This window comes from Xyrauchen texanus, chromosome 24 (assembly GCF_025860055.1).
Source record: "Xyrauchen texanus isolate HMW12.3.18 chromosome 24, RBS_HiC_50CHRs, whole genome shotgun sequence".
In the NCBI taxonomy this organism is placed as follows: domain Eukaryota; kingdom Metazoa; phylum Chordata; class Actinopteri; order Cypriniformes; family Catostomidae; genus Xyrauchen; species Xyrauchen texanus.
Window position 1 is genome coordinate 42,253,814 of NC_068299.1, and position 133,070 is coordinate 42,386,883.

The following is a 133,070-nucleotide window of genomic DNA, read 5'->3' on the forward strand; positions in this document are numbered from 1 at the left end:
ACATTTACATAAACACGCCCCTTTCAGCCATTTTGTATCGTATTCATTTTTCCTAAGTAGCGTTTTCAAGGATGTCCATTCTACACATGTGTACCAAATTTCAAGTCAATTGGAGCTACGGTTCAGGAGAAGAAGAGTTTTGTAGGTTTTACAAAATTTTCAGCGTCCGGGAAAATCCATCATGGCGGAAGTTATGGGTTCTTGAGGCTTTTTGTTCCCCATGAGGAATGAGGCATGTACACCAAGTTTCAGAAGATTTGGACAAATGGCGTGGAAATTGTATCACTTTGAATTTTTGTTTTTTGAGCGTGGCCTGTAGCGCCACCTATGGGCGAATGTTGGCCATTCTTGGTTTGGGGGTACCCGTTGGCATGGAGTATCAATGTGCCAATTTAGAAAATTTTGACCAGTGACTTTTTGAGCTATTGGGGCTCAAGGAGAAGAATAATAATAATAATAATAATAAATATAGCTGCAAGCAGCAATCGCGGATTCCTCCTCAAAATGGCAAATCATTTAAAATTGATCAGTAGATGGTTGGGGATAAACCCTCCCAATTAAGGAATTCAAAAAACATGTCTTTGTCTGAATCCTAAGCGAAACATTTTCAATGTACAGGAAAATCCATACCGGACCTTATGGATCCTTGAGGCTTTTTGTTCCCAATGAGAAATGAGGCATGTACACCAAGTTTCAGAAGAATTGGACAAATGGCGTGGAAATGGTATCACTTTGAAAATATTTTTTTGGGACGTGGCCTGTAGCACCACCTATGGTCGAATGTGGGCCATTCTTGGTTTGTGGGTTCCTGTTGGCCTGTAGTATCAATGTACAAAATTAGAAAATATTTGACCAGAAAATGGGAATTTTGGAGTGGCCTGTAAGCGCCCCTAGAGGCGAATGTGGGCCATTCTTGGTTTGTGGGTTCCTTTTGGCCTGTAGAATCAATGTACCAAATTAGAAAATGTTTGACCAGAAAATGGGACTTTTGGGAATTACCTGTAAGCCCCCTAATGGCGAATGTTGGCCATTCTTGGTTTGTGGGTTCCTGTTGGCCTGTAGTACCATTGTACCAAATTAGAACATTTTAGACCAGAAAATGGGAATTTCGGCATGGCCTGTAAGCCCCCTAGGGGTGAATGTTGGCCATTCTTGGTTTGTGGGTTCCTGTTGGCCTGTAGTATCAATGTACCAAATTAGAACATTTTTGACCAGAAAGCGGGAATTTTAGGCGTGGCCTTTAAGCCCCCTAGTGGCGAATGTCGGCCATTCTTGGTTTGTGGGTTCCTGTTGGCCTGTAGTACCATTGTACCAAATTAGAACATTTTAGACCAGAAAATGGGAATTTCGGCATGGCCTGTAAGCCCCCTAGAGGCGAATGTTAGCCATTCTTTGCGCAGTACTTCAGAGTGATGTCATCTTGAAGCATGTTAGGTTTGAAAAACCATCAGTCAAAATTACATTTGATTTATTGACGCGTATATATTGTTAAAATTTGGACATTTACATAAACACGCCCCTTTCAGCCATTTTGTATCGTATTCATTTTTCCTAAGTAGCGTTTTCAAAGACTTCAATTCTACACATGTGTACCAAATTTCAAGTCAATTGGAGCTACGGTTCAGGAGAAGAAGAGTTTTGTAGGTTTTAGCAAATTTTCAGCGTCACGGAAAAATCCATCATGGCGGAAGTTATGGGTTCTTGAGGCTTTTTGTTCCCCATGAGAAATGAGGCATGTACACCAAGTTTCAGAAGATTTGGACAAATGGCGTGGAAATGGTATCACTTTGAATATTTGTTTTTTGGGCGTGGCCTGTAACGCCACCTATGGGCGAATGTTGGCCATTCTTGGTTTGGGGGTACCCGTTGGCATGGACTATCAATGTGCCAATTTAGAAAACTTTTGACCAGTGACTTTTTGAGCTATTGGGGCTCAAGGAGAATAATAATAATAATAATAATAATAAATATAGCTGCAAGCAGCAATGCGGATTCCTCCTCAAAATGGCAAATCATTTAAAATTGATCAGTAGATGGTTGGGGATAAACCCTCCCAATTAAGGAATTCAAAAAAACATGTCTTTGTCTGAATCCTAAGCGAAACATTTTCAATGTACAGGAAAATCCATACCGGACCTTATGGATCCTTGAGGCTTTTTGTTCCCAATGAGAAATGAGGCATGTACACCAAGTTTCAGAAGAATTGGACAAATGGCGTGGAAATGGTATCACTTTGAAAATATTTTTTTGAGGCGTGGCCTGTAGCACCACCTATGGTCGAATGTGGGCCATTCTTGGTTTGTGGGTTCCTGTTGGCCTGTAGTATCAATGTACAAAATTAGAAAATATTTGACCAGAAAATGGGAATTTTGGAGTGGCCTGTAAGCGCCCCTAGAGGCTGAATGTGAGCCATTCTTGGTTTAGTGGGTTCCTTTTGGCCTGTAGAATCAATGTACCAAATTAGAAAATGTTTGACCAGAAAATGGGACTTTTGGGAATTACCTGTAAGCGCCCCTAATGGCGAATGTTGGCCATTCTTGGTTTGTGGGTTCCTGTTGGCCTGTAGTACCATTGTACCAAATTAGAACATTTTAGACCAGAAAATGGGAATTTCGGCATGGCCTGTAAGCCCCCTAGGGGTGAATGTTGGCCATTCTTGGTTTGTGGGTTCCTGTTGGCCTGTAGTATCAATGTACCAAATTAGAACATTTTTGACCAGAAAGCGGGAATTTTAGGCGTGGCCTTTAAGCCCCCTAGTGGCGAATGTCGGCCATTCTTGGTTTGTGGGTTCCTGTTGGCCTGTAGTACCATTGTACCAAATTAGAACATTTTAGACCAGAAAATGGGAATTTCGGCATGGCCTGTAAGCCCCCTAGGGGCGAATGTTAGCCATTCTTTGCGCAGTACTTCAGAGTGATGTCATCTTGAAGCATGTTAGGTTTGAAAAACCATCAGTCAAAATTACATTTGATTTATTGACACGTATATATTGTTAAAATTTGGACATTTACATAAACACGCCCCTTTCAGCCATTTTGTATCGTATTCATTTTTTCCTAAGTAGCGTTTTCAAAGACTTCAATTCTACACATGTGTACCAAATTTCAAGTCAATTGGAGCTACGGTTCAGGAGAAGAAAGAGTTTTGTAGGTTTTAGCAAATTTTCAGCGTCTGGAAAAATCCATCATGGCGGAAGTTATGGGTTCTTGAGGCTTTTTGTTCCCCATGAGAAATGAGGCATGTACACCAAGTTTCAGAAGATTTGGACAAATGGCGTGGAAATGGTATCACTTTGAATTTTGTTTTTTTGGGCGTGGCCTGTAAGCGCCACCTATGGGCGAATGTTGACCATTCTTGGTTTGGGGGTACCCGTTGGCATGGACTATCAATGTGCCAATTTAGAAAACTTTTGACCAGTGACTTTTTGAGCTATTGGGGCTCAAGGAAGAATAATAATAATAATAATAATAAATATAGCTGCAAGCAGCAATCGCGATTCCTCCTCAAAATGGCAAATCATTTAAAATTGATCAGTAGATGGTTGGGGATAAACCCTCCCAATTAAGGAATTCAAAAAAACATGTCTTAGTCTGATTCCTAAACAAAACATTTTCAATGTACAGGAAAATCCATACCGGACCTTATGGATCCTTGAGGCTTTTTGTTCCCAATGAGAAATGCGGCATGTACACCAAGTTTCAGAAGAATTGGACAAATGGGGTGGATATTATATCATTTTGAAAAAAAAAATTTGGAAGCGTGGCCTGTAAGCGCCACCTATGGGCAAATGTTGGTCATTCTTGGTTTGTGGGTTCCTGTTGGCCTGTAGTATAAATGTACAAAATTAGAAAATATTTGACCAGAAAATGGGAATTTTGGAGTGGCCTGTAAGCGCCCCTAGAGGCGAATGTGGGCCTTTCTTGGTTTGTGGGTTCCTATAGGCCTGTAGAATCAATACACCAAATTAGAAAATGTTTGACCAGAAAATGGGATTTTTGGAATTACCTGTAGCGCCCCTAATGGCGAATGTTGGCCATTAAGTGGTTTGTGGGTTCCTGTTGGCATGTAGTATCAGTGTACCAAATTAGAACATTTTTGACCAGAAAATGGGAATTTTGGCATGGCCTGTAAGCCCCCTAGGGGTGAATGTTGTCCATTCTTGGTTTGTGGGTTCCTGTCTGCCTGTAGTATCAATGTACCAAATTAAAAAAAATTTGACCAGAAAGCGGGAATTTTAGGCGTGGCCTTTAAGCCCCCTAGTGGCGAATGTCGGCCATTCTTGGTTTGTGGGTTCCTGTTGGCCTGTAGTACCATTGTACCAAATTAGAACATTTTAGACCAGAAAATGGGAATTTCGACATGGCCTGTAAGCCCCCTAGAGGCGAATGTCAACCATTCTTTCGCTAGTACTTCAGAGTGATGTCATCTTGAAGCATGTTAGGTTTGAAAAACCATCAGTCAAAATTACATTTGATTTATTGACAGGTATATATTGTTAAAATTTGGACATTTACATAAACACGCCCCTTTCAGACATTTTGTATCACATTCATTTTTCCTAAGTAATGTTTTCAAGGATGTCCATTCTACAAATGTGTACCAAATTTCAAGTCAATTGGAGCTACGGTTCAGGAGAAGAAAGAGTATTTTTAGGTTTTATGCAAATTTTCAGCGTCACGGGAAAATCCATCATGGTGAAAGTTATGGGTCCTTAAGGCTTTTTGTTCCCCATGAGGAATGAGGCATGTACACCAAGTTTCAGAAGATTTAGACAAATGGCGTGGAAATTGTATCACTTTGAATGAAAAATCACTTTGAAAATCTCTACTTTCACTTTCACTTCTCTCTTAAGATTTTTTTCTGTTTTTTTGTGTGATTTACATAAGCATATCACAAGCAATTTTATTTGAAAGACTATCTAGGCACATAATAACACTGTATAGCTGTGACTGTTTATAACTATTTCAAAATGTAGCCTACAAGCTCACACTTTAAATGGTCAGTGCTTTGATTTTTAAATCATTAAAATAACAACAGATCCAGTGAAAAAATGGAGTGATTGTGTTTACATGCCATTCAAAAACGTGGCATTTTACAAGGTAAGAGAGAAATAAAAAAACTTAAAATAATACCATTTGTACTTCTCAATTACTTGGGAATGTCTATGTTCAGGGCGAAGGCTAAATTGTTACTGTCTCTTTAAGAGGCTTTTATCGCATGATACGATACTTAAGGCACAGTTCAGTTTAATCTTTTGAGAACTGAGAAGTATCATTATTTTCGTTTTGTGCCATGCTTGTTGCATTTGTATTCATTGTGAGATGATAAAATACAGACTACAGTGAATGGTTGATTTTGTTCACTTGAATTTTGTGGCGTGTTTCAGAAAAATAATCGCGAAGACAGAGACTGAGCACCCTGTTTATTTATTTTACAAAAGCACAAGGTTTTGTTGTTATTTTAAGTGTACACAAATAAAAGTACGACTTTCATAGTTTGTGATGATGTATTAAATGTATCAGTATGGGCAAAAATGGCGCAGTATTTTGTTTAAGTTGTTTCCGCTGTTTGAGAGAAAAATATAGCAGGGCGTCATCTGGAATAATGCCAGAATAAAATATAATTATTCAGATTTCTTTCTCAACTGTTTGTTCACTTGAGACATAACAGACTCCTCAATATATCATGTATTTTGACACTCTGTTGTATGAAATTGTCCGTTCAGGCGCTAAGCAGCAGCGAAAGACATCGAGTCGCGTGAGTTAGAGCGGCAGCGGCTCGCTGTGTCACACAAACAGCTTCGCAAACATGTATTTGAGTTGTTTTGACATTTGTTGAGTTGAATAGTGTAAAATCGGCTTGAATGTTCAAACAGGCAAACATTGTATACAACCGACAAACCTTCATGATGATCGCGAGCAAAAATGATCTCGCCTCAGCGGTTTAGCGTGTTGTCAGAGACAATTAAACAACATCATTCTCGGAAGTTTTGATACGTTAGGATTGATCAGCCCATCCCTACTTTCTTTAGACATATGTTTCATGTTTGTGTAAGTTTTTGTGGCGTGTTTCAGAAAGATATTAAGCTTAGACAAAGAGCACCACGGTTTATTTTCTTTATTTTACAACAAATAAAAGTACAACTTTCATAGTTTGTGACGATGTATTAAATGTATCTGTATGTGCAAAAATAACGCAGTATTTTGTTTAAGCTGTTAGCGCTGTTTCGAGAGAAAAATCTTAACAGGACACCACAGCGGCATCCGTGTTGTTCACAATAATTCATAATTAAATATATTGATACCCAATTTCTTTATCAACTGTTTGTTCACTTGATACATAACAGACACCCCAATATATCATGTATTTTGGTGTATGAAATTGTCCGTTCAAACGCATGAAGCTGTGAGCGAACTCTCATCGGCGTCGCGGCGTTAGTCGCGACGCGGCTCGCTTCGCTGTGTCACACAAACTGCTTTCGAAAACATTTATTTGAGTTGTTTTGCCTTTGTTGAGTTGAATAGTGTAAAATCGGCTTGAATGTTCAAGCAGGCAACCATTGTACACAACCAACAAACCTTCGTGAAGATCGCGAGCAAAAATGATCTGCGCCTCGAGGATTGCGTGTTGTCAGAGACAATTAAACAACATCATACTCGGAAGTTTTGATACGTTAGCGCTGTCTCGATAGAGAAAAATCTAACAGGACATCACAGCGGCATCACTAGACCCCTTCAATAATTCATAATTCAATATATTGATACCCGATTTCTTTATCAACTGTTTGTTCACTTGAGATATAGCAGACACCCCAATATATCATGTATTTTGGTTTATGAAATTGTCCGTTGAAAGCATAAGAAGGAAGCGAACTCTCATCGGTCGCGAGCGTTAGGCCGCGACGGCTCGCTTCGCTGTGTCACACAAACTGCTTTCGAAAACATTTATTTGAGTTGTTTTGCCTTTGTTGAGTTGAATAGTGTAAAATCGGCTTGAATGTTCAAACTGGAAAGCATTAAGACACACAATTGATTTGACATACCTCCATGCAGGCGCAAAATGTCTTCTGTAGTCTAAGTCTGGAGCTCCACCCACTAGGAGACCGAAATGCTTCATTAGAGATTGCTACAGAAGAGCTGCATGTGGTAGACAGAGTTACTCCAGTAGAGGGAGCCTCTTTGCTCAGCCAATGTAAGTGAATGGGATTTTACATGTGGACCATATTTGTCCAGTAGAGGGAGCACTTTTGCTCAGCCATTGTAAATCAATGGGATTTTAAAAATTTTTGATCATCTTTTGTGTGTACATTTACATAAACACGTCCATTTCAGCCATTTTGTATTGTATTCATTTTTTGCTAAGTAACGTTTGGAAAGACATACATACTACACACGTGTGCCAAATTCCAAGTCAATTGGAGCTGAGGTTCAGGAGAAGAAGAGTTTTGTAGGTTTTCCAAAATTTTCACTGTACAGGAAAATCCATAATGGCAGAAGTATGGGTCCTTGAGGCTTTTTGTTCCCCATGAGAAAAGAGGCATGTTTACAAAGTTTCAGAAGATTTGGACAAATGGGGTGGAAATTATATCACTTTGAATTTTTTGTTTTTGGGCGTGGCCTGTAGCGCCACCTATGGGCGAATGTTGACCATTCTTGGTTTGGGGGTACCCGTTGGCATGGAGTATCAATGTGCCAATTTAGAAAATTTTTGACCAGTGACTTTTTGAGCTATTGGGGCTCAAGGAGAAGAAGAATAATAATAATAATAATAATAATAATAATAATAATAATAATAATAATAATAATAAAACCGACAAATACAATAGATTCCCTCCTTACGGAGGAATCTAATAATAATAATAATAATAATAATAATAATAATAATAATAATAATAATAAAACCATCAATTACAATAGATTCCCTCCTACGGAGGAATCTAATAATAAAACCATCAATTACAATAGATTCCCTCCTACGGAGGAATCTAATAATAAAACCGACAAATACAATAGATTCCCTCCTTACGGAGGAATCTAATAATAATAATAATAATAATAATAATAAAACCGACAAATACAATAGATTCCCTCCTTACGGAGGAATCTAATAAAGCAATATGAACAGCCAACAGTAGGGACATTAATACGATCACTTATATGCAACGTGTAAAAAAAAAAAACTGAGGAAGAAGAGTCGGCCTACTAGCCAGTTTGTGATTCGTCCCCGGCCGCAGTCAGATTTGTAATGGAAGCAGGTCAGTTTAGAAAAATGTACAGTTTTGTACATGAGCTGCAGCCAGGACGAAATTAACCCTTTCGCACGTACGATCTCACACACACACACACACACACACACACACACACACACACACACACACACACACACACACACAAGTGTGATTAGAACGGTCAGTGCACAGTGATTAGCTGCTAATATTAAATGTGCTTTCGCGCGTTGGTTGGCGCTGAGCCAGAGACGGACGCGCTCAGCGCTGTCATATCACAACTTAGTTTTCAGTGTTTTCAACCACATAATGTTTCTTTTAAGTTTTAGGTTTCAGACATATAATTTCATTTCACATACGTAGGTACTAAACAAACAATACAATACATTTAGAGAGACATAGAGTTTGTAAAATACACACTGATGTCTATGGAAACGGCAATAATATTCCTTTCCATAATAATTAGACACGTTTTATTCATATCAATCAGATACACATTGTGAAAGTAACTTTAAAGTTTACTCTATTCTTCTCCCAGTTCACCGGTCACTTACTTTCATGTATTTTGGGAGAAGTGGATGAATTAACGTGTTGTAGCCTAAATCCAACAGATCCGATTCTCTGAACTGTGGCACTATGACGGCGCCCATCGCTCACAGCTCAACTAACGCGATCGTTATAAAGGTGTTTAGACAACAAAACTCACCCACTTGCATTTATTTGACAATCTGAATACCAGATATTTCATGCTAACATGCTAACAAATGTGTGAATATTTTTAATAAAAAAGGAAAAACGGCATAAAGCATATCATCATTCATTTAGTACTGTTGTGGCTGCGGTGTGTCACGTGACAAGCAATGACGCGTCACCATGGAAACCATAAAGTAAATAACGCAGTTAGACACCCCTTATGGCCCTGATGGGTGCATCTGAACAGGGAGCTGTGGATTTCTGCAAATCACACTAGGCTGCAGGTAGTACCAGAGGAGACAGATTTTTTTTAATTACGTGCTTCATGTAGTTCTACTTGAACACAGGGTCAGTTTCAGCAAATATGACAGAAAGTTAGTTTTATAAGGCCTACTACACTTTTAAATTTGCTTACATTATATTTGAATAGTTATAAGTTATAGTATATAGTAACTATATGTTTTATAATTACAAGTTTGTGTAATTTGAGGTTTCTGTAGCCAGTGACATTTAATTACTTGTATTTTATTTTCAATGCAGATGTGATGGTATTGTACATTTTTTGTTTTTATTTGAAGGCTGAGGCTTCATTAATAAACAACCCCAATTATTATCATCATTGGTTTTGAGATGTTACTTGCTGTGAATACCTTGTCTGATACAGTATTGTGGCATATTATCAGGACATCCTGGCTAGTGTCTGTTGCGCTGCTAGTGGCGTAATGGCCGGATGATGGGCCTATTTGGGAGAAAGTCCAGGGCTGTTTTTAGCCCCAGTCCGTCCCTGTATATATATATATATATATATATATATATATATATATATATATATATATATATATATATATATATATATATATATATATTCAGATAATTAAAATGCATTACATTCCTGTAGCAGAAGAGTTCATCATTGATAAAACAATATAAAAGTGGCTTTAGAATACAATGTATTGTTTACTACCCTGTTATTGATCAGTAGTATGTATTATGTACGTTGTGACAAAAAATGATTTATGGCCCTGATTTATGGTTTAATTGCTGTACATTTGACCTTTCCCTCCGCCCCCCCTCCCCTCCCTCCGGCAGTTGTAGGCTACATGCTGTGATATGGCGTGTCTGTTCTGATACCCCCATCGGTGTATTTAAAAGAGTAGAAAGATTACTAATCTTTAATGGAAAACTGAGATGACAAAAAAAGTAGTATTACGTTTAAAATGTGTTTAAATGATGTCTTTATTGGGGTTTAATGCTTGGTGAAAAACTGTTTTGTTTTTTTAAACTTTTGACAAAGAGAAGAAAATGTGTTTTTAAACATTACGTTGTCTAAAACATCTCTAGCAATGTCACTTTAAAGATGCTGAACAAAAACATAAAATGTATTTAAAAATTGTATTTCAACAAAGAGCATTTTAAATAGCATAAATTGTAAAATGCAGCACAACATCTACCGTTTAAAATCCTTTCATGAACTCATTCAGCGATAAGTGATGTAAGTAAGACGATGTTTAACATTAACCTAGCAAACAGGATACATTTTCTAAAAACATAATATATAATTTTAACTATATAAGACAGAAATCTTACACGACTCCGTTAAAAGTCCTTTCACGATCTCGTCCAAAATGACAATGGCGTAAGATCAGTTGACAAGCCCCTCCGCGGGGGTGGGGCTTAACTCCTCCTAATCTTAGGAAGTGTTTTAAAGTATTATTTAAAGGTTTAAATGGATTTAACGAAAACTTTGACATTTTGTTTTAAAACAAAAACGTATCAAGTTGGCAAATACAACAAAGGCACTCTAAAATTATAAAAACTTCAACAACATTCACTAGAAAATACAGTATTTTGGTAAACAGGTTTATTTTATATAGAATTCTGACGAAATATCTTTAATACAAAAGTTTGTTACATTTTTTTTTTTTAACCATGAGATTCTAAAACAGTGGATATTGAATGATATTAGTTTATTTTTCTCAAACAGACGATACTGGCAGAGCAAACTCATTTAGACGGACACTTTATTAACAAGGGTTAGGCTATTTATTTTTACCAGAGACTAAAACGTATTTTAAACCAAATGTTCAGATTGGCAAACACAATATTGCCGTTGAAATAGTATGCATTATAAATTGTAGCTTTAACACGTGTTGTATTGCATTTTTCCAATCAAAATTATTTCAGGAGTGCATCCAAATTGATAACGCGTTTTTGATCCAGCCTTTAAGGCGCTGAGCAGCGGGGTCTCGCTTTCATGCGGCGGGTAATTCATTTTATGATTCAGACATAAAGGCGACGATCGACAGATGTTTTGTGGCGGGCATGTGTAGTGATAATACACGCCAAGATTTCGAAGTGTCAATTTAAAGCTTTGATCTCTTAATATTTCACAACTGGGGTTTTGGTATAGTCTATCCACAGTCCTTTTAAATGATTCAGGCACAGATTAAACTATCAAACGTCCCAATGTTGCATTATTCAGTTCTAAAAGAGATTTTAACTAAACATATTAATATTGTAAATTAATGGGTCCTTTCTTCACGCGCAACCGCCTACTAAAAACAAGCTAATAGGCCTACATTCAATAATATTATAATAAAAACAGCCGCTGAGTTAAATCACTAGACAGAAAGATGTGCGGTCGTTTAAATGTATGGAAAACAAAATGAGATCAATTGTTGTCTAAGGAAAGTGTATTTTTCTGTTGAGAATTATATAAAAGAGACATGAATAAAATGTGTTTTAAATTTTTTACGTCATTTTGAGTTTGTCGCGATGCTTCATGAACCCAGATTTAAACAGAAGATGGTGCCAGATAGCTGTGGTGTGATTGTGAACCTTGTGACAAAAAAATTATTTATTGCCTTTGCTTTATGACTTAATTGGTGTGCATTTGAACTTTTAATTCCTGCCCCCCCTTACCCTCAACACAAGAAATCGTTAACTCAGTGTTTTGTTCAGCATATCGGGGTAATAAACATCCGTTCGTCTACTAAAATAAATAAAAATAATCAATAATAGTCTAATTAAAAACAACTAGTGAGTTAAATCCAAGCCAGAAAGCCTTGCATTCGTTATATGGAAAGCAAAATGAGATCAATTGTTGTCTAGTCTAAGGGATGTGTATTTTTCTGTTGAGAATTATATAAAAGAGACATGAATAAAATGTGTTTTAAACTTTTATACGTCATTTTGAGTTTGTCATGGAGCATCATGAACCCAGATTTAAAGAGAAGATGGCGTCAGATAGCTGTGGTGTGATTGTGAACTCATGACACGACATGTAATTTGATGGTCAGGGTGAGTGAGGGGATCCCAGCGTGGGAGATGTGTGAGGAAACTGAGTTAGGGTCGCCGTTATTTTAGCGTCACCGAATCTCCGAAAAGAACACATCACGACTAATGTTATAATGATACCTGCTGTAATAGGGCTATTGTGCATGACAGTGCACTTTATTGGTATCAGAATCCGCCATAGGACATGGACTGATTATTATCCTGGTGTGACTTTGCGGCGCTGGAATCACCGGCGCCTGCACTTCATACATAGGGAGGGGTCTTGCCGACCCAGGACAAGGGAAGTGTTTTAAATTATTATATGTAACATTGTATGGATGTATTGTCTGTCTCTGTCCCCAGTGCGGGAACTGTATTGGGAAAGGGATCAGAGGAGGGGGAGGGTCAAGTCAAGTCAAGTCAAGTGGTTTTTATTATCGTTTCAACCATATACAGTTAGTACAGTACACAGCAAAACGCGACAACGTTCCTCCAGGACCATGGTGCTACATAAAAACAACAAAGGACCAACACAGGACCACATGAGATTACACAACAAAATAAAATACCTATATAAACTACCTATGTATACCTATATAAAGTGCACGTGCAAACATGTGCAAAAAGTACAGGACAGTACAACAAATTTCTGACAATGAACAGGACAATAGACAGTGCAGCGCTGACCAGTACACAGTAGTGCAAAAAGATGACAGTTTCTAAAAACGTAAACATAACATACTATGAGATAGTGTTCTATGCACACAGCAGTTATTGAGCTAGCAGACAGTTATAAAGTGACAGTAATTAAAGTGCAACTCAGGACACGTGTGTGTGTGTGTGTCAAACCAGTCTCTGAGTATTGAGGAGTCTGATGGCTTGGGGGAAGAAGCTGTTACACAGTCTGGCCGTGAGGGCCCGAATGCTTCGGTACCTCTCGCCAGACGGGAGGAGGGTAAAGAGTTTGTGTGAGGGGTGTGTGGGGTCCTCCACAATGCTGGTTGCTTTGCGGATACAGTGTTTTTTGTAAATGTCTTTGATGGAGGGAAGAGAGACCCCGATGATCTTCTCAGCTGTCCTCACTATCCTCTGCAGGGCTTTGCGGTCCGAAACGGTGCAAGTCCCAAACCAGGCAGTGATGCAGCTGCTCGGGATGCTCTCAATAGTCCCTCTATAGAATGTAGTGAGGATGGGGGTTGGGAGATGTGCTTTCCTCAGCCTTCGAAGAAAGTAGAGACGCTGCTGGGCTTTCTTGGTGATAGAGCTGGTGTTGAGGGACCAGGTGAGGTTCTCCGCCAAGTGAACACCAAGGAATTTGGTGCTTTTGACGATCTCCACAGAGGAGCCATCGATGTTCAGCGGAGTGTGTTCACCTTGTGCTCTCCTAAAGTCAACAACCATCTCTTTTGTTTTGTCGACATTCAGGGACAGGTTGTTGGCTCTACACCAGTTCGTCAGCCGCTGCACCTCCTCTCTGTATGCTGACTCATCGTTCTTGCTGATGAGACCCACCACGGTCGTGTCATCGGCGAACTTGATGATGTGATTCGAGCTGTGCATTGCTGCACCAGTCGTGAGTCAGCAGAGTGAACAGCAGTGGACTGAGCACACAGCCCTGGGGGCCCCAGTGCTCAGTGTGGTGGTGGTGGAGATGCTGTTCCCGATCCGGACTGACTGAGGTCTCCCAGTCAGGAAGTCCAGGATCCAGTTGCAGAGGGAGGTGTCCAGGCCCAGCAGGTTCAGCTTTCCAATCAGGTGCTGGGGAATGATTGTGTTGAATGCTGAGCTGAAATCTATGAACAGCATTCGAACGTATGAGTCCTTATTGTCTAGGTGGGTGAGGGCCAGATGGAGGGTTGTGGTGATGGCATCGTCCGCTGAACGGTTTGAACGATACGCAAACTGCAGTGGGTCTAGTGAGGGGGCAGCTGGGTCTTAATCCGCCTCATGACGAGCCTCTCGAAGCACTTCATGATAATGCGTGTAAGTGCGACGGGATGGTAGTCGTTGAGGCAGGACACTGAAGACTTCTTTGGCATGGGGATGATGGTGGTGGCCTTGAAGCACGTTGGAACAACGGCGCTGCTCAGAGAGATGTTGAAGATGTCGGTAAGAACATCTGCTAGCTGGTCTGCACATCCTCTGAGCACTCTGCCAGGAATGTTGTCTGGTCCAGCAGCCTTCCGTGGGTTGACTCTACGTAGAGTTTTCCTCACATCTGCCGTGGTAAGACAGAGCACCTGGTCGCTGGGAGGAGGGGTGGACTTCCTCGCCATCACGCCGTTCTGCACTTCAAACCGAGCGTAGAAGTCGCTCAGCACATCTGGAAGAGAGGCATCTTTGTCACAGGCAACTGATGTTGTCCTGTAGTTGGTGATGGCCTGGATGCCCTGCCACATGCGCCGCGTGTCACCGCTGTCCTGGAAGTGACTGTGGATTCGCTGGGCGTAGCGCGCTTTGCCTCTCTGATTGCCCGTGACAGTTTGGCCCTAGCTGTTCTTAGGGCTGCCTTATCGCCTGCTCTGAAGGCGGAGTCTCGGACCTCAGCAGCGTGCGCACCTCCGCAGTCATCCACGGCTTCTGGTTGGAGCGTGTGGTGATGGTCTTGAGAAAGTGACATCATCAATGCACTTGCTGATGTAGCTGGTCACTGATGCTGTGTATTCCTCCAAGTTGGTAGAATCGCCATATGTTGCAGCGTCCCTGAACATGTGCCAGTCAGTACACTCAAAACAGTCCTGAAGAGCAGAGACGGCTCCTGCTGGCCAGGTTTTCACCTGCTTCTGAAGCGGTTTTGTGCGCCTGATGAGCGGTTTGTATGCTGGAATTAACATAACAGAGATGTGGTCTGAGTAGCCAAGGTGGGGCGGGGCTCTACCGTGCACGCCTGGGATGTTTGTGTAAACAAGATCAAGCGCGTCGCCTCTCGCTGCAAAGTCCACATACTGATGGAATTTAGGAGCACTGTCTTGAGATTTGCATGGTTGAAATCTCCGGCGACAATAAACAGTCCGTCCGGGTGAGCGTTCTGCAGTTCGCTCATAGCCCCATACAGTTCACAGAGCGCTTCCTTAGCGTTAGCGCTGAGGGGAATGTAAACTCTGGTTATGCAAACAGTGGTGAATTCCCGTGGTAGATAAAAAGGTCTGCATCTAACAGTCACAAGCTCCAACAGCGATGAACAGTAACAAGAGACTAGCATAGAGTTCTTGCACCATTCCGTGTTGATGTAAACACACAAGCCACCACCGCGAGTCTTACCGCAGAGAGCTGTATTCCTGTCGGCACGTAAACGAGGCGAGCCCGCCTAGCTGAATGGCGGCATCCGAACTCTGTCGCTGAGCCACGCCTCGCGGAAAACAAAGACGCAGCAGTCTCTAAACTCACGCCGCGTAGCCTGCTGGAGTCGGATATAGTCCAGTTTATTGTCCAGGGAGCAAACATTTGAGAGCAGGATAGACGGGAGAGCCGACCGGCTAGGGTTTGTTTTTAGCCTAGCATGGACCCCGCCCTCATTTCAAGGCTTCGCTCGCGACACCGCTACGACGCCCTCTCCCCGCCACCGGCATCAGGCGACGCCGAGGGCTGGAGGCCTGGTCTCCGCAGCAAGCCGAAGTGCGCGTAGCGCCTCCTGCAGGTCATCATGCAGCTTGGTTTTTGCATGAGTCTTATATTTCAGTAGTGTCTGGCGATGGTAGACACGTAACACCGGTTGCTCCGATGTCCATGTGTTGCAAAAGTCGGGCTTTTTAACAAAAATAGCACCATTGTGGATCCGGAGTGGCCGCTGCGTGCATATCACGCTGCCATCTTGGATCTGGAGATCCAAGGTGTTAAGCGCCCTATGGGGGTGCGGTGAATTGGGGTAAAACTGTGAATGAATTGAGTGGATCTTGAGTTGGCTGTTGTGTTTTTATAACGTGTGCTGCATCGCAGTATTTGTATTGCAGCCTGGACTTATTAATCTGATGTTTAATAAAGTAAACTGTCTTTGTGAAATAGTCTGAGTGGTTGTGTGATTTATCTTCTGGCACTGACAAGTAGGCCTAATGAAATAACATAACTGTTACACTTGCAAAAGATTTGACAAATGCAATGTACGTTTAACAACACGTCTTAAACATGAGAGACAAAAGCGGGTTATAAAAGCAATGGAGACATGACACCATTGAATTGAATCTGAAGCGTTATAGAGAGAGAATGCCAAACGATGTGCAAGTTCTCGATATGTGACTGAAAATGATAGAATTAAACTTAAAAAAAGTACAATGCTCAGAACTATGAAACCAACAAGCAACATCGTTGCCAATATCAAACAGCTACAAAGGATATAACTATTTCTTCTTTTCGTTGTAAAAAGCAGGCTGAATGGTGTGTTGTTTACACTTTCAAACCATATGTTTGTTTACTTCTGTAAGGGGTTAAACCGTTTCATTAGGTAATACGAGGTTTATACACGTGTAAAATGTAAAAATATTTTATTTTAAGCCATAGTAAAAAACTCATTACATTACATGTGGTCTTCAGATTTGAAAACACAACCCATTTAAAACAGAACGAGGTATTTTGTGTGCAAATGTCACAGATGAGACACGTTTGTGTGCTGAGACGGCAGCGTGGTGTTTAACAAGTGCATTACTCTTTTAAAATGATATTTTTCCAAGCTGAATGTTTGGCATTAGTTTAGCAAACACTTTTATTTCACTAAAACACAATAATATATATTTTTTAGCTATAGCTCTAACAACAAATATCTTTCCAAATCAGTGGATATTGGTTGTGAAGCAAACTCATTCAGATTTTCACTTTTAAAGATAAGGAATAAATGGTGTTACTGAAAGATTACGTTTAACATTAGTTTAACAAACACGGCTATGTTACTAAAATGCAGTAACACATTTAAATGCTAATTTAGATGCATCTTTAGCACAAAGATTCTTACATTTATTAAAGACATGAAAAGTATCTTTCTAAAACGATGTGTAAAGGGCGTGCTGCAAATTAAATCCACATTCACTAGGCAATACAGTATTTTAGCAAACAGGTTTATTTGACTAAAACGCAATAATGTTTTTAAAGAATTCTGATGATATCTTTAATACAAAGGTTTGTTACATTTTTCATTTAAACATGAGATTCTAAAACAAAGACTACGGTTATGCAGCAAAACACACATTCAGTTTAAATATGAACAAATATTTTAACAAAAATAAAGTTTTATGCTTTTGATTTATATTACTAAAACACGATAAGCATTTCACGTAATTCTTCATGTTGTCTTGCATTTTTACTTTTTGACAAAGAGAAATGTTTTTAAACATTAGGTGGTCTAACACATCTCTAGCAATGACGCTTTAAAGATGCTGAACAAAAACTTTACCATAAAATGTATTTAACATCTTTATTTCAACAATGATCATTTTAAATGAAATACCATACATTTTTCCACTCAAAGTCTTTCAATCGATACTGAGCTCTTACAGGAAGTCAGAGGTCTGGGGTGGGAGGTTTTTCAGAATACGCACACACCCCCTGATCAGGCCTGATGGGGTCTTGTGTGATTCTGTTCAGCAAAACAATATGGTGCCATGAGTTTCCTGGTGTTTTATGGCTTGCTTTCATTGAAAAGCATGGTGACAACCAAACGTGTGAAAGAAGGGAGATAAAAGGGTTTATTTTGTTATAAAAGTTTTTCTTTTACCCATCAAGTGCTCCATGTAACGTTGTGAAACATGGTAGAGATGTGGTTAAAGAAGTATTGCTCTTTGTAATACAGGCAGCAATTCAATATAATTACTTAAAAGAATAGTAAGTTTTTAGAAATCATTTGCTAAATCAATAGTTCAAATTCAGAGGTTTTTATAGTATGCTGTACACAGTTATCATAAAACCCATGTCAATTCAAGTGTGAACATTTCAAAGAAATGGGGTGATGGCATACTGGACAACAAATGACTTGTGATATACACACACAAGATATTTTAACACTAATTCACACCCTGAAACTACATTCATGGTACTGTTACGTCAGTGGGGTGTCAAACACAAATGCAAAGGCTGAGTTTACTTTGACACTCATATTTTTGGTATTAATTTACTCATTCCTGGATCAAACCCCACACTCAGAAACGTGTACATGAACAAAAATGTGTACTGTTGTGATGCCAACTGATCATCGCTTTACTGACTTTTATTTCAAGAAAACCACAAAGTCTACCAATAACTGATGAAGTAACGTGTTTACAGGACTGCATTTACTCACAAAAGTTCCTCTATTGCCACAATTGGATTTTTGTTTGTTGTAGAGTTATCCTCATTTGTAAATAGTTGTTTGTTTAAATGTTGCGATATTTTCTAGTTTACAAAGATGTCAGTTTTAACACACACACACACACACACACACACACACAGGTAAGTATCATTATAATATCAAATTCACAACGATCAGTCCTTCTATACATTACACTAATGTAAGTACATTAACTTTGTCATACGTTGACTGAACCACAATAAATGTTTCTCCAAACCTGGAATAAAATAATTTGTCAGAGTGACGTTTAAACATCTCATGTTTGACGTAATCAACTAAAGTTGTTTTCCCTGAAGACCCGTAAGAAGAGTTGTTTTTACAGGCTATTTGTTAAAAGAGTCCTGTTGTGTGTAATGGTTGTGTCAGATTATCACACCATACAAACACTTACTAACTACACACATGCACAAACACTGTACTCTGTACACAGATTTGAAACTTTTAGCAAAGATTTTAGCAAATAGATTAAAGAACATTTTTACCTAATATTATTGAAACAAATCAGGCATATGTGATTGAAGGAAGAGATATAACAGACAGTTTGTAGCATAAGGGACGTGGTGAGCTACATGATGGCTGAGGGTAAAAGGGATTAGTCTGGATCTAGAAAAAGCCTTTGACAGAGTGGAGCATGAGTTTTTATTTCAGATTTTAGGAAAATTTGGGTTTGGGAAGAATTTTATAAAGTGGATACAAATTTGATATAAAGGGGCTAAAAGTCAAGTAAAGTGCAAGGGGGTTTTAACAGGGGTTTTAATAACTCCAGATCAATTAGACAAGGATGTCCGTTATCGGCACAGTTATACAGTTTAGTGGCAGAGTCTTTGGGGTTGGCAATAAGGGCTGAAAAGGAGGACAAAGGGATTGTTTTAGGAGAGAATGAAGAGATACAAAAAATGTATCAATACTCAGATGATACAACTTTAATAGTGAACGATGTTAAAAGTGTTAGAAAAGCTATGGAATTATTACAAAGATACTGTAAAGGATCCGGGTGAGAATAAATATACAGAAAATGGTGTACATGAAAATAGGGGAAGGTGAGAATATTGAAAAATTGTTTCCTTTTAAAGAAGAAGAGGGCTTAAAGATTTTGGGTGTAAGAATTGGGAAAAATGAAAGAATGATGAGGGATCTAATGTGGGAAGAAGTGGTTGGGAACATAGAAAGAGTTTTAAGAGTTAACCCTAAAGGGAAAGGTCTCGGTCTTGAATGCTGTTATGATAGCGAAGGTGTGGTATGTGCTGGGAGTCACACCGATGTCAGTATGGGTGGGGAAAAGAATAAAAACTGTAATTTTAAACTTTCTCTGGGATTCAAAACCATCCAAAATAGCATACTGAAACGATAATAGGGGCGGTGGAAGAGGGAGGGCTAAGGTTACAGGACCCAGAATTAAAGAAAAAAAAGTTTTAGGGTTAAGACAGTGAGAAAGTTTTTAGATGATGAAAATCAGGCAGAATGGAAGAAGATGATGAAGGTGTTTTTAAATAAATGTGGAAATATGGGAATGGGGTATGATATTTTATGTATGAAACTGAAACGACACATGATTACTGAAATACCAGAATTGTATGCAGAAGTACTGGAATCATGGGGTGAATTTAAAAAACATGTATGCATAAAGCCGAAAGGGAGGGTGCAGATTTTAAATCAACCATTGTTCTTAAATGAGAATATTTGATATAAGGAGATAGTATTGTATTTTAAACAGTGGATTAACGCAGGTTTTAAAAGAATAAAAGATGTTTTATATGAAGTAAAAGATGGATTCTTACCTTTTTATGCAATTTTAGATGAGGTGAAGGGGTTGAAGAGGTAGTTAACGTGAAGGTATTAGAAAAACAATACGAACAAATAAAGGAGACAATGTTTTGAGAAAGGAAAGGAGGGGGATGAAGAAAAGCATGAAAGTGTTTTTAAGGGAAGAAGGAGAAGATGGTCTTTTTAATCGTTGATCTTTTAAGGATTTTTATGTGTATTTTAGGAAAGATGCTTTTAAAGAGCCAGTAGCCAAACAATTTTGGGAAAAAGTATTGAATGATTTTGATAAAAGGATGTTATGGGAAAATGTAAGAAAATGGTTCATGGATGCTAGAATGGAAAACTTAGACTTTAGTATAAGACATAATATTATATTCTCTTAACTGAAACTGCACAAGATTGGGATGGCTGAAAATTCACTGTGTAAGGTCTGTTTGGCAAAAGATGAGGGATTTTACACATATTTATTCTCACCCCGGATCCTTTACAGTATCTTTGTAATAATTCCATAGCTTTTCTAACACTTTTAACATCGTTCACTATTAAAGTTGTATCATCTGAGTATTGATACATTTTTTGTATCTCTTCATTCTCTCCTAAAACAATCCCTTTGTCCTCCTTTTCAGCCCTTATTGCCAACCCCAAAGACTCTGCCACTAAACTGTATAACTGTGCCGATAACGGACATCCTTGTCTAATTGATCTGGAGTTATTAAAACCCCTGTTAAAACCCCCTTGCACTTTACTTGACTTTTAGCCCCTTTATATCAAATTTGTATCCACTTTATAAAATTCTTCCCAAACCCAAATTTTCCTAAAATCTGAAATAAAAACTCATGCTCCACTCTGTCAAAGGCTTTTTCTAGATCCAGACTAATCCCCTTTTACCCTCAGCCATCATGTAGCTCACCACGTCCCTTATGCTACAAACTGTCTGTTATATCTCTTCCTTCAATCACATATGCCTGATTTGTTTCAATAATATTAGGTAAAAATGTTCTTTAATCTATTTGCTAAAATCTTTGCTAAAAGTTTCAAATCTGTGTACAGAGTACAGTGTTTGTGCATGTGTGTAGTTAGTAAGTGTTTGTATGGTGTGATAATCTGACACAACCATTACACACAACAGGACTCTTTTAACAAATAGCCTGTAAAAACAACTCTTCTTACGGGTCTTCAGGGAAAACAACTTTAGTTGATTACGTCAAACATGAGATGTTTAAACGTCACTCTGACAAATTATTTTATTCCAGGTTTGGAGAAACATTTATTGTGGTTCAGTCAACGTATGACAAAGTTAATGTACTTACATTAGTGTAATGTATAGAAGGACTGATCGTTGTGAATTTGATATTATAATGATACTTACCTGTGTGTGTGTGTGTGTGTGTGTGTGTGTGTGTGTGTGTGTGTGTGTGTGTGTGTAAAACTGACATCTTTGTAAACTAGAAAATATCGCAACATTTAAACAAACAACTATTTACAAATGAGGATAACTCTACAACAAACAAAAATCCAATTGTGGCAATAGAGGAACTTTTGTGAGTAAATGCAGTCCTGTAAACACGTTACTTCATCAGTTATTGGTAGACTTTGTGGTTTTCTTGAAATAAAAGTCAGTAAAGCGATGATCAGTTGGCATCACAACAGTACACATTTTTGTTCATGTACACGTTTCTGAGTGTGGGGTTTGATCCAGGAATGAGTAAATTAATACCAAAAATATGAGTGTCAAAGTAAACTCAGCCTTTGCATTTGTGTTTGACACCCCACTGACGTAACAGTACCATGAATGTAGTTTCAGGGTGTGAATTAGTGTTAAAATATCTTGTGTGTGTATATCACAAGTCATTTGTTGTCCAGTATGCCATCACCCCATTTCTTTGAAATGTTCACACTTGAATTGACATGGGTTTTATGATAACTGTGTACAGCATACTATAAAAACCTCTGAATTTGAACTATTGATTTAGCAAATGATTTCTAAAAACTTACTATTCTTTTAAGTAATTATATTGAATTGCTGCCTGTATTACAAAGAGCAATACTTCTTTAACCACATCTCTACCATGTTTCACAACGTTACATGGAGCACTTGATGGGTAAAAGAAAAACTTTTATAACAAAATAAACCCTTTTATCTCCCTTCTTTCACACGTTTGGTTGTCACCATGCTTTTCAATGAAAGCAAGCCATAAAACACCAGGAAACTCATGGCACCATATTGTTTTGCTGAACAGAATCACACAAGACCCCATCAGGCCTGATCAGGGGGTGTGTGCGTATTCTGAAAAACCTCCCACCCCAGACCTCTGACTTCCTGTAAGAGCTCAGTATCGATTGAAAGACTTTGAGTGGAAAAATGTATGGTATTTCATTTAAAATGATCATTGTTGAAATAAAGATGTTAAATACATTTTATGGTAAAGTTTTTGTTCAGCATCTTTAAAGCGTCATTGCTAGAGATGTGTTAGACCACCTAATGTTTAAAAACATTTCTCTTTGTCAAAAAGTAAAAATGCAAGACAACATGAAGAATTACGTGAAATGCTTATCGTGTTTTAGTAATATAAATCAAAACGCAAAACTTTATTTTTGTTAAAATATTTGTTCATATTTAAACTGAATGTGTGTTTTGCTGCATAACCGTAGTCTTTGTTTTAGAATCTCATGTTTAAATGAAAAATGTAACAAACCTTTGTATTAAAGATATCATCAGAATTCTTTAAAAACATTATTGCGTTTTAGTCAAATAAACCTGTTTGCTAAAATACTGTATTGCCTAGTGAATGTGGATTTAATTTGCAGCACGCCCTTTACACATCGTTTTAGAAAGATACTTTTCATGTCTTTAATAAATGTAAGAATCTTTGTGCTAAAGATGCATCTAAATTAGCATTTAAATGTGTTACTGCATTTTAGTAACATAGCCGTGTTTGTTAAACTAATGTTAAACGTAATCTTTCAGTAACACCATTTATTCCTTATCTTTAAAAGTGAAAATCTGAATGAGTTTGCTTCACAACCAATATCCACTGATTTGGAAAGATATTTGTTGTTAGAGCTATAGCTAAAAAAATATATATTATTGTGTTTTAGTGAAATAAAAGTGTTTGCTAAACTAATGCCAAACATTCAGCTTGGAAAAATATCATTTTAAAAGAGTAATGCACTTGTTAAACACCCGCTGCCGTCTCAGCACACAAACGTGTCTCATCTGTGACATTTGCACACAAAATACCTCGTTCTGTTTTAAATGGGTTGTGTTTTCAAATCTGAAGACCACATGTAATGTAATGAGTTTTTTACTATGGCTTAAAATAAAATATTTTTACATTTTACACGTGTATAAACCTCGTATTACCTAATGAAACGGTTTAACCCCTTACAGAAGTAAACAAACATATGGTTTGAAAGTGTAAACAACACACCATTCAGCCTGCTTTTTACAACGAAAAGAAGAAATAGTTATATCCTTTGTAGCTGTTTGATATTGGCAACGATGTTGCTTGTTGGTTTCATAGTTCTGAGCATTGTACTTTTTTTAAGTTTAATTCTATCATTTTTAGTGACATATCGAGAACTTGCACATCGTTTGGCATTCTCTCTCTATAACGCTTCAGATTCAATTCAATGGTGTCATGTATCCATTGCTTTTATAACCCGCTTTTGTCTCTCATGTTTAAGACGTGTTGTTAAACGTACATTGCATTTGTCAAATCTTTTGCAAGTGTAACAGTTATGTTATTTCATTAGGCCTACTTGTCAGTGCCAGAAGATAAATCACACAACCACTCAGACTATTTCACAAAGACAGTTTACTTTATTAAACATCAGATTAATAAGTCCAGGCTGCAATACAAATACTGCGATGCAGCACACGTTATAAAAACACAACAGCCAACTCAAGATCCACTCAATTCATTCACAGTTTTACCCCAATTCACCGCACCCCCATAGGACGCAACACCTTGGATCTCCAGATCCAAGATGGCGGCGCGGTAGCACGCAGCGGCCACTCCGGATCCACAATGGTGCTATTTTTGTTAAAAAAGCCCGACTTTTGCAACACATGGACATCGGAGCAACCGGTGTTCGTGTCTACCATCGCCAGACACTACTGAAATATAAGACTCATGCAAAAACCAAGCTGCATGATGACCTGCAGGAGGCGCTACGCGCACTCGGCTTGCTGCGGAGACCAGGCCTCCAGCCCTCGGCGTCGCCTGATGCCGGTGGCCGGGGGAGAGGACGTCGTAGCGGTGTGCGAAAGCGAAGCCGAAATGAGGGCGGGGTCCATGCTAGGCTAAAAACAAACCCTAGCCGGTCGGCTCTCCCGTCTATCCTGCTCTCAAATGTTTGCTCCCTGGACAATAAACTGGACTATATCCGACTCCAGCAGGCTACGCAGCGTGAGTTTAGAGACTGCTGCGTCTTTGTTTTCACGGAGACGTGGCTCAGCGACAGAGTTCCGGATGCCGCCATTCAGCTAGACGGGCTCGCCTCGTTTCGTGCCGACAGGAATACAGCTCTCTGCGGTAAGACTCGCGGTGGTGGCTTGTGTGTTTACATCAACACGGAATGGTGCAAGAACTCTATGCTAGTCTCTTGTTACTGTTCATCGCTGTTGGAGCTTGTGACTGTTAGATGCAGACCTTTTTATCTACCACGGGAATTCACCACTGTTTGCATAACCAGAGTTTACATTCCCCTCAGCGCTAACGCTAAGGAAGCGCTCTGTGAACTGTATGGGGCTATGAGCGAACTGCAGAACGCTCACCCCGACGGACTGTTTATTGTCGCCGGAGATTTCAACCATGCAAATCTCAAGACAGTGCTCCCTAAATTCCATCAGTATGTGGACTTTGCAACGAGAGGGGCGAACGCGCTTGATCTTGTTTACACAAACATCCCAGGCGTGCATCGGTGGAGCCCCGCCCCCACCTTGGCTACTCAGACCACATCTCTGTTATGTTAATTCCAGCATACAAACCGCTCATCAGACGCACAAAACCGCTTCAGAAGCAGGTGAAAACCTGGCTAGCAGGAGCCGTCTCTGCTCTTCAGGACTGTTTTGAGTGTACTGACTGGCACATGTTCAGGGACGCTGCAACATATGGCGATTCTACCAACTTGGAGGAATACACAGCATCAGTGACCAGCTACATCAGCAAGTGCATTGATGATGTCACTTTCTCCAAGACCATCACCACACGCTCCAACCAGAAGCCGTGGATGACTGCGGAGGTGCGACGCTGCTGAGGTCCCGAGACTCCGCCTTCAGAGCAGGCGATAAGGCAGCCCTAAGAACAGCTAGGGCCAAACTGTCACGGGCAATCAGAGAGGCAAAGCGCGCACACGCCCAGCGAATCCACAGTCACTTCCAGGACAGCGGTGACACGCGGCGCATGTGGCAGGGCATCCAGGCCATCACCAACTACAGGACAACATCAGTTGCCTGTGACAAAGATGCCTCTCTTCCAGATGTGCTGAACGACTTCTACGCTCGGTTTGAAGTGCAGAACGACGTGATGGCGAGGAAGTCCACCCCTCCTCCCAACGACCAGGTGCTCTGTCTTACCACGGCAGATGTGAGGAAAACTCTACGTAGAGTCAACCCACGGAAGGCTGCTGGACCAGACAACATTCCTGGCAGAGTGCTCAGAGGATGTGCAGACCAGCTAGCAGATGTTCTTACCGACATCTTCAACATCTCTCTGAGCAGCGCCGTTGTTCCAACGTGCTTCAAGGCCACCACCATCATCCCCATGCCAAAGAAGTCTTCAGTGTCCTGCCTCAACGACTACCATCCCGTCGCGACTTACACCCATCATCATGAAGTGCTTCGAGAGGCTCGTCATGAGGCGGATTAAGACCCAGCTGCCCCCTCACTAGACCCACTGCAGTTTGCGTATCGTTCAAACCGTTCAACGGACGATGCCATCACCACAACCCTCCATCTGGCCCTCACCCACCTAGACAATAAGGACTCATACGTTCGAATGCTGTTCATAGATTTCAGCTCAGCATTCAACACAATCATTCCCCAGCACCTGATTGGAAAGCTGAACCTGCTGGGCCTGGACACCTCCCTCTGCAACTGGATCCTGGACTTCCTGACTGGGAGACCTCAGTCAGTCCGGATCGGGAACAGCATCTCCACCACCACCACACTGAGCACTGGGGCCCCCAGGGCTGTGTGCTCAGTCCACTGCTGTTCACTCTGCTGACTCACGACTGTGCAGCAATGCACAGCTCGAATCACATCATCAAGTTCGCCGATGACACGACCGTGGTGGGTCTCATCAGCAAGAACGATGAGTCAGCATACAGAGAGGAGGTGCAGCGGCTGACGAACTGGTGTAGAGCCAACAACCTGTCCCTGAATGTCGACAAAACAAAAGAGATGGTTGTTGACTTTAGGAGAGCACAAGGTGAACACACTCCGCTGAACATCGATGGCTCCTCTGTGGAGATCGTCAAAAGCACCAAATTCCTTGGTGTTCACTTGGCGGAGAACCTCACCTGGTCCCTCAACACCAGCTCTATCACCAAGAAAGCCCAGCAGCGTCTCTACTTTCTTCGAAGGCTGAGGAAAGCACATCTCCCAACCCCCATCCTCACTACATTCTATAGAGGGACTATTGAGAGCATCCCGAGCAGCTGCATCACTGCCTGGTTTGGGACTTGCACCGTTTCGGACCGCAAAGCCCTGCAGAGGATAGTGAGGACAGCTGAGAAGATCATCGGGGGTCTCTCTTCCCTCCATCAAAGACATTTACAAAAAACACTGTATCCGCAAAGCAACCAGCATTGTGGAGGACCCCACACACCCCTCACACAAACTCTTTACCCTCCTCCCGTCTGGCGAGAGGTACCGAAGCATTCGGGCCCTCACGGCCAGACTGTGTAACAGCTTCTTCCCCCCAAGCCATCAGACTCCTCAATACTCAGAGACTGGTTTGACACACACACACACACGTGTCCTGAGTTGCACTTTAATTACTGTCACTTTATAACTGTCTGCTACCTCAATAACTGCTGTGTGCATAGAACACTATCTCATAGTATGTTATGTTTACGTTTTTAGAAACTGTCATCTTTTTGCACTACTGTGTACTGGTCAGCGCTGCACTGTCTATTGTCCTGTTCATTGTCAGAAATTTGTTGTACTGTCCTGTACTTTTTGCACATGTTTGCACGTGCACTTTATATAGGTATACATAGGTAGTTTATATAGGTATTTTATTTTGTTGTGTAATCTCATGTGGTTCTGTGTTGGTCCTTTGTTGTTTTTATGTAGCACCATGGTCCTGGAGGAACGTTGTCGCGTTTTGCTGTGTACTGTACTAACTGTATATGGTTGAAACGATAATAAAAACCACTTGACTTGACTTGACTTGACCCTCCCCCTCCTCTGATCCCTTTCCCAATACAGTTCCCGCACTGGGGACAGAGACAGACAATACATCCATACAATGTTACATATAATAATTTAAAACACTTCCCTTGTCCTGGGTCGGCAAGACCCCTCCCTATGTATGAAGTGCAGGCGCCGGTGATTCCAGCGGCCGCAAAGTCACACCAGGATAATAATCAGTCCATGTCCTATGGCGGATTCTGATACCAATAAAGTGCACTGTCATGCACAATAGCCCTATTACAGCAGGTATCATTATAACATTAGTCGTGATGTGTTCTTTTCGGAGATTCCGGTGACGCTAAAATAACGGCGACCCTAACTCAGTTTCCTCACACATCTCCCACGCTGGGATCCCCTCACTCACCCTGACCATCAAATTACATGTCGTGTCATGAGTTCACAATCACACCACAGCTATCTGACGCCATCTTCTCTTTAAATCTGGGTTCATGATGCTCCGCGACAAACTCAAAATGACGTATAAAAGTTTAAAACACATTTTATTCATGTCTCTTTTATATAATTCTCAACAGAAAAATACACATCCCTTAGACTAGACAACAATTGATCTCATTTTGCTTTCCATATAACGAATGCAAGGCTTTCTGGCTTGGATTTAACTCACTAGTTGTTTTTAATTAGACTATTATTGATTATTTTTATTTATTTTAGTAGACGAACGGATGTTTATTACCCGATATGCTGAACAAAACACTGAGTTAACGATTTCTTGTGTTGAGGGTAAGGGGGCAGGAATTAAAAGTTCAAATGCACACCAATTAAGTCATAAAGCAAAGGCAATAAATAATTTTTTTGTCACAAGGTTCACAATCACACCACAGCTATCTGGCACCATCTTCTGTTTAAATCTGGGTTCATGAAGCATCACGACAAACTCAAAATGACGTAAAAAATTTAAAACACATTTTATTCATGTCTCTTTTATATAATTCTCAACAGAAAAATACACTTTCCTTAGACAACAATTGATCTCATTTTGTTTTCCATACATTTAAACGACCGCACATCTTTCTGTCTAGTGATTTAACTCAGCGGCTGTTTTTATTATAATATTATTGAATGTAGGCCTATTAGCTTGTTTTTAGTAGGCGGTTGCTGCGTGAAGAAAGGACCCATTAATTTACAATATTAATATGTTTAGTTAAAATCTCTTTTAGAACTGAATAATGCAACATTGGGACGTTTGATAGTTTAATCTGTGCCTGAATCATTTAAAAGGACTGTGGATAGACTATACCAAAACCCCAGTTGTGAAATATTAAGAGATCAAAGCTTTAAATTGACACTTCGAAATCTTGGCGTGTATTATCACTACACATGCCCGCCACAAAACATCTGTCGATCGTCGCCTTTATGTCTGAATCATAAAATGAATTACCCCGCCGCATGAAAGCGAGACCCCCGCTGCTCAGCGCCTTAAAGGCTGGATCAAAAAACGCGTTATCAATTTGGATGCACTCCTGAAATAATTTTGATTGGAAAAATGCAATACAACACGTGTTAAAGCTACAATTTATAATGCATACTATTTCAACGGCAATATTGTGTTTGCCAATCTGAACATTTGGTTTAAAATACGTTTTAGTCTCTGGTAAAAATAAATAGCCTAACCCTTGTTAATAAAGTGTCCGTCTAAATGAGTTTGCTCTGCCAGTATCGTCTGTTTGAGAAAAATAAACTAATATCATTCAATATCCACTGTTTTAGAATCTCATGGTTAAAAAATAAAAAAATAAAAAAATGTAACAAACTTTTGTATTAAAGATATTTCGTCAGAATTCTATATAAAATAAACCTGTTTACCAAAATACTGTATTTTCTAGTGAATGTTGTTGAAGTTTTTATAATTTTAGAGTGCCTTTGTTGTATTTGCCAACTTGATACGTTTTTGTTTTAAAACAAAATGTCAAAGTTTTCAGTTAAATCCATTTAAACCTTTAAATAATACTTTAAAACACTTCCTAAGATTAGGAGGAGTTAAGCCCCACCCCGCGGAGGGGCTTGTCAACTGATCTTACGCCATTGTCATTTTGGACGAGATCGTGAAAGGACTTTAAACGGAGTCGTGTAAGATTTCTGTCTTATATAGTTAAAATTATATATTATGTTTTTAGAAAATGTATCCTGTTTGCTAGGTTAATGTTAAACATCGTCTTACTTACATCACTTATCGCTGAATGAGTTCATGAAAGGATTTTAAACGGTAGATGTTGTGCTGCATTTTACAATTTATGCTATTTAAAATGCTCTTTGTTGAAATACAATTTTTAAATACATTTTATGTTTTTGTTCAGCATCTTTAAAGCGACATTGCTAGAGATGTTTTAGACAACGTAATGTTTAAAAACACATTTTCTTCTCTTTGTCAAAAGTTTAAAAAAACAAAACAGTTTTTCACCAAGCATTAAACCCCAATAAAGACATCATTTAAACACATTTTAAACGTAATACTACTTTTTTTGTCATCTCAGTTTTCCATTAAAGATTAGTAATCTTTCTACTCTTTTAAATACACCGATGGGGGTATCAGAACAGACACGCCATATCACAGCATGTAGCCTACAACTGCCGGAGGGAGGGGAGGGGGGCGGAGGGAAAGGTCAAATGTACAGCAATTAAACCATAAATCAGGGCCATAAATCATTTTTTGTCACAAAGTACATAATACATACTACTTTGATCATAAGTCAATCATTGGCATACAGTTCACAGCAATCATTACACAAGTGAATTTATCAATCAGCTGGAGATTTATTATGAGGGCTTGTTTAAGGACCCATCAATGTACACCTGCGGCTGATATATATATATATATATATATATATATATTGTTTTTAGAAACAAGCCACATAGTACACAATACTACAGATATATTTGACAATAATGCCAAGACATTATATTCATTACATAATTCAATGCTTTTCAATGCTTTGGAGTTGTTGGAGGTACAAAAAGTATTTAAATAATATATAAAAAAAATCTCCAAAATACTACTGCGTGGGCACATTCCCAAAAAAGGTGAGGGGCAGGGACAGGAGGGAGAGATAACTTACTACTATTGTACTAGGTGAATAAATATTGATTTTATATTAGATGTATTTTTGCAGTGAGGTTAAATGTTAATGACGGCACTGTGAACGTCACTCAGTTTGGCATAAGGTCTACGATACAAACTCATTTTATGATCACGGTTGAATTTCTCTTCTAGTTCTTTTAGATCTTAGTGCTGCCTTCAACACAATAGATCACGACACTCTCTTGAATAGGCTGAAGAGTTATGTTGGCATTTGCGGAGTTGCATTAGCATGGTTTAGGTCATATTTATCAGACAGCTACCTCTTTGTCTATGTAAATGAGGAATTGTCAAATCAAACAAAAGTAAAATATGGAATGCCACAGGGATCAGTTTTAGGGCCTCTGCTTTTCTCCATGTATATGCTTCCCCTGGGAGATATTATCAGGAATCGTGGAATAAGTTTCCACTGCTATGCTGACGATACACAACTTTAAATTTCTTCAAAACCTGATGAGATTTCACAATTCTCCAAATTAGAAGAGCGTATCAATGAAATAAAAGATTGGATGGCCAAAAATTTCCTTCTAATCAATACCAGCAAAATAGAGGTTCTAATTATTGGACCAAAAATGTCTAAAAATATGCCAGTACAATATAATTTGACTCTCAATGCGTGTAGTGTTACATCATCTTCAGCAGTGAAGAACTTGGGTGTTATATTTGATACCAATCTGTCCTTTGAAAATCAAATTACCAATGTTTGTAGAACAGCATTCTTCCACCTAAGAAATATTTTAAATACAATTTTAAATTTAAAAATCTAAGTTATGACAAATGCTCTTTTTTGCTGATGCCGAAAAACTAATTCATGTGTTCATGACCTTAAGTCTAGATTATTGTAATGCATTACTGGGAGGATGTCCAGCAAGATCAATAAATAAACTTCAATTGGTTCAAAATGCAGCAGCCAGAGTGCTAACGAGAACCAAGAAATATGATCATATTAGCCCCATTTTATCATCGTTACATTGGCTAACTGTTAAATTCCGTATTCATTTTAAAATTCTGTTAAATACGTACAAAGCTTTGAATGGTCTAGCTCTGCAGTACTTAAGTGACCTACCACACTATATTCCATCACGTTCATTACGATCGCAAAATTCAGGCCTGTTAATAGTTCCTAGAATATCAAAATCCACAAAAGGAGGTAGATCCTTTTCATATTTGGCTCCTAAACTATGGAATAGTCTCCCTAACATTGTTCAAGATGCAGACACACTCCCTCAGTTTAAGTCTAGACTAAAGACTCTATTTAGCCAGGCATACACCTAATTTATCCTCCAACCCACAATTAGGCTGCTTTAGTTGGGTCTGCCGGAACCAGAAACACTGATCATGATTTATAACTGCAATAAATTCAATGGCATCTATGCTTATATTATTTTATTTTTATTTTGTTTCCCTGACTCACCAGAACCGGCTGGATCCAGCTCCATTCCTGCTTCATGTTGGATTCCACTGCTACGTGTCGCTGAATAATGATGACTAAATGCAGCCTGTGCCAGCCAAACATCACTTCAGTCTATTATGATGGACTTCAGAGGATGAACTGATGCCAACTCCAACCATAAGACATGGGATACTTCATATGCCATTGTTTGAACCTTGGATTTAGGATGGACCTCACCGAAATTACCGGCCAGGTTGAACTGCGATGCACCTCACTGTTCTCTGCCTGCATCACCTCGGTCTATTGATGGACTACGATCTTGAAATGGAATGCATAGACTAACAATTGCCAACAAAAGCCTTCATCAGCCAATTAACAAGGACAATTTCATCTATGTGAACTTCTGCAGTTAATCCAGGATGGACTTCAAAGCCTGTGGTCATTAATCTTACAGTTCAAACACAATCAATGTTTAAACACTGACCCTTAACACTTACTTAGTTTAATAATTTTAAACCATTATTTGAACTATACACATGTAATATTTACATTATATTCATGATGTTAGTCAGAGGGGAACTGGCCCCCACAGTGAGTCTGGTTTCTCCCAAGGTTATTTTTCTCCATTATTCAACATCTTATGGAGTTTTGTGTTCCTTGCCACAGTCGCCTACAGCTTGCTCACTGGGGTTATTAATAAAATTATTATTTAATTATTTTTAAACACTATTAAAAATCGTATTTTATCTAATTACACAATGATGATTCATCAACATTATAGACATTTGTTTTATCGTCTGTTAATGCTGATATTCTGTAAAGCTGCTTTGAAACGATGTGTGTTGTGAAAGGCGCTATACAAATAAAATTGACTTGACTCTTTAGGTCCATACAGTGCAAGTGGATGGTGATCAGCTCTTTAAAGCTCCAAAAGCACAGACAGTCATATTAAAATGTATCCATATGACTCCAGTGGTTAAATGAATATCTTCTAAAGTGATACAATCACTTTGGGTGAGAAACAGATCAATATTTAAGTCCTTTTCACCATAATTGTTTACTTCCGGTCGCTCTACAACGTGCGTCTATGAGGGGAATCAGTTCACACTGCATCTCGAGTGATGTAAGTGAGCTGGTATGTTCAGATGAAAGCACAACCAATGAAGCTGTGAACAGCTTTCTCTTGTAAACAAATCAAGTTGTACTTCCAGTTGTATGGACACAGAATATTTATAATGTTCACAATTTCTTCATAAAGTGTGGCCATATATCCACCCATAGGTGGTGGTCTGCACGAGTGAATTCTTTTTCTCTCTCTCAGGGATACAAACTACTCGCCTTTCAGCTAAAGTAACATTCTCTGAAGATAATTTTCCCAAATTGATTTTCTAAATATCTGTCAAAATCACTTAAAAGAGTTACTTTAAGTTTAAACACTTAAATAAGCTTTAAAAACCTCAAAAAAGCTGTATATAGAACAAACAAATCTGAAAATGTACATCTGGAACACCTGCTATGACTTTCTTAAATGTGTCATCTCTAATGAGTTTGTATCCCTGTTCTACTACTTTGAATTAAATATGAAGTGATTTTTCGACACAACAATAAGTTTCTGTCAAGGTGGATATGAATGACAGTGACAATGACAGATTCTAGGTATTGTAGATTCATTTAATTATCTAAGGTTTAGGGGTCATGTCATAAGGAATCACATTTTTCTTGACATTGTGACATAATTGGTCATTGTACTATAAAAACAAACTGTAAGTTGCAGAACTAAAAACGTAATCCCCAATGCAATAAAAGTATTTATTGAAACCGAGCTAAAAAAATGCCTCGTTCTCTATTTCCGTGACTCCCCTACATCACCAGGGGGGCCCGTTCATTTATGACCTCTTGTTGTTTACAATACCTTACTAGCAACCAGAGTTGCAGTAATTTCACAGTCATTTTAACAGTGTTATTCAGTTTAATTTCCCATAGCATCTTGAAATAAAACAAAAACTGTCAAGTTTAAAATGTTTGAGAGATTATCAAAAATGCATGATATGCAACTACATCATTACATTAAATATTAATTCATTGCAATTATGTAATAAACTAACTTCACGTGTGTGGCCCGCATACGTCAGCCATCAGAACCATCTTTGACCCAGGAAAACCCTGTATAATCCAAGATTCCTGGGCTCTGAACACTTTAAGGGGTTGAGGAGTGTGAAGATGAGGCTGGAAATGAGTATGGGATTCGTCCTCTGGATGGCCATTCAAGTGTTTCCATCAATGCAAAAGAAATCCTATGCCTGTATCTCTTCACTCTTCGTACAGTGACATCTTTGCATGGAGGTCCAAATGATTCTGAAGGAGACATCCCATGTATCCGGTAGTCGATAATGATGCAGGCCTGGCAGCAGCAGCTGAGGTAGATCATCTGGTATAGAGCCAGGGTGATGGGCCTTCTAGTGGTTCCAGAAGCTAGGACACCAATGGCCATCACCATGAGCATTTAGCCATCGCACCAGCTGGGCACAGTACACATCTGACCGCAGGGTACCATCAAACTCTTTCAGGCTGCCTTGGTCCGTGTACCACTGGGACTACCAATAACTATAACCCATACTAAGTATAATAAGTATAACCCATACTTCCCGTAATTATACCAGTAGTGCTGTGGTAAATTCACTCGCTGCTGCTATTAAGTCTGGAATAGCTGGTTACTGGCAGGATTGAGACATTAAAAAATTAGGAGGATGAAATTCATTTTTTAGCTGACACCTGAATACTTTATATGCCTAACTTCCTTTCATTATCAATGTGACGGTAATTTGTTTGGCACAGATGCCGCTGGAAGTACAGTTACAATTAGCAATACGGTTGCTAGGGAAAGCCCATCTGGTTGCCTGGCAGTTGCCAGGGTGATAAAAAAAGTTGGCTTGCTGGCCTGTATCAAATGAGTCAACAATGAACTCTCTATGACATTCTGATCCGGAGATACCCATCTAAGCCATTTTGAATGGAAGCCAAAGGGTTTTTGTTGCTAGGGTGCTCTAAATGGCTGCCAGAGGGTGGCTAAGTAGTTTCCAAGTAGATACACGAAGACTGATTGCACACTCACATAAAACAAGCCAACTCCCATGTCTCTAGGACATTGTGATCCGAAGATATCACTCTCAGCCATTTTTATTGCAAGTCAATAATGCTGGTTGCTAGGGTGCTTTTAATGGTTGCTAGGGTGTGGCTAACCAGTGACCAGAGTGATTCTTATTGGCTGTTTAAAAAACCTGACTCAAAAGAGCCAATTTGCAAGTCTCTACGACATTATGTTCTGAAGAGATCCTTCCAAACCATTTTGAATGGAATCTATGGGGGTGGTTGCTAGGGTGCGTTAGCGCCACTAATAATAATAATAATATTACGTTTAAATAGTAGATCAGTAGGTTGGCTCTGTCAAGCCAACCTAATAAGTAAATGTCTTAATATCAGATGAATGTCTGATATTGGCATAGCTACAATTATGTAAATTGCGAATAATATATTTCATTATGCAGTATACATCATTTTAATAAATTCAGCACTTTCATGTCCGTTTATGATGAAAAACAGGTACTTTATGTAGAGTGAGTTTATTGATCAGCCAGACCAGAGTAAAGCCACTGTCGTGATGAATTGTCATTTTACTGGCAATGGATTTTTTCAGAAGTTCACCTCAGAATGACATTATTGTTGTTTATTAATTAATTCAATAAAATTCAGGATTAATATTCACTCAGTATTTATTAACAGTTTTATTTATAATTACTACTGTTTTTATATTTAATATTATGAAAATTAACAGCAACAACAACACTAATTCGGCAAATATGAATCAGAACATCATTATGCAGTAATAATATATACTGAGTGAATATTAATCCTGAATTTTATTGAATTAATTAATCTGCTCTACAAAATGACAATTCTGAGGTAAATTAAAAAATCCATTGCCAACAAAATGGCAATTCATCAGGACATCACCACTAGTGAGAAACACGGCAGTCGTATGTGAATGTCGAGACGGTGAAAAGGCGGCTTTACACCAGTGATGCTTTGGTTGGAGAAAGCTGGCCTGAAAGTTTCAACTTCAGACACATTGTCAGAAAGAGCATTACCAAGTGTTCGCTAAGCTTCTCTGAGTGATGGCTAGGATGTTTCCACTGGCTGGTAACCACACTGTCAGACAGACACACGCTCTAGGAGCAGTTACAATTGATCATTTTTAGTTTTTCAATCCAACATGATGAGAATCTGCTGAGTACATCATGTGAGATCAAGGAACATCTAATGTGGCTTTCATCTGAAGGTTTCAATATATTCAATTCATCGTAGGTGCTGAATGATGGACACGCAACGTCTGAAAATATCATTCATCTAGAAGCTTTATTGGTAATCGTTTACATGTCACAATGCATTCCACAGAGTTCAGAAGAACCGCATGAGCATCATTCACAACAAACACTGATCTGTTCTCCTGTGATGATCGTTTGGGTCCACAGATAAATACATTTAAATAGAATAACTTCTTTTAAGTTAAGCTGCGTGTAAACGTGTTCATCCAGAAATGTTCCTGCAGAGAGGTGAAATGAACTCTTCATGCCTACTCTAGTCTAGTACAGATGATAGAGTAAGAAGAAAAGTCTACAGTCAATCGTATGAACAGTAAAATCATATGAGCTAAAATACCACAAATAGCAAATAATGGTACATACAACTTTCCTCATTAAAATGTAGACATATTCATAGTGTATTTCAAAGAAAAACAAGGTGAGATTTCTTTATTGGCTGCATCAGGTCAGATATGTGTTTCACGATCAGTATCGACCGGCACTACTTCAAAATAGTGCGGTCATAAGAACAAGCTAAAGAATGAAGAAATATACAGAGCGGAAGAACATGACAGCAAACTCTTCGCAGCTCTGCTGCCATCACTCAGACTTCTTCATCCCAGGAACTGTAGCTTGAATCCTGAGGAAATAAAGACAAACACAGCTGGACTGTCACAACACAAACAACACTTGTACATGTCAGGAGAAACTTCCTCCATCAGCAGAAAACTTACTTCCTCAAGACATCCTTCAGCAGGTTCTTCACCATGGACAGGTAATGATCAATCTGTGTCTGCAAGACCAAACCCAACATTACACACGTCGTCCTTTAACAAACACAACTGTACCACAAAATGACCACGTCCCATGACTAGTTCACGTTAGCAGTGGATCTGAGGTTTTGCGTGTGCAATTCACATTTCTACACACAGTTCATCCGAGCATACCTGATGTTTCTCATATATTATTGGGCAGCTGAAGGCTCCAAGCAGACCTGCAACATGAGAAGATATTCAGGCTATAAAAATGACAGCACAGCCACAACGACGTTCATAAAACAGCCAATGAACTCAATGATCTTACCGAGAATGAGAAGAGTGAGTCCATTAAACAAGGCACCAACATATGTGATGATCCACAAGAGCAACGCAAACTAGAGGAGAAACACACGAACATCATCAACGTACCCAGAATCTTCCCTTAACAAATGTATAGAGATATGATAAATGTGAGGCCATGTGCTGTAGAGATAAACACTGTGAATTCTGAATGAATCATCTTTTAAATGACTCAATTCTATAGTGTCAGATGGGTTTTCCAAGACTGTAAAAACAAATAGCTAAAATCGATAAAAAAAGAAACGTATGTGTATTTAACACTGGTCTAATTCATCGTATGATGCTACATTACTTGTAAAGAATAATGTGTAACAGACTCTTCGTATCAAATCAGAGAGAAATCAATAGACGAATCGCAAACCTCCGCTGCTTATTCATCACGAGGATTCAGATCGCAGGCGTGACTCAAGTTTACAACATTTAACGTTTTAAAAGAGGAATGGCGATAAAGACTGATCTACTCGTTTGAGTTTTTTTGCGGTCAAGCTCGCGTGAACTATTCAGGAGTCGACATTGCCATACTGATTATTTCCCTTGATACTATACAATTCATTTCATTTACTGGGGGGTGATAAACCAGTAGAAATCTGTAACGCGTTTACACAAAATCCCCACCACATGGCAAGAAATGTGCACTTCATTCTCTCACGTAACGTACGCAGTACACATTCTGTTGGAGAAATGGAGAAAGGCGGAGCGGCTTCACGTGAGACTGACAGAATTCAATGACAATCTTCATGAGGGAATGTGCATGTGACCGTTTGTGCTCCACAGACAGGGGAATGCAGAGCATCTGAACACTTGCATTACTCAATCCAATTTCTCTATTGTGGCACACATTTCAAAATTTGCATGACCCATTTGAATTCTACTGAGTTTTGAGTTTTAATGACCTTAAAGCGCTATGGAGGAAGTCAAACATCTCAAACGGTGAGAGAGCCGGACACTCAAACCAACACTAACTACATTTCCATCCAAGCATTTTTTGCGGAAAAAAAGTTTTAGCGCATCAAATTAAGCTGATGGAAACGCACATTATCGCTAAAATGTCCCAAATGTCGACATAATATTTTTCTGTTTAACTCAAAGCGCTTGCATCAAATGTCACGAAAAAATGGTTTGGAAACCCTTTTTGTCGATGAATGTGATGTCACATGACAGAGTTTGCCCCAATCGTTAGCCTGTTATCATGACGACAGTATTGAAAGCAAATTTATTGTACGTGATTATGTTTTGATCTTTACGACATATAGAGCCGATCTGAAAACGCAACGTTACTTTAGAAAATTCTCTGTATTAAAATAAATTACCAAACGAAAAAAAAAATATAGATATTTTTAGACCTATATATACACCTTATCTTTACAAAATATTCAAAGGAACCGAAAGTTCCCCTCACTATTTGGTGCAGGTTGCCAGCTGGAACAGGGCCATGACGATTTGCTTTAGGGTCAGAACCGGTCTGTGGCAACCTGCGATAGCTGCAACATCAGGACCAATATTGCAGTCCTATCAGAGGGCAACTGTTCGCTTTTGATTGCAATTCCTCATCTTCTGATTGCATTTGTTTGTCAAATTAAAATGATAGTAAGCTTGTTAATTTCATCAAAATGTCTCAATACTCTCCCCATTGTACCAAAACTTAGGAGGAAAACAAATAGGGACATCAGGAAGGAGAATTAGTGATAAACACATTTCTGTATGGAAACGGCTTAAGGGCAGATTTCTTTTGTGATAATCTCAAATTTATGCCACAAAGTGTGGTCCGTTCTGCACAACGCGGTGGCTCATTTTTGCTTATCGCAGCCCATTCGCCACGTTTCGTGGCAGATCCACAGGCCCGCTTGGTTCTCCCGCTGCCCAGTCTGCCACAGATCGGCCCCAAAGTGCATCGGCCCACTGGGAATATGCCAGATTAAAATGCAAAATTCATTTATAAATTATTTAATTAAAGATAGTCATTACAGTATGGTTATTTAATATATAAATGATTTTTTTATAGATTTATATTTCAAATGTAACTATATTTTGACATATATCGTTATCGTGATATAAAATGAGTGATATTGTGATACGATTTTGGTCATATCATCCACCCCTAATTTGACTTTAAAAAACGTGTTTTGTTTAGGGCAAGTCTACATACGACACTCTTTTATGAGAAGTGTTCATGTGAGATATCAAACATCACACATCTCACTCTTTACGACTCTTACTGCCATCATTTACAGTTTTACTTTCAGCAGACATTCAGACTGTCGTACTCTCAATTGAACACATTTGACCATGGTTACAATACATTTAGCAAAAGTCTGATTAAACCCTCTCTGATTGGCCACAGTGCTCGACTCATACACGGGTGGAGTACACCTGCAGGGAGCTCTGTTAATCACAGCAGTTGTTTCTGTAATCTGGGTTATTTTTGGATTCATTGTGCAGCTGTAGGTGTCCATTAGCAACCTCTTATCTGTTAACACTTGAAATACTAGCTTTGTTTTTTCTTCATTATCTTTCAAACAGTTCTGTTGCTTCCCAACCGTGGACAATCATTCAGTGGGAAAAACTTCTGGAGTAGAATCCATTCATGCATTGTCACTTCTGCTCCATGTTTCTTTGATTTGTTTGAAATGTGAGTGATGTAAGATGTATTTATAGCTGAAGATCAGCTCATGTACTGTACCTTAAGAGAGTCCACCAGATCCTCCACCAGGAACAGACGGCGCAGCTCCTTCATTACACTGTTGATTCGACTCAGAGTCACGTCACTGTACTTCTGCACCAGATCGTTTGACAGAGACACATCCTGCTCCAGGTACTGTCTGTACAATGACAAAAACACATCGTTCATCACACCAGTGTGACCGCTGAAGAAACGGTTATATCCAGACAATATCAAAATAGAAGTAACTTCTTACTAGGCAAAAAATATTATCACGATATTCTTTTTCATATCATTCAATATCGATATTTATCACATTTGCACATTTTTGGGAATTTCCAAAAAAAGAAGAGAAAGCAAAATCCTAAACAGTCTAAATAGTCTTTACAAAACTGTGTTGTGGGCCAGACACAGCCAATGCAGTGGTGTCTGAGGGATCTTCTGTGAAAATATTACAATATTTAGAGAGTTCATCAATTGAGTGCAGTTGGATATGAATGTTATAAGATGATCTGTTCATTTTGAATCATAATGACAATATGTATATATATATATATATATATATATATATATATATATGTATATATATATATATATATATATATATATATATATATATTTAACATTAAAATAATTTCCATATGTCTTCACATACAGATATCCAAGTATGGGGGCATAGAAGCCCTTGTGACTGAGGAATGATACTGTATGGAGGTTCAGGGTTCTCCAGAGGTGGCGATGGCCTCAACTGTATCTTTTGATGGACTGCCAGTGAGATGGCAGGAAATAACCAGTTAAGACTCTTTTGTGCTGTGATCTGTAGTGTTTGAGATGACTCACTTGAACGGATGTCCTTCCTCAGATTTCTGGATGGCCTGCAGGACTCCCTTATAGATCCTGAAGGACGTGGTGATGGACAGCAGTGCCAGCGACAGGTATGACAGCACACTGATGATGCTGAACACGCTGAGAGACAGGAGGAGCACGAGACAGCTGCCGAACACCACAGCACTCGACCTCACGTCACGCCAGCGCACCAGCTCCAGAACTGCAACACAACAACCCTTCAGTGATCCCAGCAAACACAATCATGAAGAACGGCACTGACGAAACACACAGTGAACATGCACTTGCTCTGGAACAGTCATGTCATCATTTCCTGTCGTTGATGTGACTAATTTGTTGAGCTTCTCTAAGATTGACTTACACTTTCAGAATCTGACCGATATCAAAATGTAAGAGGATGTGAATGAATCGACTCTAAAGGACAACAGTCTGGCCAGCACAATACTTTTATTTCTTTTGTATGTGCAGCATTTTGTAATGACACAAAACAGAACGCTTGTGTCAAAAATGTGTCATTTTTAAGCAATATCTATCAATAAGTATAAGAAACAGACAGAATCCATTCCTCTACTATTATTATAAAAACTTCATCGACTGTTTTATTCACACATCACAGAAAATAATCCTGGCAAAATACCATCAGAACAACTATTAGCCAGCACTGTCATCAGAAAATGTATTATACAGCTCTCTGGAATACAGGATGATTGGTCTGATTGATCAATGGCGCCATCTAGTGATCTGATATTTTTCAGTAACAACCGCACATCCACATATCAGACCGCTCATCCGAGTATTAAAGGAATAATTCACCCAAAAATGAAAATGTTCTCATCATTTCCTCACCCTCATGCCATCCCAGATGTGTATGTATGACTTTCTATCTTTACCAGAACTCAAATGAAGATTTTTAGAAGAAGATGAAGCTCTGTCTGGTCCTTACAATGCAAGTGAATAGGTGCCAGCACTTTGACGGTCCAAAAGGCATATTTAGGCAGCATAAAATTAATCCACGATTCCAGTCAATCATTGAATGTCTTCTGAAGCTAAATGATACATTTGTGTAAGAAAAAAGTAGATAATTAAAACGTTATTAATTTTATATCGGAGCTTCTGTCCAGGGCTCTGGATAATGTTTGAAATGGCCGAACTCTCACGTGACATTTGGTCTTCTGTTGTAAACAAGCGGCACTTCCAAATTCTCACGTGACCTCACCGACGTGCTTACGTCACGCAACAGCTACGTGACATGTCAACTGCTGCAGGAAGTGCTTTTTAAAAGTTAATAACATTGTATTTATTGATTTACTTTTTACACAAACGTATTGATTTGCTTCAGAAGACATTTATTGATCGACTGGATTCGCATGGATTACTTTAATGCAGCCTAAATTTGACTTTTGGACCGTTAAAGTGCTGGCACCCAATTATTTGCATTGTAAAGACCAGACAGAGCTTCATCTTCTTCTAAAAATCTTCATTTGAGTTCTGCTGAAGAAAGAACATCATACACATCTGAGATAGCATGAGGGTGAGTAAATGATGACAGAATTTTCATTTTTGAGTGAACTATTCCTTTAATAATCATCTTTCCTGCTTCACGGATCACTGTGTGATCTCTACAAGCTAATAAAATAATTTGATGTTCATGTGCATTTGTTCATTTATTTGGCCAGTAGTCTTGTAATAAACTGAATAAGGAGTCAGACGGTCATTTTGACAAAGTAAACACCAATAGATCTCCAACACAAACCGGATGTTTTTTCTTCTCAAATTACAAAATGTTTATTTATTAATTTATTGGATTAGTAGCTGTGTAATAAGTGGGATAATGTACAGTCAGCCATTGGTTATCGCAAAATAAACCCCTACAGGCTAATACAAATGTCGGTGTCCTGATCACCTGCAGGTTTATTGTGCGATAACAAACGACCGACTGCACATTATCCCTTACAAAATGTAATCAGCACCACTTACATTTGTCTTTAAGCAGAAGTCTTTCCATCATGAGTAACTTGAGTACTGTAAGTAAGCAGTACCGCAGTGCAGGTTATAAACACTAGCTGAGCTTTTTTAATTAGCTCTACCATACAGTCACAGTTGTTCTTACTTAGAGACCATGTTTTCTGTAATTTTATGATGATAGTGGTGGCTAATAACAGTTACCAAAGTTTTACTGTAGTAACAATGCTATTTTAGCAGAAACTATGGTTACCATGATCATTTCTTTTAAATTGATAAATACAGAATGTCTCAGGTCTCACTACACATTCAGTTTATGATATGATATGAATTATAGTGATGAATTTCAATGAATAAATCATGTTCAGGACAAAACATCATGATTTCTGTGTTCTGGAAGGTTTGACAGGGTTGTGTTCCGGTCGTTTTCAGTTATCTCAGTTGAAGTTAAATGGTCCTGACTTCTCACACAATGACCTCACTGCTGCAATGGTGACATCACATGCATGTGTTGCAACAGAGGAATAAACTCTGAGGACAAATGCAGCGCCAGAGACACGGGTGAGATTATGACTGGAATCATGTGCATTAAGCCCTTCACTAGACAAAATGAAGTAAACACAGTTTGTCTTTCACAAGTTCCAATAATCCGAGGTGTGAGTCGAGGGAAGTCACTTTCTGCTTCTAGATCACCCAATATTGCAAGACAATCCAGCAAATGATTAAACGACAATTCCTTCTGACCCACCGCGCCCAGCACCTTTGACCAGATTCACTCGATAACCACTGACACCCTCCAGGGCAAAGACCGACTCTGAAACTTCAGAAAAGCATCTTACATCACAGCTAAAGTTCACGTTCACCAGTAAGCGCTCCGCTACAGTCAAACAGCATTTATTTGCGCTTTAATACCAACATAAACATTCAAATCACTCTGCACGTCAGAATGCGTGTATGAAAGTGTGTCTCTACCCTTGTGTTTCCAGTGTGGAGAGGGTTGGCAGTCCTTCTCGTCCATGTTTTCAGTGTGGATGTGAAGCAGAAGTGAGACGAGGCGGGTGGAGTGACTGTTCACAGACGGAGGAGGAGAGAGTCTGTTGGACTCTGCAATCTCCACTGACAGCAAATCAACATCTCCTCACATATTTCACACACACACACACACACACACACGTATCGTATGAATTGCAGCGTTCATCTATCTCTCACAAGACACATTCACACAGTCAATGTTTGGGAATGAAAACTGTAATGAGTCTTAAATCGTCCTGTTCACACAACACCTTACAGCAGCAGCTTAAATACTGTCCTCATGAACAAATAAAGTCAATTTTATTCTATTCTCACTAGAATGCTGACTTGTAACCGTAGCAACAGTGACTAAAGTAAATATCAATCATCACAATTGACGTAAGAGTATTTAATGAGTCCAATGAAGTTAATCTGTCTGTGAGTTAATCTGTCAAATATTAATAAACCGAAAGGCCTGAAAGTGAAAAGGTGTTCGTTTGGTTACAGAATGCCATTGTCAGTCTTGTTAATAACCAAACTGTGTGTTAGCGTACAGTGTTTACCACTCAAAAACAGGTCTGACAACCGTATTCTGCTGAATGTGGTCATTTCACTTCTGACAAACTGCTCTTTGAGAGCCAGAAGCATAAAGTTCAGTGTCACTTCAGATAGACAAATGAGTCATTTAGTTCTCTGTCAATACTGTCGCTCTGTGACCTACAGATGGCTTCATAGCACTCTCTCACACACACACACACACACACACACACACACACACGACAGCGCTCCAGATAAGATTTAACAATGAGCCACTAGTGCAATGAGGACATTCATGTAAATTCTTCAACCTCTGAAAATGAACTACAAGCCCAAAAAAGACCTGTATCATCACTGAAAACCACAACAAATGAAAAATTGCTTCGATCATCGAATCAATAGCTATCATTGACCAAACATGAATATTAAATGAGAATAATTACAATGCAAAAGAAATAATCCATTACAATATATAATACACATTAATGCTGCGTGAATTTTCACCATGACGAGATGTTAAGACAAGAAAATCATGGGTTCTATTATCACAGGAGTGTTTCACTTTCATTCAGGCATGTACTCTTCTCTCAGCATTTTCTCATATCTGACTTGTCCGACAGAACAAATCCATGAAAGCATGATCATGCAAATGGACCGAAATAATACAATTGTTGGCATCATGCAATGCCATGCAAAAACATTAGACAGACACAAAAATGATGAGGGGAAAAGATGCAACACAAAAGACGAAAAGATGGAGAACGATGGATGGATACCGATGGTGACTTTACCTGCTGCGGCTCTCAGATTGGATATGTTGCTGACTCTGGCTTCCTTCTTCTCAACCCCAGTTGTGTCAGCAGGAGAATGGATTAGAGGAGCTGAAGACATTTCTGGGAAATCCAATTCCAGGCCGGCCTTTCCACTCCCAGCAGAGGATTTGTCTGACAGCTCAGTGAGAAGGTGGTCTGCGCTTTGACAGTTTGCATCTTGAGCTGCAGGCATTTGATATGTAACCTGAGGATCCACTTTTGGTGACCAGTCTTCCTCTGTCAGCATTTCTGATGGCTTCATGAATGCTGAACTCTCCTGCATTTCCAGCAACTCATCAGCCGTGCCTTGTGGTGGCCTCTCCACAAACTCAAACTCTTCAGATGAGACCTCCTGCTCTGACACCTCATCACTGGCTTCATTCTCCTCCTTGACACAACGGTTTTCATGCTCTACGGGGAAACGTGAAGAATTTTTTGCCACTGCATCAAGCACTGGAGAGAACAAATCTGCAGAAGGACTCTCAGAATCAGAGAATTCTTGAGCCTTTCTGGTTGGAAAGTTAAGACATTCAAATTTGTCCACTGTTTGAACAGAAGTCTGGCTTGACATGTCAGAATCATCTTTGTCCTTCATTAGGCCTTCATCATCACTTTTTGGAGGCACATCAGTCCCTTTAACAAGATCAAAGGCAACAAAACTTTGCTCTGAAATCTTCTCCACTTCCAGCTTCGCATTTTCCTCAGTTTTTGCCTCCGTCTCCTCAGCCATCTCCTTCAGCAGCAAAATCTTGGAGTCAAATCCAAAGAGATTGGTTGCAGGCACAGATATTGGGAAATTTGGGGATTCATTCTTACTTCTGTGAACAGGGCTAAAATCAGGACTTCCTTCTGAAGACCCCGAGTCCATCTTGTCAGGGTTAAGCGGTGAAGATTTCAGGATATCTGGGAGAGACATCGGCCGGTCGTCAGACTCTTTGTTCACATTTGAAAAAAGGTCAGATAAAGCAAGTTGCTGCACATATGAATAGGAAACTACTGTGTCAGAAATGAAATCCTGTTGAATTTCCTGGGGCTCCATTTTATCTTCATCTCCATCATAGGCATCCTGAACCAGGTCTGGAGATGGACTCTCCGACACCTCCACAGACCTTCTGGCAGCTGTTGTGTCTTCGAGGCTGTCGCTGGCATCATTAACAGGTGAAAATGCCTGAAAAGGACTCTTTTTAATTTCAAAAATTAAGTCATCATCTGACTGGTTCAGCACATTTCGGTCAAATCCTGCGGCATCCTTGCTGAATGAATCCATAGTAGGACAAGCGCTGGTCTGTGAAGATACGGGTGGAGAATGCTTGAGGTCTGCGGGTCAGAAGCGTGTGCAGTATTAGAATGGCACATTCCCTTCAGTTAACTTGAGTCTGAGCAGTGATGATTCTGTGAAGATTTACAATCTTCAACCTAAACATTCCTCATTCTTTGGGTTGTGATGCTCTAATGAACAATAGGGCATCTGGCATGAAGGGAATACTTAAACTTTTTACTGATACTTTGACAAAGCTTTTACATATGTTTGTTTGACCTTGTGTGAAAGTGTCTGACAGCAGCTGCTTTTCTCTGTAAGTGACGTAATATGGACTGATCAATGCTATGAGAGGTTAAGTTCAGCTTTAGCTGTAAAGATTACTTGATTTAAAGCGTTATGGACTTAAACAAGTCACTAGGCTTCTCTCATAGTAAGGCTGTTTAGAGACTTTGGCAGGGTTCCCACTCTATTATGAACACTAGATTCAAGGACTTTCAAGGACTCACCATTCATTCCATATCAAGCACTTATTAAAATCACATTTAAGCATACAGTCAGGTCCATAAATATTGGGACATCGACACAATTCTAATCTTTTTGGCTCTATACACCACCACAATGGATTTGAAATGAAACTAACAAGATGTGCTTTAACTGCAGACTTTCAGCTTTAATTTGAGGGTATTTACATCCAAATCAGGTGAACGGTGTAGGAATTACAACTGTTTGTATGTGTGCCTCCCACTTTTTAAGGGACCATCTTTTGTTGTGTAATTCTGTCTCACAAATTTGTATAGAAACACCGGACTTGAGCAATCCAACAGCGAAGTTGTCGTGGTGGTTCACTAAGGTGTACATGGACTTTAGAGGGATGGATGCCAGTTGGCACTGCCATGCGCGGGGTTAATGCGCACTTTTATCAGCATACAACATTTACGTTTGTTTGGTTCTGGGGGAAATTTGGGGTTTGATTGTTGTACCAATGTTGAAATGTGGTCTTTATAATTTTGTTTTTGACACAAAATCTATGTTTTCTTATATGTGAAAAGTGTGTGGATTATATCTCTCCACGTGGAATGTGAATGGGTTGGGGGCACCCCATAAAAAGAAGGAAGGTTATTCCTTTTCTTAAGCATAAGAAATATGATATAGTGTTTCTTCAAGATATGCATCTTTCCCCACAGGAAGCTGACAAATTAGTGAAGATATGGGGTGGACATGTTTTCTTTAGTGCTAGCTCAAGTAAGAGCAGTCATTACACTGATAATCTTATTCTGGCTAATATTTACACACCTAATGCTGATGATCAGGACTTTAAGATCTTGAAGGGATGTTGCAAGCCACTGGAACTCCTCATGATGATATAATATTGGGAGGAGACTTTAATCTTTGATGGATTCAGTCCTTGATCACAGTGAAGCAAAAGTGTGTAAGCCCATTAGAGCAACATTGACACTTCACAGGATGTGTAAAATATTGGTCTTACAGAGAAGGACAACTTTAAACCACATACTGCTCGGATTACAAGTGCATGACTGTGTAAGCAGAGAGTGTGGGTGCTAGATTGGCATGTCTGCATTCCTGACCTATCTCAAAGTGAGAATGTGTGGCGCATTATGAAGCACCCCATACGGCAACGAAGACCCCGTACAATTGTACAGCTGAAGACCTGCATAATGGATGAATGAGGGGAAATTCCATTTTCTACACTTAACAAACTTTTGTCTTCAGTGCCTAATTGCTTAATAAGTGTTATTAGAAGAAATTATGTTTCACATTGGTAAACACTCAACTGTTCCATCTCGTTTGGAATTAGGGTTGTAAACAGGTAGTTCAAATGATAGCTGATCCAAAAATGAAAATGTTGTCATGATTACTCTACCTCATGTTCCAAGCTCTTGTAAATTTCTCTCTTATGTGGAATGTAAAAGTAGATGTTAGGAAGAATGTTAGTCTCAGTCACCATTCACTTGCATTATTAAATCATCTTTTTTCCATAAATGTGAATGGTGACTGAGACTAACATTTTGCCAAACATCTCCTTTTGAGTTTCACGGATGAAATTAAGTCATATGGGTTTGCAAAAACATGTAGGTGAGTAATAAGTGATTACAGAATTTTCATTTTTATTTCACTATCACTTTAAGAGTTCAAGTCAGTGCTAACGGGTTTATAGCTGACTAAATGCACTGAAAATGAACAGATGACATCCTGAAATTGGGGACATTGCTGCTGAATCAGTAATTTAGTTTATAAAATTGATATGTATAATTTAAGATAGAAAATTATATATATATATATATTTTTTTTTTTGAATTCACAATTCCCAAAGTGCTACAAGTACTCGTGGTGGTGTAGTGATTCGCCTCAATCTGGTTGGCAGAGGATGAAGTTCAGTTGCCTCCGTGTCTGACTGTCAATCCGCACATCTTATCACGTGACTTGAGCGCGTTACCGTGGAGACCTAGCGTGCGTAGAGCCTTCACGCTATGCTCTGCTGCATCCACGCGCAACTCACCGAGAGGGAGGATCACGTTATAGATCACATTATAAAACATTTCAATCGTCCCAGCAACAGAATACAGGCATAGCTTAGAGGCTGCAGTGCCATAGTAACTTGAGGAATTTGAATGTAGCCTAAATGACAAGTATTTTATAGCGTGAACTCTATGCAGTCTGGTCATTGATAAAGTTGTCTCCAATAACCTAATTGTCTAAATTTCGTAGCTTACCAGTATGAGGCCATGCTGAGGGATTTGGAGTTCCACCTGTGCTTTCGCAAGATCTCTTCTCTTCAACCAGCTCTGACAGAACCTACTGACCAAGGTGTGGAACAGGCCCATTACTCGGGCTGTGCGGTCCTTAGCACTTGCCATTGCGTTTGTCACTGCCAAATGTAAATTGTGACCAAAGCAGTTCAGCCACGGCCAGTTCAACTTGTTCACTGCTGCTACGATGTTTGCCCCGTTAACTGTAGTCATACAGGCCAGTTTCTTTTCATCCAGGGACCGCTGATCAAACGCGTGGTGGAGAGCTTTCAAAATCTTGTCGGACATGTGGTTCTGGGGCATGAACATTGTTTCGAGGCAACGTGAATTCAGTCCAGTCCATGCTCGGATCATCTACCGTTAGACTTACATAAGGAGCCATGTTGAAACTTGACCACATATCAGTTGTGGTAGACGACGTTTTTGAGCTCGATTTGATCGATGTTTTTACTGTGTTTTATATTTTTGGGACAGCAGTCTCTGAGAAAATGGTTTTGCCAGGCAACTCGTATTGCTGGTCAAATTTTTGAAGCATTGACTTGAATGCAGGTTTCTCCACCATGCTAAATGAAACCATCTCCTCAATCAGATACTGCATAACAGCGGCTGTCACTTTCACAGCTGTATTTGACAACTCACGCAAAGACATCGGCCACTCCTAACTGTCGGTTGGCACCGGCCTGAGCTGTCCCTTTTGAGACTGCTCCACAATTTGATGCTGGTGGGGGCAGCTGCGCTTCGATAGCTGAATGATAGGTAGCTAGGTGAAACCTCAAATTCGATGTATTTCCCCGTTTCACACGGACCTTTCTGGTGCAGATTTTGCACATTGCCTCATCTAAATTGGCTGACTCTCCCTTTTCAATCGATTGAAAGCCAAAATGTTCCCAAACTGGTGAAGTTACATTTGGTTTTGGGACCAGAGCCGCTGCCACGGTTTCAATCTTAAAAACAAAGACTGAAACTGAACAGCACCGGATGCAAACTGACAGTTGGCAAGAAAAATGACAATCTTAACACTTATTTTCATTATTATTTCATTTAACATTCAATACACAAGAACAAAAAAACAAGAAGGGCATAGCTTCATGAAAAAAGAAAAAACGTGAACATAGCGGTTGCGGTGGTTTCTTGCCATCCTGTGCGGTTGGCTTGTCAGTAGTGTGGTATTATTATCTCGATAGCCCTCGATGAAACAGATGTTTATCAGGATGATGAAGTTACTCTTCACTCTCCAGCTGAGAATAATTTTACACAAAGCATTTTTGCTTTCTAGTTAAAGGTGGCACAATGTGAAGAAGCTCCATTGTCACGTGCTTGTACTGCAATTATGAACAGTAACAAAAGTATTATCTCGTCTGTCACTTGCAGAGAAATTAACATGTTTATACATCTTTAAGATGAACAAATGTGCAACAATGCTCTTCCTTTGCTCAATGTGCACTCAAACTAAACTCAACAAGCGTCCATCGAGCTGAGGAATGCAGTACGAGAACGAGACTCGCGCTGATTCTGGAAATAAGAAAGACTACATTTCCTGCAATATGAACGTGGAACTTGTGGGAATAAATAAAACGGTACACAATACTTGCAATCCTGCCTTCTCTGTGTTCCGCGACTGCTATCGGGTTCTTGAATAACGCATAACGTGTGAGGAAGGGCAGCCGGTGGAGTTTTTGGTGCCACCCTACTGAGTATGTGTAACAGAGAGCAGAGCAGTACGTGACGTGAGCAGCCTTATTATTCAATCGCCTTTGCAGTTTTGTTTTCATTTGGATTCATTGTTCAGCACTACTTCATGCACTTTCAAGGCCTTGAATCTGTGTGTCTGAAACGTAAGTACTTTCAAGGAGCGTGGGAACCCTGCTCACAAATCAAGACACATATCATCAATCATCCATCATTTCACTCGTTCAGCAGAACAGTATTCTGTATGAGACTGTGCCAGTACTTATATACCAATCAATACTAAAAATGAATTCTATGTCATTAACAGTTCTGACTCCTTTTGGTACATGGGTAGCAAGGTAATGAATATTGCTTGGTCAAAGCTTGACTCAAGGACATCAGTTATATGAAGGGATGCACCTGTCCCGACTCATGAACTCTGGATATCGCCTCATACGGATCCGATAACAAATGATAAATGACAATTAGTTGGAGATGTGCAGTGTTCAGAGAGAAGCAGTTGAACATGTGTTGCATGATAACTTGTTTGAGAAAAGGTTTTAACAGGACTTCAGATGTCCAGTGCACAAGAGCACTTTATAAACACTTCAAAGAAGATCATCACAAGCACACAGTTTAATGTGCAGCAGTTGATGCATCGGGTGCATTGACATAGTGGTTGTGCTGTTTGATGTGCTAAAGACTTGTTTCTCAGTAAATAAAATGTTATTGTTATTTTCTATATGCTTTGTAATGTATAAATGTTGTGAATTCAAAATCAGGCGTCTATTTCCATTTCGCAAAAGCGCTTGACTCCATTAATCTTCACCGAATAAACGAACGTGAATGCATACATCAATCAAATGCACCAAAATGATTTTGATTAAATTATTTTTTGCGTTAAACATCATATCGCGATTTCAGTTTTAAAGTAATCAAATGTGCAGCATTGATGGATATAAAACTGATGTCTAAGAGGTCAAAGTCTGCAGAAATAAAGCATTTTAGATGCTTTTTCATATATTTAATAAATATATATATTGAATCTAGGGTTTCCGTTGTCCGGTAATTACCGGACATTGACCGGTAAAAAAATTAAATGTCCGACAAAATTAAATCTCTCCGGTCAAATTGTCCGATTAAAATTGCCTAATAATCCCGTCCCCCTAACACAATCTGAATTTGAGAATAAGCCTAAAATGTATAAAGCAAAAATACACCGACCTCTTGCTATGTTATAAAGGAACAGGCTCTATCGTTTGAAAGTTATGAAACAACATCGCATGCTGCATTTCAAATAAAGCGCACGCCTAAAACGGCTGCAATATCTAAACAACGAACGATTGAGTGAGACGTTTCAAATATGGCCAGGCCCAGGCAGACTAGCTTTAAAAGCTTTTTCAGAGGCCAGACGATGGTGAATCAGGAACATCTCATTATAGATAGATCAGTGCTTCTAATCCGCGCATTCGTGCAGTTTTTTTCTCTATCATCAAAACTGAATAGCCTATGTTCATCAGTGCATGGTTACAGTCTATATCAAGCAGGGACACGTTTGTGTGCATTTTATTTTGTGATTTCACCGAATTAATAGAGAGTCTCCGCAACGGCGATAGATTGAAACGCAGCGTCCTAGTGAAGACTGCGCAACTCGCGCAGCGCGTCGTCCATGCAACTGATAGCAGCGGACACGAGCGCTCAGCTTGATTTCAAAAACAACAGATTTTAGCGCTAGATCTCTTATTTAATAACGGACTAAATGAATGATCTGCTAGTTAACTGGAGATGTTTTATTTATTTGTATTAGGTACATCCGTGCCTCAATGTTTCAAAAAGTGAATGTGTGTGAAACCACAGTAAAAAACAATTGGCGTTGATTGACGCCAATCGGACGTTCATGTTTTTTTTTTCGTCTATTTGAAAGTTAAGCTAATAATAATATGTTGCATTCTATACGGCCTGATTGTGTCATTTTTTAAGTTACATAGACTGCCTCCAGTTTTCCTCAACTTGACTAATTAAGAGGCGATATATTTGACCGGCATATCATCAAAATGTCCGTAAAACGAAACCTCTGCCGGTCACTTTGACCGGCACCATTTTTTTCTAGCGGAAACTCGGATTGAATCATATCACAGTCTTTTGTGATTCACAGAGCTACCATTTAATGCACAAGTTATACAGAACACTATATAATGTTGATTTTATGTCATTTTTTGAACTTGTCAGTGACTGCGTTTACATGGACAACAGAAAGCATCATTCCCGTTTACATGCATTGTAGAAGCAGCGTACTCTTCTCCCGTATACATGCAGCTCAATCAGTAAGCAGCCTTCTCCACGGCAACGTCATTTCCCCACGACGCTTGAGTAAATAACACACAAGGGATCTGAGGAAGACATCTCTGTTTTTCACTTTATTCCAAGATATTCTAGAGTTGTTGCCGTGTTTGTTTCCTTAACCCACTATCGCGACCTGCAGCTGAATTGCGACACATTAGTGGGGTTTCCCTCTTATGTAAAACTCCGGATTCCCCTAATGTACAAGCGCATATATGTGAACATGAGGGATAGTCACTATTTTACTAAATGGGTATAGTTTATAGTGTGTGAGCTTTTCCCACTGTTCTCCCAGAAACACGGAATTCTTTCCACTGTTTGGACATGTTGATGTGTTCCATCCTATGATGTTTTTTATCCGGTCTGTTCCACGCACTCGCACTCTTCAAACACCCATCAGAGCGCTGATTGTGTGTTTACATGAGCACATTAAGCCGTGTTCTCAGAGAGAACCCTAGGTGTGTTAAACGCTCTATCCCTTGCTTTCATGACCTTTCAGAACACCGCTTTCTGCTAAAACCCTGGAATAAACCATTTTCTTAAGAGTCAATGAAACACGGTATCTGATTTGTTAGGAAATCCGTATCGGAGCAGGGTATAACATCCGGATATAAGATTGGTGCATCCCTTTCAAGTCATACCAGGGCCGCTGCCAAGGGTGGGCATTAGGGGGCAATGTCCCTCCGAGTGCTGTAAACAGTTTTACAGGCATGAGGGGGAAAAATTCATATGCCAATAAAAATGCTTAGGAACTTTCACTGTGATTCTCTCAATCTACTGTTTACTGCTTCTAATTGCTGCTCTGCAATAAAGCTGCCCATTGTTGTTGGTGTAGGATTAGTTCCTCCAACTCAAATTCAAACCTTAATCACTAGTTGGACGGGAAACACTAACTCTAAATCACCTTTAATCGCATGTTGTGAGAATCCGCAGAGAAAATGTCATTTCTTTTTAAAACAGTTATATATGGTTCAAACTCATTTTTAAATAACAGTAGTGTAGTACTTAGAATAGAAAATATTTATTGAATAATTGTAGCACAAAAACAAGTTTTTCCAAGTTTCATGTACACATTTACATTATTATGAGAGAACCCTTACAATCAGCTCAAAAATAACCTGCAGTGAGATGACTTTGGTGAAAGTAAAGTGACCTGACGTCTCTTGAACATGCGAATAAGGCGCTCTTCACTGATTGGTTCAAGCTCTGGAAATGATCTAAAATGTGATTTTAAAATGCTATGAGAGGACACCTCAGACTTTACCCCCTGCTGATGTAAATGAAAAAAAAAAATACATTTAAATACTCAACCTCAATGTATAATTATGTTAACAGCAGATTATTACTTTGTAAAGTATCGTTTACTTAGTTAGAGTAGTGTCTCATATCACAGGAGTGTCCCGACATTCCTCATGTTCTGCCGATGACCCTGCAATATGCTGATGTTCTTCTGTAACCTTCATGCTGTGTCCGATCACATAGCCTAATCAATATTTTCGAGACACCCCTTCATCATGGTAGAAACTGAGTGCTCACAGGCACATGAAAGAGCTCTTTATGGGTGTCAGCTCTGAGCTACACACCACTGATTTAATATTAGTTGATTTGTTTGTTTCAAATGATGAAGTGTTTAATGGCATTTCAGTTTTTGCTGTGGAAGAAAAATAAGTATTGAAAATATTCTAATTGCAATGTAATTCATTTTGTCTTCTGCTATCATGACAATCCTAATCTGAATTAGCCGAAAATCAAGCATCACTCATCACACATGACATGCTTTCAGTGATCATCCAGAAACACAAGGACTAGCAGAAAAATATGACATACTTTATCATTTTACAAACATCACACCAAATGCAAACAAAACACAAATTCATGTGTCAGGGACCAAAAGAACTGAAACTTACCTGATGAAAGCGGCGACTGAAAGAGAGCAGGAGCGGCGGGAGTGGGTTCATCTGAAAAAACAAGCACCGAGATGCAACACACATTAAGACCTGTATGTTCACTTGAGGTGGATACTTTTTTTATTCAATCAGAAACGCTTCAATTATGATGGAAACACATTACCGAATAATTTATTAAGAATAAAAATGTGCATTTAAAAAAGTAATATGACTGAATAACTCGTTCATATCTGGACTAATCACATCGGAAATGTTTCTCTGGTCGTCCAGAAAATCCAGAACATGCAGAGAGTTTGAAGAGCAGGTTTATTGACACTTTGAAAATATCTTCTAGATCTGCACAGTCAAGTCATTCGGATGGAGTGACACACACACAACAGAACATGCTGTCGCTCCCAGACATGGGACAAAACCCACATCCAAAATCGCTCACTTGTTCACTATATAGTGGACATCTGTGCGCGCCCTACATCAGGCAAGGAGTGAATGAAATGAGACAGTGAACTCAGATGCTGAGTATCGGAAAGAGCGCTGGAGATGACACAAAATCAACTTGCATCATAATTACAACAATAATAATACTTGTTATTCTTATAAATTGGTATACAATAAATCTTTATTCTGTTTGTCATGTTTAATATTTATTTTCATAATGATTGAAATAATCTTACTGCTAAAAAATGCTAATAAGAATAAAACCATTTAAACAAGTGTACATTATTGTCTTTATTTATAATTTTTCCCATTTTGACACTCTACCATCCAAACTCAGTAGCATTTCTGAACGCTGAGAAGAGATGACATGTGTACATAGAGCCCTCATGTAGGGCTGCAACTAATGTTTATTTTCATAATCGACTAATTGAATGATTATTAGAACAATTATTCCTCTATTGGGGTGATTATTGCAAAGATTAATAATTAGCTCTTAACTGACTATTACATCAGATTGTATTAAACATGCTTACTAACAATAAAGAGAACAAAATCATCTTTGAAAAATGACCTCTAAATTACTTGCACTAAAATTAAAGGAAAAAATATATTCATATTTAGTTTAATTTAGTAAACATTTTTCACTGCAAAAAATAAAATAAATAAATCAGTAAAATCAGTTCATTGTTAATCAAGTGTTTTTCATTTAAAATATCTTTACCTGACAACAAGATACATTAAGTTGAGAAGCAACAGAAGATATTTAGACTTGAATCTTAAACACATTCAGTACTGATGTTTATTTACATATTTATGTTTTTCTTATTTTTCTTTTTTCTCAGTGTTCATTTCAATTTGTTGACAATCAATAATAATAAACGTCAAATATTCTATATATTCGTTTATATATTAACTATATCTGCCACCATATCGGTAATCTGTGAATTTCCCCTCTCTAAAATCAGTTTCGGTCTCAAAAATCCCAAATATATATAAATAAATATATATCATATTTTTATTTGATTCAAGTTTTATATATCAATTTGATTGTCGAGCGGAGGTGGGCGGGGCCGGGTCGGAATACCAAGTGCCCGGTCCCCAATCGGCCTGATGAGGCGCGCGAGGGATAAAGGCGGCCGGTGACGATGGTTCGAGAGAGAGAGAGAATTACGGGCATGTCCGTCGTGTGTGTGTTTGTTTATGCTTTTGGTTTAAGTTTTCATAAAAATTATGATTTATGTTGACAAGCCGGTTCTCGCCTCCTCCTTGCCCATCCTTTAACTGTGTTACATTGGTGCCGAAGCCCGGGAAGGAGGAGGGATGCCCGTTGCAGAGTCCTCGACACTGCCATCTACCAAGGGTGGGAACGGCCACCGTCCGCGGGGCAAGTGGGGACTGGATACCCCGACCGCCTGGAGTGAGGGAGCCACTGCCGGAGGAGTGCCCTGCCGTCCCCAGACACGCGGAGGGGTCAAGGGAGACCGCCGTCCGCGAGGGAAGAAACTCTCCGACCTCCCGGAGCGGTAGGGCCACTGCCAGGGGTGGAGGAGTGTCCCCATTTGCTGCCAGAAAAGTGGAGGGGCGTTCAGCCCACTGGGGGTCGAAGGTTTGACTGTGGTTCGCCCGGGGTTGGAGCGGCTGTCGTCTGCCTGAGTGTGGAGGAGTGTTCGAGTATCAATTTGAGGTACCAGGGCTGGTATTTTACCAAAGTTAAAATTCTGCTATCGGAGCAACCCTACTGTGCAACCCTCTGTGCAATGTATTAATAATTCTGTATAAAACTGAATGTTTTCACTACGAGTGTGATGAAACGTCATTTTGTGGGCATGCGAGGAGTTTGGTTTTTCAGCGGTTTATAATGTTATGATGGACAGAATATTTAAACTGATTGCATGAAGTACTTTGTAAAGGCAACTTTAAAACACTTCTACCATTTTCTATGACTGAGTTTTGCTGCGTGTGTGTTTGACCAGCTGACATCAGTGACTTTAGAAATGATGAATAGAAGTCACAGGACCTTTCAGATGATGAAAAAAACGTATCAAATTAAACTTATATAAGATAAAGTCTTATATTCCGGAAAATACATTAAGTGTATTTGTTCACTTGGTTTTACTTCTGCGAGTGCATTAAAGAGAAAATATACTTTTATTCAAGATCTATTCTCTAAAAGCAAGTCTTAATATCTCATATGCTGCTTTTCAGGTAAAAGCACCTTTATTAAAGGATTTTTAGATATTTAAAATATTTGTATTTTTAATATTATATTCAACATTCTCAGATAACATTTTCTTCTGCAGTATAGCTGCTATAGAAAATGTACGTTGGTTTAAATGAGTTTTAGATATTTTTTAGAGATGCACGAGTCCAATTTCCGATATTTTGCAAGTGTGACCTGCCGATACCGATTTTTTTTTTTCAGATTTTCTTTCTAAGAACTATTATTGACTGCATATACAAACAAAATCTACCTTTCTTCAATGCTAAATTTTATTTTCATAATAAAATAAATTATTAAACATTACAATTTCCCCCAAACTGCACTAAGTTACAGGATCTTCTCTCACTTAAACAACTCTCAAAATAAAGTGCTCTGTGACTGGAAAGAGGTAGAAATAACAATTAACTGCAAATGAGTTGCTTTATATAACAGATGTCATTTTCCACTATTTTTATAAACTGACCTTTTTCTCTTTATTACTCGTCTAACAAAACAATTCCAAAGATCTGAAAAACTGAAGTGTCCAATACGCTCAACTTACGTTAGATGTCCAAATATCAGTTGTAAAACTGAGCACTGCTTCGGGAACGGCTTGTATACCTGTCAACACTCCCGTTTTTCCCGGGAGTCTCCCGTTTTGTTATTTCTCCCCAAAAAACTCCCGTAATTTGTATGGCCCAAACCACGTTATATGAATAATCACATCAATATATTATTCCAAGGTGGTCCAGTTGCCAGATCTTGAATGAAACGCATCCTACTCACACAATCGACACATCATACAAATTACAAATCATTTATGACCACAATCTGGTAACCTGCAACCCATTTGCGCTGTTGATATCAGCGCAGGCAGTAGATGTACAGTTATTATTGAACAGTTTGTTAAATCAAGCATCACTGGTAGATGGGAGGAGAAGAATCAGCTGGTGCTCCGGTGAAAAAAACTAAATGTGCATGTACATTTAACAACAGCTGGGTGGAAGAATTGAATTTCATATCCCGAAGCCATATCGACAATGCCCACGCCTTTTGCAATGTGTGTAGAACTGATTTTAATATCGGACACGGTGGGAAAAATTACGTTAAATCACAACGGCACAATTTGTATGTATTTAGCCTGCCTCTGCCATCCAGCACCCCCCTTCCCCTCTCCCGGATTTGTGTACCCAAATGTTGACAGATAACAGGCTGCGTGTGTGACATGACACAAGATTAAACAACTCGGGCAACGCGACGTCGGAAAGTACCTCCTACTCTGTATCGAGGAAATTTATCAGATTTCTGAAGCCTCTGTCCTCAACTATGGAGAAAAGCTGGTCATCCAGGACCATGAATTCCATCATTTTCCTCATAATTGCTTTGGTATTTTCGCTGCTCATTCCAAGGAATGATAGGAGAGGCTGCTGACTTGTGACTGGCTCTGAGCTCTGGCTAGCTTTAGCCGCTTTCACTTTTTAGCTTCTTTTTTAAAATGGGCATTTTCAGCTGGGTGATGGTGTTTTAAATGTCTAATTGGGTTTGTTGTTCCAAAAGTTATTGCGGTGGTACCCCACGGTTTACTTTGGCCTTACAATTATTACACATTTCGAACTTTATGTATTCTTCACTCACAGTGATGATCTTCCACGCCAATGACATGTTTACGTGCGGCTGTGACGTTACTGCCTGCGCCGCTGGCAACAAAACGGACCGGCATGGAATCGGAAAGACGTGAGGCTGACCGGCCGGTCACCGTTCTGGGCCGAGCATGCGTAAAATCGGCTAATTCCGGTCCCTGGCCGGTCGATCGGTGGATCTCTAATATTTTATTGGAAAACAAGCCAAAACAAAAACAAAAAATAAACAGATTTTGTTACAGTGTATAATGGGGGCAAAGACTTCCTCTCTCACCTTTCTGTTCACTTCACAAACTGCGTATTGACAATTTTCTTCACGATAAGAAATGCACAGTGACACATAAATTAGGATTCAATAAGCTGTGAGTCATCACGTTACAGAACATTTTTGTCAAAAAATTTTTTATTATCAATGTTGTCGATAGCCTCGTCTAATCGTTTCAGCCCTACCCTCAAGTAATACAGTACTAAAGTTATTAATAACATCCATTGATTTTTAGACGAATATATACATGTGATAACTGATATTTGAATAATTTCCACTTGTGAGTTAATAATAATATTGTCTCAGTGAATTAGTGAAAAAAGAAATCACAACAAAATTAAATATATATTCATCAGTATAAATAAATCCTTAATTGTTCAATTTATCGGAATGATTTTGGGTCGCTATATTTTATTATAATATTTATAATAATGTCAAAAGGTAAAACACTACAGCCAGCAACAGCTTGAAATAAAACATTGCAGGACTGAATGAAACTGTAAACACTGGGGTCTCTCATGCTCTCTCTCTCTCGATCACCTACTCTCTCTCTCACTCACTCTCTCTCTCTCTCGATCACCTACTCGCACTCTCTCTCTCTCTCTCGATCACCTACTCGCACTCTCTCTCTCGATCACCTACTCTCTCTCTCACTCACTCTCTCTCTCTCGATCACCTACTCGCACTCTCTCTCTCGATCACCTACTCGCACTCTCTCTCTCGATCACCTACTCGCACTCTCTCTCTCTCTCTCTCGATCACCTACTCGCACTCTCTCTCTCGATCACCTACTCGCACTCTCTCTCTCGATCACCTACTCGCACTCTCTCGATCACCTACTCGCACTCTCTCGATCACCTACTCGCACGCGCTCTCTCTCTCTCTCTCTCTCGATCACCTACCCGCACTCTCTCTCTCTCTCTCTCTCTCTCGATCACCTACCCGCACTCTCTCTCTCTCTCTCGATCACCTACCCGCACTCTCTCCCTCTCTCGATCACCTACTCGCACTCTCTCTCGATCACCTACTCGCACTCTCTCTCTCTCTCGATCACCTACTCGCACTCTCTCTATCTCTCGATCACCTACTCGCACTCTCTCTCGATCACCTACTCGCACTCTCTCTCGATCACCTACTCGCACTCTCTCTCTCTCTCTCGATCACCTACTCGCACTCTCTCTCTCTCGACCACCTACTCGCACTCTCTCTCTCTCGATCACCTACTCGCACTCAATTCAATTCAATTCAGAAAGCTTTATTGGCATGACAAAAAAATACATTTTGTATTGCCAAAGCATCAAAACAACATAGAAAATGATTTAGAACATTTAGTACACAAAATAATAATACTGATAGCATAAAACAATAATAATAAAAGAAACAAAGATTAATAAATAAAATTAAAAGGATTTAGAAATCTATATAAAAAACACAAAGGAACACTGAACTTGGAATTGAACATTATATACATTATATACATGTGTGTAGGTCTGATACACTTGGGCTGTGTGTTGGGCTGTGAGTGTGTGTTTATGGGATGTTTGCTGGTCTCTGGTCGTCCCTCAGGATGTGGCAAGATGCAACAAATTTTGCAGCTATATTTGAGCATTTGGCTTCTTCGCCAAGAATGAAACGGAGTTTTTGGGTCGGATTACAGGTGTTAAATTGGGGAAATATTTGATTAATTTTGGGGTAATAGTGGTCTCTGATATGTTTATATTTTGGGCATTCTGTGAGGAAGTGCAGCTCGGTCTCCGTCACTCCCAGGATGCAGTGCGAGCATAGCCTGTCCTCACGGGAGAGCCAGGTCTGTCTGCGCCGGCCCGTCTCCACGGCCAGACTGTGCTCGCTGAGTCTGTACATCGTCAGGGTTTTCCTGAGTTTCACATCACTCACTGTGCTCAGGTAGTTCGCAACAGTGTACTCTCGATTTAGTGCCGAATAACATTCCAGTTTGTGTTGGTTTTGAATGGTGTTTGTCCAATGGGTGATGTACTTGTCTTGTTCTGTGTTGATAATTTGTGCGGGCCGAATGTGTGTGTGTGTGTGCTGAGGTGTGCTGATCTCTGCAGGAGTGAGGTCAGTCAGTCTCAGCACCAGCTGGCACAGGTGACTCCTCGCCCAGCTCAGCTCTTGGTGTTTAAGGGCTTTGTAATGGTATGTGTTGGGGTCAGCTTGTTTTTAGGTGTTTCCAGAATTTGATGGCTCTTTTTTGGATGTTTAGAAGGAGAGGGTATTGGCCTAATTCTGCCCTGCATCCGTTGTTTGGTGTTTTTCTTTGGACTTTGAGAATTCGTTTACAGAAATCTAAATGTAGAGTTTCAATGGGATGTTTTTCCCAATTTAAAAAATCAAATTTGATAGGTGGACCCCACACTTCACTGCCATATAAAACAATTGGTTCAATTATTGATTTGAAAAGTTTGAGCCAAATTTGGATTGGGATGTCAATTTTGATTGATCTTTTTATGGCATAGAAAGCCCTTTGAGCTTTCTCTTTGAGTTCATTCACAGCCAGAGTAAAGTTGCCAGTTGGAGTTATTTTCAGGCCGAGGTAAGTGTATGTGTTTGTGCTCTCAATGGTTCTGTGTGAGAGTGTGAATGTGTGTTTTGGTCCCTGAGATCTGGAGCGTTTCTGGAACATCATGACTCTAGTTTTCTGGAGGTTGACGGTCAGGGCCCAGGACTGACAGTAATCCTCCAGCAGATCCAGGCTGTCCTGAAGCCCCTCTTTAGTGGGCTGACAGGAGAACCAGGTCATCTGCGTAGAGAAGACACTTGATCTCGGTGTCGTGTAGAGTGAGACCTTGAGAGGGAGCATGTTCTAATGTATCGGCTAATTGGTTGATGTAAATGTTGAAGAGGGTGGGGCTTAAACTGCAGCCCTGTCTCACTCCAGCGCCTCTGGGGAAAAATTCGGTTCTTTGGTTTCCAATTTTAACAGCGCATTGGCTGGCTGTGTACATCGATTTGATCAAATCATAGAATTTCCCCTATTCCACTGTCGAGAAGCTTCAGGTATAATCCTTTGTGCCAGATTGAATCAAATGCTTTTTGAAATCAATGAAACAAGCAAAAATGTGTTCTTTGTTTTGATGTACGTATTTGTCAATTAGTGTTTGTAATGTAAAAATGTGGTCGGATGTGCGGCATTTTGGAAGAAATCCAATTTGGCATTTACTCAAGACATTGTGCTTCATAAGGAAGTGTAAAAGTCTGGCGTTTAAGACGCTGCAGAGAACCTTCCCCAGGTTACTGTTCACACAGATGCCTCGGTAGTTGTTGGGGTCTAATTTGTCTCCGTACTTGTGGATGGGGCTGATGAGGCCCTTGTTCCAGATCTCAGGGAAGAACCCTACACACAGAACATTATTGAACAGTTTCAGCATGGCCAGTTTGAAGCTTTGGTCTGTGTGTTTCAGCATCTCGTTCAGGATGCCGTCTACACCACAGGCTTTCTTGTGCTCAAGGACTCCTAATTTTTCTTCCAATTCTTTCATTGTTATGGGGAAATCTAAAGGGTTTTGATTTTCTTTAATTGATCTTTCCAAGTTGTCTAGTTTATTAATTATTTCATTTTGTTTATAATTTTGAATTTCAGTTGGGCTGTATAATTCTTGGAAGTGGTTTTTCCACTTCTCCCCGTCTTGAATTGCCAGAACCTCTTGGTTTGGTTTGTATAACAATTTCCATTTATCCCAAAATTTGTGTGAGTTTATAGATTTTTCAATTTCTTCAAACTGGCTTTGCAAAAACTGTGCTTTTTTCCACTGGAGTGTGGCTTTGTATTGTTTTAATGCCTCACAATAAAGAAGGCGGAGGTCCGAATTATCTGGTTGTCTGTGTTTTTGGTTTGATAAATTTCGGAGGTTTTTCTCAAAGCCTTACAGTCCAAATCAAACCATTTGTCTGTATCTAAATATTTTTTCTTTGGTTTAACAATTGACAAATTACTTTTTTGTGCTGTTTTGTAGAATATGTTGTTTAAATCTTGTACTTCTTGATTGATGCCGAATTGATTTTTCGGGTATTCCTGTATTTGGAATGAATGTATGAGGGATTGTATTTCTGGAGATTCAACAGCAGTGCTGTAATTACTGGCACTGTTTTCAGTCCATTTGAATGACATTATTTTGTTCATTTGATATGGGGTCCTAATAGGTTTGGGGGATGTTTCAGATTGCTTTATATAGAGGATGATTTGGCTGTGGTCTGAGAAAGGTTTTAGGGGTTTGACTGTGAATGCTCTCAGAGAGGAAAGGTCTAGATCTGTGATGGTATAGTCTACAGTGCTGTTACCAAGAGCTGAGCTGTAGGTGTATCGGCCGAGCGAGTCTCCTCGCAGTCTTCCGTTGACGATGTACAGAGCCAGTCCTCGGCAGAGCTGCAGAAGCTGCCGTCCGTGAGCATTCACGGTTTCATCGCAGTTATGTCTGCTGGGGTAAGAAGGGTACAGGTCGTTATTGCCTGTGATGAATCTGGTACCGTCGCGATTCTAAGAAATCTAATTCTTCTCCTGTTCTTGCGTTTAAATCACCCATAAGCAGCACATTTCCCTGGGCCTGGAAATGGCTGATTTCTCTTTCTATGTTTTGGAACGTTTCCTCTTGGAAATACGGAGACTCGAGGGGTGGAATGTAAACTGCACAAAGGAAAACAGGCTTAGATGCTGATATCATTCCTTTTTGTATTTTTAGCCACAGGTGGTGCTGTTCTCTTTGGATTAATTCTATGGACAGTTCAGATTTGATCCATATTATCATCCCTCCCGAGTCTCTCCCTTGTGTGACTGATGTGAGTTTGACTGACGGTAATATGATCTCTCTGTATCCTGAGGGACAGCCAGTGAACGCATCTCCTCTACACCAGGTTTCCTGTAAGACAATGACATCTAGGTCTTGAAGTTCTTTCATAAAATCAGAATTTCTACTTTTTAGGCCAAAGACTGAGGAGTTAAGACCTTGAATATTCCACGTAGAAAAACTAAGTGATTTCATCATAAATTTTTTAAATAATGTGTATGGTTTGTTTGCTATCTTGAGAAAAGAGAAATGATACAAAATTACAATAGATTAAATTAAAACAATGAATGATGGAAGTAAGTTATGTCAGGAACTCAAAACATTAACAATTCCATATTAAATGTACATTAATACCATTGATTAGGTAGGTGTGTTTTTTTTATTTATATATATATATATATATATACATATACATATATATATATATATTTTTTTTTTAATATTTATTTTTTACCACTGTCCACTGTGTGTTAGTAGGTGAGAGCAGATGATACTCAGCATGTGTTGGATGTTGTGGAGTTCATCGTTAGCTCGGTCTGCTCCTCCGCTGACAGCTTGGGCGTAGCTCGGTCTGCCGGGCTGGGCCGGGCTCTGCTGTGGACGGGCTTCAGCTGCTGGAGCTGTGGGGCTGTTGTAGGACAGTCTGTAGGGATCCTGTCTGGGTGCTGGTGCTCTGGGTGGTGCTCCACTCGGGGCTCTAGATGAGCTGTGGTCTGGGATGTAGCTTGCTGGAGTGTGTCTCGATGGATTGACTGGGTTAGGGCTGGTTCTGCTCCACCTGGGGCTGGTCTGGTTGGTCCTGTTTAGAGTGACATCTTTGAGTCTCTTTGCGAGGATGTGTACCAGGTTCTTATAAAGGTGGACGTGGTCGTATAGACATTCAGTGTCCAGGTCTGGATGATGGGCCAAGTGGACGTTGGGCAGGAGGGCACAGTGTCTAGAGATGCTGGAATTAATTTTATTTATTGTGTTTGGATGGAAATCTCTCCTCTGAAGTAAAGTGGACAGGATGATTTTGGAGTTGGGGAAGGTTTTTCTAGCTTTTTCCACCACAGCTCTGAGGGAGTCAGACACTCGGTCCTGCTGGCTCCGCAGGTCGTTGGTGCCCGTGTGGATAATGATGTGGCTGGGCCGGCCTAGCTGGGACTTTGTCAGGAGCTCCAGGGCTTTGTCAGTGGTGGGACACCAGAATTTAACTGCTCTGTGTTGGGGGAAAAGTTTCTTTACATCGATGAATTTGCCGTTTGAATCGATGAGTAGAGCTATTTCAGGTTCCTCTGTGCTGGCTGGTGCTGGGCTGCTGTGAGACGAGGGCTGATGCTGCTGTGCTGAGGAGCCTGACAGGGGGCGCTGTGATGGCTGTGAGCGGTCTGGGTCGGGTCTCTTTGCGCTGACGGATGGGTGTTGACTCCCTGTGTTCGGCGACTCTGGGGTGGAGGGCAGTATTTGAGCTCTGTGTGTCTGCTCTGGTTCTTCTCTGGCCAGGAGGAGCTCTCTCAGCTGCTCTCTCAGGGCCTGGATCTCACTGCTCTGCTGCTCTCTTTCCTCCTGTATCTCTCTCAGCTGCTGCCTCATCGCTGCTGTGGACTGTTCTCTGTCCTCTAGCTGCAGTCTCAGTGCGGTCAGCTCACACTGATAGCTGTCCTTCTCTGTCTGGAGCTTTCTCGTCTGCTGTGTGAGGGCTGACAGTCTTTGTGTTAAGTGCTCGATGTTCTGCTGGAGTTCAGTATGAGCTGCGCATGTGTCTGACTGCTGCTGTTTCAGCACAGTTTCTCTGAGCTGCACCATCTCCATCTCCAGCTTGGTGAAGTGCTCCTGTAGGAGAGGTATAGCTTTGAGCAGGGAGGGTGAGATGTGCTCAACAGTTTCTGCAGGAGTGGGTCTGAGATCCGAGGTGCTGTTCGGTGGATTCTGATCAGATGACGAGCTTTCAGATAGTACAGCTTTCTCATGTTTCACAATTTCCACTATTGTTCTGTAGTCTGCCTGAAATGTTTTCAGGTCCCCCTGTATCATGACTGTGCCATTTTTATAAATGTTCACAGTTATTACTGTGCTGTCAGGGTCATGTGGTTCTCTGATTTTGACTTTCCAGCCATTACAGATGCCTTCTTTCTTTACCGAGGGGTAATGGTTGATGATGGCTTTATGCCAGGCACTGGGGTGATCAGAGAAGAAAATGAGGTTGCAGATTTCTCCAGTTTTGAACAGATCTGCAAACAGGGTCTCAGGGTTGTTTGACAGAAGTTTCTGCTTATAGCTTTTTCTTGCGCTGTCAGATTTCACCTCAGAGGGATACTGTATGGTGGTGAGGGGGGAGCTCATCTGCATATGGCAGTGGGCTGATTGCAGCTGCTGCTCTGATTGGCTGATTCTCTCTGCCTCAGTTGAATTGATACATTGAGTGCTAGAGTGTGGGCTAGCCATAGCTTTAGCTTTTTAGCTTATAAAAATATAAAAAGATCAATTTTATGCCCTTATATTTGAAAAAAATAAGCAAACAAGCCGAAAAAAAGATTTCCAGTGCAGTTTTAGTTGTACTCACTGCTTCTCCCTCTGTGAATCGGTGGTTCTTTTCCGGTTTTAAACTTTCCCTCCAATTTTCCAGCAGGCCAGTTGCTAGAAGTCTGATCTTCTGATCCTCTGCGTTGATTATTTGTGTTTAAAAATATAAATGCTCTATTTTCTGGGTTCTTTTCATCAAAGTTCACGTCTGTATGTGGTATTCTTCTAGATTTTGTAGATTTTTGGTATATTTCTTTTCTCAAAATAGCGAACAAAGAAGAAAATCTAAGAGCTCATGGAGATCATGGCTTCTCTCACATACACTTCAGTCTCTCTCTCTCTCTCTCGCACTCTCTCTCTCTCTCGATCACCTACTCGCACTCTCTCTCTCTCTCGATCACCTACTCACACTCTCTCTCTCTCTCTCTCTCTCTCTCTCGATCACCTACTCGCACTCTCTCTCTCTCTCGATCACCTACTCGCACTCTCTCTCTCTCTCTCTCTCGATCACCTACTCGCACTCTCTCTCTCGATCACCTACTCGCACTCTCTCTCTCTCACCTACTCGCACTCTCTCTCTCTCTCTCTCTCTCTCTCAATTTCAATTTAAAGTACTTTATTGGCATGATTGTGTTTACATACAATATTACCAAAGCATTAATACACAAAACAGATAATGACAAGACAAATAGTAATAATAAAATAGTAACAAATAGCAATAAAGATAGAATTAAAATAAGGTGCCGGGTAATGAATCAAATAAAAATAAAAACTATAATAACAATATACACTATACAATATAAAATAAAATATGCATTTAACAGGACATTAGGAACATAAGAGAATAAAAGTACTGTGACTGAAGTACATTAAGGCAGTAATTGGTTTCTGAGGGTGTGCAGCTCAAAAATTAATTTAGCTGCAACTGATGCATGATGGTCCTCCCCCAGTAACACCAGCATCTGATCTGATCTCCCCCAGTAACACCAGCATCTGATCTGATCTTCCCCAGTAACGCCAGCATCTGATCTGATCTTCCCCAGTAACACCAGCATCTGATCTGATCTCCCCCAGTAACACCGGCATCTGATCTGATCTTCCCCAGTAACACCAGCATCTGATCTGATCTCCCCCAGTAACACCGGCAACTGATCTGATCTCCCCCAGTAACACCAGCATCTGATCTGATCTCCTCCAGTAACACCAGCATCTGATCTGATCTCCCCCAGTAACACCAGCATCTGATCTGATCTCCTCCAGTAACACCAGCATCTGATCTGATCTCCTCCAGTAACACCAGCATATGATCTGATCTCCCCCAGTAACACCAGCATCTGATCTGATCTCCCCCAGTAACACCAGCATCTGATCTGATCTCCCCAGTAACACCAGCATCTGATCTGTTCTCCCCCAGTAACACCAGCATCTGATCTGATCTCCCCAGTAACACCAGCATCTGATCTGATCTCTTCCAGTAACACCAGCATCTGATCTGATCTCCCCCAGTAACACCAGCATCTGATCTGATCTCCCCCAGTAACACCAGCATCTGATCTGATCTCCTCCAGTAACACCAGCATCTGATCTGATCTCTTCCAGTAACACCAGCATCTGATCTGATCTCCCCCAGTAACACCAGCATCTGATCTGATCTCCCCCAGTAACACCAGCATCTGATCTTCCCCAGTAACACCAGCATCTGATCTGATCTCCCCAGTAACACCAGCAACTGATCTGATCTCCCCCAGTAACACCAGCATCTGATCTGATCTCCCCCAATAACACCAGCATCTGATCTGATCTCCCCCAGTAACACCGGCAACTGATCTGATCTCCCCCAGTAACACCAGCATCTGATCTGTTTCTGCCAAACTGGGAAACTGTGGCATGAGGTTTGAGAGTTTGTGGAGGTATCTCTCTCTCTCAGCTCTGTAAATTTCTCACAGTGAAGGAGAAAGTGTGTCTCTGTCTCGACCTCACCCGTGTCACAGAGAGCACAGACTCTGTCTCTCTGTCTCGACCTCACCCGTGTCACAGAGAGCACAGACTCTGTCTCTCTGTCTCGACCTCACCCGTGTCACAGAGAGCACAGACTCTGTCTCTCTGTCTTGACCTCACCTGTGTCACAGAGAGCACAGACTCTGTCTCTCTGTCTCGACCTCACCCGTGTCACAGAGAGCACAGACTCTGTCTCTCTGTCTCGACCTCACCCGTGTCACAGAGAGCACAGACTCTGTCTCTCTGTCTCGACCTCACCCGTGTCACAGAGAGCACAGACTCTGTCTCTCTGTCTTGACCTCACCTGTGTCACAGAGAGCACAGACTCTGTCTCTCTGTCTCGATCACAGTGACACAGACTCTGTCTCTGTCTGACCTCACCGTGTCACAGAGAGCACAGACTCTGTCTCTCTGTCTTGACCTCACCTGTGTCACAGAGAGCACAGACTCTGTCTCTCTGTCTCGACCTCACCCGTGTCACAGTGAGCACAGACTCGTTCATGTTTGTCTGTGTCGGCCTTTTTCTATGTTCAGACTGTGATCACTGAGTCTGTATTTGGTGGGGATCCGTCTCTGTTTTGGATCTCTTACAGTGTGCAGATATTCTGCCAGATTATATGTTCTGTTTAGGGCCCGATAACATTCCAGTTTGCTTTGGTTTTTACTTTCATTTTCCCAATGGTCCAAATATGAATTTTTGCTTTCTTTTGTGATTTGGTTTATTCTGATCTGGTTTAGTTCAGCAGTGCTGGTCTGAAACTGGTGTTTGTTAGTTGTTAGTGGGTTTGTGAGTTTTCTGGTTTTAGGCTTCAGCTCTTGGGTTTTAAGGGCTTCATTTTGCAGTGTGTTTGGGGAACTTGAATTTAGGTGTGTCCAAAATTTGAGGGATGGTTTTTCAATATGTATAATAAGGGGGTATCTGCCTAGTTCGGCCCGGCATGCATTAGTAGGTGTTCTTCTCTGAACTCTTAGAATGTTTCTACAGAATTCTGCATGCAGGGATTCTATGGGGTGTTTGTCCCATCTCGAGTAATCTGCCATACAAACCCCAAACCTCACATCCGTACAGAGCAATAGGCATTATAATACTATCAAAGATCTTACACCAGATTGTTACAGGAATGTCAACTTGGGTAAATTTGCCCTTAATAGCATAGAATGCTCTTCTAGCTTTCTCTTTTAGTGCATTCACTGCCAGACCAAAACCCCCCGAAGCACTAATTTTTAAACCGAGGTAGTCGTAGTGTCGGGTGTGTTCTATTACAGTGTTCCCCAGAGTGAATGTGTATCTGGTGTCCTGTAATCTGGCTTTTTTCTGGAAGATCATAATTTTAGTTTTTTTCAGATTGACTGTCAGGGCCCAGTTCTGCCAGTAGTTCTCCAGCAGGTCCAGGTGCTGCTGTAGCCCTTGTGCAGTAGCTGACAGCAGCACCAGATCATCTGCATAGAGAAGAAATTTAACTTCAGAATGATTTAGAGTAAGACCGGGTGTTGCAGATTGTTCCAGTAGCACTGCTAACTCATTAATGTAAATGTTGAACAGAGTTGGACTCAAACTGCAGCCCTGTCTCACTCCTCGCCCTTGAGTGAAAAATTATGTTCTTTTATTGCTAATTTTAACTGCGCACCTGATGTCTGAATACATAGATTTGATAGTGTTGTACAATTTACCCCCAATGCCGGATTGAAGAATTTTATAATATAGACCATCATGCCAGATGGAATCGAATGCTTTTTTTAAATCAACAAAGCATACATAAATTTTGCCTTTGCTTTTTTGATGTACGTGCTGGTGTGTAGCGTGTGAATGTGGTCGGTGGTGCGATCGCCTACTCGCGCTCTCTCTCTCTCTCGCTCCCTCACTTTCTCGATCGCCTACTCGCGCTCTCTCTCTCTCTCTCTCGCTCCCTCACTTTCTCGATCGCCTACTCGCGCTCTCTCTCTCTCTCTCTCGCTCCCTCACTTTCTCGATCGCCTACTCGCGCTCTCTCTCTCGCTCCCTCACTTCTCGATCGCCTACTCGGCTATCTCTCTCTCTCGACTCCTCACTTTCGATCGCCTACTGGCCTCTCGCTCTCTCTCGCGCTCCCTCACTTTCTCGATCGCCTACTCGCGCTCTCTCTCACTCTCTCTCTCGCTCCCTCACTTTCTCGATCGCCTACTCGCACTCTCTCTCGCTCTCTCTCTCTCGCTCCCTCACTTTCTCGATCACCTACTCGCTCTCTCTCTCTCTCTCTCTCTCGCTCCCTCACTTTCTCGATCGCCTACTCGCGCTCTCTCTCTCTCTCTCTCTCGCTCCCTCACTTTCTCGATCGCCTACTCGCGCTCTCTCTCTCTCTCTCTCCTCACTTTCTCGATCGCCTACTCGCGCTCTCTCTCTCTCTCGCTCCCTCACTTTCTCGATCGCCTACTCGCACTCTCTCTCACACTTTACTACAAAATGCCCAACACCCACAAGTTCTTTACAGTGGTTTGTCTCCGTTCTCTAAACAGCGATTATTTTATAAAAAAATACAAAATCACAGTAGCTACAGTTTATCCATCATGAATGATCGGTTCTTTTCAACACATGGGAAGGAAACATGGCTTTATTCGTACACTGTTTTTGCAATATTATGGTTTTTCGCACAGGCCTAAATTAAATATGAAACTTGGATGGAAACAGCTAATGTAACAGGTTTACACTGAAGGATGCTTCACGGATTATAAACAGGTGCATTAGTTTTATTTCATTACCATTTGCATTTACTGAAACTGATACTGGAATTACAGTCTGATAGAAAGTCCAAATTATTCACTTGATTTATTCATCTGTGCTGATTAATTCACTAATTCTCATCTACATGTGGAAGTGAATAAATGTGTGCAGATATAAACAATGAACACAGAACTTGCAGAAACTGTTTAAGTGGTGTGCAATACCTGCAATTCTGTGCAAAATGTCATGCCGTTACAGAGAGCACAGACAAGACAAATCTGACTCCATGAAGAACCAATCAAAAAAAGAAGAATAAAATAAACCCCATATAACAAATACACAGCCATTTTACTTAGCTTGCTAATGTTGCACAAACAGTTTATGGACATTCTTCGACTTTCATGTAAATAATATCATGTAAATTATAACTACTTACATAGGAAAAATCTCCTTATGGTCTACACGCGTCTACGGACAAAAAGGACAGTGAAAGTTCGCCCGTGTGTTCTCATCCACTTTCATTCATTTGTGAGTTAGCCACAGTCGGTCTGAGACTGATCAGTGGTTAGATAGACCGATCAGACATCCGCATGTTTTCACTTTCTTAGTGCAAAATGGCACTTTTACCTCTTTAAATGAATGTCAAGTGTTACAATTTCACAACAATAGCAACATCTGTTCTGTCCTTTTATCCATCAGGGGAATTACAATCACTGAGTTGGGCTGAAACTATTAGTCAACATTATCGACAATAAAAAAATGATTGACAAAAATGTTTGTTGTCGAATAGTCATGTGATTTGATTGAACACAACATGAGATGTTTTGAAACGCTAATGAAGACGCGGGAGAGCAGCACTTCAGCTCACAGTCCAGACGCACTCCAAACTTTCCACACAGATTAAGCTGATGTAGATCGCAGAGTATTATAATACAAACATGCAAAATAAGTAAATACAGAAGCAGTGTCATCGTGAAATAAAGCGGAGCCATACCTGGTGTTCCGCTTGAGCAAAACTTGCCTGTCAGAGATCAAAAAGGAAACACTGCGCCATTATATACTGTATTTAATGCATCCTTTATTAAAATAAAGTTTGAATAATAAAGAAGCGGGCTGAATAAATAAGCACAAACTCCAAAACTGGCATTTGTCTGTGCGGTCAGAACCGCTTACACAAGTCGCGTGAAAAAAAGAGTTTCACACTGTCTCGCGCGGAGACGCTCATCACTGGCGCAGGGCTCGCTGCAGATAGATTTTGTTTACAGTGATTGCTCGTGAAATAGTGAATTATAATATCAGTGTCACGGTGTGTATCTTATGGCGAAGAAAATCTGCGATATGCAGCTCTGTAAAGTAGAAAGACTTTTTATGAGTTAAAGATGGATCGATATCAAGTGAACAGAAAGGTGTGCCCATTATACAATGCAAAAAATATTTTATTGATTTGTCTTTTTGGTTTGATTTGCAATATAAATATCTAAAAAGTCCTTATGTGCATTTACATTAGCATTATACTGCAGAAGAAAAAAATGTTATCTGAAAATGTTGAATATAATATTTAATTAATTTTTATATTTAAATATTTGAAAATATCGCAAATCATTAAAACAAGGTGCATTTACATGAGAAGCAACATACAAGTTAATTAGACTTGCTTTTAGAGAATAGATCTTGAATATGAGTATATTTTGTCTTTACTGCACTTGCAGTAGTAAAACATACACTTGTATTTAAGATACATTCTTTTAAAGCAAGTCTAAATATCTTATATTTTGCTTAGTAAATGTATATTGTTTTAAGGATTTTTAGATAATGTTAAATGCAAAACAAGACAAAAACACTTGATAGAAATATTTTTTTCTTAATTTCTTTACTGAATTAAACTTAATAAAATAAATTTCCCTTTAATTCAGTGAATGTCATTTAGAAGTATTTTTAAAAGATGATTTTGTCCTCTTTATTGTTAGTAAGCAACTTTATTGTTTGATACAACCTTTTATGTCAGGGCACAAGCTGATTAATCGGTTAAAAGCTAATGATTAATTATCCTTAATATTAATCATTACAATAATCACCCGAATAGTTGAATAATCGTTCTAATGATCATTAGATTAGTCAATTATAAAAAGAATCATTGGTTTTCAGCTCTAACATGAGTCACAGATAATGAAAGCATTAACTGCATGTCTTTATATAACACTGAACATCTGAACACAAGCAACACAAGAACAGATTCCTTTCCTTTAGAAAACAACAAACGCTTCAAACTCTCAAAACAGACAGAAAGACTGAAGCTGTGATGAACAAACAGTCTCTCAATCATGATGAGCACGTTTCAGAGAGCGATCGAGATCTCTGAATCTGGTTTGTTTGAGTCTTCATCATCTTTAATGCTACATCAGGCCATGAAAGGGAAAGGAGTTTAGAAATGAGGTGTGGCTCTGCCGATCACATCATCATCATCATCATCATGCAGACATGAAGCTCTGGAGACAATAGAGCTGCTCTTTAACACAAGCTCATCTGAACGGTTCAATACACTGAACACACACACTGCACATTATTACATCAGATCATCCGAACATGGGCCCGAAAATCCCCGAATCCTGCAGGTTTCTTTATGACTGCGTTTGTCTGGGATACACACGTGCTGTGTTCTGATCTGTTATTGAATAATAAGCTAAACGGACAACACTTTAATAACACACACATTTCAATAAAGCGAAAGAAGTATTTATCAATCAAACGGCAGATTCACGCCCGCAGACACGAGCGGTCTTTGTTCAATCCGGGCCGCGACCACAAACCACACAACACATTCAATCGCACATTTCCTCAAAAGAAACAATAAATCCGGCAATAATCATTTCAACACACTCTCCACTCTGGCTTGACTATATTTGATCAGACAAAAGCAACATACTGAAATGCAGCACGATCACAACACAATAACAATACTGAGATACTCACAAGATGACGGATGAAGAGTGTGTGAATGTTTCTGAATGTCTTCAGATGAGAGATCGCTGCTCTTCTCTGTGTCTGTGTGAAGCGTCTGAATCTTAGTCGAGCTGCTCATCTGCACTGCAGCAACACACACTACTGCTGCTGCTGGAGGAGCAACACACACTTCTGCTGCTGCTGCTGGAGGAGCAACACACACTTCTGCTGCTGCTGCTGGAGGAGCAACACACACTTCTGCTGCTGCTGCTGGAGGAGCAACACACACTTCTGCTGCTGCTGGAGGAGTAACACACACTTCTGCTGCTGCTGGAGGAGCAACACACACTTCTGCTGCTGCTGCTGGAGGAGCAACACACACTTCTGCTGCTGCTGCTGGAGGAGTAACACACACTTCTGCTGCTGCTGCTGGAGGAGTAACACACACTTCTGCTGCTGCTGCTGGAGGAGCAACACACACTTCTGCTGCTGCTGCTGGAGGAGTAACACACACTTCTGCTGCTGCTGCTGGAGGAGCAACACACACTTCTGCTGCTGCTGGAGGAGTAACACACACTTCTGCTGCTGCTGCTGGAGGAGTAACACACACTTCTGCTGCTGCTGGAGGAGCAACACACACTTCTGCTGCTGCTGGAGGAGCAACACACACTTCTGCTGCTGCTGCTGGAGGAGCAACACACACTTCTGCTGCTGCTGCTGGAGGAGCAACACACACTTCTGCTGCTGCTGGAGGAGCAACACACACTTCTGCTGCTGCTGGAGGAGTAACACACACTTCTGCTGCTGCTGGAGGAGCAACACACACTTCTGCTGCTGCTGGAGGAGTAACACACACTTCTGCTGCTGCTGGAGGAGCAACACACACTTCTGCTGCTGCTGGAGGAGCAACACACACTTCTGCTGCTGCTGGAGGAGCAACACACACTTCTGCTGCTGCTGGAGGAGCAACACACACTTCTGCTGCTGCTGGAGGAGCAACACACACTTCTGCTGCTGCTGGAGGAGCAACACACACTTCTGCTGCTGCTGGAGGAGCAACACACACTTCTGCTGCATGTGGTTTGATATTATTGACATCTGAAATATCTGCTGCTGAACTCTTCTCTGGTATCTCAGTAGATGTTACTTTAGATCCCTGGGGAGTTAAAATGCTTTCTTCATGTATCTGTACAGATGATGTTGCTTCAGTTCCCTCTGTAGATGATGTGACTTCTGCTCTCTCTGGAGTGAACATTTCTCCTGCTGACTGTGGGCTGATAGTTTCCTCAGATCTCTGACATGTTTCTTCTGGACTGATGGAGACTTCAATGATTTCAGTTGTATTAATGGGTTCTTCAGTGGCGGGTGAAGAAGTGATGTTTTCCTCAGACATCTGTGAAGCAGTGTTTGTGTTGTCCTCTTTTATCATCTGATGTAAATCCTCCGCGTGCGGCATGTTTTCCCTCGCGTCCTCTGATTGTGTTTGATGGACGGTCGCGAGCTGCTCAACAGGACTCTCACCAGCTGAAGTGGAGGAAACTTTATCTGCCTCTTCCATCTGGAATCTCTGTTTAATATCACTGTGTTCTGGATTCGGATGTGAAAAGAGACTCACAGAGAAGCTGCACAAGGCCGCTCAATTTCACAGACTCACTCAAGTGAATAAGCGGAACACTGATAGTGCGACCCACAGTGATCTGTCCAATCAGTAAACACCCCGGTTGAGTGATGTAGCCATTCAACAATGGAGAAGCAGAATGTGCACGGAGCCCCACCCACAAAGGGTTCCCCCGCCTCATTCTCGAGCTCTCCCTCGTGTACGATAAACGGGTTTATCTGTTGATGCGCGCATGTGTATTCATGCTAAACAACAGTCAGTTCACTGATAGATGAATCCTGTATTCAATGTTCATATGAAACGAGAGGAAAATCACACTGCTGTGAAGTCAGCATGTATGTCTGTGTGTCGTGCTATATAGCTGTACAGATGTCACTAAAAATAAATGTAAGGATATCCTGCCTGTGCTACAGATGTCTTTAAGGTCATATTTCAAATATCTGACATATCACCAATATGTATAATAATGTGTATGTACACAATGCTATTGGATTTTTGTTTGTCTTTAGCAGTTACTTTATATTACAATACTGGGATCATCTGAATAAACATATGCTTTGCATCATTAAAGCAGTTCAAGAGTTACTGTGAGTGAATGTAGACCGCTGCTGTCTCTGTCACTCAACACCACTGTAAACTGAATCTAGTCTATCATCTATTTCTGACATTATTTGCTTTACAATGAACACATTCTCCAGTCCACTCTTGGGCAGTCATTCCAGTGAGACGCAGGGATTGGTGTTCATTTCTTGTCTTTGACATGAATCTAATGGTCAGAGTTCCTCTAAACAAGTCTTCCCTTTGCTGAGAACATAGATTTGGTTACGTTTTTAATGGTCAGATCTCATCACCCCCCTAACCCATTGCTGCACTATAGTAAAAATACAAGGCAAACACTCAGCAATAGATAATAATGTGATGTGTGCAAAGCACATGATAAAAACATCTGAATCCGACAGAATCGTGTCTGTGCGATTGTTCAGTGTTTATGATCTGTGCAGATGTGAAGTCAGTCCTCTGTCATATAACAGGCCAAAATAAGCCACAGCATCTGTCAAAGCTCTCAAGTGTGAGGACAGATATGCAGCTCATGTTCTGCTGTTTAAAACCTTCAGCCATAGTAACCACACAAATATCTGATAGAAAATAGAAAAACATCACGATTCATGAAGATGCTTAAGTTAAGTGTGTGTGTGTGTGTGTGTGTGTGTGTGTGTGTGTGTGTGTGTGTGTGTGTGTGTGTGTTCACAGGGTCCTGTGCAATTCATGTTAGACAACTTTATTCCTAATGTGACATAATTCAACCAGATCTGAGACCAAGATTGTAAATATATATCATCCATGAATATTTGCTTTCTGTCAGCTTATGTGTTGGGTGACTTCATTAGTTCTTTTTATTGAAGTAATAATTCACACATAAATGAATATTCTTTCATCATTTACTCACCTTCATGCCATCCTAGATGAAGACTTTCTTTCTTCTTCTGAACACAAATGAAGATTTTTAGAAGAATATTTCAGCTCTGTAGGTCCATACAATGCAAGTGAATGATGACCAGAACTTTGAAACTCCAAAAATCACATAAAGGCAGCATAAAGGTAATCCATAAGACTCCAGTGGTTTAATCCACGTCTTCTGAAGTGATATGATAGGTGTGGGTGAGAAACAGATAAAGATTTAAAGGTGGAGAGTGTAAGTTTAATCCAATACCCTTTTTTACAAATTCCGTGAATATCTGTTCATGGTCTGCTAGCTGTCCATTCTGTAAACAGAATGTTTCTGTAAACCGATGATTGTACACAGCCCTGGCTCTCTAAAGTCGAATGTAAACAAAGTGGATCGGACCGATCCACACAAAACTGTTACGATCACACAGCATTGGCAATGAGTGTGCATGAATTTTGGGGGTGGAGCTCTGAAAGAAGGGGTGTGTTTGTCTGGCTGTTGAGTTCAAATATCAACAGTCTTTCTCAGGAATCGCTTCCACTTTTAGCGGTTGAACCGTAACACCAAGAATGTTATCGAAAGTTATAGTGGTCTTGTTTATTACGAATATCATCTTTTATTTCGAATGGCCTATTTGTTCATAATGAATCAGAGAGTGTGAAAGGGTATGATGAGTCACGATGAGGGGTGTTGGCAGTGGCGGATTTAGGTGCATCTTGCGAGGAGGGCGGCATGAGCGAGATATGGCTACATTTGTGTTGTTTGTGTTTTCTGAGGCTCGAGTAAGTGAGTTGAGTTGAATGGATGGTTTCATGCCAAAACTACAACGTGTAAAGTCACTGTGCTGAGTAGGCAGATCATTACCCATGATACCCGAGGCGATATCAGACAGATAAAGTGTGCAATGAGTCCTAGCATACGTATGTTTGCCTGTATTATAATACACAGAGAAAACAGTATGAGATGAAGCATTCATACAGTCAGATGTGCTGATGTCAAGTGTTGCAGTGTTTTTCTGGTGGGTTTGGCACAGTTGGTGTCATGTTGCATCTGCGCTGCTGCTGCATTTTTTTATTGATGACGCATGTACACTCTGCTGCAGTTTAAAGCTCACTCACATACAGCATGTACAGTACAGACACTAAACAACAGAAAGTGAGATTGAACGTTCAAGAATGTGTGTGAGATTGATACTAATAACAGACAATGAGAGAACAGTGAAAGTGAATTTGACAATGTGCAACTAATCAGAGATTAGTACATTGAGCAGATAACTAACATCTTCAGTTACATCCTTAATTAATGTACATGTTAAGACAAAAGGACAAAGAAAGAACATCTCAGTATTGGGTTCTTTAGGTGCGCAAATATAATGTAGGAATCGTATTCATGTTCTAATCAATATTTGTCCATCTTTAATTCAATTGTGCAGGATCACTGAATGAAACACATTTATTATTATAACTTTTTTATTATTAACAGTTTTTATTGATTCCACTCAACAAATTATATAAACATAACAGAAAATGCGGAATCAAATTATATAAAATGAAACCCTTTCACCCGAACATTCTGGACTCTTTTGTTCATACCATGTGCAAATGCAAGATAACGGGGTGTAACTGAACTTCTCCGGTTAGTTTGATAGAAAGGCTTTGTAATGATGAAATAGGGGCAAACACTTCCTGTTCAATATAAAACCAGGGAGGGACTCTCTCAGGTGGAAGCGACCAATGAACCAAATATCTGAGACCGAATGCATAATAATAAAACAAAATCTTCTAGGCCTAGCCCACCTTTGTCAATCGGCCTGTCCAATTTACTGAAATGTAATCCGGGACGTTTACCATTCCAAATGAAGGACTATCAAATTGATTGAAATAAGAGAAAGGGACATCTACGGGAGAGATTTTGGCAAGTAATAACATTTTGGAATACAATTAATTTCAATAACATTAACCTTCCCACATCGCTCGAAAACCTTTGTATTAAATGGTCAAAATGAACTCTGACTAAATCAGACCAAGTTGCTGGGAATAAAAAACTCAAATACTTAATGCCCTGTTTGGGCCACTGGAAGGTACCCGGCTGAAAAGCCGTCACCGGGCAGAATGTTGTCAGAGCAGGGCTGGACTGGCAATCTGGCATACCGAGCATTTTTCCGGTGGGCCGACAGACTTTGGGGCCGATCATGGGTGGACTGGCCAGTGGGAGAACCGAGCGGGCCGGTGGGGCATCCACGAAACGTGCCAAATGGGGCGTAATAAGCAAAAATGAGCCGCCGCGTTATGCAGAATGGACCACAAAACGGCGCCGTGATATACAGAAAAGGACCGCTCAACAACTTTTGGGCTAGTTGCCATGTAAAATCCCGGCCCGATTTCTCTTCCCAGTACAGCGCTGTGTCAGAGCCAAAGCTTTGGATTTAGACCAATTTACTTTGTATCCTGAGAACTTAGAAAAGGAATGATTCATTTTGTAGAGGCAAGGCATAGATCTAATGTGGTCGTAGACGAATAATAAAATATAATCTGCATAAAGCAAAAGCTTCTGCACCACGCCACCCGCCACCACCCCTGAAAAATCATCCTCCTTTCTTATCGCGGCTGCTAATGGTTCCATGGCAAGACAGAACAATAATGGGGAAAGAGGGTAACCCTGCTGGGTGCCCCTATCCAGGGTGAAATAACCTGAAATTAATCCATTTGTTTGTACTGCCTCTACCAAGTGTCCATAAAGTAACCATTAAGCCATCCAATAAAAGTATTCCTGAACCGCTAAATTTCCAAAATATTAAAAAAATAATCCTATTCTACCATATCAAACTCCTTTTCGGCATCAAACGAGATAGCAGCAACCAGAGTCTAATAATTTGCCACTGACCACATGATATTGATGAAATGCCTAATGTTATCAGAAGAGGAGAATCACATGATGTCATGCGAGGATCTGACGTGTCAATGGCGAGCTCTGCCCACTTTGCTTTTTTTAATAACTTTTAATGACATAAACCTGCGAGATTCAATACACTCTGTTCCATAACTGTCCTAGGAGGACAATGTGTCAAAGAATTCAATATCCTCAGCCTCTGGAGAGATTAAAATACACTTATGTGCTCAGGCTGACACCCCTGAGAAGGCCGCGGACCAGGGATTTGATTTGGTTGGAGAATTGCGGGAATTGTGGCGAGAAATGTTGAACATGTCGACAATACCAAAGAAGGTCATTGGTGACTTGGAAGATTTTGCTGTGATATGTCGATCAATCACTGCCATGGAGGTGAAATTTACTGATGTGGTCACAAGAGTGGGGGATGTCGAGAAACGGATCAATTATCTGGAGTCATTGGAGAGGGAATTAGCTGCTAATCCGCTAGCGACCAAGGTGGATTTGGAGCATGTCTGGGAGAAGTTGGAGGACATGGAGAACAGTAGCCGGCAGAGTAACGTCCGTATCGTGGGAGTCCTGGAGGGAGCAGAGGGACATAATATGGTGGAATTCCTGGATGGGCTCTTTCTGAGTCTGCTTGACATATCAGGCATAAGCTGGAAATCGACCGAGCTCACAGGGTTCCAGCTCGGCGATCCGCTGAGGGAGACAGGCCCAGATCAATTCTGGCAAAATTTCTGAGATCATCAGACCTTGTGTTACGTGAGGCAAGGAGTAAAGGAAGGCTTTCTTGGAAGAACAGCATTTTGCATTTTGTAGTTCCCAGACTTGGGAAAAAGAGAAACATGATCGATTCAAGGAATGCAAGAAACTTTTACATCAATGGAGGGTTGCTTTTGCACTGATGTTCCTGGCCAAATTGAGAATAGATGCTAAGGATGGCCATAAAACATTATTTATAAAACATAATTGTACTCCGGTTGCAGCCAAATGGACCTGTCCACTGAACATTCGTTTGACTGTCTGAAGAATCTGCACGCTCATTTTGTGCTGGTTCTGGCTAGCGTCTGGAGTTTATTTAGTAGAATAATACACTTTTAGGACAGTTTTATGGATGAAGCTATATGCTCTTTGTGTTGATTCTGTGGAGTAAGCTATATTGGGAGGAGATTTTAATCTTTTGATGGACTGAATTTCTCTTGATTCTGAGGAGCTTGCCGAGGTTTTTATGGCATTGACCACAGGCAAGGCTCTGGGGTCAGACGGCTTTGCCGCTGAATTTTTTAGACCTTATGCTACAGAACTGGCTCCACTTTTGCTAGAAGTTTATACAGAATAATTAAAGAATGGAAATCTTCCGCCAACCATGACACAAGCCCGGATCAGTCTGATTCTTACAAAGATCGGAGTCACGTGACGCCTTGCGAGGAGCGAACATGTAAACAGCGAGATCTGCGTGAGATTCAATACACCCTGCTACATATCTGTTCTTTGAAGTCAACATGGCAAAGAATTAAAAATCCTCTATGGAGATATTAAAAGACATTTACGTGCTCAAGCTGAAACCTCTGACAGGCCTACAGACCAGGGACTCAGTTTGGACGGCGCAGCAGAAATCCAGCATCAACTGGCGAGCATGTCTGTGATGCTGATGAAGGTTGTTGCTGACTTGGAAGATCTCGCTGTAATAGGTAATTTTACTGCATGTTTCAGGTTTTTCCTATTTTCTACTGGTTCATCTGTGTGTATTTTACCTGTTGCTGAAACTGGAGTCTTTGTAGCCTGCTAGATTTTAGCAGCTCTTATATATCTGTTTTCAGCCTTTAATCCTTAACATCTGCCATTTTCCACATGCATCTGCTTTCTATTTTTATTGTGACTAAACTGTTTGCATTTTACAGCGCGCACCCGTTTTTCTCCTCTCTGTTACATGGATTACTGCATCGATCTCAAAGCACTGCTCATCAGGAACAACCAACAACAACAAACAATTGCGTGAGGGATTGACATCAATCTCAAACCCTTTATTTCTACCTGCAATGCATGTCACATGTTTACAATAACCTTTTCCGTCAGCAGAGAGGGATTCACATGTGATAAATGTAAGGAATTAGTCAGGCTGACAGAGAAGTTTAATGAGTTAGAGACACGCAACTGAACGCTAATGGAGGTCAGTGAGAAAGAGAGGACAGTAGATACCATTTACTTCCTGCTCAGCTACTGTTCGGACGCTCTTGCTTACTGCTCCGCGCTTTGCTCTATCGCTTTTATATTTTTATACTTTATCAACTAATTTTAACTTAAGCAAATCAGCACAGTGCACAAAAGCTTGGACTACTAAAAAAATAAAAAGCTGAATTCTTTTATCCGACCAGCCTCCCACTGAAAGTTTTCATTCCAGGGAAGGGAAAACACAACTGCCTACATTCAAAAGGATAAGAGAAAATGCCTCTTCTGGAATCTACTTGCTGCACTAACTGCCACAGACTTTTACAAAGGATTGCAGTTCTTGAAACAAAGTTACTTACGGAACCACCATACCAGACGGAACACACAACAGATCTTCGTCATGGACGCCCTCAGCATACAGCTGGTGAGTCCCATGAATCTAGTGCTCCTCGACAGGCCATACTGAGTGTAGAGAAACAAGCCAATCGACTTACAAATCGATGGCACAAATAGGGAGCGAAACCAAAAGGCACTCGAGACATCAGATTGTCACGAGGATCACATATTGCCGCAGTAGCATCCTCCAGCCCAGATACGGCTCTGACAAGGATTGCAAATGTCTAGGTTACGTATGTAACCTCCGTTCCCCGATGGAGGGAACGAGACGTTGTGTCAGAGAAGCGACACTAGGGGTCTCTCTTGAGCGCCGATATTCACCGCTGAACTATGAAAAAAGGCCAATGAGAGTTGGCAACCAGTATTTGCATGTCCCGCCCTCGGACATACGGGTATTTAAGCGGCGCAAATACGGGAGTTCATTCAGGATTGAACTGGAGCCGGAAATGGTCCGGCCACAACAGTGGCTCGGCTCAGCGACGTGGCAGGGGAGACACAAGGTCTCGTTCCCTCCATCGGGGAACGGAGGTTACAAACGTAACCTAGACGTTCCCCTTCTGTTGCTCTCTCCACGTTGTGTCAGAGAAGGGACACTAGGGGTCCACAAATAAAAGTGCCATGCGCTGAGCCGTGTACGTGAACTGCTGATACAGGAGCGAGCAGGTATTCTTACGTGCAGGACGACCAACTGTATCAGGCTGCACGTACCCTTCCCCAATGCCCCATTTAAGCCATCAGGATTCCTTATCATTACCCTAGAGGGGGGAACAAGGTGCTGGCCGGGCCAAGCCTGGCCGGGCCTCTTTTCTCTCTATGTTTCTCGCATAGAGCAACTAAGGCCGGGGCCCTTACACGCATTGAGGGAAGGGGGTCTTAGCCCTTATTCAGGGCGGAGAAGACCCTGCGGAGGCCACGCCTACCTGAGAGGGGAGGCAAGTTTAAGTGGCAAAACCATCAGAGGCCTGACTTAGGGCCTATATGGAAAAGTTGGTGCGGTGGTGGATCCAGCCTCATAGAGGGGGGAACATACAGCACGGCAACCGAGGCAGCCGTGACTGCCTAAGGGAAACACGGGAGTCCGCTCGCCAGAGGGGACAGAACCGTGGTGTTACACACAGGGGGAGTCCGAAGGAGGCCTTAACTGTGGAGCACCTATACCAGTACAGGGTAGCTTGCGGTACCCGCAGTGGCTTGGGTCGGCAAGTTCCTCCGCTGAACTGCGACCCACGAGGGCTAGGGAGGAATCATCCAGTGTCCCAAACTTGGGATCTCCTGGGAATGAAGGCACACTGTTTCCCCTGGTTAGGGGGAAAGGCACTAGGTGCAAGCGATTCACCCGGTCAGATCGTGGGCGTGCTTCCGAGTTCTACGGGCTCGGTACCTGAGAAAACATGGGACGATACTGACTCAACTCGGAGATTGTAGAATCTCGCAAAAGTGTTAGGTGTTCCCAGCCCGCTGCTCTACAAATGTCTGCTAGGGCAGTGCCCCTAGCCAGTGCCCATGAGGACGCAACACTCCTGGTGGAGTGGGCTCGGACCCGCAAGGGGGGGGGCACAGCCTGGGTGTGATAAGCCAGGGAAATGGCGTCGACAACCCAGTGGGCGAGTCTCTGCTTGGAGACAGCGTTCCCTTTCTGCTGTCCCCCAAAGCAGACGAAGAGCTGCTCAGAGTGTCTGGTGCTCTGTGTGCGGTCCAGATAAATCCGTAAAGAATGTACTGGACACAGCAGTGAAAGGGCTGGATCTGCCTCCTCCCGGGGCAGCACTTGCTGGTTCACCACCTGATCCCTGAAGGGTGTGGTAGGAACCTTGGGCACATACCCCGGTCGCGGTCTTAGGATCACGAAAGTGTCTGCCGGCCCGAACTCCAGGCAAGCGTCGCTAACAGACAACGCATGCAGGTCCCCGACCCTCTTGATGGAAGCGATGGCGATCAGCAGGGGGGTCTTGAGAGAGAGGGCCCTGAGTCCAACTGAGTCAAGCGGCTCGAAGGGGGGTCTCTGGAGTCCCGTAAGGACGACCGAGAGATCCCAGGAGAGGAACAGGTTAGGCCGGGAGGGAGTTATCCTCCGGGCACCTTTTAGGAACCTGACGATTAAGTCGTGCTTACCAAGAGACTTGCCGTCAACCGTGTCATGGTGGGCCGCAATAGCGGCGACATACACCTTGAGGGTGGAGGGGGACAGCCTCCTCTCCAGCCTCTCCTGAAGAAACACGAGCACTGACCTAACTGCACACTTCTGCGGGTCTTCGGCTCGGGAAGAACACCAGTCCGCGAACAGACGCCACTTTAGAGCGTAAAGATGCCTGGTAGAGGGGGCTCTGGCTTGATTGATTGTATCTATGACGGTCGATGGTAGGCCGGCTAGATCTTCTGCATCCCGTCCAAGGGCCAGACGTGGAGGTTCCAGAGGTCTGGGTGCGGGTGCCAGAGCGTGCCCCATCCCTGAGAAAGAAGGTCCTTCCTCAAGGGAATTCGCCAGGGAGGGGCTGTCGTGAGGAGCGTGAGGTCCGAAAACCAAGTCCAGGTGGGCCAGTAAGGGGCTACCAGAATGACTTGCTCCTCGTCCTCCCTGACCTTGCATAGCACCTGTGCAAGAAGGCTCACTGGGGGAAATGCGTACTTGCGCAGCCCCGCAGGCCAGCTGTGTGCCAACGCGTCTGCCCCGAGGGGAGCCTCTGTCCGGGCACACCAGAGCGGGCAGTGGGAGGTTTCTTGGGAGGCAAACAGGTCTACCTGAGCCTTGCCGAACCGGTCCCAAATCAGCTGGACCGACTGGGGGTGGAGCCTCCACTCTCCGGCAGGCAAGCTTTGTCTTGACAGCGCGTCCGCTATCACATTGAGGTTGCCGGGGATGTGAGTGACGCGCAGTGACTTGAGTCGCTGCTGACTCCAAATGAGGAGACGACAGGTGAGCTGTGGCATGTGGAGGGAGCGTACTCCGCCTTGGCGGTTTATGTAGGCTACGACCGTGGTGCTCTCTGTCCTGACTAGGACGTGTTTGTTCCGAATTAACGGGAGAAACTTCTGCAGGGCCAGAAAAACAGCCAGCAACTCTAGGCAGTTGATGTGTCAGCGCAGCGGGCCTCGGTTCCACCGGCCTGCGGCTGCGTGCCCATTGCACATGGCGCCCCAACCCAATTTGGAGGCGTCAGTTGTGACCAGAACGCGTTGGGACACCTGCTGCAAGGGTACTCCTGCCCTTAGAAAGCAGAGGTCTGTCCAGGGTTTGAAGGTTTGGCGGCAGGCAGAAGTAACTTTTACGTTACGTCTCGGGACTCGAGTCCGGAGCCAGTGCTGAAGTGGTCTCATATGCATCAACCCCAGCGGTGCGGCCGCCGCGGAGGATGCCATATGCCCCAGGAGCTGTTGGAAACGTTTTAGCGGGACCACGGCACCTGGCTTGAAAGAAGCGAGGCATTTCAGCACTGACTGAGCACGCTCGTTGGAGAGACGTGCTGTCATTGAGAATGAGTCTAACTCCAGACCGAGAAAAGAGATGCTCTGGACCGGGGAGAGCTTGCTCTTTTCCCAGTTGACCTGAAGCCCCAAACGGCTGAGGTGGCTGAGCACCTGGTCTCTGTGTGCGCATAGTAACTCTCGGGAGTGGGCCAGTATGAGCCAGTCGTCGAGGTAATTGAGTATGCGTATGCCGGCTTCTCGGAGCGGGGCAAGAGCTGCCTCTGCGACTTTCGTGAAGACGCGAGGGGACAGAGACAGGCCGAAGGGGAGGACTTTGTACAGATACGCCTGGCCGTCGAACGCGAACCGTAGGAAGTCGAGGGCGAATTGAGACGTGGAAGTACGCGTCCTTCAGGTTTACCGCTGCGAACCAATCTAGATGCCGGACGCCAGATAGAATTAGTTTCTGGGTGAGCATTTTGAACGGGAGTTTGGACAAGGTCCAATTGAAAACTCGCAGGTCCAAGAACGGTCGTAAGCCGCCGCCTTTCTTGTGTACAACAAAGTAAGGGCTGTAGAAACCCTTCTTCATTTCCTTTGGAGGGACAGGCTCTATCGCGTCCTTTAATAGAAGGGAGGTGATTCCTTCGCGCAGGAAATGGGCATGTTGGCCGTGTACTGCGGAAAAATGTACGCCCACGAAGGGGGACGGAGACCTGGCAAACTTAATTGCGTAACGAAGTCAAATGGTCCAGTGCAGCCAGCGTGACTGTTGGGCAGTGAAAGCCACGCCTCTAAGCTCCGTGCTAGGGGCACCAAGGGGATGAGTTTTTTGGACATACCCAGCGGGGCTTGGCAGCGGTGCGGAACAGGTAACGCGGCTTCAGGAGGCAACATGGCGTCCCCAGGCTCTGGTGCTGAGAATAAAATCAAAGCACTTATCTTGCTCCGCGCACCCGGCAGGGGGCGGGTTCGTGACTGAGGAGGACGTCTGATGCTGGCGTCCTCTGGACTCGTCTGAACCGGCCGGCCAGGGAACAGTCGTGAGGCTGAAGGCGGGGACACCGCGTCCATGGAGCCGGGACTGTTGAGGACTGAAAGTAGAGTGCCGTGAGAACGGCATTTGCGGGCCATGTGCCCCAGAGACAAAGGAATTAGCTCTTTTATTGAGAATTTGGGTACCGCAGCCCCTGTTAAGGGGTGCGGCAAATGAAAAAACAAAGGATTCTCCTCCCGGCCCTCCACCGGGGGTTGGAGCGGTCTTACCACCTCCGGAGCTAACGTCTTGGGCTCTGGGTGCGTTGTCTCAGGAGCGCCTGGGAGCCTTCCGGGTCCTCGAGGGGGTCCGTGAGACAGGGGGCGTGCGCTTCGACGCTGGGGCTGAGTTGAGGCAGAGCTGGAGCTTGTCTTCTGGCCGCGGGAGGACGCCCTCGGCGAGCAGATGGGGCATGGGCCGTGGCGGCAGGCTTGCGGCGAGGCATGATGTGAGATTTGGCCTCTGTCTGCTTCTTTACCGTGGAGAACTGCTGGGCAAAGTCATCGACAGTGTCGCAGAAGAGGCCGAACTGGGAGACAGGGGCGTTGAGGAAGCGAGTCTTGTCGGCTTCACGCATCTCGACCATGTTCAGCCACAGTTGACGTTCCTGGACCACTAGCGTGGCCATCGCCTGCCCGAGCGCTTTTGCTTTGACCTTCGTCGCTCTCAGGGCGAGGTCGGTCTCTGAGCGCAGTTCCTGCAGCGTGTCGGGATCAGGGCCACCCCCATGCATGTTGCATAGTGCCTTGGCTTGGTGGACCTGCAGGAGAGCCATGGCATGCAGGGCGGAAGCGGCGCATCCGGTGGCGCTGTAGGCCTTCGCTGTCAGTGAGGAGGTTGCTCTACAGGTCCGGGAAGTGAATACGGGGCGACCTCGCCAGGTGGTAGGTGTTCCGGGGCATAGATGGATCGCAACCACCCTATCCACCTGGGGAATCGCCGCGTACCCATGGCACGCTCCGCCGTCGAGGGTGGCGAGGGCGGACGAGCCTGTGGCGGTGTGACGAGTGGAGAGGGGTGCCCTCCACGAAGACGTCAGCTCGTCATGCACTTCCGGGAAAAACGGAACCGGGGGGGCGAGGCTGTGAGCGGCGCCCAGACCCCAGGAACCAGTCGTCCAGCCGTGATGGCTGTGGGGAGGATGGAGGGTTCCAGTCCAAGCCTACGCTGTTGGCTGCCCGGGAAAGCATGTCGGTCATCTGTGCATCGGCCTCAGCCTGGGCGTGCAGGCCCGAAAGCGGCAGCCCAGGGGAGTCCTCAGCATCAGATACCACGCCCTCCGATGCCGCGGCGAGCTCATCTGCTTCCATCGCAAGAGGGTCGGCAGACTGGCTGTGAGGCGAGTCACCGCCGCCTCGAGCACGGATGGGAATCAACGAGCGTGCTGGGGTGCTGGTGGTCCGAGGGGGCGTACCCGGCAGAGCTGCACCCGCTGCCATCCCCAAATCGCCTCCATCGCCAGCCGCATCGTCCTCAATCCCGTGGGAAGAAGGAGCAACACGGGGGGCGGCTGGAGTGGCTTGCTCACGGTTGTAAGCAAGCCGCGATTGCAACGTTGTCATGGTCATGTTCTTGCAATGAGAACATGAACCATCCACAAACGCAGCCTCGGTGTGATCGCTACCCAGACACACGAGACAACGCCTGTGGCTGTCTGAAGCGGAGAGCACTCTACCGCATCCAGGAACAACACAGGGGCGGAAAGGCATCTTTATAAAGACGCGTCCTTAAAAGGACGTTCAACGCCGCTGTGTTTTGCTCTTTTAGTGAAATTTACTCTTTTAATAAAAATCACTCTTTTGTGAAAAAAACTCGTGAGAGCTTTTTTAATCTGCACTGTCGATGCGCCCAGGGGCAGGAATGCACAGCCGTGCAAACAGGAGAAAGCCGCTGTTGTGCGCCGTAGAATCCAACAACATGCAGCAGAGGAATGTCAGGAACTCGGTGTGTAGTATGCAGCAACTGCAGACACGACCATCGGCTCCGAAGAAATTTTCTGAATGAACTCCCGTATTTGCGCCGCTTAAATACCCGTGTGTCCGGGGTGGGACATGCAAATACTGGTTGCCAACTCTCATTGGCCTTTTTTCATAGTTCAGAGGTGAATATCGGCGCTCAAGAGAGACCCCTAGTGTCGCTTCTCTGACACAACGTGGAGAGAGCGACAGAAGGGGAACACTGGTTTCCTACCACCACCTATACATCTTGAGAACAGATTTGAAGTATTAATGAATGAGGAATCCCCAAACGTGATGAATGTGATCGAACACAGACTGAATCAGCCAGTAGCTAACACTGATGCTAACTGGCGCTCAAGGTCGAGCAGACAGCGGCATTCAGCTCAGAGCGTAGCCGGGCCCAGGACTCTGATAGTGGGTGACTCCATAATCAAAAATTTAGCAGCAGGGATACAACTACATGCTGCCTTCCACAAGCAACAACTTCGGATGTAACCAGGGAACTTCAGAACATTCTGATGAAACATAAGACTGCAAATCGACTCATCATTCATGTGGGGAAGAATGATATTCATAAAGAGCAGTCAGAACTCCTTAAGAAGGATTTCAATGAACTTTTTGAAACACTTAAAAGACTAAAAGTTCAAACATTCATCAGTGGACCACTTCCAGCAAGAGGAACAAACAGGTTTTCACGGTTGCTTGGGCTTAATACATGGCTGCAAAAAACCTGCAATATAAAAGGAGTTAAATTCATTGACAACTTCAATCTTTTCTGGAGTCAGAGGCAACTGTTTCGACAGGATGGCCACCACCCAAACAAACTTGGTTCAAGAGTGCTAAAGGACAATATCTACTTCTCCCTCAATCATCCTTCTGCAGTGTGTGCCAATCCACTCAATCTGAATGGCACAGACACACCTGGACACAGTATGAATGACCACAGGACTTCACTTCAGCACCTGAATGGACATGCGGTTGACAAATCACACAAGGACAATGATAACACCACTCAGCCACAACAATTTCTGCTCACGGACACAATCTCAGCTGAGCCCTGCCCACAAAGTTCACCACAGACAGACTGTGACATATTAGAACTGCTCCAAGATTCAGCACCCAAGGACGACTTTCTGGAAAACACCCAGGGAAACCAGGACAGCATATTACAGCCTCCGATAACACCAGAGCAACAGCCCCTCTCACCAGACACGTTATCCCTCTCTCCAGCATCTCCACATCTGTGCTTCTCAGAGAAAATGGAAGAACTGGTGTATGCTGGAACCAAACTATCCCACTCTTTTGCTGCAAGCCCCCAGATATCAAGCAAAAAATGGCAGGCCCCTCAACCACCTGCGGGCCCAGCTCGCCCTCCCCCTCCTCCTGTGAGAGCTCTTCGACCTCTGCCACAATGCCAGGGTTCACACTCTCCTCCATCTGCTCGAGGTGAACCAAAAACAACTGATACCAGCTCTCAGTGATATGTGTCGCGTGCCCGCTATAATAACAGTAACTTTCTCAAATGTTTACAAATCAAGCGGGAACCCAGTGTGCCTGTATCTTTCTCTATTGCTGTTCGATTACATGATAGGAAGTCTAAGGCCTTCAAAAGCCGTACAGCAAACCCAACTGATCTGGTGCCTATTACATGCCAAACTAAGATTGCTGTGGGAACAAAAATTACGACTGTTAAGTTTGCACTTTTAAACATCTGCTCACTTAAAAATAAATCACTTCTAGTCAATGACTTAATAAGCACATACAACCTGGATTTTATGTTTCTAAATGAAATTTGGCTAGAAGACAGCTGTAGTGCAACAGTCCTTAATGAAACGTCCCCTTCTAACTTTACTTTTTTGAGGTCTGGAGAAAAGGTAGGAGAGTTGGGGGTTTAGCTGCTCTCTTTAAAGATGTCTATCAATGTAAGCAAATATCATTTGAGAATTACCCGTCTTTCGAATATCTGGGTAGTGTGTTAAAAGGTGCTCCACGCATTTGACTTATCATTATTTACAGGCCTCCAAAATACTCTCCAGCATTTGCTGAGGACTTTACAGAACTGTTATCAACAATTACCTCAGAGTTTGACTGTTTTGCCATTGCTGGAGACTTTAACATTCACATAGATAATGCAGAAAACAATATGAGAAAAGAAATCAAAACTGTTTTAAAAACTTTTGATCTGACTCAACATGTACATGGACCCACACACAATCATGGACACACTCTAGATTTACTTATCAGTAAGGGTCTAAACATTTCATCGATTGTTCTCAAGATGGCGCCGAGTATGGCTGCTGCGTTGCGAGCTCCGTTACAACACTGCGGTTTATTGTTTGTTTTGTTTACAGTTCTTTGTTTTTTTGTCTTGCATGTTGTCTGCCTTATTGTTTACGACAGACAAACGCTTTTGGACATTGGTTCTACAATTACACATCGAAAACCGGACTTCAAATTCCTTAATGCCGACCCGCTGTTTACAAACACGCCGGCGGAGCCCTTTGTCTGGGCTGCTCGGCCGTGTAAACGCAGAAGGAAAAGAGGAAAAAAGCCGCCGTTCTCATCAGAGTAAGATGTCGTGCAAATCGACCCCCGCTACCCAGTATACTACTGGCAAATGTTCAGTCTCTGGACAACAAGCTCTGCGAGCTGAGAGCGCGGATCTCTTTCCAACGAGAGACGAGAGATTGCTGTGTTATCTGCCTTACAGAAACCTGGCTGGCTGCGGAGATTCCAGACTTGGCCATCGAAATCACGGGCTTTTCCGTGCACCGAGCGGACAGAGCGAAAGACCTCTCTGGTACAAGCAGAGGTGGTGGTGTATGTTTTATGATCAACAAATCATGGTGTGATCAGAGGAACGTACATTTCATCAAGTCTTTCTGCTCTCCTGATCTGGAATATCTCATGCTTCTGTGTCGACCATTCTGGCTACCGAGGGAATTCACAGCGGTCATCATCACAGCTGTGTACATCCCCCCACAAGCCGACACAGACCGGGCACTCAGGGAACTGTATGGGAGTATAAGTCAGCAGGAAACCGCGCACCCTGAGTCTGCGTTCATTGTTACTGGGGACTTTAACAAAGCCAACTTCAAAACAATCGCTCTAAAATACCACCAACACATAAAGTTCAACACACGAGGGGACCGTGTTTTAGACCATTGTTACTCTCCTTTCCGGAATGGCTACAAATCCCTCCCCTGCCCCCCATTTGGCAAATCGGACCACGCTTCCGTTCTGCTTTTGCCCGCTTACAGGCAGAAACTGAAACGGGAAGCACCCACCCTCAGAACGATCCAGTGCTGGTCGGACCAATCAGACTCTGTGCTACAAGACTGTTTTGATCACGCGGACTGGGAGACGTTCCGGTCCGCCTCTGATGACGACATCGAGGTTTACGCTGACAGCGTAACGTGTTTCATCAGGAAGTGCGTAGAGGACGTTGTTCCGACCAAAACAATACGGATATACCCCAACCAGAAACCATGGGTTAACGGCGATGTTCGCGCGGCACTCACTGCGCGGACCTCCGCTTTTAATTCTTCTAACACGGAGGAGCGTAAACAAGCCAGTTATGCCCTCCATAACTCTATCAGTGAAGCCAAACGCCAGGCACAAACTTGAAGGTCAGTTCAACACCACTGACTCCAGAAGTATGTGGCAGGGAATTAATACCATCTCGGACTACAAACGGAATAAAGACTCTGCCATGAACACCGCTGCATCTCTCCCGGACGAACTTAATACATTTTATGCTCGTTTCGAGGACAATAACACCGCCCTCGCGGAGAGAGCATTCGCGGCTGACGCTTCAGAGGTTGGTTCACTCTCCGTCTCTGTTGTGGATGTAACCCGATCCTTCCGACGGGTGAACATCCGTAAAGCTGCGGGTCCAGACGGCATTCCGGGCCGCGTCATCAGAGCATGCGTGAATCAACTGGCTGGTGTTTTTACGGACATTTTCAATCTGTCCCTCTCTCTGTCTGTAGTCCCCACATGCTTCAAAACATCAACGTTGTGCCTGTACCGAAGCAAGCTATAATCACTTGTTTAAATGACTGGCGTCCTGTTGCTCTGACTCCCATCATCATCAAATGCTTCGAAAGGTTAATCAGAGATTACATCTGCTCTGTTCTGCCCACCTCTTTGGACTCATTGCAGTTTGCCTACCGCAACAACCGCTCCACTGATGATGCCATTGCATCTACACTACACACTGCTCTCTCCCACCTGGAAAAAAGGAACACATATGTGAGAATGCTGTTTGTAGACTACAGCTCAGCATTCAACACCATAGTGCCCTCCAAGCTTGATGAGAAACTCCGGGCTCTGGGCTTAAACAGCTGGATGTGCAGCTGGATCCTGGATTTCCTGTCAGGCAGACGTCAGGTGGTTAGAATGGGCAGCAACACCTCCTCATCACTGACCCTCAACACTGGAGCCCCGCAGGGCTGTGTTCTCAGCCCACTCCTGTATTCCCTATACACGCATGACTGTGTGGCAACACATAGCTCCAATGCCATCATTAAGTTTGCTGATGATACGACGGTGGTAGGTCTGATCACTGACAATGATGAAAGAGCCTACAGAGAGGAGGTGCACACTCTGACATGCTGGTGTCAGGAGCACAACCTCTCCCTCAATGTCAGTAAAACCAAGGAGCTTGTAGTGGACTTCAGGAAGAAAGACGGAGAACACAGCCCCATCACCATTAACGGAGCACCGGTAGAGAGAGTCAGCAGTTTCAAGTTCCTCTGTGTCCACATTACTGAGGAACTCACATGGTCCGTCCACACTGAGGCCGTTGTGAAGAAGGCTCACCAGCGCCTCTTCTTCCTGAGACGGCTGAGGAAGTTTGGAATGAACCAATACATCCTCACACGGTTCTACACCAGTACTGTAGAGAGCATCCTGACTGGCTGCATCACCGCCTGGTACAGAAATAGCACCGCCCACAACTGCAAAGCCCTGCAAAGGGTAGTGCGAACTGCCAGAAACATCATCGGAGGTGAGCTTCCCTCCCTCCAGGACATATATACAAGGCGGTGTGTGAAAAAAGCTCGGAGGATCATCAGAGACTCCAGCCACCCGAGTCATGGGCTGTTCTCACTGCTACCATCAGGCAGGCGGTATCGCAGCATCAGGACCCGCACCAGCCGACTACATGACAGCTTCTTCCCCCAAGCAATCAGACTGTTGAACACTTGATCTATCAGGATCAATAATTAGCACTGCACTTTATTCATCTATAATCTCACACTGGACTGTCAAGATATTCTCCTCAATACAACTACTTATATATATATATATTTCATATACTCTTACTTATTGTATATTGTGTATGCTATATTGTGTGTATTGTTTACTGTACATTGTATATAATTATTGTGCTGTGTAAGTATGTGTACATTTGATATGTAAATTGTGTTGTGTAAGTTTGTGTAATTGGTATATGTCTCGTCACTGTCATGACTGCTATGTTCCTCGGACCTGCACACAAGAATTTCACCTTCTGTTGCACTTGTGTACATGGTAGTGTGACAATAAAGTGATTTGATTTGTTATTAAGGATGTAGCACTGTCTGATCATTTCTGTATTTTCTTTGATATATTGATCTCTCCTGCCATTGAAGCTAGATCTGTGTCTGTCAAGAAGAGATGCGTAAATGAGAACACTAGTGTACTATTTATGAAGGCTATATCTTTAACACCAAGTATATCTGCTGACTCTGTTGATTTTCTCCTTGATTCTTTTAACTCAAAAGTTAAAAGTGTAATTGATGATATTGCTCCTGTGAAAGTCAGGAAGAAGAGTGGCAGACAAAAAGCACCTTGGAGAAACTCAACAGCAGTGCAAAATATGAAAAGACAATGCAGAAAAGCAGAGCGCATGTGGCGGAAGACAAAACTTGTAGTCCATTATAACATCTACAAAGACAGCATCCATGCTTTTAATATGGAACTAGGCAAAGCTAGACAGACTTTCTTCTCGAATATTATAAACAGCAACTTAAAAAACACATGCACTCTTTTTGCGACTGTAGAGAGTCTGACAAACCCCCCAAGCCAGATTCCCAGTGAAATGCTCTCAGACAGCAAGTGCAGTGAGTTTGCTTCTTTCTTCTCTGAAAAAATCAATAATATCAGAAAGGAGATCAGCACATCCTTGAGTTGTGCTGGGGTCAGACATATCAAACCACAACCTGAGAAAGTAGTTACTATGTCTGATTTCAAAGAAATTGATGGCAAAATTTTGGAAGAAACCGTACAGCACCTTAAAACATCAACCTGCGCCCTTGATGCACTTCCCACATCTTTTGTGTTCAACTGTTTAGAAGCAGATCTCCTAGAAGTGATAAACTCCTCACTTCTCTCTGGGAGTTTTCCAAACTCCCTGAAAACTGCAGTTGTCAAGCCCCTCTTGAAAAAGAGCAATCTGGATAAGACCATATTAAGCAACTATAGACCGATCTCAAATCTTCCTTTCATAGGCAAGATCATTGAAAAAGTTTTCTTCAATCAGCTGAACAAAGTCTTGGACTCAAATGGATACTTTGACAATTTTCAATCTGGTTTCCGATCGCATCACAGCACAGAGACAGCGCTCATAAAGATAATAAACGATATTCGCTTAAATACTGATACAGGCAAATTATCAGTACTGGTACTACTCGACCTCAGTGCTGCATTTGACACTGTCGATCACAACATACTTCTTGACAGGCTGGGAAACTGGGTGGGGCTTTCTGGGATGGTCCTAAAATGGTTCAGGTCATACCTAAAAGGGAGAGGTTATTATGTGAGTATAGGAGACCATAAGTCTGAGTGGACGTCCATGACATGCAGAGTCCCTCAAGGCTCAATTCTTGCACCACTCCTGTTCAATCTGTATATGCTCCCAATGAGCCAAATAATGAGAAAGAATCAAATTGCTTACCACAGCTATGCAGACGACACACAGATCTACTTAGCCCTATCACCTGACGATTACAGCCCCATTGACTCCCTGTGCCAATGCATTGATGAAGAAAACAGTTGGATGTGCCAAAACCTTCTTCAGTTAAACAAAGACAAAACTGAAGTCATTGTGTTTGGAAACAAGGATGAAGTTCTCAAGGTGAATGCATACCTTGACGCTAGGGGTCAAACAACTAAAAATCAAGTCAGGAATCTTGGTGTGTCTCTAGAGTCAGACCTCAGTTTCAGTAGTCATGTCAAAGCAATAACTAAATCAGCATACTATCATCTGAAAAATATTGCAAGAATTAGATGCTTTGTTTCCAGTCAAGACCTAGAGAAACTTGTGCATGCTTTCATCACCAGCAGGGTGGATTATTGTAATGGACTCCTCACTGGCCTTCCCAAAAAGACCATAAGACAGTTGGAGCTCATACAGAACGCTGCTGCCAGGATTCTGAGCAGAACCAGAAAATATGAACATATCACACCAGTCCTCAGGTCTTTACACTGGCTCCCAGTTACATTTAGGATTGATTTTAAAGTATTATTACTGGTATAGAAATCACTCAATGGGCTAGGACCTCAATATATTGCAGATATGCTCACTGAATATAAACCCAACAGATCACTCAGATCATTAGGATCACATCAGCTAGAAATACCAACGGTTCATTCTAAGCAAGGAGAGTCTGCTTTTAGCTATTATGCCAGCCGCAGCTGGAACCAGCTTCCAGAAGAGATCAGATGTGCTCCTACAGTAGTCACATTCAAATCCAGACTCAAAACACATCTGTTTAACTGTGCATTTACTGAATGAGCACTGTGCCACTGTGTGTCCAACTGTTTGTACTGTATTTTATTTTATTTTATATTCTAAACTGTTTCAATTATTCTTATTTTTTTTTATTCTTATTTTAATCTCTTCTATGTAAAGCACTTTGAATTACCATTGTGTATGAAATGTGCTATATAAATAAACTTTCCAAAAAAAAACTTACGGTCATACGGTATCGGATGAGGGTAGTACAGAGAGCAACACATACACTTTGGTTCCGGCTGTAGAGCCCCTGCAGCAGGGCATTTGGGTGATGTCTCAGCGGCATACTCGCTCAGCAAAGAGACAGCGCTCTCCCGTTCCTGTTAGGGTTTCCAATTGATTCTCTCCACTCATGTTGAAAGAGCCCATGTTATTTGCAATTCTATTGAAAGAAATGTGGAAACAGAGACTCCAGCCACTATTTTTAAATACATTTCAGGTGCCAGAGCATCTGACATCAAATCAAATTTGCAAGTGCTGGCTAATGCTAAACGTAGATTTTCAAAAATTGTTATTCCTGTTGGCACTAATGATGTCCATCTTCACCAGTCAGAAATCACTAAAGATAATGTTCAAGAGGTGTGTGAATTTGCAAAAATATGTCAGACACTGTAATATGCTCTGGTCCCATCCCTGCTCGTCGTGGTTACGATGTTTATAGTAGATTAGTGTCACTGAATGGCTGGATGTCGGAGTGGTGTCTGAAGAATAAAATAGGATTTATAGAGTTTTTGGGGTAGACCTGACCTGCTAAAGAGAGACAGACACCATCCCTCCAGGGAAGGTGCCGCTCTCCTCTCTAGTAATTTGGCTCATAGTCTTAATAATGATAGTATTTGACTAACTGGGGCCCAGGTCAGGAAGCAGACAAACTGTTCAATCCAGAAATCTGATAGCTGCCTTGAGACATCACACAGGTCACATAAACTACAACACATACAGACAGTATCACCTAGATATCTCATAGAGACTGTGTCTGTTCCCCGAACTACCAGAGGTTAAATTGGGCCGGAGCGCACCGGAGCGCAGCTCCGCCTCCTCAGGTCCACAACACACCCTGCCGGAGCTCAGCTCCGTCTCCTTCAGCACCAAATATTGTTATTCCACTTAAATTATTTTTCATCTCCTGACTCCTGACAAATACATGGCATATGAGACTGAATAATTAGCAAGACTACACAGAGACACCCAGGCTACATGGAATTATCAGACGTCATAAATGCATTAATCGCTGGTTCAGCACCCGCCCACAACCATCAAGGGAAAACTGTCACAAGACAGCGACGTTACCATGGAATCCCGCTAACGGCTAGAGCGATCGAATATAAAAATAGCATGTAGCTAGAACATGTTATATAACTAAAGCATGTTAGTTTACATGTTAAATGAACTACTAAATGAAGAATAACATCAGCTGCGTGAGCATTTAAAGTAATATTGATTTTTAACAGTTTGCATATACTGTAGGTGCACGACAGTGACGCCAGACTGCTCCTGTCTGTACATATATGAGCCCATTATTATCCCATTTGTTACCTAATATTTATACACATATTACACAGAAGGAAAGGCTCCTCATTACCATGGTTAGGTCAGTGTGCTAGTCTTAAATAATAGTAATAATAATAATAAATGAATGTATTTATGAAAAATAAATACTAGCTGAAACACATCTTGAAACTTTAAAGTGCCACTGTTGATGTCTAATAAATGTTACCTTTAGATTATTTCATTTGAAACTGAAATATTTTGTCAAAATATAACAGTTCCTTTTACTGTAAAATCCTGAAACAAATTTGTAAAGGTGATGTGTGTAATTATTAATATTTTTAACTATTTTGGTAAAGGGGCCACATCGGGTTTTAAGTAGTGCATGGGGGGGCACATTGTAATGCTTTTGAGATACAATGTTCTGCATTGATTTGGTTTTTGTAACTTTTAAGCCCAGAAATAGTTGTGTACTCAATTTTCTGAAGTGTATCTGTGACTAATGGGACTATTCTGCAATTGCCTAAAGTATTATATTGCTCTCAAAGATAGATACTTTTCTATCAGGCATTACAAAACTCAATAAAGGCGGAGATTATAATTTTTTTCCAACTCTACTTCCCTGTTAATTTGTTATTCAGTTTTACTAATAATAAAAAAAACTTTATAGAACGTTTAATGTTTCTTTGCAAAGCTGGCGAGTTTACTTTTTTTTTCTTCTTTACCCGTTTACATGCTAAAAGTGTCATGATGCGTTTCTCCTCGATGGTTTTTCAACACTCAACAGAATAACACAGGCTGCATGAATATGATAAATAATTACTGCAAGAGTTACATTTACATACAGGTGCTGAAGGGGCTTCAACGTTTCTAAATTGTACAAATAAAAAATACATTTACATATTCGTCTCTGGCTTGCAATATTTCAAACATGTTCCTTTCATACATTTTACGAGGGTGAAATCCGTTGACTGCCTGTTAACATTCAAGATAAAAAATTATAATAAAATAAGTGAATTGTAAAGTATTTGTCTTTGTTTGAATAACTACTCAACCCTACCTTACACATTAATACTGGAAAAAGAGCCCCATTGGTGTAAAAACCCTAAGTCATTTTACGGCGGGATTTTGAATGATGACCATTCACGGTAAATAAGGGCTCCGCCTCCCTACAAAAGCCAATTTAACCACTGCGAACTACCAAACACAAAACTCTCACTAAAGACATTTAGAAAAAATTTTATTACGGTCAAACTTGAAAAAAATACAAAAATAAAGATAAACAACAAATAGGGCTACTAAACATTAGATCTCTTTCTACCAAAGCACTAATTGTTAATGAAATTATTACAGATCATAGTTTGGATGCGCTCTGTTTGACTGAAACCTGACTTAAACCGGATGAATATATTAGTTTAAATCAATCTACTCCCCCAGGTTATTGTTATAAACATGAGCCACGTCTGAAGGGTCGAGGAGGAGGTGTTGATACAATTTACAGTGAAGTTTTTGGTGTTACTCAGAGGACAGGATATAAATGTAAGTCTTTTGAACTAATAATGCTTAATGTGACACCGTCAAATATAAATAAACAAATCTTTGTCGTCTTTTACCCTTGCAACAATGTATAGATCACCCGGGCCTTATTCTGATATCCTTGGTGAATTTGCTAATTTTTTATCAGATCTTGTAATTACTGTTAATAAAGCTTTAATTGTTGGTGACTTTAACATTCACATAGATAATGAAAATGACACATTGCGATTAGCATTTATTGATATTATCAATAAATATTGATAACTCTCTTGCAGTCAGACAAAATGTAACAGGACCAATTCATTGCCATAATCATAAATCATAGATTTAATTCTGTCATATGGAGTTGATGTTGATACTATAGAAATTCTGCATCAGAGCGATGACATCTCAGATCATTACCTCCTCTCTTGTATGCTGCAATCACCTAATGTTACTCAATATACACCACGTTATCGTTCAGGTAGAACTATTCTTTCAACCACCAAAGATAGCTTCACTAATAATCTTCCAGATCTATCTCATACACTCAGTAAACCCCAAAGTCTAGAATAACTTGAAATAACAAAAAATATAAATACAGTCATCTCTTGCACTCTTGATAGTGTAGCCTCCCCTTTGATTAAAGAAAATTAAAGAAATAAGCCCTGCACCATTCTACAATGATCACACACATGCTCTCAAGAGAGCAGCTCGAAAAATGGAGCGCATTTGGAAAAATACAAAATTGTGCATGGAAGGATAGTGTCTATAGCTACAGACAGCACTAAAAGCTGCCAGGTCAGCATATTTTAGTAAACTCATAGAAAAAAACAGTGTCTAATAATTTTCCTCACGTGCAACTTCAATCCTTCGCTGTCATAGGTCATGAAGAGTGAACAAAACTTATCGAAACATCTAAAGCCACAACATGTTTGTTAGATCCAATATCAACCAAGCTCTTAAAAGAGGTATTTCCTGTAATCTCAGAACCTCTTCTTAATATTATTAACTCCTCGCTATCCTTTAAAATGGCAGTTATCAAACCGTTTATTAAGAAGCTACAACTTGATCCTGGAGAACTGAATAATTATAGACTGATTTCAAATCTCCCATCTAGAAAATATTAGAAAAGGCAGTGTCCTCCTAAATATATTTCTACAGAGAAATGGAACATATGAAGAATTTCAGTCAGGATTTAGGCCTCATCACAGTACAGAGACTGCACTTATCAGAGTTACAAATTACTTGCTCTTATCATCTGATCAAGGCTGCATTTCTCTTCTAGTGCTTTTAGATCTTTGTTCTGCCTTCAACACCATAGATCACGACATTCTCTTGAATAGGCTTGAGAATTATGTTGGCATTTGTGGAGTTGCATTAGCATGGTTTAGGTCATATTTAGCAGACCGCTACCACTTTGTCTATGTAAATGAGGAATTGTCAAATCAAACAAAAGTAAAATATGGAGGGCCACAGGGATCAGTTTTAGGGCTTCTGCTTTTCTCCTTGTATATGCTTCCCCTGGGAGATATTATCAGGAATCGTGGAATAAGTTTCCACTGTTATGCTGACGATACCCAACTTTATATTTCTTCAAAACCTATTAGCAATTAGCAGAGTGTATCAATGAAATCAAAGATTAGATGGCCAGAAATTTTCTTCTAATCAATTCCAACAAAACAGAGGTACCAATTATTTGACCAAAAACCTCTAAAAATAAGCCACTGCAATATAATTTGACTCTCGATGGATGTATTGTTACATCATCTTCAACAGTGAAGAACTTAGGTGTTATATTGGATACCAATCTGTCCTTTGAAAATCAAATTACCAATGTTTGTAGAACAGCATTCCTCCACCTAAAAAATATTGCTAAATTACGACATATGCTCTCTATTGCTGATGCCGAAAAACTAATTCATGACCTTAAGACTAGATTATTGTAATGCATTACTGGGAGAATGTCCAGCAAGATCAATAAATAAACTTCAATTGGTTCAAAATGCAGCAGGCAGAGTGCTAACGAGAACCAAGAAATATGATCATATTAGCCTCATTTTATCATTGTTACATTGGCTACCTGTTAAATTTCGTATTAATTTAAAAATTCTGTTAACTACGTACAAAACTTTGAATGGTCTAGCTCCACAGTACTTAAGTGATCTTCTACCACGCTATATTCCATCATGTTCATTACGATCGCAAAATTCAGGCCTGTTAATAGATCCTAGAATATCAAAATCCACAAAAGGAGGTAGATCCTTTTCATATTTGACTCCTAAACTATGGAATAGTCTCCCTAACACTGTTTGAGATGCAGACAAACTCCCTCAGTTTAAGTCTAGACTAAAGACTCATCTATTTAGCAAGGCATACACCTAATTTATCTTCCAACCCACAATTAGGCTGCTTTAGTTAGGTCTGCCAGAATCAGAAACCGTGATCATGATCTATTACTCTGCAATAAATTGAATGGCATCTATGCTACTATTATTTTATATGTTTCCCTGTCTCAACCTCGGGACTCCTATCCTGAGGTCACCAGATCCGGCTGGATCCAGCTACCATTCGTGCTTCGTGTTGGACTCCACTGCTACGTGTCGCTGAATGATGATGACTTAAATGCAGCCGGTGCCAGCCAAACATTATTTCAGTCTATTATGATGGACTTCAGAGGATTAACTGATGCCAACTCCAACCATAAGACATGGGATACTTCATATGCCATTGTTTGAACCTTAGATTTAGGATAGACCTCACCGAAATTAGGGTCAGGTTGAACTGCGATGCACCTCACTGATCTCATCACCTCGGTCTATTGATGGACTACGATCTTGAAATGGAATGCACAATTAGACTAAAAATTGCCAACAAAAGCCTTCATCAGCCAATTAACAAGGACAGTAGCATCTATGTTAACTTCTGCAGTTAATCCAGGATGGACTTCAAAGACATAAGTCATTAATCTTTCAGTTCAAACAAAATCTTTGTTTAAACACTGTCCCTTAACACTTACTTAGTTTAATCTGGAGTGTTGGTGGTGTAGTGGTTTAAAGCACATAACTGATAATCAGAAGGTTGTTGGATCGATCCCCACAGTCACTACCATTGTGTCCTTGAGCAAGGCACTTAACTCCAGGTTGCTCCGGGGGGATTGTCCCTGTAATAAGGGCTCTGTAAGTTGCTTTGTATAAAAGCATCTGCCAAATGCATAAATGTTATCATTTTAAACCATTACTTTAACTATACATAAGTAATATTGTCATAATATTCATGATGTTAGTCAGATGGGAACTGGCCCCCACAGTGAGTATGGTTTCTCCCAAGGTTATTTTTCTCCATTAATCAACATCTTATGGAGTTTTGTGTTCCTTGCCACAGACAATTTCAGCTTGATCACTGGGGTTATAAATTCAATTATTATTTAATTACTTACTTTTAAACATGATTAACAATTGTATTTTATCTAATTACACAATGAGGATTCATCGACATTATAGACATTACAGTTTTATCTTCTGTTAATGCTGATCTTCTGTAAAGCTGCTTTGAAATGATGTGTGTTGTGAAAGGCACTATACAAATAAAATTGACTTGACTTGACTAAATACGTTGATCAATTATGGTGATGGAAACAAAATTCTCTGAGTTGGTTAAAAGATTGTTGGACATTGAGAGATGGATTGATTATCTGGAGTCATCGGAGAGGGAATTAGCTGCTAATCCGCTAGCAACCAAGATAGACGTAGAACGCATTTTGGAAAAATTGGAAGACCTTGAGAATCTTAGCCGGTGAAACAACATCCAAATTATTTGGAATTCCTGAGCATGAAGAAAGCAGAGATATGGTGAAATTCCTAGACAAGCTCTTTCTGAGTCTGCTCGACATAACATGCCACAAGTTGGAAATTGAGCAAGCTCATGGGTTTCCGGCTTGGAGATTGGCTGAGGGAGACAGGCCCCAATCAATTCTGGCCAAATTGCTGAAATCTTCCGATAAAGCTCTTGTGTTAAGCGAGGCGAGGAGCAAAGGAAAGCTTTCTTGGAAGAATCACGAAATGTTCTTGTTTTCTTGACTTTACGAATTTAACAAGAGAGAAAAGTGATCAATTCAATTAATGCAAGAAACTCTTACATCAATGGAAGATTGCTTTTGTACTGATGTTTCCAGACAGATTTTTTCTGACCATTTTTTGTTTCTGTTTGTGTTGGTTCTGCCTAGTGGCTGGAGCAGATATAATACTTTATTGTCGCAGAAGGTTACGTTTTGGCTATTCTGGGCAAGACAGTCATACTTTGAGTCTGGGGACAAAGCAGGGAAGCTTCTGGCTAGATATATAAAGCAGAGAGTCTTTTTCTACCATTCTGATCAGTCTGATTCTTAAAAAAGACAAAGATCTAAGCAAGTGTAAGAGTTATTGTTCAATTTCTCTGATCCAGCTAGATGTCAAGTCAAGTGGTTTTTATTGTCGTTTCAACCATATACAGTTAGTACAGTACACAGCAAAACGAGACAACGTTCCTCCAGGACCATGGTGCTACATAAAAACAACAAAGGACCAACACAGGACCACATGAGACAACACAACGAAATAAAATACCTATATAAAAAAAAAAAAAAAAAAAAAAAATACCTATATAAAGTGCACGTGCAAACATGTGCAAAAAGTACAGGACAGTACAACAAATTTCTGACAATGAACAGGACAATAGACAGTGCAGCGCCAACCAGTACTCAGTAGTGCAAAAAGATGACAGTTTCTAAAAATGTAAACATAACATACTATGAGATAATGTTCTATGCACATAGCAGTTATTGAGGTAGCAGACAGTTATAAAGTGACAGTAATTAAAGTGCAACTCAGGACACGTGTGTGTCAAACCAGTCTCTGAGTATTGAGGAGTCTGATGGCTTGGGGGTAAAGCTGTTACACATGTTAAATGTTTTAACAGATGTTAAAATATTGTCAAAATTCTGGCTAACCGATTAAAGTTATGACATCTCTTATACAAATAGATCAGGTGGGGTTTATTTGGGACTGTAGCTCTTCTGATAACATTAGGCATTTCATTAATGTCATGTGGGCAGTGGTGAATGATCACATTCGGTCACAGCCATCACACTTGATGTTGAAAAGGCATTTGATATGGTAGAATGGGATTATCTTTTTAAAATTTTGGAAATGTATGGGTTAGGGAATCCTTTTATTAGATGGATCAAGTTACTTTATAGACACCTGGTAGCGGAGGTACAAACAAATGGATTCATTTCAGATTATTTTACTCTGGCTTTCCCCATTATTGTTCTGTCTTGCCCTGGAGCCATTAGCAGCCGCGATAAGAAAAGAGGATGATTTTCCAGGGGTGGCGCATAAACTTTTGCTTTACATAGATAGTATTTTATTATTCGTCTCTGATCCCATTAGATATATGCCTTGCCTTCATAGAATTATTAATTTCTTTTCTAAATTCTCAGTATACAGTTAATAAAGAGTTAATTGGTCTAAATCCGAAGCTTTGTCTCTGACAGCATATTGCCCAGTAACGGCTTTCCAGCCAGTGCCCTCCAGTGTCCCAAACAGGGCATTAAGTATTTGGGCATTTTATTCCCAGCAAATTTGTCTGATTTAGTTCATTTTGACCCTTTAATAAAAAGGTTTTTGAGCGATGTGGGCAGGTGGGCTTCATTACATTTATCTATGATTGGGAAGATTTATGTTATTAAAATTAATTGTATTCCAAAATTGATTCTCTTATTTTAAGCAATTTGATAACATAGCGAAGTCCTTCATATGGAATGGTAAATCACCTCTTGCACCTCAATCTCCTCCCTTTCCCCCTTTTCACCCTCGGAAACAGGGAGTGGTGCCACCGAAATCAGCGGCCCATCTTCGCGGGCTGCACTATGTGCCGGCCCCCTACCCTACCCTTCTCTGTCGTCCTTCCCAGGTTGATGTCTCCGCCGGCAAAGCTGGGACGCCTCAGCCGGACTGTTGGAGTGGTGGGAACCCGAGTCGCATTCAAGACCGCCAACCGGTAATGGAGCTGGAGATGTGGATTCAGGTCCCCAACACACAACAGTCTGCTCCCGGTCGAGCAGGGATATACAGGATACAGGTAAAAATTAAAGGGCGCACATACCAAGCCCTGGTGGATTCTGGCTGTAATCAAACCTCGATCCAACATGGCTTGGTTCGTTATGGGGCCTTGGCTACAAAACACAAGGTGATGGTGAGGTGTGTGCATGAGGATATTCACAAATACCCGTAGTGATTACTGTTATTCAATTTCAGGAAGTAAAGCATAGAGTGGAGGCCACGGTTAATTCCCGCCTCACCCATCCACTGATTCTGGGAACAAATTAGCTGGGGTTTAAATGATTATTAAAAGCATTGTGTGTGGATGGTTCCACATCCACGGTGTGTGATATGTGATGCAATGGCTGGGGAGGCAGAGCAGTGGAGTGGGATGTGGTCATATGCCTGTGTGGAGCAGAGGGGGCGGGGCGGGGCCGGGCCGGGCTAGAATATCGCACGCCCGGTCCCCAATCGGCCTGATGGGGCACGCGATGGATAAAGGCGGCCGGTGACGACGGTTCGAGAGAGAAAGTATTACAGGCATGTCCGTTATGTGTGTGTTTATGTTTGTGCTTTTCGTTTACGTTTCCATTAAATTATTATTTATATTGACAAGCCGGTTCTCGCCTCCTCCTTTGTTTGAGTGTCCTGCATCACTCTATATAGCTGATCTTTAATCATGGCAAAATATGGGTATGAAATGGCGATGCCCGGCCGGAGCTGTTGACCAGCAATTACTCTCACTTGGTCAAGAGCATGTTAAAGGGTTTCGTCCCGCGACTGCTCTAGAGGGAAGTCTCCCTCAGGGAATTCCCTGAGAGGGGGGGTGGCCACCTCGCCCCTTCCCTCGTCATTCAGAGCAGCCGAGGACCCATCCGCGCAAATACCCTCTAAAATATCTCTAAAACTCGGCCAATCAGTACCCAAGATTAGCAGATGAGTGAGGCGGGAACTAACCGCTGCCTCCACACTATGGTTTCTTCCCCTGAATTTAATCGCCAAAGTCACCATGGGATACTTGTGAACATCCCCATGCACACACCTCACCCTCACCAATTTAGCTAAACCCAAAGCCCCGGGTTGAACCAAGCGTTGGTGGATGGTGGTCTGATTACAGCCGGTATCCAGCAAAGCTTGGTAAATACCCCCCTGATCCTCCGGAATCCGGTATGCTCCAGCCCGATCGGGGGCAGCCTGCGGGACGTCGGAGACCCGCACCACCGTCCCCACCTCCATCAGCAGACACTGATCCCGCAAGTGGTCCGGGTCTCCGCACTTCCAACAGGCCGGCCCAGGCGTTACGGCGCCCCCACCTGAGGAGGAGAGCGGCTGAAGGACGGGGAAGGGGAGGGGTACATTCTCCCAAGGCCGGGAAGCTGGTCTCTGGTTCACTCCACGCCTGCGCGGGGCAGGAACGGGCCCTGGGGAGAGAGAGCAGAGCAAAAGGACATAGGGGAGGGGGAGAAGGCAGGGACAGACACAGGGGAAGGGGAGAGAGAAAGAGAGAGAAGGAGGGCTGATGACGCCCTCGGGATCGCCGCCAGATGGTCCTCCGCAAGATGAACAGCTTCCTCCAGCGACGCCGGGCGGTGGCACTGGACCCACTCCGCCGTTTTCCGGGGCAGCTGCAGGAGAATTTGCTCCAGGCTCAAGAACGTCAACGCCGGCTGTAGGACAGGGGTACACGGCTAAGGGAATTTGCACCCAATATAAGGGGGTTACGATGGGCAAGGAGGAGGCGAGAACCGGCTTGTCAATATAAATAATAATTTAATGGAAACTTAAACCAAAAGCACAAAAATAAACACACACATAAGGGACATGCCCGTAATTCTCTCTCTCTCGAACCATCGTCAACATCATAAACTATTTATGAGTTTATGTTGTCTCCACACTGAGATTACGCCGCTCCACACTCTTCCCGGCATTACCTACATCCCCCCCCCTCTTTCCCTGGGGAGGGGCGTGCTTTGCGCCCCGTCAGGTCATCCCCGCCTTACTCGACCTGGGATGGGACAAGAGGGGAAAACAACAACAACAAAAAATAGGCAAGGGAAAATGCCAACACGGTGCGAAAGAGAGAGAAAGAGGAGAGAGAGAGAGAAGAAGCTCACTCACCGGTTCTCTGATGTACCGTCGCGTGGTCCTCGAACACTACGCCACACTCTCCGGCGGACGACAGCTGCTCCTCTCCGGGCGAACCGGAGTCAAATCTCCGACCCCCAGCGGACAGGACGCCCCTCCACTTTTCTGGCAGCACCTGGGGACATTCCTCCACCCCTGGCAGCGGACCTACCTCTCCAGGCGATCGGGGAGTTACTGGGGGATGGCAGGGCACTCCTCCGCCCCTGGCAGCGGCTCCATCGCTCCAGGAGGTCGGGGAATCCAGTCCCCACTCGCCCCGTGGACGGCGGCCGTTCCCCACGTCCAGGTGGTCGGGCTACTCCGTCACCCGGCAGATGGTAGCGGCGCTCCCCTGGGTGGACGGTAGTGTCGAGGACCTACTCCTTTCCGGGTTTCGGCACCAATGTAAGGGGGTTATGATGGGCAAGGAGGAGGCAAGAACCGGGTTTGTCAATATAAATAATAATTTAATGGAAACTTAAACCAAAAGCACAAACATAAACACACACATTACGGACATGCCCGTAATTCTCTCTCTCTCGAACTGTCGTCAACATCATAAATTATTTATGAGTTTATGTTGTCTCTAATGACTAAACCTAAAGGAGATACCTTGTTGTGAAGCAGAAGAGTAAATGCACTGCTTTGAAGCTGAAAAGCCAAAGACTGTGTGTTAGACTGGGAAAAACCATTACAGCTTGATTTACCTGGAATGCCACCCTGCTCCCCTTCTTCCTTATTGTTGAACCTTCTACAATAATATATAAAAAAAATGTTGTTTATTTGTGTGTATTATTATATGTGACAACAGGTGTATTTGTTGGGGATTAGTGTGGGGCTGGTGATTGGGGAGGGATATTAGTGGGGGTTAAATGTTAAACGTCGATTCAATGTGTATGTGTTGTGTTTTTCTATGTTGTGTATTCTTGAATCAATAAAAAATTTGAATTACAAAAAAATAGCCTCTTCGGGGTGCTTTGATTTTAAATGGTTTAAAATCAAATTACATTAAACTTGTCTAATTATTGTACTAAATATGCACACCAGAGTAAAAGGGAAAAAACACTGTCTTACCGTTTATGAAGTGCCGATATGTTGCTTGGTGAAAAGTAAACTGGAATCATGTTAAATGGGTAACAAACAGTCACAAAGTACTCATTTTTAAGAACAAATGAAACACAACGCAGGTGTTTTGAGACAAAAAAAAATATGTCTTTTTAACTTTACTCCGTGTCTAAAAATGCAAGATAGCTATCAAATATAACAACTAAAATGTTTTGCTGTAGAAATTGAGATTACAGTACATCCATCAAGAGTCACATTGTATTTTAACATCTTATTTTTGTAGGTTTTTGTTCCAATAATTAATACTTCTATTTGATCAGAATTGAGTAGAAGGAAATTCCTAGCCATCCAATCTTTTAGATCATTTATATACTCTGTTCAATTGAAATTCTTTGACATTTTTGAAGGTTTCGAAGAAATATAAAGTTGGGTGTCATTGGCATAACAGTGAAAACGAATTCCATTGTTCCTGATAATGTCTCCCAGGGGGATAATTTAGAGGGAGAAAAGCAGAGGCCCAAAAACTGATCCCTGTGGCACTCCATACTTTACTTGAATTTGATCTGACAGTTCCTCATTTACATAGACAAAGCAGTCAAAGAGATATGACCTAAACCAAGCTAATGCCTGTCCACAAATGCCAACATAATTATCAAGCCTATTCAAGAGAATCCAAAAAGAAAAAGAAAAATCAAGGCACATTTCAAGAAGGCATTTTTGCCGATACGTGTAGGTTTGCAGCCCTCTTTTTTCCATTGTTTTAACTATTGTTATAGCCATTGACAAAAATATAGTAAAAGCCTTTATTGCCAATGGCTATAACAATAGTTCCCCTTCTATCGCTCTCTCCACGTTGTGTCAGAGAAGCGACACTAGGGGTCTCTCTTGAGCGCCGATATTCACCTCTGAACTATGAAAAAAGGCCAATGAGAGTTGGCAACCAGTATTTGCATGTCCCGCCCCCGGACATACAGGTATTTAAGCGGCGCAAATACGGGAGTTCATTCAGAAAATTTCTTCGGAGCCAATGGTCGTGTCTGCAATTGCTGCGTGTTACACACCGAGTTCCTGTCATTCCTCTGCTGCATGCTGTTGGATTCCACGGCGCACAACAGCGGCTTTCTCCTGTTTGCACGGCTGTGCATTCCTGCCCCTGGGCGCTTCGACAGTGCAGATCATAAAAGAACTCTCACGAGTCCTTTTTTCATAAAAGAGTGATTTTATTTAAAAGAGTAATTTCCTCTAAAAGAGCAAAACACAGCAGCGCTGAACGTCCTTTTAAGGACGCGTCTTTATAAAGATGCCTTTCCGCCCCTGTGTTGTTTCTGGATGCGGTAGAGTGCTCTCCGCTTCAGACGGCCACAGGCGTTGTCTCATGTGTCTGGGTAGCGATCACACCGAGGCTGCGTTTGTGGATGGTTCATGTTCTCACTGCGAGAACATGACCATGACAACGTTGCGGTCACGGCTTGCTTACAACCGTGAGCAAGCCACTCCAGCCGCCCCCCGTGTTGCTCCTTCTTCCCACAGGATTGAGGACGATGCGGCTGGCGATGGAGGTGATTTGGGGATGGCAGGGTGTGCAGCTCCGCATGGTATGCCCCCTCGGACCACCCGCACCCCAGCACGCTCGTTGATTTCCGTCCGTGCTCGAGGCGGCGGCGACTCGCCTCACAGCCAGTCTGCCGACCCTCTTGCGATGGAAGCAGATGAGCTTGCCGCGGCATCGGAGGGCGTGGTATCTGATGCTGAGGACTCCCCTGGGCTGCCGATTTCGGGCCTTCACGCCCAGGCTGAGGCCGACGCACAGATGACTGACATGCTTTCCCGGTCAGCCAACAGTGTGGGCTTGGACTGGAACCCTCCATCCTCCCCACAGCCATCACGGCTGGACTACTGGTTCCTGGGGTCTGGGCGCCGCTCACAGCCTCGCCCCCCCCCCGGTTCCGTTTTTTCCCGGAAGTGCATGAGAGCACCCCTCTCCACTCGTCACACCGCCACAGGCTCGTCCGCCCTCGCCACCCTCGACGGCGGAGCGCGCCACGGGTACGCGCCGATTCCCCAGGTGGATAGGGCGGTTGCGATCCATCTATGCCCCGGAACCCCTACCACCTGGCAAGGTCGCCCCGTACTCCCTTCTCGGACCTGTAGAGCAACCTCCTCGCTGAGAGCGAAGGCCTACAGTGCCACCGGACGTGCCGCTTCCGCCCTACATGCCATGGCTCTCCTGCAGGTCCACCAAGCCAAGGCACTACGCAACATGCACGGGGGTGGCCCTGATCTCGACACGCTGCAGCAACTGCACTCAGCGACCGACCTCGCCCTGAGAGAGACGAAGGTCACAGCGCAAGCGCTCGGGCAGGCGATGGCCACGCTAGTGGTCCAGGAATGTCAACTGTGGCTGAACATGGTCGAGATGCGTGAAGCTGACAAGACTCGCTTCCTCAACGCCCCTGTCTCCCAGTTCGGCCTCGTCGGCGACACCGTCGAGGACTTTGCCCAGCAGTTCTCCACGGTAAAGAAGCAGACGGAGGTCATATCTCACATCATGCCTCGCCGCAAGCCTGCCGCCACGGCCCATGCCCCGTCTGCTCGCCGAGGGCATCCTCCCGCGGCCAGAAGACAAGCTCCTGCTCCGCCTCAACCCGGGCCCAGCTCTCAGCCCCAGCGTCGAGCAAACCGCGGGAAGCGCACGCCCCCTGTCTCACGGACCCCCCGAGGACCCGGAAGGTTCCCAGGCGCTCCTGAGACAACGCACCCAGAGCCCAAGACGTTAGCTCCGGAGGTGGTAAGACCACTCCGTCCCCCGGTGGAGGGCCGGGAGGAGAATCCTTTGTTTATTCATTTGCCACACCCCTTAACAGGGGCTGTGGTACCCAAATTCTCAATAAAAGAGCTATTTCCTTTGTCTCTGGGGCACATGGCCCGCAAATGGCGTTCTTACGGCACTCTGCATTCAGGCCTCAACAGTCCCGGCTCCATGGACGTGGTGTCCCTGCCTTCAGCCTCACGACCTCACAAACGGGTCCAGAGGACGCCAGCATCAGACCTCCTCCTCAGTCACGAACCCGCCCCCTGCCGGGTGCGTGGAGCAAGGTAAGTGCTTTGAGTTTATTCTCAGCACCAGAGCCTCGGGACGCCACGTTGCCTCCCGACGCCGTGTTACCTGTTCCGCACCGCTGCGAAGCCCGCCGGTACGCCCAAAAACTCGTCCCCTTGGTGCCCCTAGCATGGAGCTTAGAGGCGTGGCTTTCACTGCCCAACCCGTCACGCTGGCTGCACTGGACCATTTGACTCGGTTACGCAATTCAGTTTGCCAGGTCTCTGCCCCCTTCGCAGGCAAACATTTTTCCGCAGTACACGGCCAACATGCCCATTCCCTGCGTGAACAAATCATCTCCCTTCTATTAAAGGACGCGATAGAGCCTGTACCGCCAACCGAAACGAAGAAGGGTTTCTACAGCCCTTACTTTGTTGTACCCAAGAAAGGCGGCGGCTTACGACCGATCTTGGACCTGCGAGTTTTCAATCGGACCTTGTCCAAACTCCCGTTCAAAATGCTCACCCAGAAACTAATTCTATCTGGCTTCCGGCATCTAGATTGGTTCGCAGCGGTAGATTTGAAGGATGCGTACTTCCACGTCTCAATTCGCCCTCGACATCGACCCTTCCTACGGTTCACATTCGACGGCCAGGTGTATCAGTACAAAGTCCTCCCCTTCGGCCTGTCTCTGTCCCCTCGTGTCTTCACGAAAGTCGCAGAGGCAGCTCTTGCCCCACTCCGAGAAGCCGGCATACGCATACTCAATTACCTCGACGACTGGCTCATACTGGCCCACTCCCGAGAGTTACTATGCGCACACAGAGACCAGGTGCTCAGCCACCTCAGCCGTTTGGGGCTTCAGGTCAACTGGGAAAAGAGCAAGCTCTCCCCGGTCCAGAGCATCTCTTTTCTCGGTCTGGAGTTAGACTCAGTCTCAACGAGCGTGCTCAGTCAGTGCTGAAATGCCTCGCTTCCTTCAAGCCAGGCGCCGTGGTCCCGCTAAAACATTTCCAAAAGCTCCTAGTGCATATGGCATCCTCCGCGGCGGCCGCGCCGCTGGGGTTGATGCATATGAGACCACTTCAGCACTGGCTCCGGACTCGAGTCCCGAGACGAGCATGGCGCCGCGGCACGCACAACGTAAAAGTTACTTCTGCCTGCCGCCAAACCTTCAAACCCTGGACAGACCTCTGCTTTCTAAGGGCAGGAGTACCCTTGCAGCAGGTGTCCTGACGCGTTCTGGTCACAACCGACGCCTCCAAATTGGGTTAGGGTGCCGTGTGCAACGGGCGTGCAGCCGCAGGCCGGTGGAACCGAGGCCCGCTGCGCTGGCACATCAACTGCCTAGAGCTGCTGGCTGTTTTTCTGGCCCTGCAGATGTTTCTCCCGTTAATTTGGAACAAACACGTCCTAGTCAGGACAGACAGCACCACGGTCGTAGCCTACATAAACGGAGTACGCTCCCTCCACATGCCACAGCTCGCCTGTCGTCTCCTCCTTTGGAGTCAGCAGTGACTCAAGTCACTGCGCGCCACTCACATCCCCGGCAACCTCAATGTGATAGCGGATGCGCTGTCAAGACAAAGCTTGCCTGCCGGAGAGTGGAGGCTCCACCCCCAGTCGGTCCAGCTGATTTGGGACCGGTTCGGCAAGGCTCAGGTAGACCTGTTTGCCTCCCAAGAAACCTTCCACTGCCCGCTCTGGTGTGTCCGGACAGAGGCTCCCCTCGGGGCAGACGCATTGGCACACAGCTGTCCTGCGGGGCTGCGCAAGTACGAATTTCCCCCAGTGAGCCTTCTTGCACAGGTGCTATGCAAGGTCAGGGAGGACGAGGAGCAAGTCATTCTGGTAGCCCCTTACTGGCCCACCCAGACTTGGTTTTCGGACCTCACGCTCCTCACGACAGCCCCTCCCTGGCGAATTCCCCTGAGGAAGGACCTTCTTTCTCAGGGATGGGGCACGCTCTGGCACCCGCACCCAGACCTCTGGAACCTCCACGTCTGGCCCTTGGACGGGATGCGGAAGATCTAGCCGGCCTACCATCGACCGTCATAGATACAATCAATCAAGCCAGAGCCCCCTCTACCAGGCATCTTTACGCTCTAAATTGGCGTCTGTTCGCGGACTGGTGTTCTTCCCGAGCCGAAGACCCGCAGTGTGCAGTTAGGTCAGTGCTTGTGTTTCTTCAGGAGAGGCTGGAGAGGAGGCTGTCCCCCTCCACCCTCAAGGTGTCCCGACGCGTTCTGGTCACAACCGACGCCTCCAAATTGGGTTAGGGTGCCGTGTGCAACGGGCGTGCAGCCGCAGGCCGGTGGAACCGAGGCCCGCTGCGCTGGCACATCAACTGCCTAGAGCTGCTGGCTGTTTTTTCTGGCCCTGTCGCGGCCCACCACGACACGGTAGACAGCAAGTCTCTTGGTAAGCACGACTTAATCGTCAGGTTCCTAAAAGGTGCCCGGAGGATAACTCCCTCCCGGCCTAACCTGTTCCCCTCCTGGGATCTCTCGGTCGTCCTTATGGAACTCCAGAGACCCCACTTCGAGCCGCTTGACTCAGTTGGACTCAGGGCCCTCTCTCTCAAGACCGCCCTGCTGATCGCGCTAGCCTTTTTAAAAGAGGCAACAGTGTCTGCCAGACGCATGGACAGGGGCAGGGCGTTCCACAGTCTGGGAGCTACAGACTGAAATGACATGTCCCCTCGGGTCTTATAACGAGTCTTAGGGACTGCAAGCAAGTTCTGGCCAGAGGACCGGAGAGTGCGGTCAGAGGAATACAGCTTCAAAAGGTCCAGGATGTAATGTGGGGCCTGACCATTTAAGGCTCTGAAAGTCAGCACTAAAATCTTAAAATCAATACTGAATTTTACAGGGAGCCAATGGAGAGCCAGTAAGACTGGTGTTATGTGAGACCTTCGAGGGGCACCTGTTAAAAGTCTAGCAGCAGAATTTTGAACAATTTTTAATTTGTTCAAAGCAGACTTATTCAGACAAATAAAAACAGAGTTGCAGTAGTCAAGTCTTGTTGATATGAAAGCGTGAATTATTATTTCCAGATCCTTCTTTGACAACATTTTGCGAATTTTAGAGATGTTCCTAAGATGATATAAACAATTTCGGACGAGCTGTTTAGAGTGTGTCTCCAAAGTCATGGCCTGGTCAAACACAACCCCCAGGTTTTTGAGGCTGGATTTGACAGAGCGCCTCAGAGAGCCAAGGTGCTGTTTGATCAGCGGGATCTTATGGTCTGGGGCAAAAATCAGAGTTTCAGTCTTGTTTGAGTTTATCTGCAAATAGTTTGTGGCTAGCCAGTCTTTGATGGAGGACACACACTCTAAAAACAGAGACAAACGATGAAACTCAGACTCATTAAAAGAACAATACAACTGGACATCATCAGCATAGAAATGGTATGATACATCCTTGAAACAACCAATAATTTGACGAAGTGGCAAAATGTACAGTAAAAACGAAATAGGACCCAAAACTGAACCTTGTGCCACTCCACAGGACAAATTGGTCACATCAGACTGTACATTGTTCACAGCAACATTAAAGGTTCTGTCATGAATATAGGAAGAGAACCACTGAAGGACAGATCCTGATAGTCCCATCTCATTATGAAGCCGATTGATCAGTATACCGTGATCCACAGTGTCAAAAGCAGAAGTCAAATCAAGAAGTACAAGTACAGTGTAGCGTCCAGAGTCCGCTGCCATCATCACATCACTAGAGACTTTGATAAGGGCTGTTTCAGTATAATGTAATTTTCGAAAGCCAGATTGAAAAGTATCAAACAGGTTGAGCTGCTCCATAAAGGAGGTCAGCTGGCATGCCACTACTTTTTCCAAAATTTTGGAGATAAATGGAAGTTTAGATATGGGCCTATAGTTTTTAGGTTTTGAAGGGTCAAGATTGGGCTTTTTAAGGATCGGATTTACCACAGCGTGTTTGAAGTAGTTGGGGACTGAGCCAGATCTAAGTGACAGATTAATTATTTTTACCACACAAGGGAGGACAATATCAAACAATTTCAAAAATAGATTTGTTGGGACAATATCAGCGGGGCTCGAGGACGGTTTCATATTTCCTGTTATGGTCTTCACATCCTGTAGGCTGACAGGAGTGAAGGACGACCAAGAAGACACCGGTGAAAACTCAATAAAACAACCAGGAATGAGTGGAGGATTTACACTGGCCCTAATGTCATGTACATGTTTAAAAAAAATGTCAAAAAGTTGTTACAGTCCTCATGTGTGTGCACAGGCACAAGAGGAGCCGGAGGTGCAGTAAGATTTTCAGTGGTGTCAAACAAGACTTTTGGATTTTTCTTATTTCCTGATATAAGATTAGAAAAATAAGCTGAGCGAGCCTGCTTTATCAATTCATTCAGATCTAGCATTATGTCTTTTAAATGGAGTCTGTGTACCTCTAATTTAGTGGCTTTCCACAGACGATCTGTCTTCCGACATTTTCTCCTAAAACTAAAAATATTATCATTTATCCATGGAAGAGCCTTCTTCTGTGATCCTGAAATCTTTTTAACAGGTGCTACCATATCCAAGACCGACAGACAGTGGTTGTTAAAACTTTGTACAAGTGAATCAACATCATCACATTCAAGGATAAAGGAGCGAGATTCAAAAGAGGCAGAGAAATCACTTGGTGTTGTCTCACTAATGATGCGTTTTTGTGTTACAACATTTCGGACAGCAGGCATCGTGATAAGTAACAAATTAAAAAAGACACAACAATGGTCACTAATCTGAAAATCTTCAACACTCAGTTTATCAATGTTTAGGCCACAAGAAAAAACCAAGTCCAACGTGTGGCCTTTTTTATGCGTGGGGCCAGAAACATGCTGTACAAAATTGAAAGAATCCATAATTGACAACAGTTCAACTGCATTCGAACAAGAGGGATTGTCAATATGCAAATTAAAGTCTCCAAGGACTAAAATGCGGTCTAGTTTGATGATAGACGTTAAAAACTCAGAGAAATCATCAAGAAATGTACAGAACCAGGAGGTCGGTAAACTAAAACACAGTAAAAGGGGTGTATTTTCCCAACCTTACACATCTGCATCTCAAAGGAGTCGGACGAAGCGGTGTCCATCAAACTACAGCAGAAAGAATCCCGGAAGACCAACGCAAGGCCACCTCCACGACGTGCAAGCCGAGGGGTCCCAAACACGGAGCAGTCCGGGGGACATAATTCTTTAAGATGAATGTGTTAGTTCTCACGCTGCCACGTCTCCGTAATGAATAGAAAATCCAAGTTCTCCTTAGTGAAATGGTCGTTCAGGGTAAAAGCCTTGCTTGCAATGGAGCGCGCATTGAGAAGCGCAATCCTGGTAGAGCGCGTGTGTGACAAGGGCTGGCCTGGGACGGGCTGGATGGCATGATCCGTCCGACAGGTAACCTGGCACAGAACATGCTGGCGGGGCGCACGACAGCAAACAGGCCGGGTGGGAAAGATCCGGTCGGAGGTGCTCCACACAGGCGATGACACACAGACTGCGTCCCGATCTGACTCGCAGACCGGAACCGGCCTCAGGCACCGCTCACTCCCGGGAGCTCTGGATCCATTCGGCCCAGATGAAAATCCACGGGATCACCACTTTCTCCTCCAGACTTGGACCCCAGCCCTGGATCCTCGCTTCCTTCTCCTACCACGGCGCCGGGTAAACAACAGGTATTCCGGCGATGAAGCGTGGCACTCCAGCTTTGGAGGGAAAAACTCCGAAAATCTTTCCATTAATACAATTAATCCTGTAATACAAAAGTCCTGCATATGTGCCTTAATGCGGAGCAACGCAGCCCGATCATACTGTATGATTGCAGAGACATAACTAGTGGTTGATAGGGTTGACACAAGGAAAATCACAAGAAGGATTACGAGTGTATGAGAGAGCAGAGTGGTGACCGATGCATAGCCGAACACAGGCGCCATCATCATCCCACATTGATGAGAGTAAAGAGACAACTCGCTGCTATCAGAATGCCTCCTTCGTCTGCTTTGGGAGACAGCAGAAAGGGAACACTGTCTCCAAGCAGAGACTCGCCCACTGGGTTGTCGACACTATTTCCCTGGCTTATCACACCCAGGCCGTGCCCCCCCTTGCGGGTCCGAGCCCACTCCACCAGGAGTGTTGCGTCCTCATGGGCACTGGCTAGGGGCACTGCCCTAGCAGACATTTGTAGAGCAGCGGGCTGGGCAACACCTAACACTTTTGCGAGATTCTACAATCTCCAAGTTGAGTCAGTATCGTCCCATGTTTTCTCAGGTACCGAGCCCGTAGAACTCGGTAGCACGCCCACGATCTGACCGGGTGAATCGCTTGCACCTAGCGCCTTTCCCCCTAACCAGGGGAAACAGTGCGCCTTCATTCCCAGGAGATCCCAGGTTTGGGACACTGGTTGATACCTCCCTAGCCCTCGTGGGTCGCAGTTCAGCGGAGGAACTCGCCGACCCAAGCCACTGTGGGTACCGCAAGCTACCCTGTACTGGTATAGGTGCTCCACAGGTAAGGCCTCCTTCGGACTCCCCCTGTGTGTAACACCATGGTTCTGTCCCCTCTGGCGAGCGGACTCCCGTGTTTCCCTTAGGCAATCACGGCTGCCTCGGATGCCATGCTGTATGTTCCACCCTCTATGAGGCTGGATCCACCACCACACCAACTTTTCCACATAGGCCCTAAGTCAGGCCTCTGATGGTTTTGCACTTAAACTTGCCTCCCCTCTCGGGTAGGTGTGGCCTCCGCAGGGTCTTCTCCGCCCTGAATAAGGGCTAAGACCCCCTTCCCTCAATGCGTGTAAGGGCCCCGGCCTTAGTTGCTCTATGCGAGAAACATAGAGAGAAAAGAGGCCCGGCCAGGCTTGGCCCATTCCCAGGTTGGCGGCCAGCACCTTGTTCCCCCCTCCAGGGTAACGATAAGGAATCCTGATGGCTTAAATGGGGCATTGGGGAAGGGTACGTGCAGCCTGATACAGTTGGTCGTCCTGCACGTAAGAATACCTGCTCGCTCCTGTATCAGCAGTTCACGTACACGGCTCAGCGCATGGCACTTTTATAAGTGGACCCCTAGTGTCGCTTCTCTGACACAACGTGGAGAGAGCGACAGAAGGGGAACGTCTAGGTTACGTATGTAACCTCCGTTCCCCGATGGAGGGAACGAGACGTTGTGTCTCCCCTGCCACGTCGCTGAGCCGAGCCACTGTTGTGGCCGGACCATTTCCGGCTCCTCAGAAAAATCCTGAATGAACTCCCGTATTTGCGCCGCTTAAATACCCGTATGTCCGGGGACGGGACATGCAAATACTGGTTGCCAACTCTCATTGGCCTTTTTTCATAGTTCAGAGGTGAATATCGGCGCTCAAGAAAGACCCCTAGTGTCGCTTCTCTGACACAACGTACCCCCTCGCTTCTCTACATACGTAACCTAGACGTTAAAACAATGGAAAAAAGAGGGTTGCATACCTACACATATCGGCAAAAATGCCATCCTCAGGGTGCAGCCTACAACACACAAAAATGATTTAAGAAAAGACTCACTAACACACATAATTTAGTGTCGGAAATCCACTAGGTGGAGTATATCTAGGTACTTATATCATAGTAAATGATGTCACAATAAGTAAATGTTGTCACAAGCCTCTATCTAATCCTGTTGACACATCTGAAAGTAGGTTGAACTCAAATAGTTTTAGACCTAAATCCTATTATTTTTGAGACAGTATCCAATCCCATTCTTACAGCATTTACTAGAAAAGTAGATTTTGATATGGAATGTCTGTTTTCTACAACTAAAAGTTTTTCCACGGCTCCACCTCCCGAGCCTTCCACAGCTCCGCCTCCCAAACCTTCCATGGCTCCGCCTCCTGAGCCTTCCACGACTCCGCCTCCTGAGCCTTCCACGGCTCTGCCTTCCTCTGCTCTGTCTCCTGAGCCTTTCACGGCTCCGCCTTCCACGGCTCTGTCTCCTAAGCCTTCCACGGCTCCACCTTCCATGGCTCTGTGTCCTGAGCCTTCCACGGCTCTGTGTCCTGAGCCTTCCACGGCTCTGTCTCCTGAGCCTTCCACGGCTCCGCCTTCCACGGCTCTGCCTCCTGAGCCTTCCACGGCTCCACCTTCTATGGCTCTGCCTCCTGAGCCTTCCATGTCTCCACCTTCTACGGCTCTGCCTCCTGAGCCTTCCACGGCTTTGCCTTCTACGGCTCTGCCTCCTGAGCCTTCCACGGCTCTGCCTTCCACGGCTCTATCTCCTGAGCCTTCCACGGCTCCACCCTCAGAGTTCTCTATGGCTGTAGTCCTATGGCCACCTCCCGGGCCTCCTGACCCAGTCCCTGTCCTGTGGCCACCTCCCGGGCCTCCTGACCCAGCCGCTGTCCTGTGGCCACCTCCCGAGCCTCCTGACCCAGTCCCTGTCCTGTGGCCACCTCCCAAGCCTCCTGACCCAGTCCCCGTCCTGTGGCCGCCTCCCAGGCCTCCTGACCCAGTCCCCATCCTGTGGCCACCTCCCAGGCCTCCAGACCCAGTCCCTGTCCTGTGGCTACCTCCTGGGTCTCCTGACCAAGGCAGGTCCGGTGGCCACCTCCCGGGCCTCCTGACCCAGTCCCTGTCCTGTGGCCGCCTCCCGGGCTCCTGACACAGTCCCTGTCCTGTGGCCGCCTCCCAGGCCTCCTGACCCAGTCCCCATCTTGTGGCCGCCTCCCAGGCCTCCTGACCCAGTGCCCGTCCTGTGGCCACCTCCCAGGCCTCCAGGCCCAGTCCCCACCTTGAGGTAATCCCCTTGGTCTCCAGACCGTCCCCCAGATCTGCTCTGGTCACCTTGGTCTCCTAGCCGTCTGCCTGACCTGCTCTGGTCTCCCTGGTCCCTGGCTCCATCTTGGCCCTGCCTCCCTGTCTTTGCCCTATTCCCCTCATCCCCTTGCCCCCTGTGCCCCTCTTGGACTGCCTGTTTGCCCCTTGTGCCCTCCTTGGACCACCTGCCCCCCCGAGCCTCCCCTTCACTCCATGGACGATTTGTTTTTGTGTTTTTTTTTGGAGCATCTAGAATCCGCTCCTTAAAGGGGGGCTATGTCACGATTCACTGTTGTCTCCCCTGTGTTTCTCCCCTGTCATCTGTTCCCGGACTACACTTCCCATAATTCCCTGCTCTCATCTCTGCCAACTGTCCTTCATTGTCCTCACCTGTGTTTCATTTAGTCATTATCCTTTGAGTATTTAAAGCCCTGTTGTTTGTATCATTCGTTGACAGTTGTTGCACGTGTTTGACCTCCCGTGTTTAACCAATGCCCTTCATAGATGTTTGCTCCTGTTCATGTTCTTGTTTCCCACCGTGGATGTTTTATTTGTTCCCATGTCTACCAGTTATTTGTATTTGTTTATTTTCATTAAAATTCTTAGCTGCACCTAGATCCAGCTCTCTTGACTTCTTCCCAGCGTTACAACTGTTATTTCGTAACTTCTGATGTGGAGTCTTTGTACACAAACATCAATCGCCAACATGGACTGGAGGCTCTTGGACATTTTTTGAACAGCAGACCTAGATGTTCATCCTCCTGAATTTATTTTACAGTTAACAGAATGGACAATGTTTGTGGCTGGGCACCAAGACAACTTATGTTTGTGGCTGGGCACCAAGGATGAATTGTTTAGTTTTTTTTAATTATATTAATAATAATGACAGAAATGTCAAATTGAATATTGATCATTCACAAAGTCAAATCAATTTGAAAAGATGAGGGAGGCTGTCTGCAAACTATGGTATATAGGAAGCCAAAAGATAGAAACACTTTATTAAGAGCTGACAGCTTCTGTCCAAGATGGCTGAAAGATATTGTCCCTTTTGGACAATTTCAACATCTTAGACGCATTTGATATGGATAATGAGATTCAAACACAGACAAATTTGTTAGCAGAGCGCTTGGGGATATCGGTAAAAGGTGGTCCACAGTGCGCGTGATAGAGTCCTTCTAACCTCTAGAACTGAATTTTTAAAAACTGCTTAGAGAAAAGAAAAAAGAACAGAAAATCATGTCTATTTTGTTACTGAATATGGTCATTTGTCCAATCATATGGTCATTTGATCCAGAGTGATACCATTCTTAGGGAAGTTTTTCCTGGCCCTCCTAAAATCAGTTTCAGAAGAGCACCGTCCCTGTAAGACAAATTAGTAAATAGTCACTTATCCAGTGAAAAGAGAACTACTTGGCTTCAAGAAGTGCTTATATAAATGTGGCTCATGTAATCATTGCTGTAATACATAGGAGGATAAACAGTACATTGACTTAAAGACTAAAAAATCCTTTGAGGTTAAGTCCTTCATTAACTGGAACACACAGTATGAAGTGTATTGTCTATCATGCAGTTCTGGTTGCTCTACATAGGGACAATGAAGCGTTGTTTAAAGGACAGTGTCTGTGAACATAAGAATGCCATTAGAAAACATAATATGGAAAATCCTATGGCGAGGCATTTTCAGTGGCAACCCTGATAGTCTTATAATGGAAGCTTTAGAAACAGATGAAAAACATATGAGGTGGGATCATTTAAAAATATTATTACAAAGAGAAACATTCTATATTTCTCAGATTAAGATAATGGATTTTCCAGGTTTAAATGAAGAAGTTGAGCTCCTTTTCTTTAAATAGTTGATGTATTTCTCCTATTGTGGTTATAATTGATATATATATACAGTATATATATAAAAAAAAATTCCCCTCTCTCTGTTTATTGTGACATCATTTACTATGATATAAGTACCTAGATATACGCCACCTAGTGGATTTCCGACACTAAATTATGTGTGTTAGTGATTTTTTCTTAGCAGGTGTGCCTAATTTGCAATAATGAAGTAAGAGTCTTTTCTTAAGTCATTTTTGTGTGTTGTAGGCTGCACCCTGAGGAAGGCATTTTTGCCGATACGTGTAGGTATGCAGCCCTCTTTTTTCCATTGTTTTAACTATTGTTATAGCCATTGACAATAAAGGCTTTTACTATATTGTTGATCTCGAAATGTGCCTTGATTTTCCTTTCTGGATTATTATTTCCTCATTCAAGAGCATCTTCATATATTTTTTGAAGAACTTCAGAGCATACCAGATTTAGTTTTTTGAACCTATTCAAGAGAGTGTCGTGATCTATCATGTTGAAGGCAGCACTAAGATCTAAAAGCACTAGAAGAGAAATTCAGCCGTGATCAGATGATAAGAGCAAGTCATTTGTAACTCTGATAATTGCAGTCTCTGTACTGTGATGGGGCCTAAATCCGGACTGAAATTCTTCATATATTCCATTTCTCTGTAGAAATGAACATAGTTGGGAGGATACTACCTTGTCTAGTATTTTCTATATTAACGGGAGATTTGAAATCAGTGTATAATTAGCAAGTTCTCCAGGATCAAGTTGTAGCTTCTTAATAAGTGTTGGATAACTGCCATTTTAAAGTTTCTTGGGAAATGTCCTAAGGATAGTGAGGAGTTAATAATATTAAGATGAGTTTCTGAGATTACAGGGAATACCTCTTTTAGGAGTTTAGACGGTATTGTGTCTAACATTCTGTACATGTTGTTGATTTGGATGTTTTGTTTGCACTTCTTGACCTGTAACAGTGAAGTATTTTTTTTGTAATTAACATTTTTATTGATTCATATGCACATGACAGAGAAAAAATCAACACATATACAAAGAATCAACATTTTACCTTTAAACCCCAATAATACAATCCCAACCTGACCCCCAAAGAACACCCCAGTGGTCCCACATAATAACACACGCACACAATCCAATAAAAATAAATAAAATAAAGAAATAATAAACATACATGATTAAACTAAACTACACTCTCCACATCCCCTCCACGAGAGTCCCCCCAAAAAACATAATAATTGCCCCATTTATTAACAACTAAACCCCAGCCTTCTGCTTACCACTTCCTCAAATGCAGCTACTGTCCCCATATCCACACACCACACCGAATAAGAGGGTGCTCCACTTCACTTCCAACCCCTTAAAATTACTTGCCTGCCGATCATGAGACTAGTCACAACCCAATTTTTTATGTGATTATCCCCAAAATTCATGACCGCCCAATCAACCAAAACAGAGTCTGGGAAAAAGCTAAATTTGAAAGTTTAAAACATCACACAAATAATAATTCTGAACATTTAACCAATATTAAGGTTAATATATATTATAATATATATATATATATATATATATATATATATATATATATATATATATATATATAATAAACAGGTGGATATGTCTTTAAGGCCAAGCCTATACAATCTAGAAGGGGTCCAATAGAATCAATGTAAAATCTAAAATCTTGCATCTCTAGATATAGACTTGATGTTTTTTAGAATCTTAATCCACACTTGGGCAGCAAATAACGATTATTTTGATAATCGATTAATCTAACAATTATTAGAACGATTATTCGACTATTCAGTGATTATTGTAATGATTAAACATTATCTCTTAACCGATTAATCAGCTTGTGCCCTGACTTAAAAGGTTGCATTAACAATAAAGAGGGAAAAAAAATAATCTTTTAAAAATACTTATAAATGACATTCACTGAATTAAAGGGAATGTTCTATTATTACGTAAAGAAATTCACTGCAAAAAATTCTATCGTTAACAAGTGTTTTTTAATTGTTTTCTATTTAAAAGTGTCTAAAAATCCTTAAAACAAGATGAGAAACAACATATATTTAAGATACATTATCTCCAAGCAAGGGTAAATATCTTATGAGTGTATTTTGTACATAAGTGTATTTTGAATTTAAGTGTATTTTGAATATAAGTGTATTTTATATACAAGTGTATTTTATATATAAGTGTATTTTATATATAAGTGTATTTTGTATATAAGTGTATTTTGTATATAAGTTTATTTTGTATATAAGTGTATTTTATATATAAGTGTATTTTGAATATAAGTGTATTTTGAATATAAGTGTATTTTATATATAAGTGTATTTTGTATATAAGTGTATTTTGAATATAAGTGTATTTTGTATATAAGTGTATTTTATATATAACGTCTAGGTTACGGATGATGTTGTGTCGGAGAAGCGACTCTAGAGGTCTCTCTTGAGCGCCGAATATACCTCTGATCTATGAAAAAAGGCCAATGAGATGTTGGCAGCTAGTATTTGCATACCCCACCCCCGGACATACAGGTATAAAGGCGAGGAAATACTAGAGTTCATTCAGGATTTTTCTGAGGAGCTGGAAATGGTCCGGCCACTATAGCGGCTCGGCTCAGCGACGTGGCCGGGAAGACACGACGTCTCGTTCCCTCCATCAGGACTTCCGTAACCTAGACGTTCCCCGTCTGTCGCTCTCTTTGACATTGTGTCGGAGAAGCGACACTAGGGGTCCAATTTAAATCACGCCATGCACTGAGCCGTGTACGTGTTCTGTTGACACAGGAGCGGGCAGGTGTTTTACGTGCCAAGATGACCGGCTGTATCAGACTGCGCGTTACCCTTCCCCAATGCCCCAAAAAAGTCGTCGGAGTCCTTCTGGTTACCCTAGACAGGGGAACAAGGCAATGCTTGCCAACCTGGGCAAGGGCCAAGCCTGGCTGGGCATCTTTTCTATCTATGTTTCTCGCATAGATCAATAGACGGCCGGGGCCCTTACATGGACCACGGCCTGGGTGTGATAGGCCAATGAAATGGCATCTACTACCCAGTGGGAAAGCCTCTGTTTGGAGACAGCATTTCCTTTCCGCTGTCCCCCAAAGCATACAAAGAGCTGCTCAGAATGTCTAAAGCTCTGCGTGCGGTTCAGATAGGTATGCAAAGCAGGTACTGAACACAGCAACGAAGGGGCTGGGTCTGCCTCCTCCCGGGGCAGCGCTTGCAGGTTCACTACCTGGTCTCTAAAGGGTGTGGTAGGAACCTTGGGCACGTAGCCCGGTTGCGGTCTTAGGATCACATGAGTGTCCGCCGGACCGCACTCCAGGCAAGTGTCGCTGACAGAGAACGCTTGCTGGTCCCCAACCCTCTTGATGGAAGTGAGCGTGATCAGCAGGGCAGTCTTAAGAGAGAGGGCCCTGAGTCCAACTGATTCTAGCGGCTCGAAGGGAGGTCTCTGGAGGCCCGCGAGGACCTCCAGAGAGGAGGGGAATAGTCTTGGCCGGGAGGGATTTAACCTCCGGGCGCCTCTTAGGAACCTGATGATTAAGTTGTGCTTACCCAGGGACTTACATTTACATTTACATTTATTCATTTGGCAGATGCTTTTATCCAAAGCGACTTAAAAGAGGAAAAACATCAGCGAATCATCTTAGGGAGACAGTGGTACAAAAAGTGCCATATTACAAAGTTTCACTATCATCAGAATAGTATACAAAACAGATTTAAGTGCAACAAGAAATGTAAATATTTTATTTATTCTTTTTATTATAATTTTTTTTAGTGACTGGTTAAGTGCTTTTGGAAAATATGTGTTTTTAGCCGTTTTTTGAAGATAGAGAGTGAGTTAGCTTCCCGCATTGAGTTGGGAAGGTCATTCCACCACCGTGGTATGATGAAACTGAAAGTCCGGGAAAGTGTTTTGGTGCCTCTTTGTTTTGGTACGACAAGGCGACGTTCCTTAGCCGACCGCAGGCTTCTGGTGGGAATGTAGCTCTGCATAAATGTTTTTAGGTATGCCAGTATCAGGGCCTTGAATTTAATACGTGCATGAATCAGCAGCCAGTGGAGAGAGACAAAAAGTGGTGTAACATGTGCTCTCTTAGGTTCATTAAAGACCAGACGTGCTGCTGCATTCTGGATCATTTGGAGAGGTCTAATAGCACATGCAGGAAGGCCTGCAATGAGAGTGTTACAGTAGTCCAGTCTAGTTATGACAAGGGACTGAATGAGCAGTTGTGTGGCATGTACAGAGAGGAAGGGTCTTATCTTCCTGATATTGTAGAGTGTAAATCTACATGATCTTGCAGTTTTTGAAATGTGGTCTGTGAAATTTAGCTCATCATCAATGGTTACCCCTAGATTTCTGACCGTTTTGGAAGGTGAAACTGTAGTTGGACCCAGCTGCACGGTGATGTTGTGTTCAACAGCAGGGTTGGCTGGAAAGACAAGGAATTCGGTCTTGGCTGGGTTGAGTTGAAGGTGGTGTTCCTTCATCCAGGCTGAGATGTCTGCCAGACAGGCAGCGATTCCAGCGGTCACTGTGGTGTCGTTGGGCTGGAAAGACAAGTAGAGTTGCGTGTCATCAGCATTGCAGTGGTAAGAGAAACCATGTGACTGGATGATGGGTCCCAGTGATGTTGTGTATATGGAGAAGAGAAGTGGCCCAAGCACTGATCCCTGAGGTACCCCAGTAAGTAACTGGTGTGGCTTGGATACTTCCCCTCTCCAGGCTACCTCAAAGGACCTTTCTGAGAGATAAGAGTTGAACCAGTCAAGCACAGTTCCAGTGATGCCCAGTTTAGAGAGGGTGGAGAGTAGGATATGATGGTTGACTGTGTCAAAGGCAGCAGAAAGGTCCAGCAGAATCAGAACGGATGATCTGGATTCAGCTTTCGCCTGTCTCAGCGACTCAGTGACAGACAGCAGGGCAGTCTCAGTGGAGTGTCCACTTTTGAAGCCTGAATGATTGTCATCCAGCAGCTTGTTCTGTGAGAGATAGGCAGAGATCTGATTGAAAACTGCCCTTTCAAGTGTTTTTGCCATGAATGGGATGAGAGAAACTGGTCTGTAGTGTTCTATCTGTGTGGGGTTAAGTGCAGGTTTTTTCAGCAGTGGGGTTACTCAAGCCTGCTTAAATGTGGTGGGAAAAGTGCCTGCAAGAAGGGATGTGTTAATTATGTATGTAAGTGCTGGTAGGATGGACGGAGAGATGGCCTGGAGAAGGTGTGATGGAATGGGGTCAAGGGAACAGGTTGTGGGGTGGTTGGAGAGGAGGAGTTTAGAGACCTCAGTGTCAGTTAAAGGAGAGAACATAGGGAAAGAAGAGTTGCATACAGGAGCCAGGTGTTTGACAGGGTGTGGTGCAGTGAATGTATTGCTGATGGATGTAACCTTATCAGTAAAAAATGTGGCGAATATATCTGCTGTCAGTGATGTGTCAGGTGGTGGAGAGGGAGGGCAGAGAAGTGTGTTAAATGTTCTAAACAAGCTACGAGTGTGGATCTATAGATTTCCGCCATCTCCTCTCAGCTGCCCTGAGATCAGTCCGATGTTCACGAAGGACATCAGACAGCCAGGGATGTCCACGATGTGGTCCGTGCTGGTCTAGAGGAGAGAGGACAGATGTTGTCTAGACAGGTTGTTAAAGTAGAGCTAAGTGTGTCTGTGGCAGTGTTTACATCAAGCATGGAAAATACATTTATTGTGGGAAGAGAGGCAGAGACATCAGTGGAAAGGCGAGAGGGTGAGAGGGAACGGAGCTTACAGCGAAAGGAAACCAAAGGTGGGGTCGGTTTTACAATGGATGGGAGAATCATGTTGAATTGAACAAAGTAGTGATCAGATACATGTAAAGGTGTAACAAGAATATTAGAGGTGGTACAGTTACGTGTAAAAATGAGGTCCAGCTGGTTGCCCGACCTGTGAGTTGCTGTGGTGTGTAGTCTTTCCAAGTCAAATGAGGCCAGAAGTGTATTCAAATCAATGGCCTGGGGTTTGTCTTGGTGTATGTTGAAATTGCCAAGAACCACAAGTGGCCTGCCATCCTCTGGCAAGGAGGACATGGAATTCAAAAGATGTATTGTTACATAGTGAAGCCTGTGGTGAAAAAGTCCAGTTATTACGAATGAGCAAACCTGTTCCCCCACCCCTACCAGTATGTCGAGGGGTGTGGGAGAAGGAGAAGTTGTTGGAGAGAGCAGCAGGTGTTGCTGTGTCCTCAGGACGTATCCATGTCTCCGTCAGTGCCAGGATGCAGAGGGTGGACTGTGTGGCGAAAGTTGGGATGAAGGCAGCTTTGTTCATAGCAGACTGGCAGTTCCAGAGTCCAACTGAGAACGAGAGTGGAGCAGGTGTAGAAGTGCAAAGCGGCCGTAGGTTGTGTGGGTTGCGTTTTGTCTTGCATCTGTATCTTGTGAACGGTCTACAACAGATAACAGGGATGTGCTTGAAGGCATGTGTTATTTACATTTACATTTACATTTATGCATTTGGCAGACGCTTTTATCCAAAGCGACTTACAGTGCAATTATTACAGGGACAATCCCCCCAGAGCAACCTGGAGTTAAGTGCCTTGCTCAAGGGCACAATGGTGGTGGCCATGGGGTTCAAACCAACAACCTTCTGATTAACAGCCCTGTGCTTTATCCACTACGCCGCCACCACCACCATTCCCAGTGCTTGTGAAGTGAAGTGCTGTTATTAGTGAACTAGACATGTTAGTATGTATGCATATGTAAAATAATAAAAGAGATAGAATAGAAAAATACTTAAGTGCTTTGGTGAGTGGAGCCTTGTCGGTGTCCTTGCTCGGTGGACTCGCACAGGTAGACTTGCTGGTCTTTACCCAAGGAGGGCTTGACACGAGGGCCACCACTTCCGCTGCCGCTTCCGCATCAGCATTAAGTCCAATAAATACACACTTTTACGAGCCGTTCAGTGGAAAAAAAGCAGCCACCCCTTAATGCTACTTAGCACAACAAAGCTAGTCACGTGGTCACCCGAAACTCAGGGTTGCGCGGGAACAAACACAACTTCTGTACAGCGCAAATAAATTATGCTGCACTTTAGCAATAAATAATACTCTAAAACAAGTGAAGCACTGTTTGCAGACACTAAAACGACGATAGTTTTACACACACTGGATAACAAACCCGAAGTCTAAGCAAATCTAGCAACGAATCCTACATGACAAGTTTAAACAAATCTAGCAATGAATATTATGTGACAGGTCAAAACAATTCTATCAGCGAATACTATGGGACAAGTCAACACAAATATAGCGTGCACACACACACCAAACACACGTTTAAGCGACCCGAGTTCAAGACAGTAAACAAACAGCACCTGATCTAGCAATGAATAACACAATAACAACGTTAAAAACAATGAAATAAACACACTTACATACAACTGCAGACTCCTGTAGATAGATTGCTTCTCCTGAAGTGACTTGCCATCTACTGCGTCGTGGTGGGCCGCGATAGCAGCGACATACACCTTTAGGGTGGAAGAGGACAGCCTCCCCTCCAGCCTCTCTTACAGGAATAAGAGCACTGACCTAACTGCGCACCTCTGTGGGTCTTCGGCCCGGGAAGAACACCAATCTGTGAACAAGCGCCACTTCAGGGCGTGGAGATCAAGTCAAGTCAAGTGGTTTTTATTGTCGTTTCAACCATATACAGTTAGTACAGTACACATCGAAATGAGACAACGTTCCTCCAGGACCATGGTGCTACATAAAAAAAAACATAGGACAAACACAGGATCACATGAGACTACACAACTAAATAAAATACCTATATAAAATACCTATATATACCTATATACCTATATAAAGTGCACGTGCAAACATGTGCATAAAGTACGGGACAGTACAAGAAAGTTCTGACAATGAACAGGACAATAGGCACAGTGAGAGACAGTGCAGCGCCGACCAGTACACAGTAGTGCAAAAAGATGACAGTTTCTAAAAACGTAAACATAACATACTATGAGATAGTGTTCTATGCACATAGCAGTTATTGAGGTAGCAGACAGTTATAAAGTGACAGTAATTAAAGTGCAACTCAGGACATGTGTGTGTGTGTGTGTGTGTGTGTGTGTCAAACCCGTCTCTGAGTATTGAGGAGTCTGATGGCTTGGGTGAAGAAGCTGTTACAAAGTCTGGCCGTGAGGGCCCGAATGCTTTGGTACCTCTTGCCAGACGGCAGGAGGGTAAAGAGTTTGTGTGAGGGGTGTGTGGGGTTGTCCACAATGCTGGTTGCTTTGGGGATACAGTGTTTTTTGTAAATGTCTTTGATGGAAGGAAGAGAGACCCCAATGATTTTCTCAGCTGTCCTCACTATCCTCTGCAGGGCATTGAGGTCCGAAACGGTGCAAGTCCCAAACCAGGCAGTGATGCAGCTGCTCAGGATGCTCTCAATAGTCCCTCTATAGAATGTAGTGAGTATGGGGGGTGGGAGATTTGCTTTCCTCAGCCTTCGAAGAAAGTAGAGACGCTGCTGGGATTTCTTGGTGATAGAGCTGGTGTTGAGGGACCAGGTGAGGTTCTCCGCCAGGTGAACACCAAGGAAATTGGTGCTCTTGACGATCTCCACAGAGGAGCCATCGATGTTCAGCAGAGAGCGGTCACTTTGTGCTCTCCTAAATTCAACAACCATCTCTTTTGTTTTGTCCACATTCAGGGACAGGTTGTTGGCTCTACATCAGTCCGTTAGCCGCTGCACCTCCTCTCTGTATGCTGACTCGTCGTTCTTGCTGATGAGACCCACCACGGTCATGTCATCTGCGAACTTGACAATGTGGTTCGAGCTGTGCATTGCTGCACAGTCGTGAGTCAGCAGAGTGAACAGCAGTGGACTGAGCACACAGCCCTGGGGGGCCCCCGTGCTCAGTGTGGGTGGTGGAGATGCTGTTCCCGATCCGGACTGACTGAGGTCTCCCAGTCACGAAGTTCAGGATCCAGTTGCAGAGGGAGGTGTCCAGGCCCAGCAGGTTCAGCTTTCCAATCAGGTGCTGAGGAATTATCTTGTTGAATGCTGAGCTGAAGTCTATGAACAGCATTCGAACGTATGAGTCCTTTTTGTCTAGGTGGGTGAGGGCCAGATGGAGGGTTGTGGCAATGGCGTCGTCTGTTGAACAGTTTGGACGATACACAAACTGCAGTGGGTCTAGTGGGGGGGCAGCTGGGTCTTAATGTGCCTCATGACGAGCCTCTCAAAGCACTACATGATGATTGGTGTGAGTGCGACGGGACGGTAGTCGTTGAGGCAGGACACTGAAGACTTCTTTGGCATGGGGATGATGGTGGTTGCCTTGAAGCACGTTGGAACAACGGCGCTGCTCAGAGAGATGTTGAAGATGTCGGTAAGAACATCTGCTAGCTGGTCTGCACATCCTCTGAGCACTCTGGAATGTTGTCTGGTCCAGCAGCCTTCCGTGGGTTGACTCTACGTAGAGTTTTCCTCACATCCGCTTTGGTAAGACAGATCAC

The 133,070-nt window shown here is 42.7% G+C and overlaps 1 protein-coding gene across 3 annotated transcripts; it reads right to left on the reverse strand.

Annotated features, from left to right (window-relative positions):
- Positions 1-36,571: 36,571 nt before the first annotated feature.
- On the reverse strand, positions 36,572-76,547 carry rtn4b (reticulon 4b). Of its 3 annotated transcripts, XM_052089666.1 has the most exons (9): positions 74,938-76,547; positions 55,425-55,475; positions 45,460-46,797; positions 41,153-41,360; positions 40,334-40,472; positions 37,619-37,688; positions 37,483-37,529; positions 37,270-37,328; positions 36,572-37,175 (listed from the first exon to the last, which is right to left on the reverse strand). In XM_052089666.1, the coding sequence occupies exons 1-9, from the start codon at positions 76,463-76,465 to the stop codon at positions 37,136-37,138; spliced, it is 3,480 nt and encodes a 1,159-aa protein (XP_051945626.1). In that variant the 5' UTR covers positions 76,466-76,547; the 3' UTR covers positions 36,572-37,135. The 3 variants fall into 3 exon arrangements, with proteins under 3 accessions (XP_051945626.1, XP_051945627.1, XP_051945628.1); XM_052089667.1 differs by lacking the exon at positions 45,460-46,797; XM_052089668.1 differs by lacking the exons at positions 45,460-46,797; positions 55,425-55,475; positions 74,938-76,547 and adding an exon at positions 44,093-44,393.
- Positions 76,548-133,070: the final 56,523 nt, after the last annotated feature.

Excerpts from the sequence above, each read along its gene's own strand:
- rtn4b (XM_052089666.1), bottom strand. The coding sequence starts at position 76,465 with ATGGAAGAGGCAGATAAAGTTTCCTCCACTTCAGCTGGTGAGAGTCCT. Across the intron at positions 41,361-45,459 it reads CAATCTGAGAGCCGCAGCAG|TTCTGGAGCTGGTGCGCTGG; the intron begins GTAAAGTCACCA and ends GTTGTGTTGCAG. Across the intron at positions 37,176-37,269 it reads CTGAAGGATGTCTTGAGGAA|GATTCAAGCTACAGTTCCTG; the intron begins GTAAGTTTTCTG and ends TTATTTCCTCAG.